This window comes from Schistocerca cancellata, chromosome 10 (genome assembly GCF_023864275.1).
Source record: "Schistocerca cancellata isolate TAMUIC-IGC-003103 chromosome 10, iqSchCanc2.1, whole genome shotgun sequence".
NCBI classification, from domain to species: domain Eukaryota; kingdom Metazoa; phylum Arthropoda; class Insecta; order Orthoptera; family Acrididae; genus Schistocerca; species Schistocerca cancellata.
This window is the reverse complement of record NC_064635.1, coordinates 59,402,416-59,546,594: the sequence shown is the minus strand read 5'-3', so window position 1 is coordinate 59,546,594 and position 144,179 is coordinate 59,402,416. Positions and strand designations below refer to the sequence as shown.

The following is a 144,179-nucleotide window of genomic DNA, read 5'->3' as shown; positions in this document are numbered from 1 at the left end:
CACAAATAAAAACACTAGTAGTCAACATAATCTGCTGAACGAAATAGACAATAAAGCGATGTACTCACAAAACTAATACTTCATGTGCCACGAATTCCAAGGTACAAGTGCGCGTAAAAGCACCTCACATCAGGGTAAAACCTTGGATGAATCGGCGTATGGGAATTCGATCCGAAGCATGCATGACCAGTAATACATCTCCAAAACACAGTCAAAACATGAGCCTGGAGAGCACATGATAGTCGGCGTATGACAGGATAAATACTATGCCCACAAAACATTGCAGAATGAACGTAATGTAAATTAAAACACCGCTCGCGGTGTCCGTAGAATATAAAAGGGAAGAAATCCACCATCGTCAATATCAGCGGGAAAAACAAACAATTAAAAGGCACAATCCTTGGGAGTCGTCAATATACAGGGTGACTGTTATTGAACTACATGAAATAAATGTAAATTAGTGACAAACTAGGGCGTGCACACACCCTACTCAACGTGTAAACATCACTAAAGATAATCGGAGTTAGGTTACGACGTGTCGCATATCCTGCCATCTCCAAAGATGATGTGGCGCAGACGAATAGCGGAATTTTGCATGACCCGCTATGACAAAAAGGAGTCCCATGTGTCCGCAGAATATGGCGGCCAATCGAGGCCAATGCCAGTGGCCTCTGGGTATCCTGCAACCAAAATGCAGTCCCCAAAGTGCTGCTCCAGGGCATTAAACACTCTCCCGCTTCGAAGGGGTCGAACTCCGTCTTGCACGAATCAGGGTCACTTTGGATAATGGGGATGAAATCATCTTCCAAAACCTTCACGTACCGTTCGATAGTCACCGTGCCATCAAGTAATATCGCACCGATTATTTCGTGACTGCACATTGCACACCACACAGTTACGCGGTGAGGGTGAAGAGACCGCGAAATGCGGATTCCGAGTCCCCCAAATGCGCCAGTATTGCTTACTGACGACGCCGTCCCAATGAAAGTGGGCTTGATCGCTAAACCAAACCATGCCTGCGCATACTAATTTCCATCATGCCACGCAGCCAAAGACCTACCGCAAACCATTCATTTTATATAGTTGAATAATTGTCGCCCTGTACTGAAATATATTGGCATGCGTCAAATAGAAAGGCACGTTACGGCGCTGTCCACACACTGAATACTATGAAGGGAAGCACGCGCCACCCCATCGCGAGTTTAAGAGCGCGACATCTATCCGTAGAAACCTAATTAAAATGACACATGAACTGAACACTGAGAATCACAGTAATAAAATGGACAACAATTCAGTACAGGAGACAGAAGATATTAACCGAGCCGGCCGTTGTGGCCTAGTAGTTCTAGGCGTTTCATTCCCGAACCGCGCAGCTGATGCGGTCGCAGGTTCGAATCCTGCCTCGGGCACGGATGTGTGTGATGTCGTTATGTTAGTTAGGTTTAAATAGGTCTAAGTCTAGGGAACTGATGACCTCAGATGTCAAGTCTCATAGTGCTCAGAGCCATTTGAAACATTTGAGAAGATATTAACAATTACACTTATAAGAAGTAAGATAGAATTACAATTACTTAAAGCTATGGAAACTGAACTATCTGATTCCATCCACAACCAGATAATAGAACCAGATTGCAGTCGTACTCCTTTATGTTCTTGATTGCAAAACATCCTAAATGAATAAAAATATTAAAAATATATAAAAAATAAAAGATTATTTGTAGAAATCATGCCTGTTTACATTCCTAATGTTATGTTTATGTTTATTTTCAAATTCCGACTGAATCTTCACTACAGACTTCATAAGAAAGTAAATTTATTGCGGAACTGTTGTTAGTATGCCTGATTTTTAAAGATTTGGCTACTTGATGTTAGAAGATAAACTCCGAATCTTGTCCTTGCAGCACATTCCTGCGCAATCAACACATTGTTCCTAGGTGTGGAATAACACCAGAAAATTATTCCGTGTGTTATTAATAATAATATTATGCTATTATTATTGTTGTTGTTAATAAGACAATTTTGTGATGTTCTCATCATCAATATGAACAATTAACGTAGAGCAAAAGTTGCTGATCTCCAGTACGTGATTTCGTATTCAGGCTCTGATCAGCATGCCGACCCAAAAACAAGTTTTGACATTTAGCTGTAGGTATTTACTTTCGCCTGTTCTCTGTCATTAGTGGCGTACATATATTGTCTGGTACGGAACTGAACGAATTGTCTCTTTTCTCCGAATTCAAACATCACTTGCTGTTTCCCGGGAACCACTCAATAATTTTTGTTAATTTTCGTCTGTTAATCCTGCTGTTGATATTGTACTATTCGGCTTCATTGTAATACTTGCACAATCAGCAGAGAACGCTACTCCTGTACTATGAGTGCACGATTGACAGCCATTTATATGTAGCGAGAACAGGAGCCGTCTGAGTACTGAACCCTTTGTAACAGCAGTAGTCATTTCTGCTGTGCAAGAAGATGAGTTACCAGGCCGGCCGAAGTGGCCTCGCGGTTCTGGCGCTGCAGTCTGGAACCGCGAGACCGCTACGGTCGCAGGTTCGAATCCTGCTTCGGGCATGGATGTGTGTGATGTCCCTAGGTTAGTTAGGTTTAACTAGTTCTAAGTTCTAGGGGACAAATGACCTCAGCAGTTGAGTCCCATAGTGCTCAGAGCCATTTGAACCATTTTTTTGAGTTACCAAATAAACTGCATTAGCTGCTCTATGACATTTTGTTTCATGAAGCGTGTTACCTACTTATTACATCTTGAAAGCCACGTGAAAGTATAAATTGTGAAACGGGTGCATAAGGGTCGCACTATACGAGAAATCCAACAAAGTTGTTTGAAACTCATTTTTGTGTGTAGTCAAAGGTTATAAGATCATTAATATCAACACTGGCAGAGGAACGTTGAGTTCCATCCTGCTAATCTATCTTTACAAATGACAGTAGGAGAAACTGTGTTCCGTGTATATGTTTAGGGCATTCCCCAGCCCTAGTTACGAAACGTTTCACAGTAAACAGTGATAAGCGCAGTATCGTTATGTATCATCTTTCAACGGTTATCGAATGACGTTGTTGGATCGGTACATGCTTGTTCTTGATCTGTCTTTTGTAAGTAACCTTGCGGTGTACAGCGGAGAGCACTTTATCTGATACATTAAATTATCCATACCCCTCTCCGTGTGCCAGTTGCGAATTGTGAGCTCGTATTTCTCTAATTTTTTTCCGTCAGCGTTATTACGCGTCGTCTACTTTAAGCCCAAACGTTCCTATAGTGCACAAGGCTTCTCTCCTAGGGTCTGCCTCTGGAATTAGATGAGCATACTAGTGATGCACTCGCAGTTGAATTCGTCACGAAAAGTGCCATTCTTCCACTGATTTTCTCCCTCTGCTGTATTAAACTTACCTGGTAAGGATCTGAGCACTGCTAACGAATCGGCCGAATGAGGATTTTAAAAGTCAATACTTCTGTGGATTAATTACATTTTTTTTACGATTCTTCTAATGTATCTCAGTCCATCAAATCGTTTTCCTTCGAATAATTCTATATGGTCGTAACACTTTCTCAGATGTTTTGCCGTTGTTCCTTTTTTTTATCATTAAGCACCAATAATGTAATCGAACAGTGAGGGAAATGTACATAGGAGAGCAATGACACAGGTGAGAAGTAGTGTGGGCATGACAAAGGAGTTTCCAGTAAAAGTAGGGTTACATCAAGGGTCTGCGCTTAGTCCCTAACTCTTTGACCTGATTATGGATGTGCTGGTGAAAGATGTGAAGCAGGAAGCACCGTGGAATATTATGTTTGCGGATGATGTGATTCTTTGCGTGACCGCTACGGTCGCAGGTTCGAATCCTGCCTCGGGCATCGATGTGTGTGATGTCCTTAGGTTAGTTAGGTTTAAGTGGTTCTAAGCTCTAGGGGACCGATGACCACAGATGTTAAGTCCCATAGCGCTCAGAGCCATTTGAACCATTTTGATTCTTTGCGAGCAGAGCATCGACAGACTTGAGGGAAAGCTGGAGGATTGGAGGAAGGCACTCGAGGAAAGAGGGATGAAAATTAGCAGGACAAAATCAGAATATTTAGCAGTGAAGGTCTTGCAAGATCCAGGATGATGAGCTGAAATCGGTCCGCAAATTTAAATACCTGGGGTCGTACATACAGAGGGAGAGGACTGGAAAGCGTGATACAACACCGAATAAATTGCGGTTGGAAGAACTGGACGAAAATAAGTGGAGTGTTGTGTGACAAGAAGGTGAGCATTGGGTTGAAATGGAAGTGAACAAGTCGGTGGTAAGGCCTGCTATGGTGTACGGGGCAGAGACATGGCCAGTCACAGTAGCCCAGGAAAGGAAGATGGAAGTGGCGGAAATGAGCATGCTGAGGTAGATGTGTGGGGTAACAAGGAAAGACAGGCTTAGAAATGAATTTGTTACAGGAGCGGTGAAAGTGGGACCAATGTGGACAAAGATACAAGAGAGCAGACTAAGGGGGTACGGACGCCTACAGAGAAAAGGGGAAGAGTATGTCGGAAACAGAGTTGAAGATATAAAGATTGAAGGAGCGAAAAGGAGAGCAAGACCGAAGATTAGGCGGAAGGATAAGGGGAAAAGGATGGAAGAAGGAAGAGGCAATGGATAGAGAACTATGGAGGAGAAGGATCCAGGAGAGCAACGCCGACCCTACGTGACGTGGGAAAAGGCGACGATAAAGAAAAAGAAGAAAGAAGAAGTGTAATCGAACATCAGAGTCGGTATTTCCGCTTCTGTTGCGCAGTAAGACACTTTTATTTCTGCTCTGGGGCAACAGGCTGTTCCTGCACGTACGTCAATCCGCTACACGTCTTCCTGCGATTCGCCAGTTTTCTGACTTTGCGACTTCACTATACGCAACACATACCGACAGCGTTGAGTAAACGGACAAACTGCAGGAGCGGATTCCTGAGTGGAAATGGAGGAAAAAAGTCCTATGAACGTGTGTCCAGAAATGGACGGCGTGAGTGCAACGACAACAAATCCTCCCGGGACAGAGGACAGGGCTGCATCGCACCCACGCAGGAACAGACGTTCAAAGTGGCCTCCATAGGATTGCAGGTAGCGGTTGACATGCAGGCTACACACAATCGAAATTTGACTTACACCGTGTTGGCGGGGTACTTGCATGGAGCTACTACAGGGTGTTTCAAAAATGACCGGTATATTTGAAACGGGAATAAAAACTAGACGAGCAGCGATAGAAATACACCGTTTGTTGCAATATGCTTGGGACAACAGTACATTTTCAGGCGGACAAACTTTCGAAATTACAGTAGTTACAATTTTCAACAACAGATGGCGCTGCGGTCTGGGAAACACTATAGTACGATATTTTCTACTTATCCACCATGCGTAGCAATGATATGGCGTAGTCTCTGAATGAAATTACCAGAAACCTTTGACAACGTGTCTGGCGGAATGGCTTCACATGCAGATGAGATGTACTGCTTCAGCTGTTCAATTGTTTCTGGATTCTGGCGGTACACCTGGTCTTTCAAGTGTCCTCACAGAAAGAAGTCACAGGGGTTCATGTCTAGCGAATAGGGAGGCCAATCCACGCCGCCTCCTGTATGTTTCGGATAGCCCAAAGCAATCACACGATCATCGAAATATTCATTCAGGATATTAAAGACGTCGGTCGTGCGATGTGGCCGGGCACCATCTTGTGTTCGCAGTGTCGTCTAAGGCAGTTTGTACCGCCACAAATTCACGAAGAATGTCCAGATAGCGTGATGCAGTAATCGTTTCGGATCTGAAAAATGGGCCAATGATTCATTTGGAAGAAATGGCGGCCCAGACCAGTACTTTTTGAGGATGCAGGGACGATGGGACTGCAACATGGGGCTTTTCGGTTCCCCATATGCGCCAGTTCTGTTTATTGACGAAGCCGTCCAGGTAAAAATAAGCTTCGTCAGTAAACCAAATGCTGCCCACATGCATATCGCCGTCATCAATCCAGTGCACTATATCGTTAGCGAATGTCTCTCGTGCAGCAATGGTAGCGGCGCTGAGGGGTTGCCGCGTTTGAATTTTGTACGGATAGAGGTGTAAACTCTGGCGCATGAGACGATGCGTGGACGTTGGCGTCATTTGGACCGCAGCTGCAACACGGCGAACGGAAACCCGGGGCCGCTGTCGGATCACCTGCTGCACTAGCTGCGCGTTGCCCCCTGCGGTTGCCGTACGCGGTCGCCCTACCTTTCCAGCACGTTCATCCGTCACGTTACCAGTCCGTTGAAATTTTTCAAACAGATCCTTTATTGTATCGCTTTTCGGTCCTTTGGTATCATTAAACCTCCGTTGAAAACTTCGTCTTGTTGCAACAACACTGTGTTCTAGGCGGTGGAATTCCAACACCAGAAAAATCCTCTGTTCTAAGGAATAAACCATGTTGTCTACAGCACACTTGCACATTGTGAACAGCACACACTTACAGCAGAAAGACGACGTACAGAATGGCGCACCCACAGACTGCGTTGTCTTCTATATCTTTCACATCACTTGCAGCGCCATCTGTTGTTGAAAATTGTAACTACTGTAATTTCGAAAGTTTGTCCGCCTGAAAATGTACTGTTATCCCAAGCATATTGCAACAAACGGTGTATTTCTATCGCTGCTCGTTTAGTTTTTATTGCCGTTTCAAATATACCGGTCATTTTTTAAACACCCTGTACTAGAGTTCATCTCCGTATCTTGTAGAACCTGGTCCTCCGAACGTGGTGTACGCGCAGTCCACCACCTCCCAGCACGTTCGTCTGTCCGGAAGAACCAATGAGCACCCAAAAAGGGCTCGACATGTGAGACGTGGTTGGTGTCTATGAGGGTACATGTTTCCGTATATCCGTGCTCTGTCTCGACGGTTTCCACGTGCTTGGCCGTACCCAAACACCATCTCGGGTTGTTCCCGACTTGAATAGAGGACCATCCTGCTGCTTACAGTACACAGCGTCAACCACACAGCCTGCAACACACAAGGAACACACGGCCCGTGCTGAGAGGAACTTTCATTCGTCAGCGCCATCTACTTGTGGCAACGGTGCATTTTCGGACGCATTTTGATACGACCATTTTTCCTCCGTTTCCGCCGGCCAGAGTGGCCGAGCGGTTCTAGGCGCTTCCGTCTGGAACCGCGCGACCGCTACGGCCGCAGGTTCGAATCCTGCCTCGGGCATGGATATGTGTAATGTCCTCAGGTTAGTTAGGTTTAAGTGGTTCTAAGTTCTAGGGGACTGATGACCTCAGATGTTAAGTCCCATAGTGCTCAGAGCCATTGGAAGCTCCGTTTCCAGTCAACAATCGGTCGGCATTATTAGTGTTCACCCTGTATATATCCTCCCTCCCCCTCCCCCTCCCCCTCCCCCTCCCCCCCCCTCTAGGGGCTCACGGTTCTTTCATGCGTTCGTGCGCGCGAGCTATTGTAGCCAGTTCTTCTTTCGCTGCCAATTCTTCCTTCACCCTGCCCTCCCACCCCATCCTCCCTCCCCTCTCTCTGTGTTCTGATTCAGGTCGACCTGGCTATCCACCTGGTTCCTTGTATTGCTCGAAGTTTTATCCTCCTGCCGTTCCCTGTCATCCACTTTGGCGTTTAGGTCTCCGCTTGAGGTTTGACCTACATTTCTAAATTTTCTGCTTTTAGTGTGAGCCATTTGCGGAAGAACTCCCTCCCTAGCGTTTACGGTGTAGGTTCCTCTCCCCCTTCCTTCCGTGCTGTAGGCCCCCTTCCCCCCCCCCTGCTAGGTCACCAGTACGTGTAGCCAGGCCGTGTGGTGGGGCTTCTAACAACCCTACCACAACAAAGGTCAAAAATTAATTATGATTGTAGTGTTGTTCACGCTGCTAAATATTGCATTTTCGGTCAACAACAAAGTTATATTATGTGGCAGGTGTCATTAGACCACAGTTAATAAAGTCATTTCTTGAAATAATGTATAAACTAGGCACTCATCTTTTCGTGTTTCCCAAGCTGGTCTCGTTGTGAACTCATGGCTCAATAGTCGAAAATCTAAGTAGTGATGATTCCAAGCTCGGATGCGAAGAGGCCTAGGTGTTATTCTGCGATATTGAAAAGTTTTATAGGTGTGTTTCATAAACCATTTTTGAAGATTAAACTTTTGCAAGTAAGGACAATGGTGATGTAAAAAAGTAATCAGCACTCCGAATTTAAGTTACACTTCTTTTTTATTACTTTTTTTGCAATATCACGTAACTCGTTCCAAAACATACTTCACAATATAAAACATACTTGAAAATATATTCCTCACTGTTAAAGTTCATATTTCATAAACTGACTACAATTTGCGTCTTTTTAACGTGACGACCGAAGCTCGACTCTCTAATAACCGCTTTCGCGCCCAAAAATCAGAGTTACAAGTACGTCAAAGATCATAGTGACAAAAGAAAGAATACACATAAGAATAATGTCATTGCAATATATACATATCGACGTATCGAAGTACCTCTACATTAATGAAATCAAGTCTGCATGTTGTCACAGAAATGTGTTAACTATTTTACAGAAACACAGTAGAATATTGCTGGTATCGAGAAGTTGAGGTGAGGTGCCGTAATGGTTACGTAATTCAAGTACCATTATAGGCTGTTGTGTACCCACCTGGCTGAGCCCCTGACAACACAGGGATCACACTACTGATACCTGAGCTCTTCCCTTCCCACATATGCCAACTTCTCCGTGAAGCGTTTGGTAACCGCATAATTTCGAGATGCCCTTGTGTCGAACGGCCGCCTCGCTCGCCAAATTTAACCATGCCGGACTTTTGCTTACTAGGTTATGTGAAGACGGCCGAGAAGCTTGCAACAGTTAAAAGAACGAAGTCTCGGTGAAATTTCTATAGTTCGTCCAGAACATGACTGATTGAAAGTTTGCATCTTTTTAAAATAATGGAGGAAATTTGATTTCACTCTGCGTTTTATATATGACTCTCTCTGTTTCAGATGTAATTGTCATAAATATACACCGAATTTTGTACCTGTTAAAGTGGTCTGTGATCACTAGACCCAGCCATACATATTACTACAGGGTGTCCAGAAAAGGACTCCCTGATTTCAAAATTAAATATCTCGGAAACAAAGATCGATAGAGGAATGCAGTAAACGGTATGTTTATTGTGAAAGCTGTAAGAAGTTTATACAGCAGTTTGAAATAATAGTTACAAAATCTGCTAACAGATGGCGCTGTAATCGCCATACGTAATGCCTAGTGTAAATAGTGATCCGAAGCCCAGAGCGATCAGTTCCACTATTGAAACGTGAAAGGAGGTTAGCGTACCGAACGAAGAGATTAAAACAATGTACTCCATTGAACAACGCATTTTTCTGGTGCTACAGTACCACAGGTTAGAAGAGAGTCCTACGGCAACAAGGCGAAGTTTTCAAGCACGATTTAATGTTCCAAAAGGACCCGATGCGAAAACCATTCGTACGCTCTTCGCAAAATTTGAACGAACAGGCAGCGTAACTGATGATCTAGTGGGGCATGTTGGCCGCAAGCAAACCGCAGTTACGCCTGAAAATATCGCCACAGTTTCTGGAATTATTCAGCGAAATCCAATGTCATCCGTCCGTAGAATTGCATCTGAGACTGGTTTTAAACGTTCCAGCACGCAGAAAATACTGATAAAGAGCCTGCACATGTTTCCATTCAAAATTCAAACGCACCAGGCCATACCCGTACGAGCTGTGCAACAAAGGGTTGCCTTTGCTAATCAGATGCTCAAAATGATTGATAGTGTAGGATTTGATGTTGGCTGCATCTGGTTTACAGATGAAGCACACTTCCACCTGAATGGATACGTGAATAAGCAGAACTGGCGATTTTGGGGTTCCGAAAAGCCTTATTGGTGTGAAGCGAAACCCCTGTATTCTCCTAAAGTTACTGTGTGGGCTGCAGTATGCAGCAGAGGCATTATTGGCCCTTTTTTCATTCGAGAAACGGTCACTGGTGCACGTTGCATTGCAATTTTGGAACAATTTGTCGCCACACAGCAAGCGTTAGAGGATCGACCAGTTACTGAATGGTTTATGCAAGATGGAGCCCGACCACATCGGACCGAACAAGTGTTTCGCTTTCTTGAGGAATACTTCGAGAATCGAGTCATTGCTTTGGAATATCCCAAATTTACTGGTGCAGACATGGATTGGAACTCCATATTCGCCGGATTTGACTCCCTGTGACTTTTTTTGTGGGGCACAGTGAAAGACATGGTCTACCCGAAGCATCCCGCCACTCTGGACGAGTTTGAATCGGCGATCTCTGTGGCATGTGAATCCATTTCGGTTGAGACACTACGAAATGTGATGGCGAATTTCATTCTTCGTTTGCGCCACCTCTGTAGTGCCAATGGTGAACATTTTGAAAACATTGTGATGTGATTGTTTTCATACGATTATTTCACTTATGTATGCTGATATGAACTGTACAGCGTACAGCGCCATCTGTTAGCAACTTTTGTAACTATTATTTGAAACTGCTGTATAAACTTCTTACAGCTTTCACAATAAACATACCGTTTACTGCATTCCTCTATCGATCTTTGTTTTCGAGATATTTAATTTTGAAATCAGGGAGCCCTTTTCTGGACACCCTGCTCGTAGATGCAACCTCCATATCTCTCCACATGCTACTTCATATGTTTTAGAATATTGATAAATTTTGTGAGTGACTTGTATGCACCTTTGAAGTTTACGGAGTCTTGATGACTATCAACATTATTTCATGACCGTTAATATTATAATCTGTGTAGATAGGTATGTCTTCAGATATTTATGTACGTGTAATTAAAAATAGTTGTTCTGCTGGATAGCCTTATCTGTATTGTTGCTACATCCTCACTTCAGGGTATATCATATCCACACCACTGAATTACACACAGTCTAGATTTTGTACCCAGTTAATGTTGATGGAGAGTAGCAGTTGGCACAGCCAAAACTCTCGTGAGCCAGCGATAATCTTTCTATTGCTAAATTATCAGCAGTGATGAGTGCTTCGTGTGCAATCAGGACTGAGTATTGCCTCAAATTTGTGAAACTGACTGGAAACAACCGTATGTGTTACAGTATGTTGTAACAGCTACAGTACAAGAAGGAAGAATGCCTCCTGCCTTGTTTGAATAAAATCTGTCTTACTGGAGACTTTCCCAACTCAAGAAGGGAAATAATCTTGGCTAGCCTTTACAACACAGAGAATGTCCATAAATTTAGGAGTAGTTATTATACTGGTTGTCTTACGAACTTTGTAAGGAAGACCCAAAAGTACATGATCATCAAACAGCACCTGACCACTGTCTTCGAATTCAGGAAGTTCTCAGTCACTTCCAGTGTCAGTTTCATGTGATATCCCTTTAAGCAGCAATACCAGAGAATGTCTCACACGGAAGATACGTTCAGAAACTGGGCCAAAAGGGCTGGAGTGTTGTGTAGCTGCAAATGGTCGTCATTTGTCCGATGTAGTGTTTCGTAAGTAAACGTGAATAAATTTTGTACCTTGAGTAAAATGTTCAGTTAGGTTCTGCGATTAGTTTGTGTGTTATTCAAAGCTGAAATTGTCAGAACATTGTGAAACGCCCTTTACTTAGCAAATCGCTAACCAGAAGTCCGCCCCTGTGGATGAATCACGGAGTCTTTCTGGAAGCTCGCGTGACGTCACACTGCCGCCTGCAGTGTCACACTGGTCCCCCTGGTGCCTCAGGCCTTTCGCCAGGCCGGCCGTCGGCTGAAGGGAAAGGGGAAGGGGGGGGGGGAGGTGGACGCCCGCCCGGAATAAACCCGCCCCTCCCTCGGGATCCCCTCCAACTGCCAGCCCTGTCCACCGGACACAGCGCAGACAGAACCAGCAGTCCGCTCCAGACAGTGCGAGGGCTTCGAACCCACGACTGGCGGCTGCTGTGACGGCGCACCACGACCGGTGGGTGGCCGCGCTGACGCTGACGTCGACGCCGCTGTGCTGCGCGTACCTCGCCTCTTCTCCTGACGTCACCGCAGCCCCTCCCAGACGACCAGACACTCCAGACAGCGACCGACACGCTGACGGCCTTGGACTACTGTGGTGAAAATCCTCAGCGGATGCGTACACGCCGCGTGCTAGATAAGCGAGTTTGTTTATGCCTTCGGCTGTGGTGTTGCCCTCTGAACGACCTTGAAGCGACATTAACATCGACCAGATTCGCGATTCGCTTAGGCAGCGATATTTCCATTGCCTCGTCAGTAGTAGCGAGCGCTAGATAACTTGCTAAGTCTAGATCAGAGTCAGTTTCTTGTGGAAAATGCGGAGTGCTGTGTTGTGTTGTGTTTATACTACACAAGTGAGGGTGGAATGGGAGAAGGATTTGGGATGTAATCGGTTGTTGACAAATAGCCTTCTCTGAGCTGAACGTCACCATATGATTGACGAATCATCATCGTCAGCGTCATCATCATCATCAACAACAACAGCAGTGTGAACCTAGCACGTTGGGTCTGACTTAAAATTACCGACGATAAAAAGCCTTTAAGTGTCGCAATTCGAACCCATTTGCGTCCGACCTGGGAGCTTCCGTAGTGTCATGAATAACCACGAAAATCTCTGTAATCGATCATTGGCGTTAACTATTCCCACTGATTCAGCTCGGTGCTTTGCCTTACCGTTGCACTGAACAGGCAGCCAGATGACGCTGAAGTAAGGTTTGGTGGGATCCAGGATAGGTGTAATGGGACAGTAGCGGTTTCGTCGTATACGCTGTGTCGGACCTGGGGCTCTAGTGGTGTAGTGCGTGCTCGGAAACAGAAGGGTCGCGGGATCGAATGCCGGCCTCACCGCGGGGTGCTTCAGTCCGCCTGCAGTGTAGCCTTCACCGCTCAACGATGTGAGCAGCCGTCAGCAGCTACACGTGGTTCGGATTCCACACCAAACTGCAGGTCTTCGATCCCCGGTTGGGTAACTGGGATTGGTTAAGTATACGCAAGTAACCAAGTGGCGTCCAATTGACGTCCTCTCGACCGGTTGAGCCACACCTACTTACTGTTCTCCTGTATATTAACAACTTGGCAGAGATTACTGTTTGGAGTCTCATATATGCCTGAAATGTGCTCTTAACTCTGAGAAAGTTGTGCACTTCACGAAACGAAAGAGTATTAATTAGTCATGTCATACAAATATATGGCAGTCGTTAGGTGCAGAGATATCAAGTGCAACGACCATTGTAACGCACCATTTTCAGTAAATCGTCAAACCACCATTGATGTATGTCAGCTTTCTGAATTTTAAACATGTTCATATTCATGTTAAATAGTTCTTGTGTCCGTCACTTAGTTGGTTTTATTAGTTGCCTTCGTTGTATAATTCTTGTCTCTGGATTTTCCTGTACGAACAAGTCTGAAACTTTCCAGGCTTGTAAAAGTTCAGTGGATCACTAAATACGAAATGATAAATGATCGCACCTTAACTTCTGCAGTCTTAAACAATTCAGACAACTGGTTGACGAAAATAACTTCCATCTGCTCCCATGCGCTACAACCTTCAACCAAATATAAAATGTTTCTTATTCTTACAGAAGACTGACTGTTACAACTCCTACCCCTGCAAGCGAGAGAGAACCGCAATTACATTTGTAGGCAAAGAATGCAATTGTTTACATTTCTGGTAAAGTCAGTATTTAAATTAACTTAGACGTATTTTTTTCTGTGTGTAGATTAACAAAATTTACTTGCAATGTTGTAAGTAACTTTATGAAGTTTACAGTTACGTTTCTGCTGACATCGAATGTAACCAGTAATCTAGAAACTGACATTTACCTTCAAACAGTGTCGGATGGGGCTGTTCTCTTACAGATGAAATGATCGACACCCACCGGTATCGGAGAGTTCATAATGTGTACAAACATCACCCCCATACAGGGTAGGGCGTGGGCAAAGCGAACGGCAGCCTACAGTATTAATTGGTAGCGTTCTCGCTTCCCACGCCCGGGTTCCCGGGTTCGATTCCCGGCGGGGTCGGGGATTTTCTCTGCCTCGTGATGGCTGGGTGTTGTGTCCTGTCCTTAGGTTAGTTAGGTTTAAGTAGTTCTAAGTTCTAGGGGACTGATGACCATAGATGTTAAGTCCCATAGTGCTCAGAACCATTTGAACCAGCCATTAATTGGTAGAATGGTCAGAGACTGCACTGTGTTTGCAAAAGAGACTGCTCGTACTTGATTATTGCTCAAGTGAAGGCAGAGCAGGTGGAAATGTCGGAAAACGTTAGCTGGCAGAGACGCGATGAAAGACGCCGAAAAGCTCGCTGGGACATGGTTACAAAACTACAGAAACCGGTTTTCACAACAAAAACTGCGAACTTCCTCCAGACGCTCTACTTATCTGTACCGTCGATATCATGCATACCGTAAGTGATTTATTTGTCCGGACCATCCACCATGGAACGAGAAATTTACACAGGCTGCATCACTTATCTTGAACGCCCAAAACAGCTTTTTGTCCGGAAGCAAAGTACTAAGTGTATCAGAAAAATGTTGTTTAGCAACGAGGCGGGGGGGGAGAAGTGCCTTTCTTGTCACTTGTCACGAAGATATGAATAAAAGTAGGTTTTTTTTTATTTCACCCTGTATTTTTTATTTGGTAAGGTACTTCCTCTCCTAAAGAGCTGACCAAAATCATGAACCATGAACCAGTGACGTAAACATGACGTTAAATATGTAGCAAAATCTTCTTGTGTGTGCAGTTCAGGTCCACACCGTAAATTTTTCGTAAAAGCTTGCAGTGATTGATGCCAAGCGTTTCGTAATAGTATATAATATGTTATCAACGTCTTCAATACTTTCGTTTCACAGCGTGGTATAATGGTCCCAAAATACACTCCTGGAAATGGAAAAAAGAACACATTGACACCGGTGTGTCAAACCCACCATACTTGCTCCGGACACTGCGAGAGGGCTGTACAAGCAATGATCACACGCACGGCACAGCGGACACACCAGGAACCACGGTGTTGGCCGTCGAATGGCGCTAGCTGCGCAGCATTTGTGCACCGCCGCCGTCAGTGTCAGCCAGTTTGCCGTGGCATACGAAGCTCCATCGCAGTCTTTAACACTGGTAGCATGCCGCGACAGCGTGGACGTGAACCGTATGTGCAGTTGACGGACTTTGAGCGAGGGCATATAGTGGGCATGCGGGAGGCCGGGTGGACGTACCGCCGAATTGCTCAACACGTGGGGCGTGAGGTCTCCACAGTACATCGATGTTGTCGCCAGTGGTCGGCGGAAGGTGCACGTGCCCGTCGACCTGGGACCGGACCGCAGCGACGCACGGATGCACGCCAAGACCGTAGGATCCTACGCAGTGCCGTAGGGGACCGCACCGCCACTTCCCAGCAAATTAGGGACACTGTTGCTCCTGGGGTATCGGCGAGGACCATTCGCAACCGTCTCCATGAAGCTGGACTACGATTCCGCACACCGTTAGGCCGTCTTTCGCTCACGCCCCAACATCGTGCAGCCCGCCTCCAGTGGTGTCGCGACAGGCGTGAATGGAGGGACGAATGGAGACGTGTCGTCTTCAGCGATGAGAGTCGCTTCTGCCTTGGTGCCAATGATAGCCGTATGCGTGTTTGGCGCCGTGCAGGTGAGCGCCACAATCAGGACTGCATACGACCGAGGTACACAGGGCCAACACCCGGCATCATGGTGTGGGGAGCGATCTCCTACACTGGCCATACACCACTGGTGATCGTCGAGGGGACACTGAATAGTGCACGGTACATCCAAACCGTCATCGAACCCATCGTTCTACCATTCTTAGACTGGCAAGGGAACTTGCTGTTCCAACAGGACAATGCACGTCCGCATGTATCCCGTGCCACCCAACGTGCTCTAGAAGGTGTAAGTCAACTACCCTGGCCACCAAGATCCCCGGATCTGTCCCCCATTGAGCATGTTTGGGACTGGATGAAGCGTCGTCTCACGCGGTCTGCACGTCCAGCACGAACGCTGGTCCAACTGAGGCGCCAGGTGGAAATGGCATGGCAAGCCATTCCACAGGACTACATCCAGCATCTCTACGATCGTCTCCATGAGAGAATAGCAGCCTGCATTGCTGCGAAAGGTGGATATACACTGTACTAGTGCCGACATTGTGCATGCTCTGTTGCCTGTGTCTATGTGCCTGTGGTTCTGTCAGTGTGATCATGTGATGTATCTGACCCCAGGAATGTGTCAATAAAGTTTCCCCTTCCTGGGACAATGAATTCACGGTGTTCTTATTTCAATTTCCAGGAGTGTAGATAAATAAGGAGTATGGACTGTCGACGCTCGCTGTACGCCCGATGTGCCAGCTACGTAATCGTTTTGCGCAGTTTTTCTCATACCCTTTTCGACGCTACTGTAGCTCTCGGCACTGAAGATTTTAGGTTTTTTTGTGTTCCTTTCGACTCGAGTTTTCCTAAGACTTGCATTTTCTGTATTTCCGAGCGTATTTACATGATAGACGGCATCTTTCATTATTATCAAATTTTCAATTTAATACCGATTTTCATTTATATTCCATCCAATACTTTTTATTGTCTCACTTTGGGACCTAGTACCGCTCCACAAACTCTGCACGAGAACACCCGGATCACGTTCCATCTAAACGTGTTTCCTCGTTGCACCAGTCTATAAGCTTCACACAAAGACTCCTAACAATCACGCGCATGCGCTTATACTGATACATCACAGTCAAAACAAATCCTACGCTACAAATACGGACGGACATAGTGTGGGCTAAATCATTTTTTACGCATTTCACGTAGTTATTAACGATTCAGCTCTGCGGTATTTTGTTACACGGGGAAGTTCGACTAACGAGCAAATAGTTTTCACATCAAAAACTTGAGTTTGACTCTCCTGTACTGGCAGACAGAGCCAGTGCCCTGGGTATCTCAGGTCATTCACTTGTTGGTATCGACGGTAAACAAATGGAAAACAGGTGAAATACACAACAGTCATTCAGTCGTTCAGCTCTGTATAGCTGCTTTTTCCTCGTGTTTCCATTTGTTTACTGGCAACTCCATCAATTGGACGAGTCACGTTATCTCGGGTAGCTGCAACTTCAGGATAGCACAAAACTCCCTGCAAACGTGACTTTATTTTGACTTCACACGCAATGTCGGCAATGGATGTAGAAGGCGCCATATTCATTTTGGCGTATTTACGTGTTTTGTGCAATAACTTACAGTATGCCGTTTCAAAGGAATGAGGCATTGGAAATCACAAACTCGTTACGACTATCATTAAATGTCAGTTAACCCTTTCGTGGGCAAAATTATTGAGCAGTTTTTTTAATGAATGGAGAGCAGATAGTACTTAACATATAGGTATACTTATCATACAGAATATCAAATTTGCTCCAACTGTGAAAGTGAGGTCACACAACAAGGTGGGAAGTATTCATCCCACTGCCCTTCCTTGGAGTTAAATGACAAAAACAACTTTTTCAATACATGTCATATTTATTTGATAAATTTACTTCTCTTGGTACAATGATTGTTCACAATTACTTGCCATGAAATTTTCTGAAACATGGGTCTATGCAAAGTGGTATTTGACAATATGTACAAACACGGCGAGTGCTCTTTTCCGCAGCTTTGGTACTACAATGACGGCACGTCTAGTAGGTTTCACCTAAAATGGGTTGATGCTCCCCTACAGCCACATGACGAAAATCTTCAGGCACTTGACCCCTTTTTGCCAGAAAGACAGGTTTTTGTCCACGCCTTTTTTGCGATGAGAAGCCAGCGATCAATTGTTTGGCTAGATGGATCTTGTATGTGAGCTGATCATGCTGTCCACTTTCTCTTATACCAATTTTCCACAGGATAAAACTGTTCACTGCAGCAACGTCCACCAGGAAATAAAATATTCTGTGCCACCGATTTACAGAACGTCTGCCATAGCATACCTTTCTCGTAATTGATCAAACTTATCGACACCACCCGTTATTTTGTTGTATTCTGCCACAACTTCAGGACAAGAAATCTCTGTACTAGTACCATCCTTGTTTTTCCTTTCCACTGTGGCTGTTTCTCATGGGTCATGAATTGAGGACAGGAAAGTGACTGGACGGTTATCCGTCCATTTTACTGCAGAAATGGCTCCTTTTGTTTCAAACTGGAACTCCCCTCGTTTCAGTTTTACGTTTTCCTTCATAAATTTGGTTAAATCAAAAGTATTTACCTTATACTATAGCTTTGAGGAAAAAATCACAAAATGTCACGCAAACAGCACTGAAAGAGCAACACTCAGCTACACAATGCCTCTGCGCGAAAGTACAGCAAAAAACGGCGGGAACTTCCGACTGGAAGTAGTACCCTATACTGATCACTAGGTGGTAGCACCGTACAGAGGTGCGAACTGTGAACCCCACGGGACTAGGAGCGAGTTCATTGTAGTGGCAAGCATGTTTCCCACGGCTCACGAAAGGGTTAATAGTGCATCAACGATATAAACCTTCAAGAGGCACTATAATAATCAAGATAGGAGACCAAAATAACATACCGATATTTTAGTGTATTGGATAATGTTCTGAATTACGGTAGCTTCGCGTCTCACTACATGTTGATTTTTTTTTCTTTTTATCTTAGCGTTGTTAAACCTTCGGGGACTTTCCTATGAATGTTACACAAATATCTTCTGCAGTTTTCGGTGTTATTTATGTTTCCGACTGATTAGAGGACGAAGGACGAAATAAATATTTGGCTATTTCAGAGTGTATGCTCAGGCAGGGAGCCGAGAGGAAAACTTAAATTACTGCGATTGAAATAGCAGCAATAAAAGTCATATTCTTCCTCGTCACAAATATTTGGCTCTTTATTTCCGAATATGTAGTCATTTTCGTGTCTGTCGTTAGGCGGGAACCTAAAGTGACAGCTTAAATTGCTGCGAACGAAACCAGGAGCAGTAACACCCATATCCTTCCTTGTCGAAATTCCTATAGTTTCGTGTGAAGTCAAAATGACGTCCCGTTTGCGGAAAGTCTTCTGAGATGAGTGTTACCCGCAACGTAAGCTAGAACAAGAGTGTCAATCTCAATATTGTGTTATCTTTTTAATAAAGTCATGTTTACGTCAATGGTATGCTGTGATATGTTCTTGAACAGGCCCTGAAGAGAGAAGTAGATTATCGAATAAAAGCTATAACATGCTATTCAAAAAAAAAAAAAAAATAGTACTGCTGCTCATATCTTCGTAACAAACAAACCGACGAGAGAGCCAATATTGCTGATTACTTATTTTTATTCTCCTGGACAGCAAATTATTTGCGGTGATCAAAATAAATGGAACAGGTTGTATAACATGTCCGACTGTAACTGTGAGCCACTTTTAACCCTGTACACAAAGGATTCCGTACTTTATTGGTTTCGTCAAGTGCACGGCTTTCCATTTCTCTGTGGAAAGATTTGCCAGGTTGATGAGTGTAGATCTAACTGGATACTACCAGGAATTTACGGGATGGTTCAAATGGCTCTGAGCCCTATGGGACTCAACTTCTGAGGTCATCAGTGCCCTAGAGCTTAGAACTAATTAAACCTAACTAACCTAAGGACATCACACACATCCAAGCCAGAGGCAGGATTCGAACCTGCGACCGTAGCAGTCGCGCGGTTCCAGACTGTAGCGCCTAGAACCGCTCGGCCACTCCGGCCGGCTTTATGTGATGAAATTTCCTCGTAGATAATTGCACTATTCATTAAAAACATGAGGTAACGACCAAGTGATCAATGAACGTCAACATTCCTTTCCCACTCCCCTGGGACGTGCGAAATGTCACCAGTATTTTTAAACAACTCTCCACTTGGGATAACACACTATGTTCTCTCTGTTCAGATAGTTTCGTTCCAGTCGCAAACCTGGTTAGGTTTCTCGTAGGAGGGTATTTCCTGGAATAAGTGGGAATCAGATACCGAGTCAGAAGCGTTTTAAAAGTCTATAAGCATAGAATCAAGGAGATAATTACTTTATTCCTGATATTTCATAATGTTTCAACTGACAATGTATTCTAGAATTCTGGCAAGGGTAAATATGAGTGATGCAGATGGTCGGTTTGCGGATCAGTTTAATTTCCTTTATTCTGGATGATTGCGATGTCCTTCTCGCACTTGTTGAGAGACCAGCGGTAAACTCTAGTCAGGAGTGGAGAAAATTGAGTACAGCACTTAACAGAGATTCATTCCAGCCCTGAATGGCGTTAGCTAAGTTTGTGGAGAACAACACTGCTATTGATCACTATGCAAGTCGTGTCATCAGTGGCATGGCTGTCAAAGGATGGCTTACTGATAAGGTGGTGAGCACTTGAAACCTAATGCGATCAACATTTAATTGTGCTTTGACAATATGGCCGTTTTACGCCACGTACTCAATGCCGACAGCCGGTATACAGAAACTGACTCCTATTTTCACCTTGAGCCGATTTTTGTAACGTTTTCCGTTAACACACTTTTTATCTGCGGCGTACATGCGGCCAGTGTAGTCAAGATCCCAAATTCGCCAAAGGGTTTTTTTAAAGCTGGTGTCCTTAGTGACTTGTATAATCAATGTTTCGCTTCGCGACTCTTTCTTGGGGATATAGATTACCAGTAGCTTATAACCGAGGTTTAGCTGCTGGCTTACTGCTACCCTCGCACGCTCAGATTGACGCTGGGACACAGGAATTACTTCGCCATCGCACTACAAAAAACTTTCTGCAGACGCCTCACGATGACACAAATGCTGCCCCTCAGGAATTGCTCCCCGATAAGTCGAGTGCCGCCCTATTCACAGTTGGTGTTATTCTGAGAGCGTACATCAGTGATACTGCCGCTGCCATTTAGGTAGAGTCTCGTAACGCAACTCTTGTTTGAAGATGAAATATCACACACTTCGACGACAACAGACGAGTGAAGATTCGTACCCAACTGTGGCAGGATCAACAGGTCTCTCTCTCTCTCTCTCTCTCTCTCTCTCTCTCTCGCTCGCTAAGACTGGCATGATTTATTGCTAATAATCCGATTATACTGCAGAATATTGATAAGGATTATACTGAAAAATACTAACGCGAATTCTTTACAGACGAATGGAAAAACTGATAGAAGCCGACCTCGGGGAAGATCAGTTTGGATTCCGTAGAAATATTGGAACACGCGAGGCAATACTGACCCTACGATTTATCTTAGGAGCTAGATTAAGGAAAGGCAAACCTACGTTTCTAGCATTTGTAGACTTAGAGAAAGCTTTTGACAATGTTGACTGGAATACTCTCAAATTCTGAAGGTGGCAGGGGTAAAATACAAGGAGCGAAAAGCTATTTACAATTTATACAGAAACCAGATGGCAGTTATAAGACTCGAGGGACACGAAAGGGAAGCAGTGGTTGGGAAGGGAGTGAGACAAGGTTGTAGCCTCTCCCCGATGTTATTCAATCTGTATATTGAGCAAGCAGTGAAGGAAACAAAAGAAAAATTCGGAGTAGGTATTAAAATCCATGGAGAAGAAATAAAAACTTTGAGGTTCGCCGATGACATTGTAATTCTGTCAGAGACAGCAAAGGACTTGGAAGAGCAGTTGAACGGAATGGGTGGTGTCTTGAAAGGAGGGTATAAGATGAACATCAACAAAAGCTAAACGAGGATAATGGAATGTAGTCGAACTAAGTCTGATGATGCTGAGGGAATTAGATTAGGAAATGAGACACTTAAAGTAGTAAAGGAGTTTTGCTATTTGGGAAGCAAAATAACTGATGATGGTCGAAGTAGAGAGGCAATGGCAAGGAAAGCGTTTCTGGAGAAGAGAAATTTGTTAACATCGAGTATTGATTTAAGTGTCAGGAAGTAGTTTCTGAAAGTATTTGTATGGAGTGTAGCCACGTATGGAAGTGAAACATGGACGATAAATAGTTTAGACAAGAAGAGAATAGAAGCTTTTGAAATGTGGTGCTACAGAAGAATTCTGAAGATTAGATGGATAGATCACATAACTAATGAGGAGGTACTGAATAGGATTGGGGAGAAGAGAAATTAGTGGCACAACTTGACTAGAAGAAGGGATCGGTTGGTAGGACATGTTGTGAGGCACCAAGGGATCACCAATTTGGTATTGGAGGGCAGCATGGAAGGTAAAAATTGTAGAGGGAGACCAAGAGGTGAATACACTAAGCAGATTCAGAAGGATGTAGGTTGCAGTAGGTACTGGGAAATGAAGAAGCTTGCACACGATAGAGTAGGATGGAGAGCTGCATCAAACCAGTCTCTGGACTGAAGACCACAACAACAACAACAACAATCCGATTAAGCTTTTAAACATGCGAAGGGACTGTCGTTTTTTGGCAGAATAATGTCCCTCATTATTCGTCCTGCTCGCATTTTGCGTAGGGAATTAAAACTGATTGAGAAAAAGAAAAGAAAAGGGAAGCGAGGTATGCCGCTATAGTCACCTAAGATGCGAAACACACAAACTAAAACAGCGTCATGGATTGCTTGAAATCACTAAAGTTGACTTCCTGTGTCTCCGACGGCCGGTAACGGTTAATTACTGCCGGCAGTAAGTGCTCACGCAGCGTGTTTTACCTAGGCTGTTGTGATTTCACGAAACTGATAGACAACGAATGTAGATTAACAGTACACCACAGATTGTCTAAAGAATTGAACACCCATGTATAAAACAGCTTGAAACTTCTGGTTATTTTATAAATGAGTTACTGTGTTAATTATTTGACGTTAATCACATAAGACAGAAAAAGTGTAGAAGAGGTTTCAAATTATATTTAAAGTGTGCTGGAAGTCGGTAAGTTCTGTCACTATCAAACACTGACATGGCTAATCTGCCGTACGCTTTTAAACAAGAGCTAGTTTTTCACGCAGCTGAATGTTTATGACGTCGTATCTGCTTAGTTCCGTGTTGTACGATGACAATTTTGCAGGTGTGTTCAGTGGTACATGCGGGTACTGCCTGCTCAGTGTGTTGCGAGTAGAACACGTAGCAGACAAATAGTAAATTGAAACACCGTGCCTGATGTTAAAGGTGTACTGCATACACATACAACAAACGATAAACTTTATTCTTTTCACTATTCGGTGACGGGGGGTCAGCGAGAAAATGTTTGATAAGGACTTCAAAGTACTCGTTAAGTTTCTTGGCAGTCGCTAAGCGCTCTCGTTCTCAAACACTGGATAAATATAAACCGTGTATTAAGTTGCTCCGATTCAAAATGTCTAAACAGCTTCTAACTTCCGCACTTGTCTTACTGCGATGAATCTTTCTCGTGAGATTAAACCTTTAATGAGCAGATTATGATAGCATTTTAAATTTTAAATTCGGTATTGATTATATGAAATATTAGTAATCAAACTTTTGTTGCTACTGGAAGCCGACAGATAGGCAACCTGCAACTCAGGCCTGCCTCATATTGTGTAGGGTCCCCTCGAGCTCGCAGAAGTACCGCAACACGACGTGGCATGGACTCGACTAATGTCTGAAGTAGTGTTGGAGGGCATTGACACCATGAATCGTGCAGGGCTGTACATAAATCCGTAAGAGTACGAGGAGGTGGAGATATCTTCTGAACAGCACGTTGCAAGGAAGGCATCCTATGTATGCTCAGTAATGTTCATGTCTGGGGAGTTTGGTGGCCAGCGGAAGTGTTTAAACTCAGAAGAGTGTCCCTGGAGCCACTCTGTAGCAATTCTGGACGTGTGGGGTGTCGCAGGGTCCTGCTGAAACTGTACAAGTCCGTCGGAATGCACAATGCACATGAATGGACGCACGTGATCAGACAGGATGCTTACGCATGTGTCTCCTGTCAGAGTCGTATCTCCTCTCTAGGCCGGTGTAGGTCACTTGTACTCGAGAACAGACCCAAGCGACGAGTTTTCATTTAAATTAGCAGCGGCGAACACTAGCGGATCGAGTCTCCGAGTGTGCAGACGTGGCGAGTTTGGGGATGATGGCATAGGACCCTCTAGTGAGTATGCAGAGCTCCTTGTGAGCTCTAAGAGACACGGACCATCTTTTGGCCTCGAGTTGTCAGCTGCAGACGTTTACGAGGCCCCGCCCCGGCGTTTCCACCTCGACGGCCGCGGCACCGTCAGGAATAGCCGCTATGCTTTACGGCGACGACGGGCGGTCCACCTGCCCCGCCGTCCAGCGCTGTGCAGTTTCCGCCGGCAGCGGGCAGCGCGCCAGCGCAAACCAAAATAAACACGTCCAGCGGGCCGAGTGCGTACTCAGCCCAGCGGCCACGGCGTGCCACCTGTGGGTTCCTCCTCCTAACAGCTGCAGCCGCTGGTGCGTGTCCATAACAGTGTAGCACAATCGTCTGTTCATAATTTCTGAGTTACCGAGTATTTGAGTTTTATTTCTCTTTCTGATAGCCCAGTGATGGTGCCAATAGCTGAAACGAAGGGGAAACTACAGCCGCTGTTGTTGTCTTTTCTTTCTTTTCTTTTTTTCGAGGGCGTATAGTGTGGTGTCACCGCCAGACACCACACTTGCTAGGTGGTAGCTTTAAATCGGCCGCGGTCCATTAGTACATGTCGGACCCGCGTGTCGCCACTGTCAGTAATTGCAGACCGAGCGCCACCACACGGCAGGTCTAGAGAGACGTACTAGCATTCGCCCCCAGTTGTACGACGACTTTGCTAGCGACTACACTGACGAAGCCTTTCTCTCATTTGCCGAGAGACAGTTAGAATAGCCTTCAGCTAAGTCCACGGCTACGACCTAGCAAGGCGCCATTAGCCTTACAGTGCTTGTATTGAAAGAGTCTCATTTGTATCGTCAAGAGCGATGTACCACAATGATGGATTAAAGTTAAGTATTCCTGGAGCTACGTACTTTTCTTTATAGCATTCATAACGTATCCTGTTTCAGACCTCACGCCAGCCGGCGTGTGTGTACGCGTGCCTTTCAGTTACCCGTCACTGTGGACTGGCTGTCTTGTCAGTCCACAACATATAGCTCTACTGTATGGCTTAACGATGACGACATACTCTCGGGTAAAATATTATGGAGGTAAAATACCCAATCGGATCTCCGAGCTGGGATTACTCAGGAGGATGTCAACAGGAGAGGATTTGGAACAACAGTCGAACGGTCTGGAGAGTGCTCTGAAAACAGATTATAAGGTGAACATCAACAGAACTAAAACAAGGGTGTGTGTCCTCAAAGTCTTCCACGACGGCATACATGAATAAAACGTTCTCGGTTTTCCAGCCGCGTCAATTCGAATAAAACCCTCGAGCTTTCGATGGTCCTCTCCGCCATCGTCGTCAGGAGTTCACTGACTGCCGAGGCTGCTTATTTTTTTCTTTATTGTTATTTTGCACCTCATGCAAGGTGGGCTGGCAGCGGAAAAGTTTACTCCGCTCTTCAGCCACAAGCAGTACAATAAAAGAGAAAATGAAGACAGAAAAGAAACAGACTGGTGGTTAAAAAAACAGTAGATACAATAATTAAAAACATGAAAAACAAGAAAAACTGTCGGCACTGTGCACAAACACTGATGATTTAGACGGTACACGTGAACGAAGGAGCGTGGCGGCGAAAAACACTAAATCACAAACACGACGGCCCAGACACGAAAGCTAATGGCGACGATCTCCGGCGCGCAATGTCCACTTAACGTGTGCGAGTCTGGGGACCTGCCAGGAGGGGAAGAAGGTGGTGGGGGAGGGCGAGGGGAGAGCAGAAATGCCAGTGGCAGAGGAGATAGTGGGAGGAATAGAGGTATGGGGGTAGGGGAAGCCGAGGGGAGGAGGGGGTAGGAAGGGAGGAGGGAGGGAAGAGAGACAGAAGGGAGAGAAGAGAGACAGAAGGGAGAGAGGGTGCCCTGAGGAACAAACACAGGAAGTGGGAGCAGAGTATCAAAGTTGGTAGGAGGGGTAGATGGAGGGGAGGAGGGCATCATCAGGGAGGGGGAGCTGGCGGTAGCCACCTTGGGAGAGAGTGTGGAGGGTGGAGAGATGGAGAGCAGGTGGGACGTGGAAATACAGGCGCGGCAGGGGACGGGGGCGGGAGAGGATGTGAGAGACGAGCGGGCGAGGGGGATGTAGTTTACGGGAGGGATAGAGGATCCGTATCCGTTCGAGGAAAGGGAGGAGATGGGGGAACGGGATAAGGTCGTACAGGATCCGCGGGGGGGAGGGGAGACCGAACGATAGGCGAGGCGAAGAGCATGGCGTTCGAGGATTTGAAGGGATTTGTAAAAGGTAGGAGGGGCGGAGACCCGGGCAGGATGGGCTGCCGGGGCTGCTACGGTTTCTCGCTTATATAGGCATGACGACATCATCAGCAGCCAATCAGATAGACCCAATGGCGGAGCTGTTGCCCGTGGCAGCACCGGTGACGTCAGGTGGCGCCAGGGGCAGGCGCCACGTTTGAAACTGCCGCTCCCGTGTCGCGCATCTGTCTTTGCTTTCTTTCGATGTCCAACGCCCGCCCCCATGCCCTGCTTAGTGTGTATCCCTGGTCTCTGTTGAAATTGTTGTTCTTTAACCGAATCTCGGCCGCTTCCTTTGTAATGGAGTCTCAATATGTAGATGCATGATCCAACACTTTTGTATTTTCGAACTGTACTTTCTAGGCAATGCTCCGCTGTGACCGACTTGTCAAGCTCCCTTTGTTTTATATGACGCTTGTGCTCAGTTTAATTCTCCGCAACCGTGCGAATTGTTTGTCCAATATAGATGCTACCACATTCACAGGGTACACCATACACACCGGACACTGTAAGAGCAATGTCGTGTTTAACAGGGCGCAACGTATCTCGTATCTTGGGGGCGGGCCGGAACACTGGTCTTAGCCCATGTTTCTGCAGCAGACGTCCTAACTTAGTGCTAGCTGCTGCACAGTATGGCAGGAATACAGTCCGTTTGGCCTCTTCTACTGATTCACCAGGTGTCTTTCATCGGCAGCCCTTGAAAGCGTTTGCTATGTCTCTTTTGCTGTATCCATATTCCCCGAAAACACGTTTTAAGTTCTGAAATTCAGACCGTAGGTGGTCGTCGTTCAAATGGTTCAAATGGCTCTGCTCAGTATGGGACTTAACGTTTGAGGTCATCAGTCTCCTAGAACTTAGAACTACTTAAACCTAACTAACCTAAGGACGTCACACACATCCATCCCCGAGGCAGGATTCGAACCTAGCGAACGTAGCGGTCGCGCCGTTCCAGACTGTAGCGCCTAGAACCGCTCGGCCACCCCGCTAGGCAGATGGTCGTCGTCAGAGATAATCTTGGCTCTATGAACCAACGTGTTCAGGACAGCTTTCTTGTGTACACGGTGGTGGAAACTATTGGCGTTCAAGTACCGATCAGTGTGTGTTGGTTTTCGGTACACTGAATGACCAAGCTGGCCTCCTGCCTTCCGCTCAACCAAAACATCCAAGAATGATAGCTTGCCGTGCTTCTCCATCTCGACAGTAAATTTAATGTTGGGATGGACAACATTCATAAAACAAGGGTAATGCAATTAAATCTGGCAATGAGAGAATTAGGTTAGAAAATGGTACACTGAAAGTAGGAGATGAGTTTGGTCAGTAAAATAACTGATGATGGCTGAAGTGGAGAGGATATAAATTAGAGACAGACACTTGAAAAAAACTGCATTTCTGAAAAAGAGGAATTTGTTAACATGAAATTTCAGACTGTTAAGAAGCCGTTCTGAAAGTATTTGTCTGGACTGTAGTCTTGTATGGAATCAAAAGGTGGATGATAAAAAAAGGCAGTTCAGACAGAAAGATGCTATAAGATTTTGAAATGTGGCACTGTAGAAGAATCATGATAAAAAAAGACCGTTTCAGCTTTATGATAAATGTTTACCTTATGATCCAACTGGTTTCAAGGAGTCAAAACCACATCTTCAGGGATATATATTTATTTAATGATTTAGTTCACGTGATACTAGTAGGTGACCCAGCATTCTGTCAGTTGTGTGGTTATTACTTGAAGTAAGTCATGAAATAAATAAGTATCCCTGAAGACGTGGCTCTAACGCACTAATTCTATCATAAATAAATATTTACTATACAGCTGAAGTGATCTTTTTCATCATGATGCCCACAAAATTAAATTTGCTGTAGAAGAATGCCGAACATTGGATGGGTATATCGAATAACAAATGAGGAGTTGCTGAATCGAATTGGGGAGAAGAGAAAAATTTAGACACAATTTGATTAAAAGAAGGGATCGGTTGATGGGGCAAATCCTGAGGAGACAAGGACTTGCCGGTTTGGTAATGGAAGGATATGTGTGCGTGTACGTGTGCGCGCGCGTGCGTGTGTGTGTTGCGAGATGGGAAGTCATAATTGCAGGAGGAGAGCAAGGTTTGACTACAGCAAGCAGATTCAAATGTATGTAGGCTGCAGTACTTCACTAGAGATGAAGAGGCACGCACAAGATTAGACTAGCAATGCACAGCTGCGTCGATCTCGGTCTGAATATCATAACAACAGCATCGATAACTCGAAGTCAGTACTCAAGTTGTTGAACCAAGCCGGCCGCAGTGGCCGAGCAGTTCTAGGCGCTACAGTCTGGAACTGCGCGACCGCCACGGTTGCAGATTCGAATCCTGCCTCGGGCATGGATGTTCGTGATGTCCTTAGGTTAGTTAGGTTTAAGTAGTTCTAAGTTCTAGGGGACTGATGACCACAGATGTTAAGTCCCATAGTGCTCAGAGCCATTTGAACCATTTTGTTGAACCAAACGCTCTACAGAAGAATGACTTGTTGCTACTAACGAGTATATTTTGGCCAGGAGAATGACAAACTGACTGACATTTCCTGTACTGATTATCATCTGTTTATGATCTATTATCTACATCCATCCTTTACAGCTTCCGCCCTCTCTTGTTATTCCTCTCGCTGCCTCATCCTACTAATATTCTACTTTTCCCTCCCCCCTCCCTCCCTCCCCCTCCCTCCCTGCCCCCTCCCCCCGTTCCCGACCGCTCCCACTCCTCCCCCTCCCCTCTTCCTCCTCCTCCCCTCCCCCTCCTCCCATTCCCCCTCCTCCCCCCTCCCAGCTTCCCCCCTCACCCCTCCCTCACCCTTGACACCCACAACCCCCCCAAACACACACACGCACACAATATTTTGTAAAGAAATTTAATTTTATCTCTATTAATTAACAACAAATGTTTCTTCTAGGTTAGCGCCGCCAATATTTGCCAAGTTGGAAAGTTGAAGATATACCTTAGCTCTATTTCCGGCAACCCTTATACAAAGCCACAGACCTTTCGTTGGCAGTTTCCAAATTGGAGGTCTTTCACAAGAACGCTATTACTGTGCTGATTGTTTTACCAGCGAGAGACAGCGACGAATTAGGAATGCAGTTAGTTACCAGCAGTTACACGACGGCGAACTTAAAAGATGTGCGTCATGTGAGTGACGTAGGGCTGTTAATGGTCCACTGTAGTGCATTACGCTTACAGAAACAGTGTCTATTCAAAAAGCATTGTAGTAGCGCTTTGTAAGGATAGTGCACAGGAAACTGTGGAGTGACACTGCTGTATATTTCGATCTACCAGTCTATCAGTCAACATCAAGTTCGGTAATCTGCAGTGCGTCTTTGTGGACCTAGACTCGCGTACGGTTGATCGAAGGGACCGCTGTAGGAGGGTGGAGCCGGTGGCATGGTGAGCTCCCCGGTGCGCCGGTCGCCAGCAGCCAGCGCCGGTCGATGAGCAAGCTGCTGTGCTCGTGCGCGGGCCGCCGCCGCCGCAGACGCGGCTCCTCCTCGTCGTCGAGGACGCCGACACCGACGCCGCGCGCCCAGCGGCGCCGCAACTTCCCCCGCGACGACGTCCTCAGAGTCCCCCCGGCGGGCGGCCTCTGGGCGCCGGAGCCCAAGCGGGACCCGCAGCTGGCGCCCCGGGTCGTCCACCCGTTCCCTGACGTCGTCGCTGGCCAGGTGGGACCTTCCGACACGAGCCAGCCTCCGCAACTGACTCGGCCCCAAAGTCCTCGCCCCCCTCTGAGTACCCCTCCGGAAGCTCGGGAATGCAGCCCACTGCCACCTGCAGAAACGGAACCCAGCGCGCCCACGGAGATGGAGCTGAACTCCCTGCGCTCCTCCACTTCGGACGAGGGCTCGTTACCCATGGCCTCTAGAGAGACGCTGCCTGTCGACACCGACGCGGCACAGTTGGCCAGTTCCAGTCCGACGCGGGCCAGCTGCGATTCTCTGAGAAAGACTCTGTGTGGAAGCGCGGCTGCGGCAGACGATCCCTGCTGTAAAGACAGCGGCGAGGTGTGGGTCAAGATGGACCCGTCCTCGGCAGTGCTCCCGCGACGGAAAATTTCGGGAAGATCCCCGGCTACGTCTGTCGATCAAGTGTGGTCGAAGGCCGGAGCGAGGAGGCGCCTGCACGACAGTGGCACTGCCTGGTCGACAGAAGATTTCACGGGTCGAGGAGATGACGACATATGGGTCAGAGCCAAGACTTCGTCGGCGGACATGAAGCCTGCTGACAGACAAGAACAAGAAATTAAGCCGGTTGTGAATGAGAGACTATCAGTTGATCGCTTGCATTCTGTTGCAGATGGGCCTGGACCCAGCTCTCAAGGGACCAAAGGAAAGAGTTTAACTATAGATCGCAGCAGTGCAGTGAAACTCAAGCCAGGAGCAAAGGAAGACAGAAGCTCTTTCCTCAACTGGCTGTGGACACTGTTCAGGAGCAAACGGAAGGATGCGAAGGATGAAACTGACCCAAGCAGCAGCAAAACTCAAAAAGAAGCTAATGCTACAAATGAAACCAGTGTTTTGCAGAGTGAGAAAAAGACTGACCAGAAAGAGAAAAAGATACTTGGTGAAGCTGCTCGGGCTGTTCTCACTGGAAGTGACTTCAGACTGATTGACGATGATGGTGGTCGTGGTGATGTGTATGAGGATGCTTGCGACGGTGCGGTGCTTCCAGATGCTGCTAATAAAGAAGATCTAGATGACACTGTCATCAATCCAGTAATTGCCAAGAGACTAGACGACATTGATGAGGTCTTACAGGCCGTGTATGAGCGTAATATCGCATACGGAAGGTCTATCAGTATGCAGCGCCTGGAGGTTAATGCAGGCCACAAATACCAAAGAGATTCCAGAGAAAGTAGCAGGGAAGCTGATGGGGATGACAAGTCCTCAAGCCACCTGTCTTTGTGCAGAGCAGGAGAAACAACAGAGGGCAACAGTTCACACAAGTACCATGAAAAAAAAATCAGTGTGGGATCGTCATCGCCGTCCAGCTTTTACAGCCATTCTCGTTCTGAATCAGAACTGACAAACGATGACGAATTTTTGGCTCTGGGTACTCCTCCACACCCGCCCAAAGTGAAGCCGTCACAGGCTGGTTACATGAGGCTGAGTGAACCGAATTTCAGCAATGCAGAATGTGCAAGGTTTAAAGTAGGACGTTTCCTCCAGCAGAGCAACGATGAGCAGTGGTTTGGGCATTCTGATCAGTCGTTAGAAGGCAAAGTGGCTGGACAGCCTGAAGCCATTAGTGGTACAGATGATGTCAGCAGCACAGCCGCACCAGATCAAGGATCTGCGGCTGTGGAGGATAAACTTATGAAGATGACTACTGGCTTTGAAGCCGGTGTTCGTGCAATTAGACAGGATATCGAGCTCTGTTTAGCCTCAGCTGAGCAAGCTTCTGTAGGTGAAGCAAGTGCTGCATTTATCTCGATGGAGAGCAATTGTCCCAAAATCTTACAACAACCTACAGTGCCTGCCCTAGTTGTGTCTGAAGAAGCAGAAGACAACGATCGCGACATATGCGGTTTCACAGACGATGGTCTGGATGACATTCTGAAAACTTCAACCACCACTGAGATGGAAGCAGATGAATGGGCAGGCTTTGATCCAGCTGCATGGTCACGCGAACATGGATTTTCAGTCCCAGCAGATCCTGCTTGCTACACGAGCATCTTACCATCTGGGAAGAAGCTGGTGGACGTGAGGCAAGGCGAAGTGGAGGTTGCTGCTAGAAATGAATCCTGGGCAGACATCCAGAGGGCGCTGCAAGAGCTGGTAGATAGCCAGGACTCTGCACTGATCCAAGAGCTCAAGAAGACACCTGAAGATGAAACACTCCTGGGACCTCTCTTAGAGGAAACAGATCTTACTATAAGAGAAGACGTATCGCCTCTGGAAACTGGAGTAATGTCTGCAGTCACCACCTCCCCAACTCCTCATCAGGTATTAAGCGTGCAACAGGTGCAATCAAAGGATAATGACACCCCACAAACTGATGTTACTAAAATCAGCGATTTAGTGTCAACTGAAGCTAAAAAATCAACAGCTACAGTCAATGTCTTCCCTATGATTCACCCAGTCGAAAGTAGTGAACAGGTTCAGTCGAAGGATGATCAGAGCCTACGCAGAGAAGGTGTAACAGCTCCAAAAGACCCTTTCTGTGATTCGAATTTGGTCAAGAGAAAGGAAGAGCCAAAGGCTGGAACTCAACTAGCGTTGCAGCCACAGTTTCAGGAAGTGCCCCCTGTCACAGGATCTTCTGTTGTATCTCCAGTAATGAAAGATCCAGTAGGCTCAGAGAATGTTAAAGCCTTTTTTGATGAAGCATTGGACAGATCAGAGCTACCAGTGCAGCCATCAGAAGAATTTGTCGTAGATGTAAGGTGCATCAGACAAGGAGAAGCTAAACCGTCTCCAGACAATCTGCGGTCAGTTTCCTCAGTAAACGTTTTCACTCTTTCTGATGAAACCTTAAATAATTTACGATCTGCAGCTCAGAACGTGAAGAAAAGTACCGCCCTAGAACTCATAGCACCAAGTGAGGAGTTGTTTGAAGATAAGATGAAGGTGTCAGAGACTCCCTCATTAGATTTACTGGAAGACTTGCCTGTTGCTCAAGGAAGAACTGTCACTCAGACAGACACAATAAAAGATATAACCATTAATATGGCTCCTCGTAAGACATTGGATGCCCGAAATACAGCGTCTAGTTCGCAGCAGAAATTCATTCCTGGAGTGTCTAACGTTGACTTCACAGCTGAGCCTCACAAGGAGACTGAGGTTTGTTCCGACATCCTCACACTTACAGAAACAGTTCCTACATTTGTTCGAGATTCCGACTGCTCAGGACTAACAAGTGTGATACCTCAAGACTCGAATTTGCAGAAGTCGTTAATTTCTTCAGAGTCAAAAGAAAATGATGACAGAGACAAAGCTGATAGCACGTCGCTAGAGAGATGTCAACAGATAGGAAGAGAGCACTTCTCATTGATAGATAAAGAGGAGCAGGATTGGTTTGGTTCTCATATAACAAAGGATTCAGAAGTGTTGCAATGGAAGAAGCCCCTGCTGGAGTCTGCTGGTGCCTTAGATGAAACTTACACTTCCAAAGCCATTGGTACTTTTCTTAGCGGAGATCTTGTAAAGGAGGAGGAAATCAATATTCCAGTTACAGCAGAGAAAACAGCTTTTGCAGAGAATTTAATGCCTGACCAATCAGATAATTTGATTAGCAAACTGGCAGATACTTCATCAGACACAGTTTGCAACATTGCTGGAGAATATGGACTTTTGAGTGCATCAGTACCCAGCATGCTGTATGAGCAGAGTCGACAAGATGTGGACAGTAAAATGCCACAAAGTAACAGAGACAGATTTATGACACATGGGCACCAATCAGCCTCAGACTGTCAGCCTCAACGCAAAGTAGCTGATGTAGGTACTCCAGATAGAAGTATGGTTAGCCAACTGTTTGATGCCACTTGGCAAGCAGCACAAAGTGAAGAGGAAGCTGCAAATATCATGGACACACCATCTGCAGTTTCACCGTCATTAATATACCAATCGAATGAAGCAGAATTTTTGTTGGATCCCGTTGCTTTATCTCGCCAGCACTGTGAGAAAGCAGAGTCTTCTACAAAATCTGGGTCACCATACGATGTGCTGGAAGAATTTGTCCAAGTATCAGCATCTAACCAGATCTATAATCTGAGAGAACAATCTCATGATCTTAGAGATATTGCAGATCAGCTACAGTCTCTAAAAGAACAATCTCATTCTTCCGAAGATACCAAAAGCCATCTAAATAGTGTGAAAGAACATTCTGACGATTTTAATGACGTAGCAGGTCATCTACAGAACTCTAAAGATAAATCTAACGATTTTGGGGGTATCGTAGGACAGGATTCAGAAGAATGGCCTGTTAATGAAAAGGATCAGCCCAATGCGCTCAGAATCAAAATGGGTAAGCCTGTAGACACAAATAAGAAAACAACCTCTCGAGATATTTCCACAGAATCAGTATGGTTATCTTTGGACAGAAGTCTGGAAGACCTCAAAACACCGGCTGTGTCATTCCCTCCTGGTCTGTCATCAACATCTGCTCTATTACCAAGTGTTGATCCATTACCAGATATGCAGCTGCTGGATTGCTTAGATAGTGATGACTCCAAGCGTTCTGACACAAAGAAGAACAAGATAGAAGATCCTTTCATGCCATCATATAGCATGCCCCAGAAAGATGAGACCACTATAGAAAAATCTAACGATATGTTCTATGGGTCAGGTGGAAGGGACGTCCTGAATACTTTAGACTCGGCTTGGTTCCCATCAGAAGATGCGTTTTTTACAGAACAATCATCTACAGATATGAGATGTAACAGTGACACGCCCAAAGACACAATGCTGCCTCCTGATAAAGTCAGTGGCTCACAACAGGCAACAGATTGGTGGTCTGAGAAAGGATTTGATTCACTGAGTCCATTCAGAGAGCAAGATTTCTCTTTCACTGGAGAAATTAAGTCAGAAGCACAACAGCAATGGGACTCATATATCTGGACTGGTGAATTCCAGCCATCGAATTCTTCCTCTTCCACTCCAACTGACATTTCTAAGACTTTTTCTGCAGACAACGCAAAAGAAGACTATGGTAAAGTTCCAGATCCATTCGCAATTGCCTCTAAGGGATGTGCCTCAGTCAACACAGTAGAAAACAAGGAACTTCAGCAGAAACAACATGATGAGCAGTTAGATGAAAAGAACACAAAATCATCTACCCAAGCAGGTTATTCCGAATTTGGTGTGCCGAAGACAGCATTACCTTCAACAGCTACCTCACAGTCTCCAAAAGAATCACTGTATGTGGAACAGCAGAAATCGCAGTCTATTTCTGTGACTGAGCAGTCACTGTCTGATGAGTCTGCTGGATCAGTAAATAATATAGGACACAAAGCACCAGTTGTAAAAAGCGATACTACAACATGTACCAAAAACGAAGCTACAAATGGAGATCCAGTGGACAATTACAGACCCTCATTCACAAAGAAACAAGAAATGCACGTGGCTCCAGTTCCTCTGGAAATGAATCCTCCAAAACACCTCCATGTGACAGGTGACACTACTGCAGTCTCACCATCTTACAAGAGTGTTCATGAAGTGGAACAGAGAGAAGCTTATGATTTTCAGACTCTTGGATCAGTGGCAGAGGTCAAGGTGTCAGCAGAGGAGATTTCTGTTAGTTCTCATTCGGACTCTCCTCCTCCTCTGGTAGACGTTTCGCCACTGGACACTGCAGACAACTCAAGCCTGCCTGAAGTTCCTGGTGCGGTAGTCGAGAAACAGCAACACTCTGATCACCCTGCACCACAAGTCTCTACAGCACCAGTCTCTGCTGAACAGATAGCTACATCACACATCAAATCAGCAGAACCCCCTGTTTCCTGTGAGCTCAATCCAGCTGAAGTAGGTGCAGATACCAGCTGTCCTAGTAATAGTGAACAGGGTATAAACAGTAAACTTGTGCATCCCGCAAAAGAAGCTTCCACAAGTACAAAGAATTCAAGTGCTTCATCAACCGAGAACGATGGGACCAATATCAGAACTTCAGAAAAATCGTTGCAATCAGGAGACTCTCCATTAGAGACTGATAGTTACTCTGAAGATAGCGTCTTTTTGGATGATGAGGAAGGTGGAGACGTTCTGGGAAGAGCAGGCTTCATATTGCACCCCATAACAAGGCAATTGATAAGGCGTTCATCATCGGTGACATCGGAACCTCCTCTGAGTCCAACTATAGCAGTTGGTCCATTGGCTGTCACGCCAGAAAACACAGAAGAGAAGCTTGTGGCAACTACAAGTGGTGGGCAGGTGTTCAGAGAGGATGAGATGAGGGAGAAGCCTCAAAGTGCAGGCAAAGCAGGTGCAGTAGTGAAACCTCCATCAGCCGAACGTAGAGAGTCAGTCGTTCTGGAGAAGATAACGGCACTTAAACACCACATATCGGAAGGTATTCAGCACGGCAAGGACAGTGTTTATAGCACTGAGAGGAAGCTACTGGAAAAGGTTCAGTCGTGGATAGCTCCCGCCGAGAAGCCACCGGGAAAAGGAACAGAAAAAGTTATTGTTGAAGATGAAGATGTCGTTGAAAATAAGCAAACTGGACCAACGGCATCAGATACGTTAGAAACAGAGGGAGTAAAAAGCACTACTACTACTGTTCATGAACTGGAAAACAAGATCATTAAGCAACAAGACGAGAAAGTGGAATTATTCCATCCACCATCACCAGGTACTTCTGGATCAGAAACCAAAAACAAAGTTGCTGGGAATCAAGATGAGAAAGTAAATCTTCCTCAGCCATCGTCTCCAGGCGTTGAGAATGAAATTGTGAGGACTGTGTATGCAGGACCAGCTCTCAAAATAGATGACACACTGCAACCAACTTCCCCTCCAGAAGAAATAAATGTAGTTGTAGATAATAATCGCAAAGAAGTCTCTGTTGGTAATATGTTAGCATGGAACAGAGCTGCCAAAATAGAAGACAAACTGCAAGCAACTTCCGCTCCAGAAGAAATAGGTGTAGCTCTAGATAATAATCTCAAAGAATGTTCTGTTGGTAATATGTTAAAGGAGAACAGAGCTACCATGGAAACATTTCCTCTAACACCTGAGGGAGATACTATCATTGAAATGGAAGACTTTGAGTATGAAACAATTGTAGTAGACAGAGATCCGTTGTTAGGCCAAGAGTTCACAATTCTGGTGAAATCAAGCAGTGACTCGGAACATTCCAGTTGTCACTCGAAAACTGGAGTCAGATCGCCAAAGAGATTGCAAGCATCTGATTCCAACGTAGGGACGTCAGTCTCTCCCAAAAATGAGTCACCATCCTGCCTAACAGGTCACCCCAAAAACACAGAAGCAGATAGTCACTGGACTACAGATTCTTCTAGCAGTCCAGTGGGTTCTGACCACGATATCTTCTTTGAAGATATCCCTCAGCAGTCTCTGGAGTATGGAAGCCAGACACCAAATCCATTTATGTACGAAGAAGACGGAAGTGACTTTGCGGATGTCGAGTGCGGAGACAGTTCCCGCCCTGCTACGTCATCCTCAGACGACTGGTACTTCAGCACCAGTCGGTCTGTAGATGGGGGTCTGGCTATCAGCTACGGTCCCCCATCTAATGCCAGTTCCAGAACAGACCTCAGGACGCTGGATACCATCGGTACTACTGAACAAGGGAACTGTGCTAAAGAGAATGATACGAAGGGGGAAGACGACATTCACCATGCGACATATCTACAAGTACCTGTAAATAATCACAAACAAGGTTTTCTGGAAGTACAACATGTGGACCTTAAACCATTTAGCGGCGAAGTGTCCCCAGGTGGCAGATCTTGTGCATCCTATGACGGTCCAGATTACTATGACATCGAGAAGCGGATCGATAGTGTCCTGAAAAGAATCGATGCTCTTCAGGAATCTGACCCAGCATTTCGTGAAACCGATAGTGGTGCGAGTGGGACCAACCCATTCGACATGAGTGAGGACGAGTGGCTGTGCATGCAGTCTGGAGTGCCACAGGAAGGATTTGCGGAATTGCCAGAGGAGCCGACTGTAGAGGGGTGCGGGAGCACTGTCGAAGAGGATCGACGCTTCCTCGAAGAAACGTACCTGAATACCGGAAAGAAGTCGGGCCGACTCCAGCGAGTCTGCACGAGGCAAAATTTGGATGGAAAAGAAGATCTTGACGCCAATCCATTTTCCGATGCAGCTGACCGCTATATACCCTCATCTGGGTCTGTGCTATCATCAACAGGCAGTATACCAGAAGCAAGTTCAGATTCTGGCGACCAGGAAAAGAACAGCAGCAGTAATCCATTCCTCCAGACAATCTACGAGAAGGGATTACTGTCACAGTCAGCATTATCTATTGATTTGCCCAACCCATTCCTATACACAGAGGCAGAAATTAGGGAACAGCTGAGGAGGGCTGGTTTCTCCAGCGAGGAGGAGATTTTCCCGCTGTCTCCGCCTGGAGGCACCGTTTCCGAGGCCAGCTCTGGAGTCGCTGGTGACAGATCCTGCTCTCCAGACAGCAGCTCCAGTGACAGCAGTGACGGGACGTTGGTTCAAGACCCTCTTCCTGTGCTCCCAGTACCGACACAGGAGATGCTGTTGCCAGACAGGAGCCCTGATAGTAGGACGCTAACTCTCGAGGACGTTTCAGCCCACAAAGAAACTGAATCAATAGAGAGAGATGTGGACAGTGGGAGGACTTCCAAAGAAGCAGGAGGAGTAATGAAAGGTGGAACTGAGGAATCTGCAAGAGGATCGGGGATTCAGGACGTGAGGAGTATGAACCTCCCAGATGTAGTATCCAAAGAGGTCGATATAAATCCAACCACGGATTACAGAGGTTTCCAGAAAGAACCTTCATCAGATCTAGAGAAACGTCAGATTGCGAGTGGTTTGCCCTGTCAGGTTCGTACGCCAGTCGACGTCGATCCTAGCAAGTTAGCCGTTAGAGTGAGCGGCTTAAGTGTTCGAACTGAAACAGGATTGCAGGCTCCTTCCAGGTTCTCTGTGTCCTTGGCTGTGCAAGACCCGAGTCCTCAACAATTGGGAAGTACTTTAGAAAGTGACAGTTGTGTTTTTCCAGCTGATTACAAACCGTGTACTAGCGTTGACAATAGTGCGAAAGAGAATTTCCAGTGTCGACTGCCGAAGGACCCAACAGAAAGTGTGGTTAGCGAGTTGCCGGACTTAGTAGGTACCGTGTGTAGTGCTGTGGCCGAGGGCGGCAGTCAAGATGGTGGTGGTGGTGGTGGTGGTGGTGGTGGTAAACCGTTTCTACCACTGGACCCGGACGGGACGTCGACCCAGCAACAAGTACTGCGAGAGGGAACAACGAACGAAACGTCGAACGATGGAAGCCAGCAGGACGATGGAGGTTTGTGCTTGAACTGTGTACGGTGTGTTGTGTGTCCCACAAGGCATGGAGTGCCAAAAGAAATAAAAATATTTCCTACTAACATGTACCCTACGTAGTTAGAAGGCCGTGTGCCTCTTTCTGTTACTGCATGTTGCCTCGCTGCTGTCACTGAAATTGAAATCCGTTAAACATCTGCTGCATTTGCATCAACACACTGCAGATCTGCACCAAAGTGTTCTGCAGTGGGGATTTTTTACGGTACCGTGTTTTAAGGTTTCCTTTCGTTCCTGTTGTGGACTCAGAGGGAAAAGATTCTTTGTTTGTATGCCTGTTTGTGAGTTGTGATTAGTCTACTTTTATTTTCACAGTCTCTGCGGGGTGGATGGACAGAGAACTGAAAAATATACGTAAACACTCACTGGAAGATAGTCTGCGCCAACTTTTCGTGACGGATTTCGTCCACTTTTGCGGTACATGCAGGGCTTGGCCAGAAATGAGTGTCTGAAGTGGGAGGTCCAGATGGCCAAACGTTTCTTATCATTTTGATAAAAGACTTGAAAACCAAAGGAAAAGTTGGGATTGCAAATAAATTTTCGGGAAGGCATTATAGCTAAGGCATACGCGAGAACTTCCTACATAAAAGTAGATACTGTTATTATTTTGTAACTGATGATTTACACGTGCTGATGTAATATTCATTATAAGAACAGGAGAAACCGTAATCTTCTTGACATTTGCACACGCTATAAGCGCCACAATTTTACCTGTCCAGTTACTTACAATCCTTCTTAAAACTTATTTGTAGTGTCCTCCTGGACAAGTGAGCACAACCCTTTCTTGGAAATTTATCTGAAAGTCTTAATTTTTCTTTGCGTTTCCTTCCCAAACCTTTTTATGAAAATTAATGACCATAAATAATTAAAATACATTAAGTATTATTTCGGTTTATTTGCAATGTAGGTAAGGTAAAAATAGAAAACAACAATAGCTTCCGCAGAGGGATTCGACCCTACGACCTTCCGAGTACCTTTCTGTACTTTTTCCGCTTCACCGACCGCTTCCTGGAACTTAGCCCAACATCAGTGGTTAATGTCTCGCAATAACGCGCGCCAAAAATACAGAGTGTATCAAAAAGGATCTCCGATTTTTAAAAAATCTTAACTATTACGTTACTTGAGACAAGGCCTGTGGTCCATTTCTCTTTGCCGAGAACACTGTTAAAGGAAGCACGTATCTCGATATGCTTGAGAACTTTCTTTTTCCCATAGCTGGAGACTGATCCGAACAACTTCACACTGGCTCCTAGAAGTGCGGCAATTTTTAAGTCACAGGACTGCTGAACGATGGAACTGTCGAACTGGACCAAATGATTGAGCCTTACATTATTGGCCTCCGAGGTCACCGGGCCTGACTGTCCGTGATTATTTCTTGTGGGGTTTTATAAAAGACTCTGTGTATGTGCCTCTGTTACCAACAACAATGGATAACATGAGACGTAGCATAACAGCAGCTCTGGAAGCTGTAACTCAAGACATGCTCGCTTCAATGTGGGAACAATTTGGATGCCGCATTGTCATATGCCGTACATCTCAAAGGGGACATATTGAACACCTATGAAAAGATATGAAAAACAACTTTTTGAGTTTCCCGTTCATGAAAAAACAAAGTTCATTGTATATGTTTATTAGTTTCAGAAATATAGACGCCGCCAAATGAGATGATTATTTTTGATACAACATGAGCTATTTTTTTTTCCAAACTCTTGGTCATTTGGAGTTGAATCTACCACAAATTTGGACGAAATCGGTGATGACGAGTAGGCGCAGTCCCACTGTAAGAAACTGTGTGTTTTGAAAAACACATTCTGCATAAAAGAACGTTTTATTGGTGATTTTAGTCGTATTGGCATTAGACCCTGACCTAAGACATGTGTTTGATGCGTCATGCCCCTGTGCTCCAGACATTTTCAGAAAATATAAAGACTTCGTGAGTTACTTTAGGAACGCAAACAAGCTCTGCCAGCCAAACTGTTTGTAAGTACATGTGCAATGTTGCCATGCTCTTTTTTACCCACAACCTGTTTCGACACCTATAAGTCACTCACCACCTATGGATCATATGTTCAATTCTGTAAAATACCATAGCAAATTTTGAGTTGATTTCTATTGTAAGTCCGCCGCTCGTGGTCTCGCGGTAGCGTTCTCGCTTCCCACGCCCGGGTTCCCGGGTTCGATTCCCGGCGGGGTCAGGGATTTTCTCTGCCTCGTGATGGCTGGGTATTGTGTGCTGTCCTTAGGTTAGTTAGGTTTAAGTAGTTCTAAGTTCTAGGGGACTGATGACCATAGATGTTAAGTCCCATAGTGCTCAGAGCCATTTGAACCATTTCTATTGTAAGCCCAAAGCTTTAACATGTGCGTCTGTTTTGTTGGGATTGCTCACTTGAATGTGCTTGGGTTTTACTGGAGAGTTACACTGTTAAGCATTTTTTGACCTGACATGCATTCAGTGTAATCCGAAAAGTATATTTCTTTGTTCAAGAGTAAATGTTTTTGTATCATGTTTGCTGTAGTAACATTACTGGAGGCTTTGTCGTAGTCTGCGTCCTTGGTGTACTTTGTTGCATGAAATTCTGCATCCTGTTTGCTGGCACCGTTTACCTCTCCACTGTTACGCTGTATCTCGCTTTTTGAATAACAATATAAGTTTAGGAAGACTTATGACGCCAAGCGTACTGTATTGTGCTGTGGTACGGTATTCACACAAAAGCAATTGCTTCCTGAGGAAAGACATTACTTTGCAGATGAACACGTTGTCAAGTGCGAAGGGGCTTAACAGTAGACCAGTCTGCAAGGGACAAGATTTAAGTGTTGTACCGTCATGTGAACAGTGTCAACAGAATAGATGCACGTGTTGTAGTTTTAGGCCTACAGTAAAAATACGATGAAAGTTTTGAATCCCATTTTTAGAGAAAAAAAAGCTAGACTCCAGAAGATTACTCACATTTGTTGAGATATGTGTAGGTGAACAAAGACAAAAAAGGAAAAGGATTTGCGGAAGACATTGTTTCTCTAAAAATCGCACATTTAGATGATACTCTTATTATTAGGAGTCTCCTGATATTTTATCTTTAGCACATTACGTATGTTTTTGGATAAGGTCCGCCTTTAGCTAAACACAATTTTGTTTTTTAACCCAAACATGTTTCACTGCAGTTGCAGCATCTTCAGCGGGCTTTTATTTTTCATCTGTTAAAGATAAAGAATGTTCTTTACTGTTTGCATCCATGCAACTATTAGTTTTCAAATCGTAATTGCACATATTTGAAAAAACACATAAATAGTGAATTTATACCTGCTTACCACATGGTGTGGTTTTTCTGATGTGTTGTGTTTCTACGGTGACTGTTTTGTTCCACAGTTTGTCATCTGCAACTCAATTACACCTTAAAGTAGATAAATTGTGTAAGCCAAAATTACGATTTGAAAATTGTTATTTCTATGCCTGAAATTAATTAATTCTCTCTCTCTCTCTCTCTCTCTCTCTCTCTCTGTATGTGTGTGTGTATGTGTGTGTGTGTATTTACGTAATGTTTCACTTATATTTTCTTTTTCTTCATCTTCATCACTGTCAAACACTATATACAGAGTTGTCACTGTCACTGTTTCACCGTTTACCAGCTGTAAAAACAAACATGGCGGGCAGTGGAACAGTTGAATGTGTAAAAACGAGATGGCTGACAGTGTCTGTGATTTGTGTGTGTGTGTGTGTGTGTGTGTGTGTGTGTGTGTGGTGTAAAAAGGGAGAGAGGGAGAGAGACAGAGAGAGAGAGAGAGAGAGAGAGAGAGAGAGAGAGAGAGAGAGAGAGAGTAGGTTTTACGATTTGTGTGTGTGTGTGTGTGTGTGTGTGTGTGTGTGTGTGAAAAGCAAACACAGAGAAAAAAAGAGCTTCAACCCCAAGATGATTACTTTAGTACATTATTACAAAATTACAATTTACTCCATGAAAGTATACTGTTAATGTGTAACAAACCGTTATCGTTCTTTCTAAAGGGCACGCAGTGTAAGTTGCATTGATCAGGCCTGAGACCTATTGCGACTGGCATGTCGCCATCCCTGCAGCTGCTACCGACAGTAAGTGAATGCCGCTACTTTTTTATTGAGACAGCGCCTCATTTAACGTAAGACAAATCGGAGGAGGTACTGGTAACCGAACCCGGGTCGCTCTGTAGGGAAGGCTACCACGCCGACCAATGTGCTACGTAGATGCTCTGGTGTTCATTGTAATTTCTTGACAATGTACTAATGCTCATACGTAACCGTGAATTGCACGGTACTGGAAGAATAGCTACAAAGCCGAAAGTGCAGTAATGTATTCAGGATGAAATAAAATAATAATCTAATAGCGAAAACATTATCGATTAGACGATTTCGTATTTGTTTAGAAAAGACGGATGAAATGGCAACAAGAGTTTCGTCTCAACATGTGCGGTGCCTTTGTTCACACGTCATGTCAGCTGCAGCATTTCAGCGTTTCTGTTACGGTAATCAGACGCACTGCGCTTTTCTCTTCACATCTGTCACGTCCAACGTAAGTTTTTCTACAAGTGGATCCCCCGCCCGTGAGTAGTTTTCCTGCATATACTGTATGGGTGCAAGCAGTACCTGTGATAAACTTCAGTTTCGCAGTACCGTGCCACAGGATTTCAGTTTACCACTTGCTTTCTACATCTACACACGTTCTCCGCAAGCCACCGTACGGTGCGTGGCGGAGGGTACCCTGTACCACTACTGGACATTTACTTTCCTGTTTCACTCGCAAATAAAGAGAGGGAAAAACGGCTGTCTATACGCCTCCGCACAACCACTAATTTCTTCTATCTTCGCGGTCCTTACGCCAAATCTAAAGGTGGCAGGGGTACAATACAGGGAGCGAAAGGCTGTTTACAATTTGTACAGAAACCAGATGGTAGTTATAAGAGTCGAGGGGCATGAAAGGGAAGCAGTGGTTGGGAAGGGAGTGATACAGGTTTGTAGCCTCTCCCCGATGTTATTCAATCTGTATAGTGAGCAAGCAGTAAAGGAAACAAAAGAAAAATTCGGAGTAGGTATTAAAATCCATGGAGATTAAATAAAAACTTTGAGGTTCGCCGATGACATTGTAATTCTGTCAGGGACAGCAAAGGACTTGGAAGAACAGTTGAACGGAATGGACAGTGTCTTGAAAGGAGGGTATAAGATGAACATCAACAAAAGCAAAACGAGGATAATGGATTGTAGTCGAATTGGTAGATGCTGAGGGAATTAGATTAGAAAATGAGACACTTAAAGTAGTAAAGGAGTTTTGCTATTTGGAGAGCAAAATAACTAATGATGGTCAAAGTAGAGAGGATATAAAATGTAGACTGGCAATGGCAAGGAAAGCGTTCCTAAAGAAGAGGAATTTGTTAACATCGAGTACAGATTTCAGTGTCAGGAAGTCGTTTCTGAGAGTATTTGTATGGAGTGTAGCCATGTATGGAAGTGAAATGTGGACGATAAATAGTTTAGAGAAGAAGAGAATAGAAGATTTCGAAACGTGGTGCTACAGAAGACTGTTGAAGATTAGATGGGTAGATCACATAACTAATGAGGAGGTATTGAATAGAATTGGGAAGAAGAGAAAATTGTGGAACAACTTGACTAGGAGAAGCGATCGCTTCTTAGGACATAGTCTGAGGCATCAAGGAATCACCAATTTAGTGCTGGAGGGCAGCGTGGAAGGTAAAAATTGTAGAGGGAGACCAAGAGGTGAATACACTAAGCAGATTCAGAAGGATGTAGGTTGCAGTAGGTACTGGGAGATGAAGAGGCTTGCACAGGATAGAATAGCATGGAGAGCTGCATAAAACCAGTCTCGGGACTGAAGACCAGAACAACAACAACGCCAAATCTATGTTGACGGTAGTACAATTGATCGGCAGTTAGCCTCAAATGCCGGTTCTCCAGATTTTCTCAATAGTATTAGTCTAAAAGAACGGCGCCCTCCCTTCAGGGATTCCATTTGAGTTTCCGAAGCATTTCCGTAATAGCTGCGTGACGTTCAGCCCATCGGCAAAATATCCAGCAGCCCGCCTCCGAACTCCTTCGATGTCTTCCTTCAATGCGACCTGGTACGGATTCCAAAATCTCGAGCAAAACACAAGAATGAGTCGCACCAGTGTCCTATATGCGCTCTCCATTACACAAGAACCACAGTTTCCTACCGAAGTCGACCATTCGCTTTCTCTACCACAGTCCTTAAATGCTCGTTCCATCTCATATCGCTTTGCAACGTTAGGCTCAGATATTTAAACGACGTGACTGTGTTCAAATGGTTCAAATTGCTCTGAGCACTATGGGACTTAACATCTGAGGTCATCAGTCCCCTAGAACTACTTAAACCTAACTAACCTAAGGACATCACACACATCGATGCCCGAGGTAGGATTCGAAACTGCGACCGTAGCGGTCGCGCGGTTCCAGACTGAAGGGCCTAGAACCGCTCGGCCACACCGGCCGGCCATGACTGTGCAGCCAGCATACAACTAATGCTGTATTCCAACAGTACGAGTTTGTTTTTCCTACTAATCCACGTTAACATTTTTTTTTTTTTTTTTTTTGAGTTAGCTGCCATTCATCACACCAACTGTAAATCTTGTCTAAGTCGTCTCGTATCCTCCTACAGTGACTCAACTTCCGAGGACAACGTACTGGGCTCCAACACTTAAGAAGTCTTCGAGCCACTTAGATATCTGTTTACTTATTCCATATGCTCGTACCTTCATTAACAGCCTACAGTGGGGCATCTTGTCAAATGCTTTTCGGAATCGAGGGCGATGGAATCTGCGTGTTGCCCTTCATCCATTGTTCGCATGATCTGAGAGAAGGTCAGTCTGAATTTCGCAATAGTGATGCTTTCTAAAACCGTCCTAATTCGTGGATAGAAGCTTTTCCGCCTGAAGGGAATTTATCATATTCGAACGTGGATTATGTTCTAGAATTCTGCACTAAACCAATGTCAAGGATATTGGTCTGTAATTTTTCATTCACCCTTCTTTATACACAGAGGTCATTCCGCTTTTTTCCTGCCTCTTGGGACTTTGCTTTGGGAGATTCGCAATAAATGCTAGATAACTTCTAAAACCGAATTTTGACTGTACCTCGACCTGGAGACTTATTCGTTTCCACCTGTTTCAGTTGTTCGTCTACACCAGGGATGCCTATTAATATGTTCTGCATAGAGGAGTCAGTGCAATTCTCAAACGACGGTATGTTTGTCCGATTGCCCTGCGTGAAGCGTTTCTTAAACGCGAAAATTAAAACTTCAGCGTCCCTTTTGCTATCTTGTACTGCCATACTAATGAGTGACAGGATAGAAGTCCTAGACCCGCTTAGCGATTTTACATACGACCACAATTTTTTCGGCTTAGCGGCCAGAGCTTTTGCCAAGGTATGACGTTACTGCTTCGCGCGTTGATCTTTTTACAGGCGCACTAGTCTCTGGTGACTTTAGACTGTCGCCATTTGCTCCTTCTCTTTTGAATCAAGGGTGCAACAGCCTTTGGTTCCTCAGCAATTTGGGAATTTCGATGTTAAACCACGGCGGGTCATTTGTGTCCTTAATCCACGAACTCGGTACATACTTCTCCAGAGCACAATTTACAGTCCGTTTAATCTTTGCCCAAAGTTTCTCTATGCCCATCATACTGGAACTAAATTATGTCAGTTCATTATCCAAGTGGGATGGTAACAACTGCACATCTGCTCTTTCTAGCAGAAATACTCTCCTAGAGATCGAACTACACTCCTGGAAATGGAAAAAAGAACACATTGACACCGGTGTGTCAGACCCACCATACTTGCTCCGGACACTGCGAGAGGGCTGTACAAGCAATGATCACACGCACGGCACAGCGGACACACCAGGAACCGCGGTGTTGGCCGTCGAATGGCGCTAGCTGCGCAGCATTTGTGCACCGCCGCCGTCAGTGTCAGCCAGTTTGCCGTGGCATACGGAGCTCCATCGCAGTCTTTAACACTGGTAGCATGCCGCGACAGCGTGGACGTGAACCGTATGTGCAGTTGACGGACTTTGGGCGAGGGTTTATAGTGGGCATGCGGGAGGCCGGGTGGACGTACCGCCGAATTGCTCAACACGTGGGGCGTGAGGTCTCCACAGTACATCGATGTTGTCGCCAGTGGTCGGCGGAAGGTGCATGTGCCCGCAGCGACGCACGGATGCACGCCAAAACCGTAGGATCCTACGCAGTGCCGTAGGGGACCGCACCGCCACTTCCCAGCAAATTAGGGACACTGTTGCTCCTGGGGTATCGGCGAGGACCATTCGCAACCGTCTCCATGAAGCTGGGCTACGGTCCCGCACACCGTTAGGCCGTCTTCCGCTCACGCCCCAACATCGTGCAGCACGCCTCCAGTGGTGTCGCGACAGGCGTGAATGGAGGGACGAATGGAGACGTGTCGTCTTCAGCGATGAGAGTCGCTTCTGCCTTGGTGCCAATGATGGTCGTATGCGTGTTTGGCGCCGTGCAGGTGAGCGCCACAATCAGGACTGCATACGACCGAGGCACACAGGGCCAACACCCGGCATCATGGTGTGGGGAGCGATCTCCTACACTGGCCGTACACCACTGGTGATCGTCGAGGGGACACTGAATAGTGCACGGTACATCCAAACCGTCATCGAACCCATCGTTCTACCATTCCTAGACCGGCAAGGGAACTTGCTGTTCCAACAGGACAATGCACGTCCGCATGTATCCCGTGCCACCCAACGTGCTCTAGAAGGTGTAAGTCAACTACCCTGGCCAGCAAGATCTCCGGATCTGTCCCCCATTGAGCATGTTTGGGACTGGATGAAGCGTCGTCTCACGCGGTCTGCACATCCAGCACGAACGCTGGTCCAACTGAGGCGCCAGGTGGAAATGGCATGGCAAGCCGTTCCACAGGACTACATCCAGCATCTCTACGATCGTCTCCATGGGAGAATAGCAGCCTGCATTTCTGCGAAAGGTGGATATACACTGTACTAGTGCCGACATTGTGCATGCTCTGTTGCCTGTGTCTATGTGCCTGTGGTTCTGTCAGTGTGATCATGTGATGTATCTGACCCCAGGAATGTGTCAATAAAGTTTCCCCTTCCTGGGACAATGAATTCACGGTGTTCTTATTTCAATTTCCAGGAGTGTAGTTGCTCAAGACAGTTTTCGGAAAATGTGCTCAGGACCACACCCTAAGACTGTCTGTCCGAAAACCCCACACTGAATCCATAGACGCCTCTGTATCTGGGACCATACGACAGCTGTGGTTTCACATCCCAGCTCATTGTCACGCCTACTTACTGTGTAGCGTGACTCATTAGGTTCATGACTCATCAGTCGAGTAATCAAACGATATTTACGTAATTTTCGTTTTGTCAACGTTCAGGACTAGTCACCTGTTGCGCCTGGATGATGTAAAACGTAAAGCAAAACAAAGCTACCTCCAGTCTGAAGGTCGGTGTGAACGTTTCAGTGCTACAATCCAAGATGCTACTCCAGGCGGGTGTAAAATGAATGTGCGCAACGGAAAATAATAAACGCTAAAAGGAAGATTTGGCCCTGTCTGACTACCCCCTGAAGCAGATCATAGGATCTCTTAATTCTATAAATTGACCGAGCGAGGTGGCGCAGTGGTTAGCACGCTGAACTCGCATTCGGGAGGACGACGGTTCAATCCCGCGTCCGGCCATCCTGATTCAGGTTTTCCGTGATTTCCTTCCTTTAACAGGGCACAGCCGACTTCCTTCCCCGTCCTTCCCTAATCCAATGAGACCGATGACCTCGCTGTTTGGTCTCTTCTCCCCAAACAAACAAAAAGAAAAAAATTCTATAAATTACAAATATAAATGAATAATGAAGGCAACTAATATTACTAAATGATAAGCGTTGTTCCTGCTTATTTATTTATTGTAGATTAAAAAAAAGCCTTTGGATTACAAAGTTTACATTTTATAAGTAAAATTTCTGATCAATTGCCCAAATCTGCCCCTTATTATGACTATGCGGTCTAATATCAAAAATGGTTCAAATGGCTCTGAGCACTATGGGACTTGACTGCTGTGGTCATCAGTCCCCTAGAACTTAGAACTACTTAAACCTAACTAACCTAAGGACATCACACACATCCATGCCCGAGGCAGGATTCGAATCTGCGACCGTAGCGGTCGCGCGGTTCCAGACTGTAGCGCCCAGAACCGCTCCGCCACTTCGGCTGGCACGGTCTAATATCAATAACGCGAAATGACTGCATCATCTACGTACACAACACTAGAAGACACTACTTTCAAAGATGATCTACGGTGGTGTGGAACCTGAGTAGAAATAAGCTAACGTGATCACAGCTGTTTAGCTTTTATAGCCCCAATAAGCCGAAGTAATTTGCGATATAACCGTATGTACTGCGTCCGGAACGTCTGCGACGATGGAAGAACTCCAGCCACAAATAAACTCTTTCAAACACTAGGACGGTAGAAGGCGGTCCACTGACTAATATACTCTGTCTTCTGTGTGTTCTACAGACGAGAAACGCGAACTCCCAGCCACAAGGACGGAGTTCAGATAACGTCTCTACGTAAGTATAGGCAGAGGAAGTGGTTCTATTACTGACCGCTGCGTACTCAACGACGACTTCCACCCCGGAGGTGAAGTCTAGGATCGTATAGGTTCGCAACAGTACAGTGCCTAACTGTTCTAACTATAAACTCTCCGAGCCGGCCGGAGTGGCCGTGCGGTTAAAGGCGCTACAGTCTGGAACCGCACGACCGCTACGGTCGCAGGTTCGAATCCTGCCTCGGGCATGGATGTGTGTGATGTCCTTAGGTTAGTTAGGTTTAAGTAGTTCTAAGTACTAGGGGACTTATGACCACAGCAGTTGAGTCTCATAGTGCTCAGAGCCATTTGAACCATTTATAAACTGTAAGCGTAGGCTTCCGCGGCCGTTGTCATCTTCAATAAAATTCTTCAGGGTATCAGACCGCATCGTCATAATTTAAAAGCAATGGCACGCCGCAGACGGCTTCTGGACAGCATGTAAACAGTGTGACGTTACAGCCATCACGTGTTCACTATTCGTCCGTCTCCTCCAATGGGGTGGATTAATATAAAGACCAATAGAAAACAGCTATTTCAGCCAATGACAGATAATAAAGGAAACACCAATAAAGCATACCTTTTACCCCTCCTCCTCCTCCTCCTTTTACAGCCAATCAAGTAACGACACGGTTTTCTCGTGCAGCTATTTAAGGAACCAAGTGAGTTTCATTTAGCAGTTTAACGTAAGGCCCTGATGAAGGCTAGCTGCAACGCTGGCCGAAACGTTGGCGCATTTTAAATTATGACGATGCGGTCTGATACCCTGAAGAATTTTATCGAAGAACATTTATAAACTCTCCTGAGAGCAAAGACACCAAGTCCGTCTGTCCCAACAAAGCTGATACCGACCGACAGTCCCACACGGGCGCTCACAACGGAAGAACTCGTCTCTCCAACGCTGCCCTCCCAGCAAGGCTCGGCTCCGCATCATCGTAATTTCGAAAAACGAATCACCTTCCCGAAACCACAGAATACTCTCCCTCTCTACAGATTCTTCCGAACGCCGACCAACCATATTTTAGTCTTTTGTCGTCCAGCGCGGAAAGTTTGCGAGGAAAAACCTATACTCGTACAATGGTACGCTTCTGAGTAAGAATCGTTGGAAACAGCCCAGCCTGCGTGGTTTCCGAGGTGCCGCTTCTTCGTTCCTCGCACCTGCGTCCAAAATTTGCAGAGTTCGGAAGTATTATCAGGCTATCCTTCCGGCCCTACTGCAATAGCGGCCGGTCGCCCCTGTATTGTGTCTTCGCGCTCAGGTGTCCCGACATCTGTCCAGCTACTTCCTGTGTTTAAGCAGGACCGACACACCTGTGTGGGCCTTCCACCCACGGCTTGAGTTCCGCCTGCCGTTTCATCTCCGACCTCTACCAGTACAGGCAATCATTCACTGCGCCGTTCTGATAGTAAAAACTGTGGTATCACCGCCAGACACCACACTTGCTAGGTGGTAGCTTTTAAATTGGCCGCGGTCCGCTAGTATACGACGGACCCGCGTGTCGCCACTGTCAGTGATGGCAGACCGAGCGCCGCCACACGGCAGGGCTAGTGAGACGTACTAGCACTCGCCGCAGTTGTACAGCCGACTTTGCAAGGAACGGACAACTACGCTCTCATTTGCCGAGACGATAGTTAGCATAGCCTTCAGCTACATTTGCTACGACCTAGCAAGGCGCCATTACCAGTATAGATATTGAGATTCTATTAATGTATCAGCAAGAGCGATGTTCTACAAATGTGGATTAAAGTTAAGTATTCCAGAAGCTACGTACTTTCCTTTATAGCATTCATTCCGTATCCTGTTTCAGACCTCACGCCAGCCTGCGTGAGTTTAAGAGCGTGCCTTTCGGCTCCCTCTCATTGTGTCTAGGCTGTCTTGTCTAGACACAACAAAAACACTCCGTCACCTTTCATGCAATAAGCGTTAACAATAATTTACAAGGCGTACGTGAAAATGTCAGTGTCCTTTATGTATTCATTTGTACGATATACAACCTATCAAATGATACCTAATTGTGTTTGTAGATTACGGCAAAGTATGCGGATGGGTGCTTGTAAGGTGCGAAATTATAGCCACCTTATAACAACTTAAGTTGGTCTATGCATCTTACCACTGTTCACATTAGCAAACCATTGCTGTCCGCAGCTCGTGGTCGTGCGGTAGCGTTCCCGCTTCCCGCGCACGGGTTCCCGGGTTCGATTCCCGGCGGGGTCAGGGATTTTCTCTGCCTCGTGATGACTGGGTGTTGTGTGATGTCCTTAGGTTAGTTAGGTTTAAGTAGTTCTAAGTTCTAGGGGACTGATGGCCATAGATGTTAAGTCCCATAGTGCTCAGTGCCATTTGAACCAAAAAAAAAAAAATGGTTCAAATTGCTCTGAGCACTATGGGACTTAACAGCTCTGGTCATCAGTCCCCTAGAACTTAGAACTACTTAAACCTAACTAACCTAAGGACATCACAAACATCCATGCCCGAGGCAGGATTCGAACCTGCGGCCGGCATTTGAACCAAACCATTGCCAGGTGAAACAAATAACAAGTGACAAAAGAATCCTAGGAATGACATAATTTGACCCCTGGACTTCAGTGTTTGCAGGCTGGCAACTAGCCACTTAGCCACCGTACAATGCGGAAACTGTAGAACAGTTTTGTTATTTAGCTACGTGTTCCACAGATCATGTAAACGATTCCTTTGCCGAAATAAGACGAAAAGAGTCAGTTTTCAGGATATGTATACGCGAGTAGTGTTCCTTTGGACATGAATGCACTGCGGTGACTGCAGCCGTTACGAAATACATTAAATGAACTTTGCATCATAATCGGAATGACACAGGTGCTGCAGTATCGTATTTCTGTGCCAGTACCGGGCAAGCGGCTTTCAAGTACAACGTCTGACCTGTACTGGAATATACATAACGGATGTTCGAGTACAGATTGTAGACGCATTGTTGACGACATATGGAAGGTTGGGTCTGACCTTAAGCCGTGCACGGATAGTCAGATGGTAGGGCGACCGCTCGCGGTAAGCGGGAAATCCGGGTTAAAGTCCCGGTCCGGCACAAGTTTACATTGTCGTCATTCCATTCGACAGCTGACGGTTGTCCTTATTCGCAATTGGGAATTCATTTAATGTTTTATTTTTGTTGTGGACTGACAAGACAGCCAGTCCACAGTGACGGGTAACCGAAAGGCACGCGTTTAATTCACGCAGGCTTGCTTAAGTCTGAAACAGGATACGTAATGAATGCTATAAAGAAAAGTACGTAGCTGCTGGAATACTTGACTTTAATCCATCATTTGTATACAGCATTCTTGATGATACAAGTGAGACTCTCTCTAGATATGGTTCATGGCGCCTTGCTAGGTCGTAGCCATGGACTTAGCTGAAGGCTATTCTAACTATCTCTCGGCAAATGAGAGGAAGGCTTCGTCAATGTAGTCGCTAGCAAAGTCGTCGTACAACTGGGGCGAGTCCTAGTACGTCTCTCTAGACCTGCCGTGTGGTGGCGCTCGGTCTGCAATTACTGACAGTGGCGACACGCGGGTCCGACATGTACTAATGGACCGCGGCCGATTTAAAGCTACCACCTAGCAAGTGTGGTGTCTGGCGGTGACGCCACAATTTTTAGTCCTACTCATGCAGCTTCATTTAAAATTAGATTTTTTTTACACGTTCATTTTGTTAAATTAAAATACTCTACGGCTTAGAAGGATTTGGCCAGAGAAATCATTTTGGGTTAGAATTAAAACTTGCTGTGCTCTGCGCAAGACATTTTGTGTTACTGAGCAAATGATAAAAAAAATTGTTGATGCACACTGAATTCCTTTCTGACCCATTGACAGCTATAATAATAGGCAATGAGGCTGTATTATTTTTCTAGTTTTGTAGCTATGACGTCAGAATTCTTCTCAAAAATTTCACGAGCCAATATACAGAGTGGTCCATTGATTGTGACCGGGCCAAATATCTCACGAAATAAGCGTCAAACGAAAAAATTACAAAAAACGACCGGCCGGTGTGGTCGAGCGGTTCTAGGCGCTTCAATCTGGAACCGCGAGACCGCTACAGTCGCAGATTCGAATCCTGCCTCGGGCATGGGTGTGTGTGATGTCCTTAGGTTAGTTAGGTTTAAGTAGTTCTGAGTTCTAGGGGACTGATGACCTCGCCCCACAGTGCTCAGAGCCATTACAAAGAACGAAACTTGTCTAGCTTGAAGGGGGAAACCAGTTGGCGCTATGGTTGGCCCGCAAGATGGCGCTGCCATGGGTCAAACGGATATCAACTGCGATTTTTAAATAGGGACCCCCATTTTTATTACAAGTTCGTGTAGTACGTAAAGAAATATGAATGTTTTAGTTGGAGTACTTTTTTCGCTTTGTGATAGATGGCGCTGTAATAGTCACAAACACATGGCTCATAATTTTAGACGAACAGTTGGTAACAGTTAGGTTTTCTAAATTAAAATACACAACGTAGGTACGTTTGAACATTTTATTTCGGTTGTTCCAATGTGATACATGTACCTTTGCGAACTTATCATTTCTGAGAACGCATGCTGTTACACCGTGACTACCGGTAAATACCACATTAATGCAATAAATGCTCAAAATGATGTCCGTCAATCTCAATCCATTTGGAAATACGTGAAACGACATTCCTCTCAACAGCGAGTAGTTCACCTTCCGTAATGTTCGCACATGCATTGACAATGCGCTGACGTATGTTGTTAGGCGTTGTCGGTTGATCACGATAGCAAATATCCTTCAACTTTCCCCACAGAAAGAAATCCGGGGACTTCAGATCCTGTGAACGTGCGGGCCATGGTATGGTGCTCCGACGACCAATCCACTTGTCATGAAATATGCTATTCAATACCGCTTCAACGGCACGCGAGCTATGTGCCGGACATGCATCATGTTGGAAGTACATCGCCATTCTGTCATGCAGTGAAACAGCTTGTAGTAACATCGGTAGCACATTACGTAGGAAACCAGCATACATTGCACCATTTAGATTGCCATCAATAAAATGGGGGCCAATTATACTTCCTCCAATAATGCCGCACCATACATTAACCCGCCGAGGTCGCTGATATTCCACTTGTCGCAGCCATCATGGGTTTTCCGTTGCCCAATAGTGCATGTTATGCCGGCTGTTGGTGAATGACGCTTCGTCGCTAAATAGAACGCGTGCAAAAACACCTACTTCGGCATCATCATTTGTTGCAGGTCGTGGTTGACTTTTTTACATGTGGCTGAACACTTCCTGTTTCCTTAAATAACGTAACTATCCGGCGAGCAGTCCGGACACTTGGATGATGTCGTCCAGGATACCGAGCAGTATACGTAGCACACGCCCGTTGGGCATTTTGATCACAATAGCCATACATCAACACGATATCAAGCTTTCCGCAGTTAGTAAACGGTCCATTTTAACGCGGGTAATGTATCACGAAGCAAATACCGTCCGCACTGGTGGAATGTTACGTGATACCACGTACTTATATGTTTGTGACTATTACAGTGCCATCTAGCACAAAGCGAAAAAAGTAGTCCAACTAAAACATTCATATTTCTTTACGTACTACACGAATATGTGATAAAAGTGAGGGTTCCTATTTAAAAAAAAAACGCAGCTTATATCCGTTTGACCTATGGCAGCGCCATCTAGCGGGCCAACCATAGCGCCATCTGGTTTCCCCCATCAAGCTAGACGAGTTACGTTCTTTGTAGTTTTTTCGTTTGACGCTTATTTCGTGAGATATTTGGCCCGGTCACTATCAATGGACCACCCTGTATAAGGGGTGATCAAAAAGTTTCCTTTTGTGGTCTTTGATGTAGCGTATATGCATCACAGCGCGACTCTGATGCAGGTATATAAGCACCGACATGTGGGCAAAGAATCTGTGCGGAATTTGTGCCGTAAATGTGGAAACGTGAACAATGGTGGTGTTATTACCATATGCTTCCAAACAGGAGCAACGTGATGTTATCCTTTCCTTAGCCGCCGAAGGACAAACACCGGCAGAGATCTGACGGAGAATGAGGAATGCAGCATGCCTTTCGAAAACCCGGAAAACAGCGACAAGGGATGCTACTGTTTCATGATAACGCAGAAGTTACGCCAACTCTACTCCGAGACACATCGAGCACCCGCACATTAGTCCTGACCTCTCGACATGCGATTATGACGACTGGGGTACCTTAAGGAAGGCTCTGAACGGTAGACGAGGATGTGCAGCAGGCAGTTGCAGACTTCTTCACGCAGCAGGACGCCGTGTCCTAACCAAACGGAGATCTTCAACTTGGTGCGTGAGTACGGTTATTGCCTCAGTGCCCAGAGGTGATTTTGGCTGTTTGGCATACCTATTCTGGACTGTACCGCCCGCGAACGGAAACTTTTTGACCGCCACTTACATGAAGTAATACTACGAAGATGCACTTCGGATCCCTAAGGCCTTGAAGGCGAACTGAATACTGAAGTTGAAAACCACATAACTATTATCCTTAGTACTTGCTTTTGTGCGACGAGTACTGTCTTTCTAAGTGATTGTTTACGCTAAAAATTAATTCCGTAAGACATTATTACAAGGTGGAATGAACTGTTTGAGCAGCTCTATGACGTGCTCCTTCCAGTACAAATTCTCGTCAGTATGTACAGATATAAATTTGGAGTATTCTACTGTGTTTACTGACTCACGTTCATGTGCCGTATCAATTGTTCATGTGTCTCTGTTGTACAAGAATGAATATATTATGTTTTCTGAAAATGTTGGGAGAGTCTGCTTTCGGAGAAACACTAAAAAATTCTTTGGAAAACATCATTAACAATTTCTTCTGTCGCTTTCCTCCGAATAGTATGCATTGTAAGACGAATATCGTCTGCAGGAATTACCAGCTGTACTTAATGAATGTTAAGGGCTTATTCAGATATATAAGGAATAGAAATGGACCCAAAGTTGAACCCGTCGTATGTAATGTTGAGTAACTCTCAGGCTGAAGTTTTTACTTCGTGTATACAGAATGGCAGCATCCCAACCTGCTGGAACAAAGCTAACATAATCTTACTACATAAAACGGGAAGTATTCACGATCCGAAGAACTACCGCCCCATTAGCTTACTCTCTGTTATATATAAAGTGTTCACTCAAGTCCTGGTAAGTCGCAAAAAATAGTGGTGCGAACTGCACAGCCCATAGAACAAGCTGGATTCCGCAGTGGTTTCAGTACAATTGACCATACAAAAACACTGCGTGAGGTAATCAGTCGAGCCAGTGAGTATAAAATGCCACTATGCATAGCCTTCATTGACTTCGAAAAAGCCTTTGATTCTGTCAGCCACACTGCAGTCATACAAGTACTGACCGAGCAAGGAGTGGAAACAAAATATATAAACATGTTGTGCAACATTTATGACACGTTTGCAGCATCTATCAACATAGGAAGAAACAAGTGGGAATTTCCCATTGGAAAAGGAATAAAGCAGGGCGATCCTATATCTCCCAAGTTATTTATAGCAGTTCTTGAGATGGCTATGTGCAAAATTATTTGGAACAACAGAGGAATAAGGGTAAATGGTAAAAGGCTCACCAACCTGAGATTTGCTGACGATATAGTGGTCCTAGCTAATAGTTAGAGCCGGCCAGGGTGGCCGAGCGGTTCTAGGTGCTACAGTCTGGAACCGCGCGACCGCTACGGTCGCAGGTTCGAATCCTGCCTCGGGCATGGGTGTGTGTGATGTCCTTAGGATAGATAGGTTTAAGTAGTTCTAAGTTCTAGGGGACTGATGACCTCAGCAATTTAGTCCCATAGTGCTCAGAGCCATTTAATAGTTAGATGGAAATGCAATCCTCTATAAAAGACTTAAAAGATCGCTGTCAGGAAGTTGGATTTAAAATAAGTCACACTAAAACCAAGGTTTTGCATAGTAAGTGAGTAGCTGCAGGACAAGTAACACTGAATGGCCATATCCTTAACAATGTTACAGAATACGTTTATCTGGGGCAATAGATTGACACAAAAGGGGATTTGAAATCTGAAATTTTTCGTCGGATTTAAGTGGGTTGGAGGGCTTACGGAAGGAATGCAACAGTTTTCAAATCTAGCATGCGGATCTATTTAAAGAAGACAGTTTTTGAACAGTGTGTCCTACCGGTTTTAACGTACGGGTGTGAAACTTGGACTTCAAATGAAACTTAGAACTGCTAAGAGAGCTATGGAAAGGTCAATGTTAGCTCTCACTAAGAAAGATCGACAGAAAAGTGAAGACATTCGAGCAATAACAGGAGTAAAAGATACACTCCTGGAAATTGAAATAAGAACACCGTGAATTCATTGTCCCAGGAAGGGGAAACTTTATTGACACATTCCTGGGGTCAGATACATCACATGATCACACTGACAGAACCACAGGCACATAGACACAGGCAACAGAGCATGCACAATGTCGGCACTAGTACAGTGTATATCCACCTTTCGCAGCAATGCAGGCTGCTATTCTCCCATGGAGACGATCGTAGAGATGCTGGATGTAGTCCTGTGGAACGGCTTGCCATGCCATTTCCACCTGGCGCCTCAGTTGGACCAGCGTTCGTGCTGGACGTGCAGACCGCGTGAGACGACGCTTCATCCAGTCCCAAACATGCTCAATGGGGGACAGATCCGGAGATCTAGCTGGCCAGGGTAGTTGACTTACACCTTCTAGAGCACGTTGGGTGGCACGGGATACATGCGGACGTGCATTGTCCTGTTGGAACAGCAAGTTCCCTTGCCGGTATAGGAATGGTAGAACGATGGGTTCGATGACGGTTTGGATGTACCGTGCACTATTCAGTGTCCCCTCGACGATCACCAGTGGTGTACGGCCAGTGTAGGAGATCGCTCCCCACACCATGATGCCGGCTGTTGGCCCTGTGTGCCTCGGTCGTATGCAGTCCTGATTGTGGCGCTCACCTGCACGGCGCCAAACACGCATACGACCATCATTGGCACCAAGGCAGAAGCGACTCTCATCGCTGAAGACGACACGTCTCCATTCGTCCCTCCATTCACACCTGTCGCGACACCACCGGAGGCGGGCTGCACGATGCTGGGGCGTGAGCGGAAGACGGCCTAACGGTGTGCGGGACCGTAGCCCAGCTTCATGGAGACGGTTGCGAATGGTCCTCGCCGATACCCCAGGAGCAACAGTGTCCCTAATTTGCTGGGAAGTGGCAGTGCGGCCCCCTACGGCACTGCGTAGGATCCTACGGTCTTGGCGTGCATCCGTGCGTCGCTGCGGTCCGGTCCCAGGTCGACGGGCACGTGCACCTTCCGCCGACCACTGGCGACAACATCGATGTACTATGGAGACCTCACGCCCCACGTGTTGAGCAATTCGGCGGTACGTCCACGCGGCCTCCCGCATGCCCACTATACGCCCTCGCTCAAAGTCCGTCAACTGCACATACGGTTCACGTCCACGCTGTCGCGGCATGCTACCAGTGTTAAAGACTGCGATGGAGCTCCGTATGCCACGGCAAACTGGCTGACACTGACGGCGGCGGTGCACAAATGCTGCGCAGCTAGCGCCATTCGACGGCCAACACCGCGGTTCCTGGTGTGTCCGCTGTGCCGTGCGTGTGATCATTGCTTGTACAGCCCTCTCGCAGTGTCCGGAGCAAGTATGGTGGGTCTGACACACCGGTGTCAATGTGTTCTTTTTTCCATTTCGAGGAGTGTATTATAGAAAAGGTTAAGACTCTAAAATGGCAATGGGCAGGACATATTGCACGAACGAAGGATTGGAATGGACAAAATCAGTTTTGGAGTGGCGTCCCAGAGAAAAACGAAGACCACCAGGGAGACCACCTGATCGCTGGGATAAGGAACTGAGGAAAGTTGCGGGCTTCAACTGGCAGAAGACAGCAGCGGACAGAGATGCATGGAAAAACCTCTTAAAATGTCTTTAATAACTTAAAGAGGCTACGTCTTGTATAGATTGAATTAGCTGAACAATAAATAAATAAATAAATAAATAAATAATGAAAACTCTCAGGAAAGAGCCCCGGTAAAATTGTCAAACCCCGCCGAAATTTTTGATAGGCCATTATAGAAGAGCCGTTGATTAAAAGACAGCAGGTTAAGTAATGTTCAGTCCATACCGTACATCTGAATTTAACAAGCTGCGATCCCTGTGGTCAATACTTTACGCAAGAAACAACATACGTAAGTAATTCGAGGGTCATTCTAAAAGTAAAGAACGTTTCGATCTGAAGAGCCGCATTATTATAATGCAATATGCGAGCGAATCTTTTCTGCAGAAAAATAATCAGTGTTGGTGGCACTTGGCGTCGTCATTACTAACCTACCATAAAACGGAAAGATGCAGAACGGGTCTCTGATGGTTCGCTGGGACTGAAGAAGGTGCAAATGTGATGCGTGAGTTGAACAACATCCAAAAGAAGGGCTTTTCTGACAGTTCCACGTGGTTGTGTGAACGTTCTGTCCGTTCTATGCCAAGTGAACAGAAACTATGTAGAACACCTGAAGCATTTAAAACCACCACCTTAATTTCCTCTGCTTTTTTAACACGTTTTTATTAGGTCGCTTTCTTGTTGTTCATCTGTTCGGCACAAATTTTGCAAATGACTCGATGAGCTAGAAACTTCAATCTTTGAGATAGTTCAGAATGCAAAACGAACTCACTTTCTTGTCCGTTGTGTGGTGGAGGGTACCTCGTGTGCCACCACTATTTCTCCCCTTTCCTGTTCCATTCGCGAACGCTGGCAAGCGTCTATCTGAGCTCGACTCTTAATTTTTTACATTCGCCGTCTTTTCGCCAGATGTGCTTAGGGGGAAGCAATATATTGGTTCACTCATCTAAAGTGAAACTGAAATAAACTTGAAATTTACCACTTACCTCTGTTGTAATCTCACCAGAATGTTTGAAATCGATTGAAAAAATTCACACACACCAAAGTAAAATAACAAAAAATAATTATTTAAATAAAAACTTTCTAAAAAACACTTCTCGAAACGGACTGAAAAATATGAAATGATTTTACACAGCTCCTTGCGGGTTCCTAAACTCATACAGATAGTCCTGATAATTTGTGTTTGCGAATTTGTAACAGCTATGATAATACTTGTAAAATTTAAGACGTAAAACGTGGGGCGCATGCAGCCGATAATAGTAAGCAGTGTAGAGAGCAACCGCCGGTGAGAGGAATCGCACAATAGTTCGTATCACTTGCAGTGCAATAAAATTGTTAGTACCTTAGATGTACTATTCGTGCACCAGTTATCTACTACACGCGCCCCCACGCTTTTCGTTTTGTATTTTACAAGTATTGTTATAGCTATTAAACAATCACAAGCTGAAATTTTCAGGGTTGGTTGTGTGGGGCTAGGAGAAAATCATTATTTCGTGCTTTTTAGTCTGTTTCGAAAACTTTTTTGTATTAATGCAGTCTCGAAAACTTTCGAGCAGAAGGGCTACGAAAGCTTGTGGCGCTCTACGACGGGTATTTACCTTTAAAAAGCGACTTCATAGAAATCAGAATTTTTGTAAAAACTCTTTTCTTTCGTTATCTTTCCCCACAGTCGTTTAATGAACAAAGTAAGAGCATATGGACTATCAGACCAATTGTGTGTTTGGATTGAAGAGTTCCTAGATAACAGAACGCAGCATGTCATTCTCAATGGAAAGACGTCTTCCGAAGCAAGAGTGATTTCAGGTGTGCCGCAGGGGACTGTCGTAGGACCGTTGCTATTCACAATACATATAAATGACCTTGTGGATGACATCGGAAGTTCACTGAGGCTTTTTGCGGATTATGCTGTGGTATATCGAGAGGTTGTAACATTGGAAAATTGTACTGAAATGCAGGAGGATCTGCAGCGAATTGACACATGGTAGAGAGAATGGTAATTGAATCTCAATGTAGACAACTATAATATGCTGCGAATACATAGAAAGAAAGATCCCTTATCATTTAGCTACAATATAGCAGGTCAGCAACTGGAAGCAGTTAATTCCATAAATTATCTGGGGAGTACGCATTAGGAGTGATTTAAAATGGAATGATCATATAAAGTTGATCGTCGGTAAAGCAGATGCCAGACTGAGATTAATTGGAAGAATCCTAAGGAAATGCAATCCGAAAACAAAGGAAGTAGGTTACAGTATGATTGTTCGCCCACTGCTTGAATACTGCTTAGCAGTGTAGGATCCTTACCAGATAGGGTTGATAGAAGAGATAGAGAAGATCCAACGGAGAGCAGCGCGCTTCGTTACATGATCATTTAGTAATCGCGAAAGCGTTACGGAGATGATAGATAAACTCAAGTGGAAGACTCTACAGTAGAGACGCTCGGTAGCTCGGTACGGGCTTTTGTTGAAGTTTCGAGAACATACCTTCTCCGAGGAGTCAAGCAGTATATTGCTCCTTCCTACGTGTATCTCGCGAAGAGACGATCAGGATAAAATCAGAGAGATTAGAGCCCACACAGAGGCATACCAATAATCCTTCTTTCCACGAACAATACGAGACTGGAATAGAAGGGAGAACCGATAGAGGTACCAAGGTACCCTCCGCCACAGCCCACACAGAGGCATACCAATAATCCTTCTTTCCACGAACAATACGAGACTGGAATAGAAGGGAGAACCGATAGAGGTACCAAGGTACCCTCCGCCACATACCGTCAGGTGGCTTGCGGAGTATGGATGTACACTCCTGGAAATTGAAATAAGAACACCGTGAAATCATTGTCCCAGGAAGGGGAAACTTTATTGACACATTCCTGGGGTCAGATACATCACATGATCACACTGACAGAACCACAGGCACATAGACACAAGCAACAGAGCATGCACAATGTCGGCACTAGTACAGTGTATATCCACCTTTCGCAGCAATGCAGGCTGCTATTCTCCCATGGAGACGATCGTAGAGATGCTGGATGTAGTCCTGTGGAACGGCTTGCCATGCCATTTCCACCTGGCGCCTCAGTTGGACCAGCGTTCGTGCTGGACGTGCAGACCGCGTGAGACGACGCTTCATCCAGTCCCAAACATGCTCAATGGGGGACAGATCCGGAGATCTTGCTGGCCAGGGTAGTTGACTTACACCTTCTAGAGCACGTTGGGTGGCACGGGATACATGCGGACGTGCATTGTCCTGTTGGAACAGCAAGTTCCCTTGCCGGTCTAGGAATGGTAGAACGATGGGTTCGATGACGGTTTGGATGTACCGTGCACTATTCAGTGTCCCCTCGACGATCACCAGTGGTGTACGGCCAGTGTAGGAGATCGCTCCCCACACCATGATGCCGGGTGTTGGCCCTGTGTGCCTCGGTCGTATGCAGTCCTGATTGTGGCGCTCACCTGCACGGCGCCAAACACGCATACGACCATCATTGGCACCAAGGCAGAAGCGACTCTCATCGCTGAAGACGACACGTCTCCATTCGTCCCTCCATTCACGCCTGTCGCGACACCACTGGAGGCGGGCTGCACGATGTTGGGGCGTGAGCGGAAGACGGCCTAACGGTGTGCGGGACCGTAGCCCAGCTTCATGGAGACGGTTGCGAATGGTCCTCGCCGATACCCCAGGAGCAACAGTGTCCCTAATTTGCTGGGAAGTGGCGGTGCGGTCCCCTACGGCACTGCGTAGGATCCTACGGTCTTGGCGTGCATCCGTGCGTCGCTGCGGTCCAGTCCCAGGTCGACGGGCACGTGCACCTTCCGCCGACTACTGGCGACAACATCGATGTACTGTGGAGACCTCGCCCCACGTGTTGAGCAATTCGGCGGTACGTCCACCCGGCCTCCCGCATGCCCACTATACGCCCTCGCTCAAAGTCCGTCAACTGCACATACGGTTCACGTCACGCTGTCGCGGCATGCTACCAGTGTTAAAGACTGCGATGGAGCTCCGTATGCCACGGCAAACTGGCTGACACTGACGGCGGCGGTGCGCAAATGCTGCGCAGCTAGCGCCATTCGACGGCCAACACCGCGGTTCCTGGTGTGTCCGCTGTGCCGTGCGTGTGATCATTGCTTGTACAACCCTCTCGCAGTGTCCGGAGCAAGTATGGTGGGTCTGACACACCGGTGTCAATGTGTTCTTTTTTCCATTTCCAGGAGTGTAGATGTAGATGTAGAAACGCTTGGAGGAACACTCGTTCTTTACTTTTTAAATGATCGACGTGTTTCAGTCATTGTTTTAGGAAGTCAAAGAATTCCTACCGTACTAGATGGAAGGGGAGCGTTGGCCTTTACGCCATATTTATCGGGTAGGTTCGTTGCACGCACTGCCCTAACTATTGACAGCCAAGTCACGTGCAGAGAAATGTTTCCGTTTGCAGGAACGGAAGCATGGTAGAGTATCGAATGGTAGGAAAGGATTGGAATTTTCTGCAGTAAGCTACGTGCTTTAGGGGGGAAAGATACTCCGTGCATGACGTGGTTAAAGTGTGGACAATTTCGAACTGAATACGTCGCTAAAACATACGCCCTTTTCTAAGGGTTAGAGCTGTTCGGGGCGACTAAGAGTTGGAACAGCGTAGACTCTTGCAGAAGCCCGTTACATAAGACTGGGAGATTGCGCAATTTCTCAAATTTGCGCGAATCTTCTGAGAGTGCAAAATAGTGTTGGCAGTGAAGTGTGGCCCGGCGCGGAATGTTTGGGAAATCAGTTGAGGCCACTCGCGCTGGCTGACAGTCAAGATATATTTAAGCTGATGATGGAAGCGCTTGGCAGGGACACAGTTCTATAGCGGCAGCCGGCAGCAAAGCGTTTGCCGATACACAGATTGTACGCGTCAGGGTGTGCACTGGCAAAAGACGACGAGGTTAGACAACTCTCTCAGAGAACAGTGCCGCTTAGTCTACACTGCACGACAAAAAAAATGAAAGGGTGTGTGGGGGGGGGGGGGGGGGGAAGGAGACGGAATTAAATTTTACGTGTTGGCGACGGTATGTGATGTTATTTCAGAGAGCACAGAATCGAGTCCAGTTTGCAAAGAGCTTGTCACTATATAGAGATGGGGCCCCTCCACGCCCGCACCAACGTGGTGACCAAACCAAAAGTTCTACTGTCACCTCTGTCAACATGTTAGTTATCTAGTAAGTGGATCACAGGATGCTGGGCTGTGATGTTATCCGTGCGTCTGGGTAAGACTACGCATTAACACGGTCCATCAGGTGATAGTGGACGGAATGCGAGTGAGGGTAGCAATTTGAAGAGCAGAGGGAAAAAAGTGCCATGGCTCGTGCCGTGGGAAAAAAAAACCTCTGCGACAGTGGGATGGGTAGTAAGAGCAGTAGTGGCTTACTAGCTGCGATAGTTCACGCAAGGTTGGATTTGTTAGTATGGGTATTGCATCATTACCGTGGCAAGCGATGGCGATGTATCCCAGTTGCTGCAGCCGCTACATTCCTGGAACAATCGAGATCGTTATACAGTAGTGGGAGATCGGCCATAGATCATCTCACTGTGTGGGGGATGTGTGGAGCTGTGATCTCACTCACCAGCACGGCATTGCACCGCCTCTGGCCTGGATGATACGTGCTCTCATTCTGTTTTGCAGAGAGTCGTGAAGCCTTTGTCTCCTGTCCTGAGCCAAGCTGGTCGACCGGATGCTGCCGCCCGAACGGGGAGTAGACGTGCGAACTGGTCCCAGGTGTGTTCCGTCGGGGACATATATGGCGATCGGAATCACTCAGCCAGTTCACAGAGACACGTGCCGTGTGTGTAGGAGCACTGTCGTGTTGAAAAATGCTACCATGGGGCTGTCGCGTGAGAGGTGACACAAGAGGACACGGGATGTCAGGAGTTCCGTCAGACACTGCTAGCCGTAACCCAAGCCATGGCATCAGGAACAACACTGAAACAATGGGACATCCCACGATGCTCACGATGTGTACATATCCGAAATACATCTCCCTCCGACCACCATCTTTTTTTTTTTCAAGCAGTGTATGCTCACCATCATTAGTGGGTCGGCTTTGTTTTGTGTCGAATAACAGGGAAGAATTCGACAACAAATATGATGGTGGTAGGACTGAGACGCCCGTTAAACCCGCTGGGAAGAATAGGTAATAGGATTGTGGAAAAGGCCAAAGGTTGAGGTCAGTTTCTCCTTTTAATTGTCATTTATTGTAATTTAATAACCTTTACAACCAAAGCGGCACATAGCCGGCCCTTTACCGAATGCGACTCTTTTCACGGCTGAAGGCCTCCAAACAATAAATCTTAACAAATCGACGAGATAAAAATCCAATAAAGATAGCAATGAAATAATTTAAAAATAAAACCAGCAAAAATATGCAAAGTGCAATACAAATGGCTGAGGGCCACAATTAAATTTCAAAATTTTACAATATTTTACCGTAGACTTTTAAAGGCAGAAGGCCAGAATGTTTAACAACAATAAATCCTAAAAATCAACAAGATTAAAAGTAAATTAAAGAGACAAATAAAATAAATTAAAAAAGGTAAGACGGCTACGTGGAAAGCTTTAAGGCTAAGCAAATAGAACAAACATATGCAAGATGCAATACCAAAGGCTGAAGGCCACAGTTAAGTTAGAAAATTTTAAAATACGTTACCATAATCTTCTAAAGGCAGAAGGCCGCAATGTTTAAGCTTGAAAGATAAATTTAAAAAATTAATTTTGAAAAATTTAAAAAACATAAAAAATAACCATAAGACATGAATTTAAAGTAGCTGACAACAGATAATTAAACACCGGTGGCACTCGGAAGCCTCCAGGGAGGTCGGTCTGCCCTCGTTCACTTAGGCGAGACAGGTGGTGAGCCCAACTATACTTGATCCGCCGGGACCCAACCAGGGAACAGCCACGGACCGACCGGCACAACGACTTGCTTCCCGTCAATCAGCACAAGAGAACTCAAACCGGAAATGTTACAAACGCGATAATCCACAATGGAGTATGTATTAGCTGTCAGAATTACACACCATGTTAGACAGCGACAACATGTGAGGGAAGGACGCTGCCTGAAATTACGGTAGTGGCCAGGGCAGAAAATTCCGCTGGTAGACTTGAATTTGAAACACGGCAATATAGTTAACTTCACTGAAAAGAACACTGCCTGAATTTACGTCACTGCCCAGGGCAGATAACCAGAACATTAACAGCCACAAGACAGGAAATTCCACTGGTGCACTCAAATTGTAGTCGACCAAATAGTTAATTGCACCGCATAGCGGCTAAGTTTCAGCAGTAGAAATACTCGGTGTTGCTCACAGGGAAACCTCCCCAACAATAAACCACCAAAACGAACCACCATAACGTGAGTGGCCGTGGCCTGGGTAGATGAGACCTCTACTCGTCTTTGACGTCCTGGGTCGGTGAACCATGAAGCTCGTAGCGATGGGACAGCTCCACACGCGCTCCGACACTGCGCAGGGGCTGCCAGCGGCCCCAGCCGACTGCACCGCGCGGAGGTGACTTCCCTCGTCCGCAACAACCGACCTACCGCCTCCAGACCCCCTAGCCGGAAACTACATGCAACAAACCAAAGATGGCACACGGCGCAAATATCGATACGCATCACTGCTGCCACACGTAGAACGAAGAAGAACCACGACGTAACCGCAACAAGGGCGGGAAACCAAACACAGGCAGGCAGCGAAGTTCACGAAAACGCATAGTTGGGAGTGAGCACGGCTCAAGGACTACACCGAAACACGTATGGGCGAAAACAGAAAAATAAATGTGGTTGCTCAAGGCAGAACCGTTTTTCGGAACATCTGTTCGAAACCAAACAAAGAGAAAAGAGTCAGCTTCAAAATGAGTACCTGATAACGAGGCCCAAAAAGTTCGATGTACACTCTAAGACGGGCGGGCAAACGTTGCACGCGGCTCATGAGCGCACAGCGCTGCACGTGTGCTGCTCGCGTGCAGTCGTCGACTGGGGCAGTGGCGACAGCCGGCAGGTTGCGGCAGTGTAGTGCCAGGCTAAGCTGCGGACGTTGAAGCGAAGCGACCACTACGTAGTGAACGTTGTATTTCAAGAACTGGAAAATGCAGAGTGAATCAAGGAAACGGAGAACTGGAGATTTGTTATCTTTTAAAAAGGAATGAGAGAATCATTTTTTCTTTGTGCAAAAACGTGAAAATTGGAAATGTTTAATATGAGGCAGTATCCTCGCTGGTCAACGGAAGTTTAGTATTGAACGCAATTATAATAAATTTCAATATGTTCCCGTACTTAGTGCAATAAAAGAGGAATTTCTCAAGCGATTTGGATATATCACACTTATCCCAAGGTTTTGAATAGTTCTCGAGACAATTTGTTGTTTCTGTAGATGATATTCATCCCAGTTTGCAAATGGAATTAATAGATCTGCACTGTAGATTCTACAGCATAATTCTCGTCTGAGAGACAAGTTCATTTTGGCAAGACGTGTAATAGATTTTTATCACGACTTTCCAGAGCAAGAGTTTCCTCGTCTCCATCGTGGAGCCGCGAAGATAATGTCACTGTTTGGCTCGATATACGTTTGTGAGAGACTTTTTCTGTTATGAAAATCAACAAGTCTCGGTTAAGAGCAAACATCAGTAATGAAAATTTACGTAACTGTTTGCGTTTGTCTGTATGTAGAAATTTTGTTCCAGACATTAAATGTATTGTAGACTACACCTGTGATAATTAAATAAAACGTATCGCATGTAATAGGTACTCTTTCAAACCACGACTTCTTTCAAGCACTCCTACTAACCGTATTCCTTCATTCAGTAAAGCAAGCTAGGAAACAAACCGCATTACAGAGGAAGGAGTGCATAGACGGTATGGTGGGGAGTGGTGAGAAGCGGGTGGCCAGCTTGCCCCTGTGTGCACGCAGAACACTTGTTAACTGCACACGTGCAAGTGCATCGCACACGTGCGGGATTCCTGCCCGCCCCTGCTCTAAGAAAAAAAAAATGCATAACGAAGGAATTATTCGAAGGGGGCGGAAATCGGTAGATGCAATGTTCAGACGAACTCATTAGTACAATTTGAAGAAAATTGCGTGATCTATTTAGAATAACGAGCTACAGAAATTGAACAAGTGAATAGTCCATTGGGCCAACTAGCGCCCTTTTTGAAACCGTTACGCCGCTCGACATTGATTGACGGCGTTCCTGGATGTCCTCCTGAGGGACACCATGCCAGTATCTGTCCAACTGGGGCGTCAGATCGTCAGATGCTGGGCTGGTTGCAGGGTCCTCCCCATAATGCTGCAAACGTTCTCAGTTGGGGAGAGATCCCGAGACCTCGCTGGCCAAGGTAAGCCGTGTGCTGGCGGCCATTATCTTGCTGAAATTTAAGCCCAGGATGGCTTGCCGTGAAGGGCAACAGAAAGGGGGCAGAATATCGTCAATGTAGGTGCTGCATACGACAACCAAAGGGGTCCTGCTGCGGAAACAAATACCATCATTCTTGAATGAGATTTTCAGTCTGCAGCGGAGCGTGCGCTGATATGAAACTTCCTGGCAGATTAAAACAGGGTGCAGGACAGAGACTCGAACTCGTGACCTTTGCCTTTCGCGGGCAAGTGCTCTACCGACTGAGCTACCCAAGCACGACTCACGACCCGTTTTCACAGCTTCAATTCTGCCAGTACCTCGTCTCCTACCTTCCTAGTTCGAGACTCAGTCAGGCACACAGTTTTAACGTGCCAGGAAGTTTCATCCAGCGCACACTCCGCTGCAGAGTGAAAAATCTCATTCTGGAAACATCCCCCAGGCTGTGGCTAAGCCAAGTCTCCGCAGTATCCTTTCTTTCAGGAGTGCTAGTTCTGCAAGGTTCGCAGGAGAGCTTCTGTAAAGTTTGGAAGGTAGGAGGCGAGGTACTGGCAGAAGTAAAGCTGTGAGGACGGAGCATGAGTCGTGCTTGGGTAGCTCAGTTGGTAGAACGCTTGCCCGCGAAAGGCAAAGGTCCCGAGTTCGAGTCTCGGTCCGGCACACAGTTTTAATCTGCCAGGAAGTATCACCGTCATTCTTGCTTGTCGGGCAGCATGGTGGGCGAGAGTCAGGTTGGTGTCCCAAACCAATCCGGTGCGTATCCAGACACGTCTTTGCCGATAATCGGAGCTCAGTTCCTTGGGATTCATCACTGAAGAGATTCCAGGTCGAAGGTGTAAATTGTTTAATGAATAAACATAAATCTTCATTCGACATAAAAGTTTTCTGGGTTTGGTACCGCGTCATAATGTAAAAAACTACTGCTGCTATAGAAAAGCCAACGTTTCGGCCACGATTGCAGCGGCCTTCTTCTGGGTCTAATGGTGCGTTCTAGCTATGCAGTGTCCTTTATATTTTGTTGTTAGTGTTCACTGCGCATGCCATTACGTCATAATTTTAAAAAGGTAGTTAGTTTCATCGGTCACTTAAGGAAGAAGGAGAGGGAACTTTATTTTAATAGGTTATTGCGGTGGAGGGAGAACGTGACCTCTGTTGTCTATTGGCTCTTGTGTTATGTACCATGACTGGTGGCCACCGTCGAATGAGAAGTTGGCTGCTGTTTACCAACTGCTGGACGGCGGCAGTTACTCGCCGGTAGTGCTCGTGCCTCGTGTTGACAGTGCGGTCTGTTGGGCTCTGATTGCTGGCAGTGCAGATGGGGCAAGCCTGAGTCCATCCTCCCTGTTCATGTGTAAGCGTACACATACTGACAGGGACCTGCACGCCCAATCCTACCACCACCCTGCGCAGAAGAACTCTGTCATCCGCTCTTTGGCAATCCGTGCGCAGCGCCTATGTGAAGCTCAAAGCATCACACCTGAGCTTAAAAGGTTACGCACAACGTTTCTAGCCAATGCCTACAGCCATAAGTCGATAAACACAGCCTTGTCGACGAACACAAGCAAGAAAGACAAGCAGGAAATAGACAAACTGCAGCCAACAGTACGCTTACCCTATGTGAAAAACCTTACTGACCGGATAGGCAAACACCTTCGCCGTGTTGGGGTGCAGCCTGTCTTCTACAGTGGTCGCAGGATCCAGGACGTGCTAGGCTCCACCAGGGACAAGGTGGATGCATTACACACCGCAGGCGTTTACAAGGTGGAATGCGAATGTGGAGAGGCATACATCGGCGAGACTGGAAGGCCAATAGCAATGCGCATTCGGGAGCACGAGCGTTATAATCGTATAGGGCAACACAACAAATCCGCAGTGGCAGAACATCACCATCACTGGGGAAAAGAAATAAAATTCAGTGAAGCCTGTGTGTTGGCCAAGCAGCAAATTATGACGAAACGCAAAATCAGAGAGGCCATCGAAATACTGAAACACCCTAACAACATGAACAGCGAGGATGGACTCAGGCTTGCCCCATCTTGGCTGCCAGCAATCAGAGCCCAACAGACCGCACTGTCAACACGAGGCACGAGCACTACCGGCGAGTACCTGCCGCCGCGCGGCCGACGTCCAGCAGTTGGTAAACACACAGCAAACTTCTCATTCGACGGTGGCCACCAATCATGGTACATAACACAAGAGCCAACGGACAACAGAGGTCACGTTCTCCCTCCACCGCAATAACCTATTAAAATAAAGTTCCCTCTCCTTCTTCCTTAAGTGACCAATAAACCAACTACCTTTTTAAAATTATGACGTAATGGCATGCGCAGTGAACAGTAACAACAAAATATAAAGGACACTGCATAGCTAGAACGCACCATTAGACGCAGAAGAAGGCCGCTGCAATCGTGGCTGAAACGTTTGTTTTTCTCCAGAAGCAGTCGTTTTTTACATTATGACGCGGTACCAAACCCAGAAAACTTTTATGTCGACTGACTCTAGCCGCGGAAGCCTACGCTATTATATAAATCTTCATTGCTGACCAGTGATTCGTTACTTCAAAGTACGTACTCTTCCATTCGTAAAATTTTGACAATTTATGAGAGACCCCGTGCAGTGTAACTCCTAAGCTAAATTTCCTCCTCCCGGTATCTTGTGCGACGCTTCGAGGTTCTCCGTTACGATTCAGAAACATCCTGTGTACGAGCGCCTTACGGGACAGGACGATGCCACGAGGTAAAGAATGAGCTAGGAGGATTTGCAGCCTGCAAGACAGGTCCGTACTGGGCGGCTGGCTGTGTTCGCAGGCCGTGCGCCGGCGTCGGCGTTTCGGCAGCCGCCCGTGTAGCCATCGTCAGGGGCGGCGGCGGCGGCAACAGTAGCAGCGGCGGGGAGAGGAGGGGGAGTGGGCGCCGGACCGCCGCCTGCTGCCCGGCAGTCCGCCGAGGTCGCCGCTGCTCCCCTGCGAGGTCAGCCGTGTGTCTTCTGTGTTGTGTCTGCACCCACACTAACACCCGCTGTCGTAACACACTAGCGTAACTGTGCAAGGGGCTGGGGGCGCTCTTGTTAGAAGCTAGTGAGCTCACGTCAGGCAGGCAGAACGTGTACGACACACATTAACCAAGCACTAACGTCGTACGGCACTCCGATTTACATCAATCGTCAACCGTCGTTTGAGGTTCGAAAAAGGAATGTTCTGCCAAGTATTATTGTCAGCATGCAGTCGCCACGGTGGACCACTCGTTTTCAACTCTCTCCCTTTCTCTCTCTCTCTCTCTCTCTCTCTCTCTCTCTCTCTCTCTCTCACACACACACACACACACACACCCTCAGTACCGTGAGTGCACATATGTGGACTTCGAGGCTTTGTAACCTCCCCCTCACTTATCGACCTTAATGACAGTGTAAAATTAAACCGCATGTACCTAATGGAAATTTGGGAAAAGCAATCGTCACCGAAGTTAATCTGTCGGTAATGAAGGGGGAAAGGGTTAGATCTAAATGAAAGGAGAAATGCAAATGAAATTGGTGAAAATTAATTTTGAGAAAAGGGTAAAATTAATGAATGTGCGGTCGTTACGTTAACAATTACTGGCGTTAATTAGATGTTTGAGATTTGGGGAAAATTACGGTCGCCAGTACTATGGACAAATAATATAATAACTGAAAAAGAAAGGTTAATGCACATATAATTAGCACTAAAAGCGTGGTAACTGAAGGTTGACACGTGTTGTGTGAAAACTGAATGTTTGTCAGAAGTAATAAATTTCGCTACACTCTGACATAATTTAGCAAAAGAATTAATAAAACCGGAAAATTGAAAGTTAATTTAGTGACTGAAATTAATAGTGAACTTTGCTTCTGAAGCACAACGAAATTAAATAAAATAAGGTTACTCTTGGGCTACCTCGACAATCATCTCAAAAGCTACTTGAATCTACGCAGTTTAGGAATAAGAGATTTAACTTTGAACTTGAATTAAATGATTTTCAACAATTAACAATAGCAAAATTTAGTACGTACCAAGCTGACCTGTAGTCACAGGTAAGCTAAAATATGGAAACAAAACTCGCACTCTCAATTTGTGCTTGTGTAATCTAAATATTGTAGCAAGCTATGAATAATTTAACTGAACTTTGAAATTAAAGCAGTGAAATGGAATGATATTACTATAATGCTGGCGTTTGAATTTCAACGACACTCGGGCTCATTTTGGAAAAGTAGGGGACCCTGATTAGTAATGCAATTGGGACAATGAGCAACAAAGCTTCATGCTAAGTTGCTGTAATTTTGTGAGGCAAATGGGACAATTTTAAAAGCTGAGGTCTGTCATACAGTTCTAAAACTTTACGTGCTTCCAGTCTTCCTTGTTGGTTGATTGAGGGTTTGAAGTCGTCGATCGATGAGGTGGCGACAGTCACTCATTGTCGGCCGTCGCTGTTGCAGAAGCTGGAAGTTGGCGCGCCTTCTTCTCGACCCGGTCACCAGTCGAAACGAGCTCTTGATGGGCGCCAGCTAATTGCTTCCCGTCCGCGACACCGTGTCAGAAACTATCACAGCAAGTCGAGCGCAACTATATGCTGCCAGACCCCGAAAGCGCGGCAACTCGCGGGAGCGCCACACAACACACCTGCTCCACCGCCATACTCCAGTCAGACTCTGTTCTGCCCGCGCTCCACGCGGCAGAGTTAACTCTACCAAAGACCCTAAACACTTTGGTTCTCCACACGACCTATCGCAGTAATCGTTCGATACCGGAGTTTTCCCTAGGCAAGACCCAGCGTAAAAATACAAATAATATTTACAAAAAAAACTAATTATACATCGACATAAATGTATATATATACACAAATATTAAAACAATTACAATATATAAAGACACAGAAATGTCATATCTTCAGGTAACAAAATAAGGAAAAAATTTATAGTACAATAGATGGAAATAGGAGGATATGCATTTCCGGCGTTACAGCTTCACTGCGTAAAATTAATAAACCAGTTCAAGCCTTTTAGTGCACCTTCGTGTACGTTGCGTAGACCCACGAACTGAAGAGGATATATACAGGGTGAGTCACCTACCATTACCGCTGGATGTATTTCGTAAACCACATCAAATACTGACGAATCGATTCCACAGACCGAACGTGAGGAGAAGGGCTAGTGTAATTGGTGGAATAGAGTGTGTCCCACTGGAAACGCGTCGACGTATGTGGTATCAGCATGATGGTGCACCTGCACATTCCGCAATTAACACTAGGCTGACCCTTGTCAGGATGTTCGACGGGCGTTTCATAGGACGTGGAGGACGCATAAATTTGCCAGCCCGTTCTCCTGATCTTACACCTCTGGACTTCTTTCTGTGGGGTACGTTAAAGGAGAATGTGTACCGTGAGGATATGAAACAACGTATTGTGGCAGCCTGCGGCGACATTACACCAGATGTACTGCGGCGTGTACGACATTCATTACGCCAGAGATTGCAATTGTGTGCAGCAAATGATGGCCACCACATTGAACATCTATTGGCCTGACATGTCGGCACACTCTATTCCACTCCGTAATTGAAAACGGAAACCACGTGTGTACGTGTACCTCACCCCTCATGGTAATGTACATGTGCGTCAGTGAAAAAGACCAATAAAAAGGTGTTAGCATGTGGACGTAATGTGCTGTTCCAGTCTCTTCTGTACCTAAGGTCCATCACCGTTCACTTTGGATAAGTACGTAATTCGGTGCTCTGCGATACACACGATCGAACAGCGGAGGAGTGGTACTCAATCGTCAACTTTAGGTTACAATATCTCCGGATGTAATTAACATTTTACAATGCAACAAACGGCACTGATTACGTATTTGTTTATATGTTCAGATGTGCTAACAAAACTAAGGGGGTTCCATTTAAAAAAAACGTAGGTTTGTGTTAAAAAACACACTTCCGTGCATTTTTTTATGGTTTGTATTAACCAATTACACTAGCCCCTCTCCTCACGTTCGGTCTGTGGAATCGATTCGTCAGTATTCGATGTGGTTTACGAAATATATCCAGCGGTAACGTTAGGTGACTCACCCTGTATATATGTGATCAAAAGTATCTCGACATCTGGCTGAAAATCACTTACAAGTTCTTGGCAACCTCAATCGGTAATGCTGGAATTCAGTATGGTGTTGGCCGAACCTTAGCCTTGATGACAGCTTCCACTCTCCCAGGCATACGTTCAATCAGGTGCTGGAAGGTTTCTTGGGGAATGGCAGCTCATTCTTCACGGAGCGCTGCACTGAGGAGAGGTACGGATGTCGGTGGGTGAGGCCTGGCACGAAGTCGGCTTTCCAAAACATCCCAAAGGTGTTCTGTAGGATTCAGCCCAGGACTTTGTGTAGGCCAGTCCATTACAGGAATATTATTGTCGTGTAACCACTCCGCCAGAGGCAGAGCATTATGAACAGGTGCCTGATCGTTTTGAAAGAAGCAATTCGCATCCCTGAATTGCTCTTCAACAGTGGGAAGCAAGAAGGTGCTTAAAACATCAATGTAGGCCTGTGCTGTAGTAGTGCCACGCAAAACAACAAAGGGTGCAAGCCCCCTCCATGAAAAACACAACCACACCATAACACCACCGCCTCCGAATTTTACTGGTGGCACTACACACGCTGGCAGATGACGTTCACCGGGCATTCGCCATACCCATACCCTGCCATCGGATCGCCACATTGTGTACCGCGATTCGTCACTCCACACAACGTCTTTCCACTGTTCAATCGTCTAATGGTTACGCTCCTTACACCAAGCGAGGCGTCTTTCGTCATTTACCGGCGTGATGTGTGGCTTATGAGCAGCCGCTCGACCATGAAATCCAAGTTTTCTCAAATCCCGCCTAACTGGCATAGTACTTGCAGTACATCCTGATGCAGTTTGAAATTCCTGTGTGATGGTCTGGATAGGTGTCTGGCTCTTACAAATTGCGACCCTCTTCAACTGTAGGCGGTCTCTGTCAGTCAACAGGCGAGGTCGGCCTGTACGCTTTTGTGCTGTACGTGTCCCTTCACGTTTCGACGGCACTATCAGATCGGAAACAGTGGACTTACGGATGTTTAGGAGTGTGGAAATCTCGCGTACAGACGTATGACAGTCCGCAGCTCGTGGTCGTGCGGTATCGCTCTCGCTTCCCGCGCCCGGGTTCCCGGGTTCGATTCCCGGCGGGGTCAGAGATTTTCTCTGCCTCGTGATGACTGGGTGTTGTGTGATGTCCTTAGGTTAGTTAGGTTTAAGTAGTTCTAAGTTCTACGGGAGTGATGACCATAGATGTTAAGTCCCATAGTGCTCAGAGCCATTTGAACCATTTTTGAACATATGACACGTGACATCCAATCACTTGACCACGTTCGAAATCCGTGAGTTCCGCGGAGCGCCCCATTCTGCTCTTTCACGATGTCTAACAACTACTGAGATCGCTGATATAGAGTACCTGGCAGTAGGTGGCATCAGAATGGACCTAATATGAGAAACATATGTTTTTGGGGGTGTCCAGATACTTTTAACCACATAGTGTGTATTAGTTCACTTGGAAAGACGACGCCCATTTTGATCCAATCTTGGCTTATGCACTTAGGTGATGGCAGATGTACTGGTAATGGTTAGAACGTCGTCCGCCATCAGTGTGTGCACTTTCATTGTTACAAGAGGGCCATTTGTGTCTACCCTTTGATAGGGAATACTCACAGCCAGAAGCTCACTGTGGTAGAAACGTGTGAAGCAAGGAGGCAACAGTGCCACAGAGGTGCACCAGTGCTTCCTACAGACAACTGAAAGAGTTTGAAAGGGGTCAAATTGTGGCCTTCCGAGTGGCGGGATGGTCCTTTTGCAAAATTGCCATACAAATTGAACGTGTTGCGTTAATTGCGCAATGATGCTGGTATCAGTGACCACGTGAACATTCCCACACCTTTAGATGAGTTACAGTACATCCATGCAGCACACACGCCCGTCACGCTCTACGTATCGTATAAGGGCAGCAGTGGCAGACAGATGGGGGGGGGGCTTGAGAGCCCAGACGTGTCAGCACGAACTGTTGCGGAGCAGTTATTAGCAGTGGGAATACGGGCACGCACAACTCTAGCCCGTATTCCTCTCGCGCCACAACATCGACGTGCACAGCTCCACTAGAGCCGTTAGAGGATCACTTGGAAGATGGAATGGCGTGCTGTGGTCTTCAGCAGTGAAAACAGATTCTGCCCGCACACAGGTGATGGACGTTTGCACATACGGCATGGGCCTGGTGGTTGCTGTCTCATGGAGTGTATTATGATGTGGTGTGTGATGAGTTACAAATCTCGTTCGATTTTGCTGATTCTGGAGGGGACGGTAAGCAGCACTCAGTGCGTGTTGAGTGTTCTTTTGTCGTTCTTGCACCAGGGAGGTGACGTGTTGTTCCATTGTTCCAACAGGATAATGCTCACCCACGTACTGCCCGTGAGACTCAACGTGCTCTCAAAGGCGTGCAGCGTCTCCCATGGCCAGCTCGATCTCCCGACTTGTCTGTGATTGAGCACGTGTGGGATATGATGGGACGAGAAGTGACCTGTGCATCTCGTCAGCCGACAACCTTTACAGAACTACGCGAACGGGTCCAACCGGCGAGGCATAACGTATCCGGTAGCACTATTCGGCATCTGCAGGATCGACTGGATGCCAGATGGTTCAAATGTCTCTAAGCACTATGGGACTTAACATCTGAGGTCGTGAGTCCCCTACACATAGAACTAGTTAAACCTAACTAAAGGACATCACACACAGCCATGGCTCAGGCAGGATTCGAAAATGTGACCGTAGCAGCAGAGCGGTTCCGAACAGAAGCGCCTAGAACCGCTCGGTCACAGCGGCCGGCTGGGTGCCAGAGTCAGCACCTGCATTGCCACCCATGAAGGCTACACCTCCTACTAATATGGGTGTTTCAGTATGATTCAATACCTGGAACCTCAAAGCCTCTTGTGCTCTTCATCTGTAAATGTAATAATTTTGTGTAGTCCTTATACACTGTTGCAGTAACAAATCCTGAGTGAATTGGAAACCTCTGTACAAATTTTTTATATCAATAAAGTGTAACGATCAAAGATCCAGTCTTTCAGTGTGCATGGACACCAGTCCCGATTACTTGTACGAACCCAGAATGGCGAGTGAGGGGTTAATGGGTAGGTACGCTAAGCGGATACTGTGTAGAATGGCTGGTGTGATGGGAAGCGTGCTTGGATGGCTGAACGGTCGAGGCGGCCGTTCGCGTTAAGCAGGTGATCTGGGTTCGTGACCCAGCCCGGCACGAGTCCACCTAATACCATTGATTCGTTTCAGTGCTCAGTTGCTGCTAACGTCTTTAAAAACCTTTGAAATCTATCTCTATAGTCTCCCTACACTTGCCAGAAATTTCTTTAATTAATTATTGGAGGATTTACCTTAAGTTTAGGAAATGGATGAAATTTTCCTGAGGACAGCTTCAAACTTTCACAGCAATCTCGACAAATAATAAAGCGAAATACTGTTTTCCTGCTGGTTAGCAAAATACATCGCACGACAAAGAATCGTTGAAGAGTTGCACATCACATTGCGTTTAGTATGTATAAACTTCGTAAAATAGCGCTTTTTGATTTTGTGTCAATATTTAAACCAACTACTACTAAGTTTAATGTCTGCATCTCATAACAAAATTCACGTAAAGAACCATAAGTTCTCCTATGTGTAATGACCGAATCATGAGGTACTGCTAGGAAAAAAATCATATATTGTAAGTATGAATATTAGCTGTAAGCCTAGTAATTTCGGTGGAGGCATACAATGCAAGCCTCTTCCGTCTGTCCATTAAGAGGTCTCACGTATCGGGAAACCGTAGATATCACGATCAGTGATTGGGAATTGTAGGTAAAAAGCGGCACAGTCACGTGTCATCTACACTCCTGGAAATGGAAAAAAGAACACATTGACACCGGTGTGTCAGACCCACCATACTTGCTCCGGACACTGCGAGAGGGCTGTACAAGCAATGATCACACGCACGGCACAGCGGACACACCAGGAACCGCGGTGTTGGCCGTAGAATGGCGCTAGCTGCGCAGCATTTGTGCACCGCCGCCGTCAGTGTCAGCCAGTTTGCCGTGGCATACGGAGCTCCATCGCAGTCTTTAACACTGGTAGCATGCCGCGACAGCGTGGACGTGAACCGTATGTGCAGTTGACGGACTTTGAGCGAGGGCGTATAGTGGGCATGCGGGAGGCCGGGTGGACGTACCGCCGAATTGCTCAACACGTGGGACGTGTGGTCTCCACAGTACATCGATGTTGTCGCCAGTGGTCGGCGGAAGGTGCACGTGCCCGTCGACCTGGGACCGGACCGCAGCGACGCACGGATGCACGCCAAGACCGTAGGATCCTACGCAGTGCCGTAGGGGACCGCACCGCCACTTCCCAGCAAATTAGGGACACTGTTGCTCCTGGGGTATCGGCGAGGACCATTCGCAACCGTCTCCATGAAACTGGGCTACGGTCCCGCACACCGTTAGGCCGTCTTCCGCTCACGCCCCAACATCGTGCAGCCCGCCTCCAGTGGTGTCGCGACAGGCGTGAATGGAGGGACGAATGGAGACGTGTCGTCTTCAGCGATGAGAGTCGCTTCTGCCTCGGTGCCAATGATGGTCGTATGCGTGTTTGGCGCCGTGCAGGTGAGCGCCACAATCAGGACTGCATACGACCGAGGCACACAGGGCCAACACCCGGCATCATGGTGTGGGGAGCGATCTCCTACACTGGCCGTACACCACTGGTGATCGTCGAGGGGACACTGAATAGTGCACGGTACATCCAAACCGTCATCGAACCCATCGTTCTACCATTCCTAGACCGGCAAGGGAACTTGCTGTTCCAACAGGACAACGCACGTCCGCATGTATCCCGTGCCACCCAACGTGCTCTAGAAGGTGTAAGTCAACTACCCTGGCCAGCAAGATCTCCGGATCTGTCCCCCATTGAGCATGTTTGGGACTGGATGAAGCGTCGTCTCACGCGGTCTGCACGTCCAGCACGAACGCTGGTCCAACTGAGGCGCCAGGTGGAAATGGCATGGCAAGCCGTTCCACAGGACTACATCCAGCATCTCTACGATCGTCTCCATGGGAGAATAGCAGCCTGCATTGCTGCGAAAGGTGGATATACGCTGTACTAGTGCCGACATTGTGCATGCTCTGTTGCCTGTGTCTATGTGCCTGTGGTTCTGTCAGTGTGATTATGTGATGTATCTGACCCCAGGAATGTGTCAATAAAGTTTCCCCTTCCTGGGACAATGAATTCACGGTGTTCTTATTTCAATTTCCAGGAGTGTATAAGCAGCCAGCACCAAACGCCTTATATAGAGGCCCTCAAACGCCGAGGAAATGCTGAATTCGAAAGTTCCAGCGAAAGATAGCATCCTTCGATGAACGAGTGAGCAGTCAGACTCATTCAATTTTGCCCACTAAGAACGACTTGCAAAAGTTCACCTGCTCATACCTGTGGGTTAGGGTTGCTGGTTTCCATTTGTCTACATGTCACTATGTCTGTACATCACTTTAGTTGTGACGAGTATTTGAGCCTAAGTGTTTGATTATAATAATATAATCTGGCATTTCCACGGTTCTTGGTCAGTAATACCATACGTTATTGCGTCTTAAAATTGCAGGCTGCGGTGGTCTTTTGTTCTAGCAACTCTCATGTATGTTTTTGTAAACCAGTGTCTGTGCCCTTCTGCACTTTCATTGCTAATATTTAAAGAAGCAATAAAAAGCAAACTAGTAAGCCAACCCGGCGTCTCATTTGACTATCAGCATAATACGAGGGTAAGTCAACTATTGTCCGCAAAGTAGTTATAAAATTTTATTGTAATCAAATAGGAAACTTAAAAGAACATCATTTTTCGACATATTCTCCTTGCGTTTCAACGCTACTTGGTCCATCGTTGTACAATCTTCCTGAAGCCCTCATAAAATAAGGTTCTCGGTTGAGGTGCGAGCCAGGAATGCACCGCTTCTTTCACTGCTTCGTCCGAGGCAAATCGACGGCCCCTTAATGCCTGTTTGAGTGGACCAAACAAGTGATAGTCGGAAGCGGCAAAATAGTTCAAAAGGCTCTGAGCACTATGGGACTCAACTTCTGAGATCATCAGTCCCCTAGAACTTAGAACTACTTAAACCTAACTAACCTAAGGACATCACACACATCCATGGCCGAGGCAGGATTCGAACCTGTGACCGTAGCGGTCGCACGGTTCCACATTGTAGCGCCTAGAACCGCTCGGTCACCCCGGCCGGCTCAGAAGGGGCAAGATCGGGACTATATGGTAGATGATCCAGTACTTCAAATTTGAGTTTCTGGAGCGTTTCATCAGTGAGGGCAGCAGTATGCGGACGGGCATCGTAGTGCAACAACACGACACCTTTTGACAGCAATCCTCGACGTGTGCTTCGAATTGCAGGCTTTAGCCTGGCAGTAAGCATCTCACTGAAACGTACTCTGTTTATAGTTGTGCCCCTTTCCCCATAATGTTCCAGTACTCCACATTGTGCGTAACAAAAAACCGTAAGCATCAGTTTTCCTGAGGACAGTTGGGTCTTGAACTTTTTCTTGCACTGCGAATTTGGATGTTTCCAATCCATATTCTGCCGTTTACTCTCCGGCTCGTAATGATGGATCCATGTTTCGTCACCAGTAATGATCCTGTCCAAGAAGTTGTCCCCTTCGTTACCGTAGCGATCCAAATGTTTTTTGCAGATGTCCGAGTGCGTTTGTTTATTCAACTGTGTGAGTTGTTTTGGGACCCATCTTGCACAAACTTTATGAAACCCAAGTCTGTTGTGGATGATTTCGTAGGCAGAACTGTAACTAATTTGCAGACGATGTGCCACTTCGTCAATAGTCAGTCGTCTAAGAGAATCATTTCACGTGAACGCCAGATGGTTTCTTCATTTGTGTCGGTAAACGGTCGTCCGGCTCCTTCATCGTGTGTAACACTTGTGCGACCATTTCGGAATTTTTCAGTCCATTCGTAGTCACTCCGTTGCGACAAAACACTGTTCCCGTACTATACCGAAAGTCCTCAGTTAATTTCGGTCCCTGATACGCCTTACGACCACAGAAAACGGATCACTGAACGTTGCTCTTCTTTGGTGCAAATAGACAGCGGAGCAGCCATGATTAACAGCACGACAGCGATAACGAAACTAACCTAGGAGCTTGAAAATTGCAAAGTTATAGTAACAAATAAATAAAGCATGCGTCATCTATGTAAAACGACAGTAATACCAAAATAAACAAAAATATAACTAAATTTCTGATAATAATTGACTTACCCTCGTATTTACCTCCTTTAGCTTGAAATCCAATTGTACTGCGTCGAACCACGGAGACCTGAAAAACGTCAGCCTGGCCCCGTCGCTGTTTCACTGCTGTACACTGTCACGCACGTAACAAGAAAGGGATGAGCAGAAATCCCGCGTCTCCACTGATCTGAGACTGAGCTTCTAAAAAGTGTGTCGCGACTCACGTCGGGATACTATATATGATACAGTCTCTATAATGTCTCCAAGCACGTAAAACGCAAGGTCTTAATTTTAAATAGGGTCGGAGTTACGTTCGCAAATGTGCGCTTGCTTTGACAACTGGTAGGCACAATGCTTTGCGGCTGCCACTGGTCGTTAGCGTCCGCCAAAGCGGGGGTGGGGAAATGGTGGGGAAGAGAGAAGCAGCCACTTGCTACCCCCACCCCCTAAACCGCCTTCCTCTAATCTGGAGTACAGAGTCTGTATTGATATAATAAGTGGTGGATGAACTTCAGTTCTCTGGGATAAAGTAAGTTTTTAGTGTCATCTATAAAGATTAGTTCTCATGACATGACATGTCTCGAAAATAACTAACTCATTTATACAAAAAAAATGGCAACTTTAAAGTCAGGCCACCTCCACCCACATCTCCCTACTGGTGTATTGCTGACACTGTCAGTAGTTTTAGAGGTTTTACAAGATTCATACAGTGAAACACACAACTAAAGCACCTTTTAGTACAAAAGTTGATTTTTGAAATTTCGCGTTATTATTGACCGAATTTAAAATTTTAAAATGCTGTCGTAAAACACTCATAAGGCAGCATAACCTTATATTAAAAGTGTAACACAATAAGACAAGTGCCGGCCGTTGTTGCCGAGCGGTTCTAGGCGCTACAGTCTGGAACCGCGCGATCAAAAATTGTTCAAATGACTCTGAGCACTATGGGACTTAATATCTGAGGTCATCAGTCCCCTAGAACTTAGAACTACTTAAACCTAACTAACCTAAGGACATCACACACAGCCATGCCCGAGGCAGGATTCGAACCTGCGACCGTAGCGGTCGGGCGGCTCCAGACTGAAGCGCCTAGAACCGCTCGGCCACACCGGCCGGCACCTCGCGATCGCTACGGTCGCAGGTTAGAATCCTGCCTCTGGCATGGATGTGTGTAATGTCCTTAGGTTAGTTAGGTTTAAGTAATTCTAAGTTCCAGGGGACTGATGATCTCCGATGTTAAGTCCCATAGTGCTCAGAGCAATTTTTTTTCCTTTTTTTTTTCAGAGTGTTCGGAAATTGTGAGCCGACTTCGGCACACGCACAATCCTGACAACACATTCTTTAAGTTCATCAGTCACATCCGAATGTCTTCCCTGACCCCTTTCATCTCGCACATCTGTGCGAGGAGCCTCGGTTTTTCTGCGCCACTCCCTCACAGTACAATCACTCATTAGCCCGTCCACCTCATTCGATGCAATGGACTCCGTCTGCTTCTACGCAGCGAATGACAGAACATACCTTGTAACTAGTGGGTCACGCAATAACAAGCGGGACGAAGCTACAATCATTTCTTTATTTTTAATAGTCAATCCGTGTTTAGTTCAGGAATAGCGCTAAAAACATTGAGCATAGAGCACATGTTTTTTCAGCTTTGTTTTTCAGTATTGCCAATACAATTATGTTTTGGGCAATAAAACAGCTCGAATGCGGAGACGATTTACTCCCTCCTGATCGGGTTAGGGTCCTTTTCACAAGTCGTCGGACACGACAACAACGCCTGCAAGCTACGTCAGAGAACAAATGCAGGTGGGTGCAGGCGGAGCTTGCGTCACGTTGACGCTGTATGACGTCACAGTGACTGCGCCTCTATTTCCGCGACCCGCTGGTGCGGACGCAGCCCCACTGCGTGCACACACACACACACACACACACACACACACACGCACGTACTCGCACGCCATCCGCACGCTACTATTCCTGTTCTTGGCACTGAGTTCAACAGTCTGCCAGTGAGAGTAAACGCTGCGTCCACCAGTTCCCACAAAACGAGAGGCTTACTCGTAGTCTGTTTTCACAGACAACAGGCAAGTCGTATTTACGGATTATCGGCTTGTGATTACAACAGTATTAAGTAATATGAATCGTCTAAAACTGTGTAGTCCTACCCGTCAGCAGATTAAAAACATGCGAAATACTGCCTATTGCCAATGAACCCACTATCCTCACATCTCCAGCAGCACAAGAGGTCTCTCAGATCTCGTGCACCAATGATCTCAACCGATGTATCCACTCATTTCAAGTGACTTCAATTCCCTGTCAAGGACTCGTTGTTGTTGTTGTTGTTGTTGTTGTTGTTGTTGTCTTCAGTCCTGAGACTGGTTTGATGCTGCTCTCCATGCTACTCTATCCTGTGCAAGCTTCTTAATCTCCCAGTACTTACTGCAACCTACATCCTTCTGAATCTGCTTAATGTATTCATCTCTTAGTCTCCCTATACGATTTTTACCCTCCACGCTGCCCTTCAATGCGAAATTTGTGATCCCTTGATGCCTCAGAACATGTCCTACCATCCGGTCCCTTCTTCTTGTCCAGTTGTGCCACAAACTCCTCTTCTCCCCAATTCTATTCAATACCTCCTCATTAGTTATGGGATCTACCCATCTAATCTTAGCAGTTTTCTCTAGCACCACATTTCGAAAGCTTCTATTCTCTTCCTGTCCAATCTATTTATCGTCCATGTTTCACTTCCATACATGGTTACTCCATACAAATATTTTCAGAAACGACTTCCTGACACTTAAATCTACACTCGATGTTAACAAATTCCTCTTCTTCAGAAACGCTTTCCTTGCCATTGTGAGTCTACATTTTATATCCTCTCTACTTCGACCATCGTCAGTTATTTTGCTCCCCAAATAGCAAAACGTTAGCAACAACAATAAACAACGCTCAGGATCAGACGGAGGATGGAAGAGGAGATGGACAGAAAGGGGGGAGGAAATGGATACAGAGAGGATGAACGAGAACATGGGCACAGAGGAGATAGACAGAGGGGAGGAGGTAATGCGCAGAGAGAGGGGGAAGGAAGAGGAGATGTACAAAGAGAGGGAGGGAAAGGAGATAGAGAGGGAGGAGAAGGAGATTACGACATACTGAGTGTCAGCAACCTGATGACGGGAAATCTGCCACTCCACACACGTCATTGACGTGTGTCAGGTACTGCTCATATGGTAGAATGCAAATACACTCCTGGAAATTGAAATAAGAACACCGTGAATTCATTGTCCCAGGAAGGGGAAACTTTATTGACACATTCCTGGGGTCAGATACATCACATGATCACACTGACAGAACCACAGGCACATAGACACAGGCAACAGAGCATGCACAATGTCGGCACTAGTACAGTGTATATCCACCTTTCGCAGCAATGCAGGCTGCTATTCTCCCATGGAGACGATCGTAGAGATGCTGGATGTAGTCCTGTGGAACGGCTTGCCATGCCATTTCCACCTGGCGCCTCAGTTGGATCAGCGTTCGTGCTGGACGTGCAGACCGCGTGAGACGACGCTTCATCCAGTCCCAAACATGCTCAATGGGGGACAGATCCGGAGATCTTGCTGGCCAGGGTAGTTGACTTACACCTTCTAGAACACGTTGGGTGGCACGGGATACATGCGGACGTGCATTGTCCTGTTGGAACAGCAAGTTCCTTTGCCGGTCTAGGAATGGTAGAACGATGGGTTCGATGACAGTTTGGATGTACCGTGCACTATTCAGTGTCCCCTCGACGATCACCAGTGGTGTACGGCCAGTGTAGGAGATCGCTCCCCACACCACGATGCCGGGTGTTGGCCCTGAGTGCCTCGGTCGTATGCAGTCCTGATTGTGGCGCTCACCTGCACGGCGCCAAACACGCATACGACCATCATTGGCACCAAGGCAGAAGCGACTCTCATCGCTGAAGACGACACGTCTCCATTCGTCCCTCCATTCACGCCTGTCGCGACACCACTGGAGGCGGGCTGCACGATGTTGGGGCGTGAGCGGAAGACGGCCTAACGGTGTGCGGGACCGTAGCCCAGCTTCATGGAGACGGTTGCGAATGGTCCTCGCCGATACCCCAGGAGCAACAGTGTCCCTAATTTGCTGGGAAGTGGCGGTGCGGTCCCCTACGGCACTGCGTAGGATCCTACGGTCTTGGCGTGCATCCGTGCGTCGCTGCGGTCCGGTCGCAGGTCGACGGGCACGTGCACCTTCCGCCGACCACTGGCGACAACATCGATGTACTGTGGAGACCTCACGCCCCACGTGTTGAGCAATTCGGCGGTACGTCCACCCGGCCTCCCGCATGCCCACTATACGCCCTCGCTCAAAGTCCGTCAACTGCACATACGGTTCACGTCCACGCTGTCGCGGCATGCTACCAGTGTTAAAGACTGCGATGGAGCTCCGTATGCGACGGCAAACTGGCTGACACTGACGGCGGCGGTGCACAAATGCTGCGCAGCTAGCGCCATTCGACGGCCAACACCGCGGTTCCTGGTGTGTCCGCTGTGCCGTGCGTGTGATCATTGCTTGTACAGCCCTCTCGCAGTGTCCGGAGCAAGTATGGTGGGTCTGACACACCGGTGTCAATGTGTTCTTTTTTCCATTTCCAGGAGTGTAGTTCAAAAGGCTCTGAGCACTATGGGACTTAACTTCTGAGGTCATCAGTCCCCTAGAACTTAGAACTACTTAAACCTAACTAACCTAAGGACATCACACACAGCCATGCCCGAGGCAGACTGAAGCGCCTAGAACCGCTCGGCCACACCGGCCGGCACCTCGCGATCGCTACGGTCGCAGGTTCGAATCCTGCCTCTGGCATGGATGTGTGTGATCTCCTTAGGTTAGTTAGGTTTAAGTAATTCTAAGTTCTAGGGGACTGATGATCTCCGATGTTAAGTCCCATAGTGCTCAGAGCAATTATTTTTCCTTTTTTTTTTCAGAGTGTTCGGAAATTGTGAGCCGACTTCTCACACGCACAATCCTAACAACACATTCTTTAAGTTCATCAGTCACATCCGAATGTCTTCCCTGACCCCTTTCATCTCGCACATCTGTGCGAGGAGCCTCGATTTTTCTGCGCCACTCCCTCACAGTACAATCGCTCATAAGCCCGTCCACCTCATTCGATGCAATGGACTCCGTCTGCTTCTACGCAGCGAATAACAGAACATGCCTTGTAACTAGTGGGACACGCAATAACAAGCGGGACGAAGCTACAATCATTTCTTTATTTTTAATAGTCAATCCGTGTTTAATTCAGGAATAGCGCTAAAAACATTGAGCATAGAGCACATGTTTTTTCAGCTTTGTTTTTCAGTATTGCCAATACAATTATGTTTTGGGCAATAAAACAGCTCGAATGCGGAGACGATCTACTCCCTCCTGATCAGGTTAGGGTCCTTTTCACAAGTCGTCGGACACGACAACGACGCCTGCAAGCTACGTCAGAGAAACAAATGCAGGTGGGTGCAGGCGGAGCTTGCGTCACGTTGACGCTGTATGACGTCACAGTGACTGCGCCTCTATTTCCGCGACCCGCTGGTGCGGACGCAGCCCCACTGCGTGCACACACACACACACACACACACACACACACACACACACACACACGTACTCGCACGCCATCCGCACGCTACTATTCCTGTTCTTGGCTCTGAGTTCAACAGTCTGCCAGTGAGAGTAAACGCTGCGTCCACTAATTCCCACAAAACGAGAGGCTTACTCGTAGTCTGTTTTCACAGACAATAGGCAAGTCGTATTTACGGATTATCGGCTTGTGATTACAACAGTATTAAGTAATATGAATCGTCTAAAACTGTGTAGTCCTACCCGTCAGCAGATTAAAAACGTGCGAAATACTGCCAATTGCCAATGAGCCCACTATCCTCACATGTCCAGCAGCACAAGAGGTCTCTCAGATCTCGTTCACCAATGATTTCAACCGATTTATCCACTCATTTCAAGTGACTTCAATTCCCTGTCAAGGACTCGTTGTTGTTGTTGTGGTGGTGGTGGTCTTCAGTCCTGAGACTGGTTTGATGCTGCTCTCCATGCTACTCTATCCTGTGCAAGCTTCTTCATTTCCCAGTACTTACTGCAACCTACATCCTTCTGAATCTGCTTAATGTATTCATCTCTTGTTGTCCCTATACGATTTTTATCCTCCACGCTGCCCTTCAATGCTAAATTTGTGATCCCTTAATGCCTCAAAACATGCCCTACCATCCGGTCCCTTCTTCTTGTCCAGTTGTGCCACAAACTCCTCTTCTCCCCAATTCGATTCAATACCTCCTCATTAGTTAATCTAATCTTCAGCAATTTTCTGTAGCATCACATTTCGAAAGCTTCTATTCTCTTCCTGTCCAATCTATTTATCGTCCATGTTTCACCTCCATACATGGCTACACACCATACAAATACTTTCAGAAACGACTTCCTGACACTTAAATCTATACTCGATGTTAACAAATTCCTCTTCTTCAGAAACGCTTTCCTTGCCATTGTGAGTCTACATTTTATATCCTCTCTACTTCGACCATCGTCAGTTTTTTGCTCCCCAAATAGCAAAACGTTAGCAACAACAATAAACAACGCTCAAGATCAGACAGAGGATGGAAGAGGAGATGGACAGAAAGGGGGGAGGAAATGGATACAGAGAGGATGAACGAGAACATGGGCACAGAGGAGATAGACAGAGGGGAGGAGGTGATGCGCAGAGAGAGGGGGAAGGAAGAGGAGATGTACAAAGAGAGGGAGGGAAAGGAGATAGAGAGGGAGGAGAAGGAGATTACGACCTACTGAGTGTCAGCAACCTGATGACGGGAAATCTGCCACTCCACACACGTCATTGAAGTGTGTCAGGTACTGCTCATATGGTAGAATGCAAATACTTATCAGTCTACTGATAATTGTTGAAATCGCTTCGTAACATCCGTAAAATTGAACTTTCATTGCTTGCTGCTATAAACAAATGTCTGTCAGTCACTTTGTTATTCTGACCCAGGTATAGCTAAGGTTGGCTACACCGAGAAAGCTACCCTCGCCAGCCGAAGCCGTTCGCCTTCTGTCGGTATATTTGCGCCCGTCAGAAACCTGCTTGGAGTCTGCTTGAACACACAGCAGAATGGAACGACGCCTCTCACAGCTGCCTGGCTTAGCATCGAGGCCCAATTGCACAGACGAAAGGACAAACTTTTCCTTCGAGAAGAGAAAACAATGGCTGAGAATGATTTTTTTTTCACTTTATAGCAGCAATGTAAGCACATAACGAGTAGCCGCTGAACAGTGAGACGCGGCAGCTGGTGGAGTGGGTGACGGGGTGTACAGATCCCCCCCCCCCCCAAGGGCTTAAAACTACCAGCTCGTTTGAAGCAGACGTCTCAACGAATCTTAATCAACAATTCTCGTCAGCAGGAATTCCTACCTACTGCTCCATTACACAGGGTGAAAAGTATTTAAACCGACAAACTCTGGGAGATTGTAGGGGACATCAAAACAAATATTATTCCCTTATGTCATTTTTTCTTATGGGGATTATTTAAACCAGTGGAGGCCGTATTACGCTCTTCAGTTGTAGGCAACTGCTGTCCATCAGTGTAGTAGTGCATTATCTCTGTTTACTAATGTAGCTATACACCTGGAGTGAGTACACTGACATGGTTGGTGCGTACTACGTACCACACCACAACGGACGAGCTGCACAGCGGGTTTATCAACAACAATATCTTAATCATCTTATCGCGCATCATACGACCTTTGCTGCTGTGTACCAACGTCTGCGTGAACCGGGTCATTTAGCAGATTACCTGGACAGGGGCGCCGTCGGACTGTAAGAACGCTGCAATTTGAGGATGCTGTCTTGCAGCATGTGGAGCGGGATCCTTCAATCAGCACTCGTGCAATTGCACGTAACATGGGGACGAATCAGACGAATGTAAGAACAGTCCTTCGAGAGCAATTGTTACGTCCATTTCATTTACAGCGTGTCCACAACCTGGAACCAGTTAATTATCCACCCAGAGCACAGTTTTCGCAGTGGTACCTGGAACAGTGTGAAATGGATCCTACATTTCCATCCTCTGTGTTGTTTACAGATGAATCAACGTTCGGGCGTGATGGAGTCTTCAACATGCACAATTCGTATGTTTGGAGTGAGGATAACCCACATGCCACAGTTACTAGCGCTCATCAAGTGCGGTTCTTCGTTACTGTGTGGTCGGTGTTGTTGGGGACTGTTTAATTGCGCCGTATCTGCTACCGAGGCCATTAAATGGTAGGCAGGATCACAATTTTCTCGCCAGAGCATTGCCAGAATTGCTGGAAGACGTCCCGCTCCCTACAAGACAACACATGTGGTTCCAACATGTCGGGGCGCCGGCACATTTCAGTTGTCGTGTGCGATTCCTGGACCAACGGTTCCCAGAAACGTGGATTGGCAGAGGTGGTCCTATACCGTGTCCTGCTCGATCCCCAGATATGTCCCCTCTGGAGAGAGGGGAGAGATGCGCAACCTTGTTTACGCAACTCCTGTTGCATCAGAAGAGGATATGGTTGCCCGGATAGTAGCAGCAGCAGGAACAATTCAGGATACTCCTGTGGTTTTTGCCTGCGTGGGACAGAACATGATCCGACGGTGTAACCTTTGTTTACGCGTCAGTGGAGTCATTTTTGAAAATCTGCTGTAATTGAAATTGGGTTGTGTTAATGTATTATCTCTTGGTCATAAAAAAATGGAAAAGCATTTGTTGGTTTAATTAATTTGCCGAGAGAGAAATCTTTCTCTACCGGTTTAAATACTCCTCATAGGAAAAAATGACATGAGGGAAAAATATTTGTTTTGATGTCCAATACAACCTCCCAGAGTTTGTCGGTTTAAATACTTTTCATCCTGTAGAATTGGCCAGTGGACCATTCTCCAATATTCACTTCTACGTCCTGCTGTTCCCTTGATGCAATTCTTGTACATTATGGAGAAGAGGCTGTTGGGACAGTGTGTAATTGTCTCTCCTTCCATCCCAAGTACAATAATTTCAGCATTGTATTAGATGGCTCTCGATCTTCCACCATAACTATCAGCATGAGGTAGCAACTACGAGGTAGCCAAGGAGGTGGAAACGTGGGTTCTGCTGTGCCAAGACTACTTTGTAGCTACATCTACATCTACATACATACTCCGCAATCCACCATACGGTGCGTGGCGCAGGGTACCTCACACCACAACTAGCATCTTCTCTCCCCGTTCCACTCCCAAACAGTACGAGGGAAAAATGACTGCCTATGTGTCTCTGTACGAGCTGTAATCTCTCTTATCTTATCTTTGTGGTCTTTCCGCAAAATGTAAGTTGGCGGCAGTAAAATTGTACTGCAGTCAGCCTCAAATGCTCGTTCTCTAAATTTCCTCAGTAGCGATTCACGAAAAGAACGCCTCCTTTCCTCTAGATACTCCCACCCGAGTTCCTGAAGCATTTCCGTAACACTCGCGTGATGATCAAACCTACCAGTAACAAATCCAGCAGCCCGCCTCTGAATTGCTTCTATGTCCTCCGTCAATCCGACTTCAAAGGGAGACCAAACGCTGTAGCAGTACTCAAGAATAGGTCGTATTAGTGTTTTATAAGCGGTCTCCTTTACAGATGAACCACATCTTCCCAAAATTCTACCAATGAACCGAAGACGATTATCCGCCTTCCCCACAACTGCCATTAAATGCGGGTCCCACTTCATATCGCTCTGCAATGTTACGCTCAAATATTTAATCGACGTGACTGTGTCAAGCGCTACACTGCTAATGGAGTATTCAAACATTACGGGATTCTTTTTCCTATTCATCTGTATTAATTTACATTTATCTATATTTAGAGTTAGCTGCCATTCTTTACACCAATCACAAATCCTGTCCAAGTCATCTTGTATCCTCCTACAGTCACTCAACGACGACACCTTCCCGTACACCACAGCATCATCAGCAAACAGCCGCACATTGCTATCCACCCTATCCAAAAGATCATTCATGTAGATAGAAAACAACAGCGGACCTACCACACTTCCCTGGGGCACTCCAGGAAAACAAGAGGAAAACACAATTAATTAGCAGGAGTACAAAATAAGAAAGTATTTATTACTTAACTTTCTTGTAGTCCATGATCTGTTGGTTGACAATTATAGAAGACGCGTCTAGACTAAGCGTCTGTAGAATGACATAATGTCCAAGTCACAAATCTCTCAGTGACGAATTACTCTCTCGTAATCTTGAATGTCGAATGCGGTGAATCTGAAGACTAACTTGGCCGTCGACATGACAGAAAGTAGAGTTTCCAGAATGAGATTTTCACTCTGCAGCGGAGTGTGCGCTGATATGAAACTTCCTGGCAGATTAAAACTGTGTGCCCGACCGAGACTCGAACTCGGGACCTTTGCCTTTCGCGGGCAAGCGCTCTACCATCTGAGCTACCGAAGGACGACTCACGCCCGGTACTCACAGCTTTACTTCAGCCAGTACCTCGTCTCCTACCTTCCAAACTTTACAGAAGCTCTCCAGCGAACCTTGCAGAACTAGCACTCCTGAAAGAAAGGATATTGCGGAGACATGGCTTAGCCACAGCCTGGAGGATGTTTCCAGAATGAGGTTTCCACTCTGCAGCGGAGTGTGCGCTGATATGAAACTTCCTGACAGATTAAAACTGTGTGCCCGACCGAGACTCGAACTCGGGACCTTTGCCTTTCGCGGGCAAGCGCTCTACCATCTGAGCTACCGAAGCACGACTCACGCCCGGTACTCACAGCTTTACTTCTGCCAGTACCTCGTCTCCTACCTTCCAAACTTTACAGAAGCTCTCCTGCGAACCTTGCAGAACTAGCACTCCTGAAAGAAAGGATATTGCGGAGACATGGCTTAGCCACAGCCTGGGGGATGTTTCCAGAATGAGGTTTCCACTCTGCAGCGGAGTGTGCGCTGATATGAAACTTCCTGGCAGATTAAAACTGTGTGCCCGACCGAGACTCGAACTCGGGACCTTTGCCTTTCGCGGGCAAGTGCTCTACCAACTGAGCTACCGAAGCACGACTCACGCCCGGTACACACAGCTTTACTTCTGCCAGTACCTCGTCTCCTACCTTCCAAACTTTACAGAAGCTCTCCTGCGAACCTTGCAGAACTAGCACTCCTGAAAGAAAGGATATTGCGGAGACATGGCTTAGCCACAGCCTGGGGGATGTTTCCAGAATGAGGTTTTCACTCTGCAGCGGAGTGTGCGCTGATATGAAACTTCCTGTCAGATTTAAACTGTGTGCCCGACCGAGACTCGAACTCGGGACCATTGCCTTTCGCAGGCAAGCGCTCTACCATCTGAGGTACCGAAGCACGACTCACGCCCGGTACTCACAGCTTTACTTCTGCCAGTACCTCGTCTCCTACCTTCCAAAGCTTGCTCGCGAAAGGCAAAGGTCCCGAGTTCGAGTCTCGGTCGGGCACACAGTTTTAATCTGCCAGGAAGTTTCAGAAAGTAGAGTTGTTTGTAACTGCCAACTTAGTACTGCTGACTTTACTGTAGTACTTTTACAACTGGGCTACAAAGACGAGATGGCAGCAATGACTGAGCTGCGGACGGAGACTAACATCGGCGCTGGCTGACCACTGAGCTCGGCTACGAACTGTACACTGGCTCGACTGCACTACTGTACTGCTGTACTGCTACACACGAAGTGGCCTAGCGGCGAGCACAAGTACTGCCACTGGCTGTGTACTCTTTGGCTAACACAGCCGTTTTTCTGTTCCGTTTATCGAGAGAATCGCATCCGGCGGATTGATCTCTCTGGCGGCGGTGTGGTCGTATGACTGACGACATCACAGTTTTAGCTTATTATCATCCTCCTGTGAACGGTTTAGCAAATACCTTTTGCATTACTTACATTCCAGCTTTAACTTCTCCCCTTTCCCTACAAATTTCACTACACCTTTCTTCTGTCCTGTACAGAGCTGCCAAAAAAGGCCCAGTGTACATTTCGACAGCTACACTATTGGCCATTAAAATTGTTACACCACGAAGATGACGGGCTACGGACGCGAAATTTAACCGACAGGAAGAAGATGCTGTGATATGCAAATTATTAGCTCTTCAGAACATTCACACAATGTTGGCGCCGGTGGCGACACCTACAATGTGCTGACATGAGGAAAGTTTCCAAGCGGTTTCTCATACACAAACAGCAGTTGTCCGGCGTTGCCTGGTGAAACGTTGTTGTGATGCCTCGTGTAAGGAGGAGAAATGCGTACCATCACGTTTCCGACTATGATAAAAGACGGGTTGTAGCCTATCGCGATTGCGGTTTATCGTATCGCGACATTGCTGCTCGCGTCGGTCGAGATCCGATGACTGTTAGCAGAATATGGAATCGGTGGGTTTAGGAGGGTAATACGGAACGCCGTGCTGGATCCCAACGGCCTCGTTTCACTGGTAGTCGAGATGACAGGCATCTTAACCGCGTGGCTGTAACGGATCGTGCAGCCACGTCTCGGTCCCTGAGTCAACAGATGGAAACGTTTGCAAGACGACAACCATCTGCACGAACAATTCGACGACGTTTGCAGCAGCATGGACTATCAGCTCGGAGACCGTGGCTGCGGTTACCCTTGACGCTGCATCACAGACAGGAGCGCCTGCGATGGTGTACTCAACGACGAACCTGGGTGCACGAATGGCAAAACGTCATTTTTTCGGATGAATCCAGGTTCTGTTTACAGCATCGTGATGGTCGCATCCGTGTTTGGCGACATTGCGGTGAACGCATATTGGAAGCGTGTATTCGTCATCGCCATACTGGCGTATCACCCGTCGTGATGGTATTGGGTACCATTAGGTTACACGTCTCGGTCACCTCTTGTTCGCATTGACAGCACTTTGAACTGTGGACGTTACATTTCAGATGTGTTACGACCCGTGGCTCTACGCTTCATTCGATCCCTGCGAAACCCTACATTTCAGCAGGATAATGCACGACCGCATGTTGCAGGTACCGTACAGGCCTTTCTGGATACAGAAAATGTTCGACTGCTGGCCTGGCCAGCACATTCTCGAGATCTCTCACCAACTGAAAACGTCTGGTGAATGGTGGCCAAGCAACTGGCTCGTCACAATACGCCAGTCACTACTCTTGATGACCTGTGGTATCGTGTTGAAGCTGCATGGGCAGCTGTACCTGTACACGCCATCCAAGCTGTGTTTGACTCAATGCCCAGGCGTATCAAGGCCGTTGTTACGGCCAGAGGTGGTTGTTCTGGGTACTGATTTCTCAGGATCTATGCACCCAAATTGCGTGAAAATGTAATCACATGTTAGTTCTAGTATAATATATTTGTCCAATGAATACCCGTTTATCATCTGCATTTCTTCTGGGTGTAGCAATTTTAATGGCCAGTAGTGTAGTACACTCCTGGAAATTGAAATAAGAACACCGTGAATTCATTGTCCCAGGAAGGGGAAATTTTATTGACACATTCCTGGGGTCAGATACATCACATGATCACACTGACAGAACCACAGGCACATAGACACAGGCAACAGAGCATGCACAATGTCGGCACTAGTACAGTGTATATCCACCTTTCGCAGCAATGCAGGCTGCTATTCTCCCATGGAGACGATCGTAGAGATGCTGGATGTAGTCCTGTGGAACGGCTTGCCATGCCATTTCCACCTGGCGCTTCAGTTGGACCAGCGTTCGTGCTGGACGTGCAGACCGCGTAAGACGACGCTTCATCCAGTCCCAAACATGCTCAATGGGGGACAGATCCGGAGATCTTGCTGGCCAGGGTAGTTGACTTACACCTTCTAGAGCACGTTGGGTGGCAAGGGGTACATGCGGACGTGCATTGTCCTGTTGGAACAGCAAGTTCCCTTGCCGGTCTAGGAATGGTAGAACGATGGTTTCGATGACGGTTTGGATGTACCGTGCACTATTCAGTGTCCCCTCGACGATCACCAGTGGTGTACGGCCAGTGTAGGAGATCGCTCCCCACACCATGATGCCGGGTGTTGGCCCTGTGTGCCTCGGTCGTATGCAGTCCTGATTGTGGCGCTCACCTGCACTGCGCCAAACACGCATACGACCATCATTGGCACCAAGGCAGAAGCGACTCTCATCGCTGAAGACGACACGTCTCCATTCGTCCCTCCATTCACGCCTGTCGCGACACCACTGGAGGCGGGCTGCACGATGTTGGGGCGTGAGCGGAAGACGGCCTAACGGTGTGCGGGACCGTAGCCCAGCTTCATGGAGACGGTTGCGAATGGTCCTCGCCGATACCCCAGGAGCAACAGTGTCCCTAATTTGCTGGGAAGTGGCGGTGCGGTCCCCTACGGCACTGCGTAGGATCCTACGGTCTTGGCGTGCATCCGTGCGTCGCTGCGGTCCGGTCCCAGGTCGACGGGCACGTGCACCTTCCGCCGACCACTGGCGACAACATCGATGTACTGTGCAGACCTCACGCCCCACGTGTTGAGTAATTCGGCGGTACGTCCACCCGGCGTCCCGCATGCTCACTATACGCCCTCGCTCAAAGTCCGTCAACTGCACATACGGTTCACGTCCACGCTGTCGCGGCATGCTACCAGTGTTAAAGACTGCGATGGAGCTCCGTATGCCACAGCAAACTGGCTGACACTGACGGCGGCGGTGCACAAATGCTGCGCAGCTAGCGCCATTCGACGGCCAACTCCGCGGTTCCTGGTGTGTCCGCTGTGCCGTGCGTGTGATCATTGCTTGTACAGCCCTCTCGCAGTGTCCGGAGCAAGTATGGTGGGTCTGACACACCGGTGTCAATGTGTTCTTTTTTCCATTTCCAGGAGTGTACTTATTAGTCTACTGATAATTATTGAAATCGCTTCGTAACATCCGTAAAATTGAACTTTCATTGCTTGCTGCTGTAAACAAATGTCTGTCAGTCACTTCGTTATTCTGACCCAGGTATAGCTAAGGTTGGCTACTCCGAGAAAGCTACCCTCGCCAGCCGAAGCCGTTCGCCTTATGTCGGTATATTTGCGCCCGTCAGAAACCTGCTTGGAGTGAACACGTAGCAGAATGGAATGACGCCTCTCACAGCTGCCTGGCTTAGCATCGAGGCCCAATTGCACAGACGAAAGGACAAACTTTTCCTTCGAGAAAAGAAAACAATGGCTGAGAATGATTTTTTTTCACTTTATAGCAGCAATGTAAGCACATAACGAGTAGCCGCTGAACAGTGAGACGCGGCAGCTGGTGGAGTGGGTGACGGGGTGTACAGATACCCCCCCCCCCCCTAAGGGCTTAAAACTACCAGCTCGTTTGAAGCAGACGTCTCAACGAATCTTAATCAACAATTCTCGTCAGCAGGAATTCCTACCTACTGCTCCATTACACAGGGTGAAACGTATTTAAACCGACAAACTCTGGGAGGTTGTAGGGGACATCAAAACAAATATTTTTCCCTTACGTCATTTTTTCTTATGGGGATTATTTAAACCAGTGGAGGCCGTATTACGCTCTTCAGTTGTTAGAGGCCGTATTACGATCTTCAGTTGTTAGAGGGCGTATTAGGCTCTTCAGTTGTAGGCAACTGCTGTCCACCAGTGTAGTAGTGCAGTGTCTCTGTTTACTAATGGAGCGATCCACCTGGAGTGAGTACACTGATATGGTTGGTGTGTACTGCGTAGCGCACCACAACGGACGAGCTGCACAGCGGGTTTATCAACAACAATAGCCTAATCGCCGTATCCCGCATCATACGACCTTTGCTGCTGTGTACCAACGTCTGCGTGAACCGGGTCATTTAGCAGATTACCTGGACTGGGACGCCGTCGCACTTTAAGAACGCTGCAATTTGAGGAAGCTGTCTTGCAGCATGTGGAGTAGGATCCTTCAATCAGCACTCGTGCAATTGCACGTAACATGGGGACGAATCAGACGAATGTAAGAACAGTCCTTCGAGAGCAATTGTAACGTCCATTTCACTTACAGCGTGTCCACAACCTGGAACCAGTTGATTATCCACCCAGAGCACAGTTTTCGCAGTGGTACCTGGAACAGTGTGAATTGGATCCTACATTTCCATCCTCTGTGTTGTTTACAGATGAATCAACGTTCGGGCGTGATGGAGTCTTCAACATGCACAATTCGCATGTTTGGAGTGAGGATAACCCACATGCCACAGTTACTAGCGTTCATCAAGTGCGGTTCTTCGTTAATGTGTGTGTCGGTGTTGTTGGGGACTGTTTAATTGCGCCGTATCTGCTGCCGAGGCCATTAAATGGTAGGCAGGATCACAATTTTCTCGCCAGAGCATTGCCAGAATTGCTGGAAGACGTCCCGCTCCCTACAAGACAACACATGTGGTTCCAACATGTCGGGGCGCAGGCACATTTCAGTTGTCGTGTGCGATTCCTGGACCAACGGTTCCCAGAAACGTGGATTGGCAGAGGTTCTCCTGTACCATGGCCTGCTCGATCCCCAGATATGTCCCCTCTGGAGAGAGGGGAGAGATGCGCAACCTTGTTTACACAACTCCTGTTGCATCAGAAGAGGATATGGTTGCCCGGATAGTAGCAGCAGCAGGAACAATTCAGGATATTCCTGTGGTTTTTGCCGGTATGGGACAGAACATCATCCGACGGTGTAACCTTTGTTTACGCGTCAGTGGAGTCATTTTTGAAAATCTGCTGTAATTGAAATTGGGTTGTGTTAATGTATTATCTCTTGGTCATAAAAAAATGGAAAAGCATTTGTTGGTTTAATTAATTTGCCGAGAGAGAAATCTTCCTCTACCGGTTTAAATACTCCTCATAGGAAAAAATGACATGAGGGAAAAATATTTGTTTTGATGTCCCCTACAACCTCCCAGAGTTTGTCGGTTTAAATACTTTTCATCCTGTAGAATTGGCCAGTGGACCATTCTCCAATATTCACTTCTACGTCCTGCTGTTCCCTTGATGCATTTCTTGTACATTATGGAGAAGAGGCTGTTGGGACAGTGTGTAATTGTCTCTCCTTCCATCCCAAGTACAATAATTTCAGCATTGTATTTAATGGCTCTCGATCTTCCACCATAACTATCAGCATGAGGGAGCAACTACGAGGTAGCCAAGGAGGTGGAAACGTGGGTTCTGCTATGCCAAGACTACTTTGTAGCTACATCTACATCTACATACATACTCCGCAATCCACCATACGGTGCGTGGCGGAGGGTACCTCACATCACAACTAGCATCTTCTCTCCCCGTTCCACTCCCAAACAGTACGAGGGAAAAATGACTGCCTATGTGTCTCTGTACGAGCCCTAATCTCTCTTATCTTATCTTTGTGGTCTTTCCGCAAAATGTAAGTTGGCGGCAGTAAAATTGTACTGCAGTCAGCCTCAAATGCTCGTTCTCTAAATTTCCTCAGTAGCGATTCACGAAAAGAACGCCTCCTTTCCTCTTGATACTCCCACCCGAGTTCCTGAAGCATTTCCGTAACACTCGCGTGATGATCAAACCTACCAGTAACAAATCTAGCAGCCCGCCTCTGAATTGCTTCTATGTCCTCCGTCAATCCGACTTGAAAGGGAGACCAAACGATGTAGCAGTACTCAAGAATAGGTCGTATTAGTGTTTTATAAGCGGTCTCCTTTACAGATGAACCACATCTTCCCAAAATTCTACCAATGAACCGAAGACGACTATCCGCCTTCCCCAGAACTGCCATTACATGCTTGTCCCACTTCGTATCGCTCTGCAATGTTACGCCCAAATATTTAATCGACGTGACTATGTCAAGCGATACACTACTAGTGGAGTATTCAAATATTACGGGATTCTTTTTCCTATTCATCTGCATTAATTTACATGTATCTATATTTAGAGTTAGCTGCCATTCTTTACACTGATCACAAATCCTGTCCAAGTCATCTTGTATCCTCCAACAGTCACTCAACGACGACACCTTCCCGTACACCACAGCATCATCAGCAAACAGCCGGACATTGCTATCCACCCTATCCAAAAGATCGTTTATGTAGATAGAAAACAACAGCGGACCTACCACACTTCCCTGGGGCACTCCAGGAAAACAACAGGAAAACACAATTAATTAGCAGGAGTACAAAATAAGAAAGTATTTATTACTTAACTTTCTTGTAGTCCATGATCTGTTGGTTGACAATTATAGAAGACGCGTCTAGACTAAGCGTCTGTAGAATGACATAATGTCCAAGAAGCAAATCTCTCAGTGACGAATTACTCTCTTGTAATCTTGAATGTCGAATGCGGTGAATCTGAAGACTAACTTGGCCGTCGACATGACAGAAAGTAGAGTTTCCAGAATGAGATTTTCACTCTGCAGCGGAGTGTGCGCTGATATGAAACTTCCTGGCAGATTAAAACTGTGTGCCCGACCGAGACTCGAACTCGGGACCTTTGCCTTTCGCGGGCAAGCGCTCTACCATCTGAGCTACCGAAGCACGACTCACGCCCGGTACTCACAGCTTTACTTCTGCCAGTACCTCGTCTCCTACCTTCCAAACTTTACAGAAGCTCTCCTGCGAACCTTGCAGAACTAGCACTCCTGAAAGAAAGGATATTGCGGAGACATGGCTTAGCCACAGCCTGGGGGATGTTTCCAGAATGAGGTTTTCACTCTGCAGCGGAGTGTGCGCTGATATGAAACTTCCTGGCAGATTAAAACTGTGTGCCCGACCGAGACTCGAACTCGGGACCTTTGCCTTTCGCGGGCAAGCGCTCTACCATCTGAGCTACCGAAGCACGACTCACGCCCGGTACTCACAGCTTTACTTCTGCCAGTACCTCGTCTCCTACCTTCCAAACTTTACAGAAGCTCTCCGGCGAACCTTGCAGAACTAGCACTCCTGAAAGAAAGGATATTGCGGAGACATGGCTTAGCCACAGCCTGGGAGATGTTTCCAGAATGAGGTTTCCACTCTGCAGCGGAGTGTGCGCTGATATGAAACTTCCTGGCAGATTAAAACTGTGTGCCCGACCGAGACTCGAACTCGGGACCTTTGCCTTTCGCGGGCAAGCGCTCTACCATCTGAGCTACCGAAGCACGACTCACGCCCGGTACTCACAGCTTTACTTCTGCCAGTACCTCGTCTCCTACCTTCCAAACTTTACAGAAGCTCTCCTGCGAACCTTGCAGAACTAGCACTCCTGAAAGAAAGGATATTGCGGAGACATGGCTTAGCCACAGCTTGGGGAATGTTTCCAGAATGAGGTTTTCACTCTGCAGCGGAGTGTGCGCTGATATGAAACTTCCTGTCAGATTTAAACTGTGTGCCCGACCGAGACTCGAACTCGGGACCATTGCCTTTCGCAGGCAAGCGCTCTACCATCTGAGGTACCGAAGCACGACTCACGCCCGGTACTCACAGCTTTACTTCTGCCAGTACCTCGTCTCCTACCTTCCAAAGCTTGCCCGCGAAAGGCAAAGGTCCCGAGTTCGAGTCTCGGTCGGGCACACAGTTTTAATCTGCCAGGAAGTTTCAGAAAGTAGAGTTGTTTGTAACTGCCAACTTAGTACTGCTGACTTTACTGTAGTACTTTTACAACTGGGCTACAAAGACGAGATGGCAGCAATGACTGAGCTGCGGACGGAGACTAACATCGGCGCTGGCTGACCACTGAGCTCGGCTACGAACTGTACACTGGCTCGACTGCACTACTGTACTGCTGTACTGCTACACACGAAGTGGCCTAGCGGCGAGCACAAGTACTGCCACTGGCTGTGTACTCTTTGGCTAACACAGCCGTTCTTCTGTTCCGTTTATCGAGAGAATCGCATCCGGCGGATGGATCTCTCTGGCGGCGGTGTGGTCGTATGACTGACGACATCACAGTTTTAGCTTATTATCATCCTCCTGTGATCGGTTTAGCAAATACCTTTTGCATTACCTACATTCCAGCTTTAACTTCTCCCCTTTCCCTACAAATTTCACTACACCTTTCTTAGTCATCTGTCCTGTATAGAGCTGCCAAAAAAGGCCCAGTGTACATTTCGACAGCTACACTATTGGCCATTAAAATTGTTACACCACGAAGATGACGGGCTACAGACGCGAAATTTAACCGACAAGAAGAAGATGCTATGATATGCAAATTATTAGCTTTTCAGAACATTCACACAATGTTGGCGCCGATGGCGACACCTACAATGTGCTGACATGAGGAAAGTTTCCAAGCGGTTCCTCATACACAAACAGGAGTCGTCCGGCGTTGCCTGGTGAAACGTTGTTGTGATGCCTCGTGTAAGGAGGAGAAATGCGTACCATCACGTTTCCGACTATGATAAAAGACGGGTTGTAGCCTATCGCGATTGCGGTTTATCGTATCGCGACATTGCTGCTCGCGTCGGTCGAGATCCGATGACTGTCAGCAGAATATCGATTCGGTGGGTTCAGGAGGGTAATACGGAACGCCGTGCTGGATCCCAACGGCCTCGTTTCACTGGTAGTCGAGATGACAGACTCTTATCCGCATGGCTGTAACGGATCGTGCAGCCACGTCTCCATCCCTGAGTCAACAGACGAGGACGTTTGCAAGACAACAACCATCTGCACGAACAGTTCGACGACGTTTGCAGCAGCATGGACTATCAGCTCGGAGACCGTGGCTGCGGTTACCCTTGACGCTGCATCAGACAGGAGCGCCTGCGATGGTGTACTCAACGACGAACCTGGGTGCACGAATGGCAAAACGTAATTTTTTCGGATGAATCCAGGTTCTGTTTACAGCATCATGATGGTCGCATCCGTGTTTGGCGACATCGCGGTGTACGCACATTGGAAGCGTGTATTCGTCATCGCCATACTGGCGTATCACCCGGCGTGATAGTATGGGGTGCCATTAGGTTACACGTCTCGGTCACATCTTGTTCACATTGACGGCACTTTGAACAGTGGACGTTACATTTCAGATGTGTTACGACCCGTGGCTCTACGCTTCATTCGATCCCTGCGAAACCCTACATTTCAGCAGGATAACGCATGACCGCATGTTGCAGGTCCTGTACGGGCCTTTCTGGATACAGAAAATGTTCGACTGCTGCCCTGGCCAGCACATTCTCCAGATCTCTCACCAACTGAAAACGTCTGGTGAATGGTGGCCGAGCAACTGGCTCGTCACAATACGCCAGTCACTACTCTTGATGACCTGTGGTATCGTGTTGAAGCTGCATGGCCAGCTGTACCTGTACACGCCATCCAAGCTGTGTTTGACTCAATGCCCAGGCATAGCTAGGCCGTTATTACGGCCAGAGGTGGTTGTTGTGGGTACTGATTTCTCAGGATCTGTGCACCCAAATTGCGTGAAAATGTAATCACATGTCAGTTCTAGTATAATATATTTGTCCAATGAATACCCGTTTATCATCTGCATTTCTTCTTGGTGTAGCAATTTTAATGGCCAGTAGTGTAGTATTTGATGTTGCCGAGGTTCGTATCCATAGCTGCGCACTATTGATTTGGAATGTTAAGCTAGGGAAGCGTGACAGAGCTTACACACCGTATGGCCGTGGGTCTGCTGCGTTAGCACAACCGTTTTCCTCTCTCGTTTCCGTTCCTGTATTTCTCTGACCTCGGATATCGCTTTGTGATTATGGCAGAGTCCTCAGACGCCGTTGCGCGAAGACTAGAATAAGAGCCTCGGCGCCAGGTAGCGTTTCAAGAATAATAGGTGGCACCGCTCCAAACTGCAGCGCATTCAGGTTGTGATGGCGCCACGGTGTACGCCCTTCGTAGAAGCCGCCACGTAACTGTCTATGTATTCGAGTCTTCGAGCAGTTGCGTTATAACGTCACGACATATAAATAACGGTCGAACACCGAACAGACTATTTTAAAAATATACAGCTCACTGATCTCTCTCTCTCTCTCTCTCTCTCTCTCTCTCTCTCTCTCTCCACACACGCACACACACACAAGCACACACACACACACACACACACACACACACAGGCAGAATACGCCGCTGGGATCGGCAACGCCTATATAAGACAACAAGTGTGTGCCGCAGTTGTTAGATCGTTTACTGCTCCTAAAATGGCAAATTATCAAGATTTAAGTGAATTTAACTGTTATTGTCGGCGCACAAACGGTGGGACACAGCATCTCCTAGCTAGTGATGTAGTGGGGATTTTCCCATACGCCCATTTCACGACTGTATCGTGAATATCGGGAATACGGGATAAGATTCTGCAAGGACGGGACCGACGACGCCTAATGAGAATCTTGGAACTCTTTCGCAAATTGGTGTAGATTTCAATACTGGGCCATCTAAAAGTGTCAGCGTGCGAACCATTCAACGAAACATTATCGATATGGGCTTTCGTAGCTGAAGGCCCACTCGTGTATCCTTGATGACTGCACGACACAAAGCCTTAAGACATTGGACTGTTGATATCTGGAAACATTTTGCCTGGTCGGACGAGTCTCGTTTCAAATTGTATTGAGGGGATGAACGTGTAAGGGTACGGAGGCAACCTCATGAATCCATCGACCCTGCATGTCAGCAGGGGACTGTTCAAGCTGCTGGGGGCTCTGTGATGGTGTGGGGCGTGTGCAGTTGGAGCGATATGGGACCCCTGATACGTCTAGATACGAGTCTGACAGGTGACACGTACGTAAGCATCCTGTCTGATCACCTGCATCTATTCATATCAATTCTGCATTCCGACGAATTTGGGCAATTCCAGCAGGAGAATGCGACACCTCACACGTCCACAATTGCTACAGAGTGGCTCCAGGAACACTCTTCTGCGTTTAAACATTTCCGCCGTCCACCAAAGTCCGCAGACATGAACATTACTGAGCATACCTGGGATGCCTCGCAACGTGCTGTTGAGAGGTGGTCTCCTCCCCCTCGTAGTCTTACGGATTTATGGACAACCGTGGCAGTATTCATCGAGTCATCTCCCTCCAGCTGTACTTCAGGCATTAGCCGACTCCAGGCCACGTTGTGTTGCGGCACTTCTGCGTGCTCGCTGGCTCCCTACACGAATTTGGGCAGGTGCACCAGTTCCTTGGCTCTTGAGTGTTACAATCATCAAAAGTATCCTCACATCAAGTAGTGGGCATTAATATGGGTTGTTTCTGTAGTGGACTGACAAGACAGCCAGTCCACAGTGACGGGTAACCGAAAGGCACGCGTTTACACACGCCGGCTGGCGTTAGGTCTGAAACAGGATACGTAATGAATGCTATAAAGAAAAGTACGTAGCTGCTGGAATACTTAACTTTAATCCATCACTTGTATACAGCATTCTTGATGATACAAGTGAGACTCTCTATAGCAATGGTTAATGACGCCTTGCTAGGTCGTAGCCATGGACTTAGCTGAAGGCTATTCTAACTATCTCTCGGCAAATGAGAGACAGGCTTCGTCAGTGTAGTCGCTAGCAAAGTCGTCGTACAACTGGGACGAGTCCTAGTACGTCTCTCTAGACCTGCCGTGTGGTGGCGCTCGGTCTGCAATTACTGACAGTGGCGACACGCGGGTCCGACATGTACTAATGGACCGCGGCCGATTTAAAGCTACCACCTAGCAAGTGTGGTGTCTGGCGGTGACACCACAGTTTCCAAACTTCACATTATGACAGCTTGTGTCACTTCCAGTCAGGTGTTTGAATGTCTTTGGGGGAAAGCAGCCCATCGTTCCTCAAGAGCAAAGGTTGCGGTCTGGAGCAAAGTTGTGTTCTAATACATGACACAGATGTTCCGTTGAACTCAGGTCGAGCCGGCCGTTGTGGCCGAGCGGTTCTAGGCGCTTCAGTCCGGAACCGCGCTGCTGCTACGGTCGCAGGTTCGAATCCTGCCTCGGGCATAGATGTGTGTGATGTCCTTAGGTTAGTTAGGTTTAAGTAGTTCTAAGTTCTAGGGGACTGATGACATCAAATGTTAAGTCCCATAGTGCTCAGAGCCATCCATCCTTTCGCGCAAGAGGCGGTTCGGCGTCACATACTCAGCTATTACATCATTACAGATAGGCCTACAATAGACCAGCTTCATACGATGTTGTATAATGCCGAACTTCTTTTATCGTTCTATAGAGGAATGACTATAAGACGATAACGTGTAGTGGATCCGTAGCCGTAGCGCGATGGTTACGTTAACTCTCCTGACTTACTCAAGTTCGTGGGTACGAATCTCGCCAGATATTATTTTTTTAAATCTTTATCAAAATGACTAATTAATATTTTCACTTAATTGGTTTAAGGGGAATTGGAACGCCCTATCCCGACAATGTTAAATTCAGTGAATTGCTCCCTGTATTTCAGGAACCGACGTAGCCATTCACATGAAACTTTTACAGGACATTACACGGTATGTTCTGAGTCTACTGAACTACAATAATTGCATTTCAGCCACTTCTTTCCGAAATACAATTTTTTTATCACATCTTTAAAATTTTGTGTACTTTTTGTACTTTATCCTAAATAATTTTAATTATACATAACACTATGCTCTTCTTTTAGTTCAGTAGACACAGGATATGTATGTTATCACTACCTGAAAATTTGAATACTCTTCTCGAAGTGGTTTCTGAGATTTATGGAAAAATGCAACAGAAAATGTTAATTTTCAGGAACGGTTTCCAAAGTTTCAAAAGAGTGTAACTCACTTAATACATGCTAACCTTATTATTTTTAGTCAGTCAGAAGCACCCAGCACCATACTGTGTATCATCCTCCTGATCTCTTTTCCAAGTTTTTTCTTCTTCTCTTCTTTCTGGACTCTTTAGTGGCGAACCTTGCCCATCCGTTCAAGTTCTTTGATGCAGTTTGCTCCAGGATTACTTCCCATATGCTCTAGCACTTTCAGCCTACCAATGTTGCCATCATTAAAAGCAATAACAGCATCACTGACCTCCCCCCCCCCCCCCCCCCCCCCGCGTTAGTGTCTTCATTCCAACGAAAACATTTTTTGATAAGCAAGTTCATATAAGATTATTGAACGACCCATTGGGACTTTGAGTCTGACCATGCAGAGACTTCTTGAGTAATTGAGTCGCGCTGAGAAGTCGCATGGTTTGAGGCGTGATGCCACGGACTGCAAGGCGCCTCCCGCCGGAGGTTCGAGTCCTCCCTCGGACATGGGTGTGTGTGTTTTGTCATTAGTGTTAAATTAGTTAAAGAAATGTGTAAGTATAGGGGCCGATGACGTAAGGAGTTTGGTCCCTTAGGAATTCACACACATTTGAATATTTCAGTAATTTAGGATTTGCCAGTTATCTGTAAATAGGTTTTATGAGATCCATGACTGCTGCCGGGATGGGAGATGGAATTTTTATGGCTGTATGAACTTTTGGAGTACTCGTCATTGTGGTAATTGCACCATGAATCAGGTCCAGGAGGGAAGAGATGGTGTACTGGTTTTTCATCAGTTGACTGTCTGTGGAAGAAGGTACCCCATACTGCCTGCTTCATTTTCAACAAATCCTCAGCATTATTTCTAACGGCCATCCCATAATACTGGTGTACTTCATCAATCATTTTGTCTGTCAGCCTGCCTCTTATGGTTTTACCATTCGAAAGTTTCTTGTCTCTATAACTTTGTTTCAGCTTCCTTAGCCCGGTGCCCGTCCTCTTCTGGACATGGCCAACACTGCTAACCTTCATAACACAGCAATCCGTATAAGAAAATTACCGATTTTATTAGAACTTGAAGTAATGCATGTAAAAATTTTAAAATTTTCACCCGGTGTACATTATATTTAAAAAATAAAAATAAATAATTCCCATGTGAGTTTATAACTGATATAATTTTATTCGGAAAATTGCAATTCGGAAAATTGCAAATTTTGTAATGAAATATAAGATCCGAAAATGTGAAAAAAAATCCCGTTCTAACGCCCCTTAAACATAACTTTTATTTTTAATCTTTTGTCGCATAATTTTCATCGTCGTATTGATTTTTTTTTAATTTCTCTTATTTTTTTTCTTGCTATCATTCTTTATTCGTTTGGAATCTGCCACTGTCGCCCATAACCTGCAGTCCAGTGGCAAATAGGACGGCTCATCGGTCGGTATCGCGTCAGCTCGTGTGAGGATAGTTTCAGGTAACCGACGATAGCTACAATTTGAAGTTCGTTTTTAGTGCTGAAATTGAAAATTTTTGTGTCTCGAGTTTACTCGTAGAGGTCCAGCTTTAATCGCCGTGAACGTAGCGAGTGTGATTAATACTAGTGCTGCAGGTTGCCGACCGCCGCTTTCTCGGATACACTGCACATCACGAGCTTGTGGCTAGGCTGGGACACGAGTGTACATTCAGGGCTACAAAACGCGTCGTCTTCTGCTGGTTGGTCAGTTACAACCAGCTGTCGACAGAACATCTCGCTCCCGACGGCAGCCGCTTCTAGCATTGTTCCGTGCGGCAGCCGATGGGGCAACAATGAAGTGGCAAGTGGCGGACTCCAACTGTCAAGTAATTTTAATCGGACTATAGAGACAACCTCTGTTTGATGTCCGGGTACGAAAGCGACTAATGGGGCTAGGGCTCTGTCCGCTGGAGAGTCACGCGCAGGGCAGTGTGAGACAAACGCGGTGTGACGCTGCGTCTGTGCCACCGGACGCCAAGCACACACACACACACACACGCACACACACACACACGGGGTCCGCAGTCCAGCGCCAGATAATTGCCCGCCTGGCCCTGGTGACACTAATTTTAACCGCGGCTTCCTGCGCCGCCCCCACTCGCGTGGCGGCCTGCCAAGTTGCCGCCGCCGGGGACGTGCTCCAGTGCTGCTGAACCGTGGCCAGGCACCAGACACCCCCCCCCCCCTCCTCCTCCCCCACCACCCCCTTATACTCACGGTCGGAGCACAGTCTGTGCCCTCCAGCAGTCATTTCATTGGCCAATACGGACGTCTTCCAAAGTGGAGAATTTTCTGATGACTCGGTAGAAGACTCGTTATGGAAGAGACAGGAGATCCAGTATTAGATATACAATTTAAAAGATCTTCGGAAGACCTGATATCAAATAAGGCGGAAGGGATGGATACCATGTCATCGGAAATTCTAAAACCACTGCGGGAATTGGCAACCAAACAACAATACATGTTGGTGTGTAGACTGTATGACCCTGACGATGTACCATCACACTTTCGGAAAAATATCATCCATACAATTCCGAAGATAGACAGAGCCGACAAGTGCTAGAGTAATCGCACAAACAGCCTAACGGCCCTGCATCCAACCTGCTGACAAAGATAATATACGGAAGAATGAGAAAGAAAATTGAGGATTTATTAGATGACGATAAGTTTCGCTATAGAAAAGGTAAAGACGTCAGGGAAGTAGTTCCGACATGGCGCTTGATAATGGAAGCAAGAATTCTGAGAAATCAAAACTTCTTCGTAGGATGTGTCGAACTGAAACAGTGTTAGTCAACATATGATGCTGAAAAAAAAAGCTGCAAAATGTAAAATACTGCAAAATGTTCGTAATTCTCAGAAAAGAGGTTAAAAATAGGGGAATACGGGTAACATACAATATGTATAGAAATCAAGAAGGGAGAATAAGAATGGAAAACGAAAAAAAGAAGTGATGGAATTAGAAAGAATTTAAGAAAGGGATTCAGTCTTTCGCCTCTATTGTTCAATCTATACATCGAACAAGCAATGGCAGAAATAAAAGAAACGTTCAGGAGTGTTAGTATTTTGCAGCCGTGGATTATTGAACTGATAGTTTGGTATTTTCACATCTGTCATCACTTGCTTTCTTTGAGACTGGAATTATTATATTCTTCTTGAAGTCTGAAGGTATTTCGCCTGTCTCATACATCTTGCTCATCACATGATAGAGTTTTGTCAGGGCTGCCTCTCCCAGGGCTATCAATCGGGTGTACATCCCCGTAAATTTATTCGTTCCACATTACTTCGGTAAAAAAAAAGGGTTGTCCGAATGATGTGTGGAACATGTCAGTAAGCAAGCAGGTCCCTGTGTGCTGTCGACACAACACGTGGCGGATGGTTGGCCAGCTGGCTGGCTCCGCTGCCTGCCTGTGTCGGCACCCGCGTGGTTGTGCCGCAGTGTGCCGGACCAGCACGCTTTGCCACGGCTGCCGCTCGCCGACACGTGTCGCTGAGTGCGCTGTTCACGTCTGCACGTGTTCGCCGGTCCCACGGGGAGACCTACAGGGCCCTCTGCCCCCCCCCCCCCCCAAACACAGTGCGTCACCACCAAATGGCAAACTGCGATGCCGCTTGTTCCTGTCACCGCAACATCCGAGAGGGTGATCACCACTTCACAGCGAACCGTAATCCGAGTTACGAGAAAGCAAATCTGTGCCGTCCTCGAGACTTGGTTTTATGGCTGCACTACTTTACTAGGCGCGGTCCTTGGCGTATTGTTTACTTACTTTTTTAATTTTTTATTTAATTTGCGAATGACCTACCATTTAGTTACTAAGAAAGGTCGACTATTCCGAATATTTAGTTGTACGTGTTGTATAGCTAGAGAAGGCCGAAATGCACGCGTTAAACTCAAGCAGTCTGGCGTGAGGTCTGAAACAGGATACGTAATGAATGCTATAAAGAAAAGTACGTAGCTTCTGGAATACTTAACTTTAATCCACATTTGTAGAACATTGCTCTTGACGATACAGAAGTATTATAGCAATTGAATACGGTGCCTTGCTAGGTCGTAGGAACTGTAGCTGAAGGCTATGTTAACTATCGTCTCGGCAAATGAGAGTGTAATTCTCAGTGAACCATGGCTAGCAACGTCGGCTGTACAACTGGGGCGAGTGCTAGTACGTCTCTCTAGACCTGCCGTGTGGTGGCGCTCGGTCTGCAATTACTGACAGTGGCGACACGCGGGTCCGTCGTATACTAGCGGACCGCGGCCGATTTAAGAGCTACCACCTAGCAAGTGTGGTGTCTAGCGGTGACACCACAGTACGTATTCATAACATATTGCTCATCTGATTTACTGTTATATTAACAAAGTCCAACAATGCTACAGTTTTAAATATTTGTAAGCTAATTACGAAATGGAGAGCGGGCCGCGGTGGCAGAGCGGTTCTAGGCGCTTCAGTCCGGAACCGCGCTGCTGCTACGGTGGCAGCTTCGAATCCTGTCTCGGGCATGGATGTGTGTGATGTCCTTAGGTTTGTTATGTTTGGGTAGTTCTAAGTTCTAGGGGACTGATGACCTCACCAGTTAAGTCCCATAGTGCTCAGAGCCATTTGAACCATTTTTTTCTTTACGCAGTTATCTAACTCCCTTTGCCACTAATTAACTCTACAGGTTCCGAGGTCTCCCGAGGTCTGTTTTTCTTCCCCTAAGAGGTCCCTCGTTGAGTCTGGTCTCTCTGTTTTCAGCCAATATGTTGCCGTGAGAGATTTGATAGTGATGTCCATCAGGTATCTCCCGATTACCACGCATAACGCCTCCACTGGCCTGGTGTCGAAAGTCTCGTCTGTCCGCGTCTTACCTCTGTGAAATTAGCCACGGTGCATGCTATATGTTCCCAGCTGTCGGCAGCAAAACATACTGTTGACTCTAAGAGAAGTACAGTGGTATGTTCGACTATAGTTATGAGTTCCAGGGTGTTTCAAAAATGACCGCTATATTTGAAACGGCAATAAAAACTAAACGAGCAGCGATAGAAATACACCGTTTGTTGCAATATGCTTGGGACAACAGTACATTTTTAGGCAGACAAACTTTCGAAATTACAGTAGTTACAATTTTCAACAACAGATGGCGCTGCGGTCTGGGAAACTCTATAGTACGATATTTTCCACATATCCACCATGCGTAGCAATAATATGGCGTAGTCTCTGAATGAAATTACCCGAAACCTTTGACAACGTGTCTGGCGGAATGGCTTCACATGCAGATGAGATGTACTGCTTCAGCTGTTCAATTGTTTCTGGATTCTGGCGGTACACCTGGTCTTTCAAGTGTCCCCACAGAAAGAAGTCACAGGGGTTCGCGTCTGGCGAATAGGGAGGCCAATCCACGCCGCCTCCTGTATGTTTCGCATAGCCCAAAGCAATCACACGATCATCGAAATATACATTCAGGAAATTAAAGACGTCGGCCGTGCGACGTGGCCGGGCACCATCTTGCATAAACCACGAGGTGTTCGCAGTGTCGTATAAGGCAGTTTGTACCGCCACAAATTCACGAAGAATGTCCAGATAGCGTGATGCAGTAATCGTTTCGGATCTGAAAAATGGGCCAATGATTCCTTTGGAAGAAATGGCGGCCCAGACCAGTACTTTTTGAGGATGCAGGGAGGATGGGACTGCAACATGGGGCTTTTCGGTTCCCCATATGCGCCAGTTGTGTTTATTGACGAAGCCGTCCAGGTAAAAATAAGCTTCGTCAGTAAACCAAATGCTGCCCACATGCATATCGCCGTCATCAATCCTGTGCACTATATCGTTAGCGAATGTCTCTCGTGCAGCAATGGTAGCGGCGCTGAGGGGTTGCCGCGTTTGAATTTTGTACGGATAGAGGTGTAAACTCTGGCGCACGAGACGATACGTGGACGTTGGCGTCATTTGGACCGCAGCTGCAACACGGCGAACGGAAGCCCGAGGCCGCTGTCGGATCACCTGCTGCACTAGCTGCGCGTTGCCCTCTGTGGTTGCCGTACGCGGTCGCCCTACCTTTCCGGCACGTTCATCCGTCACGTTCCCAGTCCGTTGAAATTTTTCAAACAAATCCTTTATTGTATCGCTTTTCGGTCCTTTGGTTACATTAAACCTCCGTTGAAAACTTCGTCTTGTTGCAACAACACTGTGTTCTAGGCGGTGGAATTCCAACACCAGAAAAATCCTCTGTTCTAAGGAATAAACCATGTTGTCTACAGTACACTTGCACGTTGTGAACAGCACACGCTTACAGCAGAAAGACGACGTACAGAACGGCGCACCCACAGACTGCGTTGTCTTCTATATCGTTCACATCACTTGCAGCGCCATCTGTTGTTGAAAATTGTAACTACTGTAATTTCGAAAGTTTGTCCGCCTGAAAATGTACTGTTGTCCCAAGCATATTGCAACAAACGGTGTATTTCTATCGCTGCTCCTGCCGTTTCAAATATAACGGCCATTTTTGAAACACCCTGTAACTGTAGTTCACTGTGCCGATCCAGGCAACTGTATGCACTAACTTGTACACCCTTTCTGTTTTCCACCTCCTTGGCATGGGAAGAACTCAGTTTATGAGCACTCGCATTGGTGGAGGTGCAGAGACTGGTGGAACAAACAGGGGGTTCTCATGGTCCGCGACGTTGGAGATCAGGATAGGAATACCCAGCCAGAAGCAAAGTCCACAGCGTACCTAAAGTCATTATAAGGGCTGGGATATACGTGCAAGTTTTTTGGTCTGAGTCAGTTTGGCGCCTTCACGTAGTACTCACAAAAATGTTTGCACTAGATGCGAATTTTGACTGATACCTACCGTCTGATAGTTACTTTCGAGAACTTTCTATAAGTGTCAGAGAGAGTGTGAGTGAGTCATCAGTGACATTCACATCGCAGTGCGTGTATCCACGTCAACTGTTCTGACAATGCAAGTACATCTTTAGAGAGCAACTTATTGCACCGTCAGTATGGCGCAGTGGATCATGCGTTAGTGTTTCGTTTATATTTTCGCATTAACGAGAGATCGAGTGTATTAGTTGACCATTATTTTTTGTCTTTTGTTAATTATGTATAATATGTATATCATCAACAAAAGCAAAACGAGGATAATGGAATGTAGTCAAATTAAGTCGGGTGATGCTGAGGGAATTGGATTAGGAAATGAGACACTTAAAGTAGTAAAGGAGTTTTGCTATTTAGGGAGTAAAATAACCGATGATGGTCGAAGTAGAGAGGATATAAAATGTAGACTGGCAATGGCAAGGAAAGCGTTTCTCAAGAAGAGGAATTTGTTAACATCGAGTATAGATTTAAGTGTCAGGAAGTCGTTTCTGAAAGTATTTGTATGGAGTGTAGCCATGTATGGAAGTGAAACATGGACGATAAATAGTTTGGACAAGAAGAGAATAGAAGCTTTCGAAATGTGGTGCTACAGAAGAATGCTGAAGATTAGATGGGTAGATCACGTAACTAATGAGGAGGTATTGAATAGGATTGGGGAGAAGAGAAGTTTGTGGCACAACTTGACTAGAAGAAGGGATCGGTTGGTAGGACATGTTTTGAGGCATCGAGGGATCACAAATTTAGCATTGGAGGGCAGTGTGGAGGGTAAAAATCGTAGAGGGAGACCAAGAGATGAATACACTAAGGAGATTCAGAAGGATGTAGGTTGCAGTAGATACTGGGAGATGAAGAAGCTTGCACAGGATAGAGTAGCATGGAGAGCTGCATCAAACCAGTCTCAGGACTGAAGACCACAACAACAACAACATGTGTATGTGTGTGGTGTGTGTGTGTGTGTGTGTGTGTGTGTGTGTGTGTGTGTGTGTCTGTGTCTTTTTATGTGTTCTCTACTGCGTTGCATTGTTTAAGTCTAGAACTTTCGAAACAGGCTTATCCCTCGTGCTGTTCGTATAGGAGGTAAAAACGGTGACTTCTGCGGTAAGAAACGTGGCATGGCCACCAATTATAACTCAGAACAAGCGGCTTCGTAACTGCTTCTGATTAGCGTGTGCATGAGTGCGGAAAAGTATATTACCAGGATGTTGTACCGTACGAACTCTGAAAGTACGACACGAGTCTGGGTCGCGGTACGGTCGAGTTCTCTCCAGCCGTCGCAGTTTTTCTCGTCTGAGAACTACGGCGAGATGCGAGGCTGCCATCTACTGGAGATGTCTGGACTCGCATAGCGCGACTGTCTGACATCTCGCCACACTCTCTGACAGTGCTGTTTACACGACGCATATACTCGCACAATCACTCCGAAAGTGAAAAGCTCTCACGTGTATACCTAGCTCGAGCGTTCACAAATAGTCCAGGGAGCGACCAGTAAAAAGAAAATTGATTAGAACATTTCACTCGGATGGCTAGTACAACAATCCGGAAACAGTCCCAAACAACGGACCCACTCGATGAAGACCTCTTGGACGTCCAACGAAGAGATGGAAGGAAAAGTATGTTTTCAGACCGTAACAGTCTTCCTAGTACTAAGACACATAGGGTGATGAGAATGGCTGAGATGTGGGGTCTGAGTGACTCAATCTCAAATGAGGGGTGCCCGAGGGATCAGTGTTGGGGCCACTTTTATTCCTTATTGATATAAATGACACGCCCTCTAGTATTACAGGTAATTCTAAAATATTTCTGTTTGCTGATGACACTAGCTTGGTAGTAAAGGATGTTGTGCTCAACGTTGGCACTGTTTCAAAGAGTGCAGTTCAGGACATATGTTCATGGCTTGTAGAAAATAAACTAATGCTAAATCACAGTAAGACTCAGTTTTTACAGTTTCCGACACACAATTCAACAAAACCGGACGTTTTAATTTCACAGGATGGTCATATGATTAGAGAAGCTGAACAGTTCAAATTTCTTAGTGTTCAAATAGATAGTAAATTGTCGTGAAAAGCCCACATTCAGGATCTTGTTCAGAGACTTAATACTGCCATTTTTGCTATTCGGACGATATCTGAAGTAAGGGATAGTTTGACACGAAAAGTAGTCTACTTTGCTTATTTTCATTCACTTATGTCGTATGGTATTAAATTTTGGTGTAACTCTCCCCATTCTCAAAGGATATTTTTGGCTCAGAAACCGGGTATATATATATATATATATATATATATATATATATATATATATACTCTACTGTATATATATATATATACTCTACTGTTGTTTCTTCTTAACAGTATCAGTTTATTCCCAAGAATTAACACCTTTCACTCACTTGGTACTTGGGAGAAATTCAATCTGCACTTAGATCTCACTTACTTGACTCTTGTACAGAAAGGCGAGCAGTTTACTGCTGGATCCCACAAGAATTCAAAAATATTAGCAGTAATCCACGCGCTTTCAAATCTAAACTGAAGAGTTTCCTCGTGGGTCACTTCTTCTTTTCTGTCGAGGATTTTCTATAAAATTTAAGTTGATTCCTATGTTACGAGGGTTGCAACTTTAATAGTGGCAACTATTTACTTATTTACAGCTCGTACAAAATAGATACGTGTTTCAAAGTGTTACTGACCTTCAAAGTAGTCACCAGCATTGTGTATAACCCGTTGGCAGCGATGTGCAAGTCGTAGCATTCTCTTAGCCCTGTGACGGCCGTGGTAGCCGAGCGGTTCAAGGCGCTTCAGTCCGGAAACGCGCGAATGCTACGGTCGCAAGTTCGAATCCTGCCTCGGGCATGGATGTGTGTGATGTCCTTAGGTTAGTTATGTTTAAGTAGTTCTAAGTTCTAGGGGACTGATGACCTCAGATGTTGAGTCCCATAATGCTCAGAGCCATTTTTTTCTTAGCGGTGCCAGTTGTGTTGACAGTTCGAGCAGCGCGTTCTATTGCCCGACGAATCTGTAGCAGTTCTGAAGCGAATGCCGTGAAGTGTTCAGTTTAGAAATCGAGTTGAACTCACGAGAGCTTCTTTTTAATGGCTCTGAGCACTATAGGACTCAACTGCTGTGGTCATAAGTCCCCTAGAACTTAGAACTACTTAAACCTAACTAACCTAAGGACAGCACACAACACCCAGCCATCACGAGGCAGAGAAAATCCCTGACCCCGCCGGGAATCGAACCCGGGAACCCGGGCGTGGGAAGCGAGAACGCTACCGCACGACCACGAGATGCGGGCATACACGAGAGCTTCTGTCAGGGGAGTGCAGTAGGTGGTGTAGCACGAAAAAGCCCCATCAGTCAAACAAATCAGTAGCAGCTTGCACTGTACGTGCTTGAGCATTGTCCTGCAAAATGATGGTCAGGTCCTGCAGAATGTGTCGTTACTTCTGTCTCTATGCTGTTCATTTTTGGAACACAACCTACGACCGGCTTAGAAGTGATGACACTTTCTGCAGGACCTGACCATCATTTTGCAGGACAATGCTCAAGCACGTACAGTGCAAGCTGCTACTGATTTGTTTGACTGATGGGGCTGTTGCGTGCTGCACCACCTACTGCACTCCCCTGACTGAAGCCCTCCTAACTCGATTTCTAAACTGAAGGAAACACTTCACGGCATTCGCTTCAGAACTGCTACAGATTCATCGGGCAGTAGACCGCGCCGCTCGAACTATCAACACAACTGGCACTGCTAAGAGTATCCTACGACCTGCACGTCGTTGGCGACGGGTTGTACACAATGCTGGTGACTACTCTGAAGGCCAGTAAAACTCTGAAACACGTATCTATGTTGTACGAGCTGTAAATAAATAGTTGCCACTATTAAAGTTCCAACCCTCGTATATCGTTGATTGCATTTACTTAAAATAATTGCTTGACTTTTCTTTGGGTTCATGAACATTTTATATAATCTGTCAGCGGGACGCGGAAAACAATATACACTACTGGCCATTAAAATTGCTGCACCATGAAGAAATGCAGATGATAAACGGGTATTCATTGGACAAATATATTATAGTAGAACTGACATGTGATTATATTATCACTCAATTTGGGTGCATAGATCCTGAGAAATCAGTACCCAGAACAACCACCTCTGGCCGTAATAACGGCCTTGATACTCCTGGGCACTGAGTCAAACAGACCTTGGATAGCGTGTACAGGTACAGCTGCCCATGCAACTTCAACACGATACTACAGTCCATCAAGAGTAGTGACTGGCGTATTGTGACGAGCCAGTTGCTCGGCCACCGTACACCAGACGTTTTCAATTGGTGCGAGATCTGGAGAATGTGCTGGAGAGGGCAGCAGTCGAATATTTTCTGTATCCAGAAAGGCTCGTACAGTACCTGCAACGTGCGGTCGTGTATTATCCTGCTCGAATGTAGGGTTTCGCAGGGTTCGAATGAAGGGTAGAGCCACGGGTCGTAACACCTCTGAAATGTAACATCCACTGTTTAAAGTGCCGTCAATGCGATCAAGAGGTGACCGAGACGTGTAACCTAATGGCACCCCATGCCATCACGACGGGTGATACGCCAGTATGGCGATGACGAATACACGCTTCCAATGTGCGTACACCGCGATGTCGCCAAACACGGATGCGACCCTCAGATTGCTGTAAACAGAACCTGGATTCATCCGAAAAAATTACGTTTTGCCATTCGTGCACCCAGGTTCGTTGTTGAGTACACCATCGCAGGGGCTCCTGTCTGTGATGCAGCGTCAAGGGTAACCGCAGCCACGATCTCCGAGCTGATACTCCGTGCTGCTGCAAACGTCGTCGAACTGTTCGTGCAGATGCTTGTTGTCTTGTAAACGTCCCCATCTGTTGACTCAGGGATCGAGACGTGGCTGCACGATCCGTGACAGCCATGCGGATAAGATGCCTGTCATCTCGACTGCTAGTGATACGAGGCCGTTGGCATCCAGCAAGGCGTTCCGTATTACCCTCCTGAACCCACCGATTCCATATTCTGCTAACAGTCATTGGATCTCGTCCAAGGCGAGCAGCAATGTCGCGATACGATAAACCGCAATCGCGATAGACTACAATCCGACCTTTATCAAAGTCGGAAACGTGATGGCACGGATTTCTCCTCCTTACACGAGGAATCACAACGTTTCACCAGGCAACGCCGGTCAACTGCTGTTTGTGTATGCGAAATCGGCTGGAAACTTTCCTCGTGTCAGCACGTTGTAGGTGTCGCTACCTGCGCCAACCCTCTGTGAATGCTCTGAAAAGGTAATCATTTGCATATCACAGATCTTCTTCCTGACTGTAGCACGTCATCTTCGTGGTGCAGCAATTATAATGGCCAGTAGTGTATAATCTGTTATTACTTCTATGTTGTTATTTCATGTGCATGAACTTGGATATTTGCTCCTGTATTTAGTCCCACGGAATTACACGTGTAAAATAAAAAATAGTGGTGATGACTAATAACATGGCCCAAGAATTCCCAAGGTGTTACAACCATATACCGACAGCAGGACAGGTCTGGGATATCCCACGACGAGACAGAAGCAAAGCATTTTTTTAGACCGCTACAGTTTTCCTAGGTCAGGGAGATCGAGACGCTGCTGACGGCGGTGACACATCGTGTGACGTGTACTGCATTTTTCGTTTTCCTGTGTAAGCCTGTACACACGCAGGTCGCCGCATGGCTCGTGTTGAGTTGGAGTTACCAACGATGGCGGTCGAGTTTATTCTCGCTCTGCGCACCTACGTCACGCATTCTCCGACAGCCAATGAGCGTTCAGTAGTGTTCTGAGCGCTCTGCTGCGAATGTCGTCGCTAATGTGACCGTAGCGAGTTGTTTAGCGAATGTCTACTCCATTTGGTGCGAGTTGCCATGGCTGATTGTGGAGGTAAATGATAAATTCTGCATAAGCAAGCAAGCGAGAGACAGAATGAGACTTTCCCTCTGAAGCGGAGTGTGCGCTGATATGAAACTTCCTGGCAGATTAAAACTGTGTGCCGGACCGAGACTCGAACTCGGGACCTTTGCCTTTCGCGGGCAAGTGCTCTACCGACTGAGCCCAAGTACGACCCACGCCCCTTCCTCACAGCTTTACTTCAGCCAGTACCTCGTCTCCTACCTTCCAAACTTTACAGAAGCTCTCCTGCGAACCTTGCAGATCTAGCTAGCACTCCAAACTTTACAGACGCTCTCCTACGAACCTTGTAGAACTAGCCATGTGTCCGCAATATCCTTTCTTTCAAGAGTGCTAAATCTGCAAGGTTCGCAGGAGAGCTTCTGTAATGTTTGGAAGGTAGGAGACGAGGTACTGGCAGAAGTGAAGCTGTGAGGACGGGACGTGAGTCGTGCTTGGGTAGCTGAGTTGGTAGAGCACTTGCCCGCGAAAGGCAAAGGTCCCGAGTTCGAGTCTCGGTCGTGTACACAGTTTTAATCTGCCAGGAAGTTTCAAGCGTGAGACAGTTGGAAGGATACACGCCTTGTTCGAGCGGAAAGCACGTGCATGCGCGTACCACAACTGTCGCACTGACTCGTTCGTGCGCCTACCGCTGGCTACAGTGCACTGACGGTGCCCCCGTACCTTGTGTGTTGCAGCGCTGGACCTGGCGCAGAACAGCAATGTCCAGGACGCGTTCGTCATCGCGGTGGAGCAGCAGGCGCGAGAGCGCCTCGAGCGTCTGTCCGCGCTCAAGAGGATCAAGCCCATCGACATGACCAAGCTGTCGCAGCAGGTGAGCCACCAGTAGCAGCTCCGTGGTGGTGGGCTCCCCCTCTGTACAGCCCGTGGTGGGCGCTTCTAGCCGTACACACTAGTATTACTACCGCCTGTGGCGTCCAATTCGTATCGTAAAGAAACTATGTAAGAGTTCTGACATTCAGTTTTTTTGACATTGTTTTGTAATTAGAGTGTTTGTTAATCTGGACATCACATATTTGTAATAAAGATCTTTGAAAGAAGGTACTAGCTGCGTGGTGTGTCTATTGTGGACGGTACATCGAGGAAGCACATGTGTGTGTCTCTGTTCTGACGCCAGCCACATCTGCCATTGGTAGCTTCACAGTCTGCCACGGCATCGACGGTGTTCCCTAGACTGTCCCACACATATTGCGTCGCACCTGCTTCTTTGAAAATGCCAGAGGTTGTGATCTCATTTCAGGTATTCCGCGTAGAGAACACCCGTGACTCACTTGCAGTTCACAATAATTCGGGTGGAAGGAATCATGCACTGGAATAACAGACTACCCAATCCTTTCTAAAGCAGAAAATGAACTCTCTATACACAGGGTATAGCAGATATTTATACTGGCAAGTGCTGACGTTGTACTGAGAAACATTACATAAGTGTTTAAGTCATTTGCGGACAAATAATTACAGCTATTACAAGCAGTAAAGGAAACAAAAGAAAAGTTCGGAGTAGGTATTAAAATCCATGGAGAAGAAATAAAAACTTTGAGGTTCGCCGATGACATTGTAATTCTGTCAGAGGCAGCAAAGGACTTGGAAGAGCAGTTGAACGGAATGGACAGTGCCTTGAAAGGAGGGTATAAGATGAACATCAACCAAAGCAAAACAAGGATAATGGAATGTAGTCGAATTAAGTCGGGTGATGCTGAGGGAATTAGATTAGGAAATGAGACACTTAAAGTAGTAAAGGAGTTTTGCTATTAGGGGAGCAAAATAACTGATGATGGTCGAATTAGAGAGGATATAAAATGTAGACTGGCAGTGGTAAGGAAAGCGTTTCTGAAGAAGAGAACTTTGTTAACATCGAGTATTGATTTAAGTGTCAGGAAGTCGTTTCTGAAAGTATTTGTATGGAGTTTAGTCATGATGGATGTGAAACACAGACAATAAATAGTTTAGACAAGAAGAGAATAGAAGCTTTCGAAATGTAGTGCTACAGAAGAATGCTGAAGATGGGTAGATCACATAACCAATGAGGAGGCATTGAATAGAATTGGGGAGAAGAGGAGTTTGTGGCACAACTTGACTAGAAGGAGGGATCGGTTGGTAGGACATGTTCTGAGGCATCAAGGGATCACCAATTTAGTATTGGAGGGCAGTGTGGAGGGTAAAAATCGTAGAGGGAGAGCAAGAGATGAATACACTAAACAGATTCAGAAGGATGTAGGCTGCAGTAGGTACTGGGAGATGAAGAAGCTTGCACAGGATAGAGTAGCACGGAGAGCTGCATCGAACCAGTCTCAGGACTGAAGACCGCAACAACAACAGTACCAGCACACACATGTGGCAAGACCAAGCCATTAATGCTTATTTGCCCCTGGCAAGTGGATCAAGTGTTGAAGAGTGGACGAGTAGAAGCAAGATAATTAGTCTGTATTGAGAGTGATTTTCCACTTAGTGCTGTAGTTAAGACCGTGCAGAAAACATCACGTACTAAATTATGTGTCGTGTTTGCTGGAAAACGCTTCGTCGCAGAGACAAAACAGCCAGCGCACTCATGTCTGTACGTATTAAGATCCAACATATAAAAATATTTGCACTCGTACCCGTCACATCACCAATTACATAACCGACATGCAAATCGCCGAAATGGCGTCAAAAAAAGAGTTCCACTAGGCGCTCGCACTACCCCAGATGGTGCCTCCCAGCCAACGATGTCATAAAATCATACCATTCATTTCACGTATTAGAAAAATGTATCTATGTATGTATGTGTGTATGGATGTATGTCATCTTTTCCTAAATCATTCGATCGATTTCGCATATAACCTGCCATCTGGACAGAAGCGCTGCGGGGCTAAGAACCGTCTACATTATTGATTGGCGACTCCATGTTGTCTTGTGCACTACGACCAGATAACAGGTATACTTGAAAAAAGAGACAGCATTGGTCGTATATTTTTTACTATCGCAAAATCGATTTTCTGTCACTGAGTGACCATCTTCAGTGCTAGAAGTTAATTTTTTCACGTTACGATCAGAGAGTACAACATAGAAAATCACAATTACATCTGCATATGAACATAACACTTGTTAGAAACAAACCTATATTGTATAACTTAAATTAGGATGCACTGTTGTCACTAAGCTTACGGCAATCACATAGACTGAGGTCGCTGTTTACCTGCACTTGTTCAGCAGACCTCGGTGTGACGGGGCTTGACACGCCCTCTATGTGACATGTGTCACGTGAAGACATAGTATTACTGTTTTTGCGAATTATTAACACTAAATAACTCTTGTACTTTTGTGAATGGTGTATTAATACAAATTTAAAATGTACGTACAACACACACGCAGGGAAATATAAGGTGCACGGCATTTTAATTATTAAGTAACGGCAGTTTCGTACTGTTATTATTTTTTATATTTGACTCCTTGGTATTAACGTTATTATTTTTTATATATTTGACTCCTTGGTATTAACGTTTGTTACATAAATTACGAACGTTTTACTTCTGACTTCCCACGCCAGATGGTGGGTATTATGTTTTTTTTTAAAAAAAACCTGTGCTACGCCTCTTTTTGTTATTCATTTATTATTCTTTTGCATTATCTTTTGCTTTTCATATGTACTGCACTCTAACAACTTATCATCGATCTATTTTATGTTTTATAGTTTATAAAAAACAATACGCCAATGTATTTTAGATATTCCCTGCGTCTGCTATGTGTTGTACGTACATTTTAAATTTGTATTAATACACCATTCACAAAAGTACAAGAGTTATTTAGTGTTAATAATTCGCAAAAACAGTAATACTATGTCTTCACGTGACACATGTCACATAGAGGGCGTGTCAAGCCCCGTCACACCGAGGTCTGCTGAACAAGTGCAGGTAAACAGCGACCTCAGTCTATGTGATTGCCGTAAGCTTAGTGACAACAGTGCATCCTAATTTAAGTTATACAATATAGGTTTGTTTCTAACAAGTGTTATGTTCATATGCAGATGTAATTGTGATTTTCTATGTTGTACTCTCTGATCGTAATGTGAAAAAATTTTTAACTTCTAGCACTGAAGATGGTCACTTAGTGACAGAAAATCGATTTTGCGATAGTAAAAAATATACGACCAATGCTGTCTCTTTTTTCAAGTATACCGTCTACATTCCTAGGGGTGGGAATGAAAAGGATGTAACATTGAGGCATACCTCAGGAACACTTGGAGAAATTTCAGCCGAATCTGTTAAGTACATGACTCACTAATACAAGTGTGGCAGTAAGAGTCCCCACTACTATTAGGGTAGCGGATGTGAATGTGAAGGGATGACGTAAAACTGTTAGAAAACGTTCTGTTGGTATTTAGTTCTTGTATTCAGCTCACTTGGAGTACCTGACTTTTAAAAGTATGATGGGTAATGTCTCTCCTATTTGCTGATACTCTTTTCATATTTTTGGGCCACAGTCATAATGTTACAATGAGATGTCCACCATTTTACTCTACAACTTTTTTATTTTGTACTTTTATCATGATTTCGGTCTTAAGGCATTATCAAGTACACCAATGAAAAAAGGTTTTGTACAAACGCTTAAAAAGTGAGAAGGACCAGAATTTAACATCAGAATGCCATTCCAGTGTCAGATAAAAAGTAATCGAAATAATACTACTTAATTAGACTTTAGGTGAAGTCACAATCTCATGCACTGGTTGCCTGAATCATACGTCTTTGGAAGAACTATGCTACATGTGAATATGTCTGTAAATACATCTTTGGAAGAACAGTGTTATGTGTGAGTATAAGATGTAAATAATATGCTTATAGCACCAATACGTTGAAGAAAAGATATAATGCATAAAATGTAAGGTATTAAATGCACAATTCATATAATGATCGAATGGTTATAAATCTGGAGATAGGGTGGTGGTGGTTGGGGAGGGGGTTGTGGTGATGAAAGGGTGGGGGCAAAAGTGCCCAAGCCTAAAGGTAGGTAGAAATTAAAGTAGATGAAACTATTGGCTAAGCAAAACACTCTACTCAGCATGCAAAATTAACACTGGGCATTGGTAGTATAGGGGAGGAAAGTGGGGGAGGCGGCAGAAAGGTGTAGGAGGTAACGTAAGACTATATCAGGTGTGCTTCCGTATAAACAAATATATACCAAATGGCATGTGACAGAGGCATAGAGCATATACCAATCTCTTTGATTATATTGTACAATTACTGAAGTCATAAAATAAGTAAAGGAATTACACTTAGTTTGATTAAACTAATTACAAAAGTTACATAGTTCATGAAGTGATTAAACTTGCCTTATACAAACCAAGAAAAGTTACAAACCGCTTATTCCATATGACATACTAAGCCATAACTGGCTTGTATACAAAAATTCATTAAAGCCATGTATAGGCATAGAAAGATGGAAGGCGATTGAACTGGTAGCGGTAGGGAGAACATCAAAGAATATGGAATGTATAGCCAGGCACAAATAAACCATAATAAATAACAGTAAAGCTAGGAAGAGACATGGTGAAAATAAAAATACAAAAAAGCGTAAAATTACATAACTCATGTAACATCATAAGTCATACATGCTAGAATATGGAAGCTTATCCCAAGTATGGAAATATTAAATCTGATATGGTAAGTATGTCACATTTATTGTATACTGATGATCTGCTGTATGTGAACATTAAAGTTACGTAACGTAAAGTATAGAAAATACAATATATGAAACACGTATAGGCTTAAAGTCTAATGTAAATAGTATTATTTCGATAATTTTTAATCTGACATTGCAATGGGGTACACACTTTAAGTTTTGGCCCTTCACACTTTCTATGCATTTGCACAAATTTATTTAATGTTGTCTTGATAATGGCTTAAGTCCTAAATCATCATGGTAACATGTACAGTGAAATATTGGAAACATCATTCAAACATGTATTTGCGCTGCTCAGTGTGTCAAGTAGGTGGCGAGAATGCCACTCCAGTGGGCCGATAATTTTATCAGCGTGTTTCGATGCCTAAGATGAAACCACACTGCTGAATACCACAGATAAATGGAACATCCTCTTTCGAATCGTTTGGTGTAAAATAACAGAGAATCAGTTATATAAATGTACAATATATGTCACATAAGCGGATTCTACATCTCGCCGAAGCTCCTGCATCGATTTCGAGCGAACTTGGTACACATATTATTTGCCGTCTGGAGAGAAGTACTATGGGGCTAAAAACCTCCAATCTCCCATTGGGGTGGGGTTGTGGGTGATAACGAGGTGTTGGACAGAGAAGAGAGAGGGGGGAGCAGGAGGTAGACAGAGAGAGAGAGATAAGGAGATGGAAAGACAGAGGGCAGGAGGAGTGGAGATGGACAGAGAGAGGAAGGAGAGGAGGAGATGGACGGAGTCATGGGTTCGATAGAGATAAGGGGAGGAGGAAGGACTGAGGGAGAGCAAGAGTAGATTGACAGAGAGGGGGGACGAAGAGGAGATGAGCAAAAACATGAGGGATGAGGAGACCGACAGAGAAATGGTGGAAGGGGAGATGTACAGATATGCGGAAGGGATAGGAAGAGACGGACTAATAGAAGAGGGAATAAATAGATGGCAGGACAATGCTGACTTTCTCAGCTAGTGCAAAAATAAGGACTAAGGGGTGAATTGTGGCGTTATCCAAACTTGAGATCAATTAGAAATGTAATTCTGAGTCCCCATGCAACTGATGCCACAAACCCAATGTATGGATTTCATTAATAACAGATGAAGAATTAAGCTGGCTGCTGCTCATTCCAGGAGCTTGGGCCCAGAGTTCACTTCTGCTATGTAGATATTAATACGTCAGAAAGGACCATTAGTTAGTCCACGATGTTTATTTTGTAAACACAGTTCAAAATGGAAGGTCATAGTAACAACAGCCCAACGACCACGTTTTCGCATTGTTACCAACGAACTTTTGGAAGGTATTCACAAAAAATAGCTGTCCGTCTCAAGTACCTAACTCGGCGCCACCTCACCCTGAACTACTTTTTGGTGTCTCTCAAAAATCTATTTTTAGACATTCCTCTATCCACCAATTTAGGAGATGTGAGGTCACAAAACAGAAGTATACAAATGACCTTCATAGTCCAATAATGCTGTTGACGTCCAGTGCTGTTTTAATTTATATTAGTTTCAACTCGACAGAGTTTTTCCATCGTATGCTGGGTGGTCCACTGATCGTGACCGGTCCAAATATCTCACGAAATAAGCGTCAAACGAGAAAACTACAAAGAATGAAACTTATCTAGCTTGAAGGGGGAAACCAGATGGTGCTATGGTTGGCCCGCTAGATGGCGCTGCCATAGGTCAAACGAATATCAACTGCTTTTTTTTTAAATAGAAACCCCCATTTTTATTACATATTCGTGTAGTATGTAAAGAAATATGAATATTGTAGTTGGACCACTGTTTTCGCTTTGTGATAGATGGCGCTATAACAGTCACAAACATATGGCTCACAATTTTAGACGAACAGTTGGTAGCAGGTAGGTTTTTTAAGTTAAAATACAGAACGTAGATAGTTTGAACATTTTATTTCGGTTATTCCAATGTGATACACGTACCTTTGTGAACTTATCATTTCTGAGAACGCGTGCTGTTACAGCGTGATTACCTGTAAATAACACATTAATGCAATAAATGCTCAAAATGATGTCCGTCAACCTCAATGCATTTGGCAATACGTGTAATGACATTCCTCTCAACAGCGAGTAGTTCGCCTTCCGTAATGTTCGCACATGCATTGACAATGCGCTGATGCATGTTGTCAGGCGTTGTCGGTTGATCACGATAGCAAATACCTTTCAACTTTCCCTACAGAGAGAAATCCGGGGACGTCAGATCCGGTGATCGTGCAGGCCATGGTATGGTGCTTCGACGACCAATCCACCTGTCATGAAATACGCTATTCAATAGCGCTTCAACCGCACGCGAGCTATGTGCCGGACATCCATCATGTTGGAAGTACATCGCCATTCTGTCACGCAGTGAAACATATTGTAGTGACATCGGTAGAACATTACGTAGGAAACCAGCATACATTGCACCATTTAAATTTCCATCTATAAAATGGGGGCCAATTATCCTTCCTCCCATAATGCCGCACCATACACTAACCCGCCAAGGTCACTGATGTTCCACTTTTCGCAGCCATCGGGGATTTTCCGTTGCCCCATAGTGCATATTATACCGGTTTACGTTACCGCTGTTGGTGAATGACGCTTCGTTGCTAAATAGAACGCGTGCAAAAAAATCTGTCATCGTCCCGTAATTTTTCTTGTGCCCAGTGACAGAACTGTACACGACGTTCAAAGTCGTCGCCATGCAATTCCTGGTGCATGTAAATATGGTGCGGGTGCAATCGATGTTGATGTAGCATTCTCAACACCGACGTTTTTGAAATTCCCGATTCTCGCGTAATTTGTGTGCTACTGATGTGCGGATTAGCCGCGACAGCAGCTAAAACACCTACTTGGGCATCATCATTTGTTCCAGGTCGTGGTTGACGTTTCACATGTGGCTGAACACTTCCTGTTTCCTTAAATAACGTAACTATCCGGCGAACGGTCCGGACATTTGGATGTTATCGTCCAGGATACCGAGCAGCATACATAGCACACGCCCGTTGGGCATTTTGATCATAATAGCCGTACATCAACACGATATCGACCTTTTCCGCAATTGGTCCATTTTAACACGGGTAATGTATCACGAAGCAAATACCGTCAGCAATGGCGGAATGTTACGTGATACCACATACTTATACGTTTGTGACTATTACAGCGCCATCTATCACAAAGCGAAAAAAGTGGCCGAACTAAAACATTCATATTTCTTTACGTACTACACGAATATGTAATAAAATGGGCGTTCCTATTTTAAAAAACGCAGTTGATATCCGTTTGACCTATGGCAGCGCCATCTAGCGGGCCAACCATAGCGCCATCTGGTTTCCCCCTTCAAGCTAGACGAGTTTCGTTCTTTGTAGCTTTTTCGTTTGACGCTTACTTCGTGAGATATTTGGCCCGGTCACGATCAGTGGACCACCCTGTATACTCAGAATCTTTATTAAGATGATAGAAACTATTCTTGACCCTTCTGCCATCTTAGCATAATAAAATAAATGTAATTATTAAGAATACAGGGCAGTATTGTGTAAAATGTATCATCTGAAGGGAATTCTTGTGCTTATGCTAAAAGTAGTCCCAGGTTAATGGATTCCATAACATTCCTAAAATTATGGACAATTTAATATTGTGATTAAAATTTCATGAATTTTAATTCACCTACAGTTTTAAATCGTAAACCTGATCCTTTGTCCTCTAGCATTAGTGCAATGAATGTTACTTCTCTAACGATGATTTAAGTGAGTTTCGATATTGCATTACAACTTCCGATGTTAACACGTGATACAGTTATGGAATTAGCCGTATAAGTAGGTCCCACAGGAAATCTATTTATTACCTTAATATCAGGTTTAGTTGTTACATTGTTACAGATCTTCAGTTCATGCTAGTAACACATGAGTTGTTGAATTTAACTGGTACCAACATTCGAAAAAGGAATTCTTACAGTAAACCTACAACACAATTTGAGGAGGATTGTATGTTATCTTTGGAACCAGGAAGCAGTCATCAATGTTGTGCTGTTGCTATAAACATGTCTTAAGCATAAAAAATATAAGTTACGTAATATCGATTTAGATTAGGGGTCACAAAATGTGTTGCTGGGTGTCGCAATTGACTTTGCTTCAATTATACCTCAAGTTGGCAATCCACATGAAGACCAGGTCGTCGAGTTCAGTTCACTACACATATTAACAGGTAATCGTGCACACTTTAGTCTCTCAGTATTCTCCTCTGGAGCAGACTGCCCATGAAACCAATTAGAAACGTATCTAATCTTCCAGTTCCGACCAAGGTGTCCAAGAATCTTATTTTGATTTTAGGGCAAATTCGGGAACTAGTAACCCACCTCCAATAATGCTGATTGTGAATCTTCGTGCCCTACTTCAAACTCACTGAGAATTTCCCGGAAAGAACTGAGGACTATAATGGGCACACCTTTCGCAACAGCCAGCGGTATGAAAAGTTAGAAGAAGAAGAAGAAGAAGAAGAAGAAGAAGAAGGTCCCTCACCTAAAGTTCACCAGCTGTGGAACCACTAGTGCTTGAGAGGGCTCCGCGATATCACTCACTTCTACACTCCTGGAAATGGAAAAAAGAACACATTGACACCGGTGTGTCAGACCCACCATACTTGCTCCGGGCACTGCGAGAGGGCTGTACAAGCAATGATCACACGCACGGCACAGCGGACACACCAGGAACCGCGGTGTTGGCCGTCGAATGGCGCTAGCTGCGCAGCATTTGTGCACCGCCGCCGTTAGTGTCAGCCAGTTTGCCGTGGCATACGGAGCTCCATCGCAGTCTTTAACACTGGTAGCATGCCGCGACAGCGTGGACGTGAACCGTATGTGCAGTTGACGGACTTTGAGCGAGGGCGTATAGTGGGCATGCGGGAGGCCGGGTGGACGTACCGCCGAATTGCTCAACACGTGGGGCGTGAGGTCTCCACAGTACATCGATGTTGTCGCCAGTGGTCGGCGGAAGGTGCACGTGCCCGTCGACCTGGGACCGGACCGCAGCAACGCACGGATGCACGCCAAGACCGTAGGATCCTACGCAGTGCCGTAGGGGACCGCACCGCCACTTCCCAGCAAATTAGGAACACTGTTGCTCCTGGGGTATCGGCGAGGACCATTCGCAACCGTCTCCATGAAGCTGGGCTACGGTCCCGCACACCGTTAGGCCGTCTTCCGCTCACGCCCCAACATCGTGCAGCCCGCCTCCAGTGGTGTCGCGACAGGCGTGAATGGAGGGACGAATGGAGACGTGTCGTCTTCAGCGATGAGAGTCGCTTCTGCCTTGGTGCCAATGATGGTCGTATGCGTGTTTGGCACCGTGCAGGAGAGCGCCACAATCAGGACTGCATACGACCGAGGCACACAGGGCCAACACCCGGCATCATGGTGTGGGGAGCGATCTCCTACACTGGCCGTACACCACTGGTGATCGTCGAGGGGACACTGAATAGTGCACGGTACATCCAAACCGTCATCGAACCCATCGTTCTACCATTCCTAGACCGGCAAGGGAACTTGCTGTTCCAACAGGACAATGCACGTCCGCATGTATCCCGTGCCACCCAACGTGCTCTAGAAGGTGTAAGTCAACTACCCTGGCCAGCAAGATCTCCGGATCTGTCCCCCATTGAGCATGTTTGGGACTGGATGAAGCGTCGTCTCACGCGGTCTGCACGTCCAGCACGCCAACTGAGGCGCCAGGTGGAAATGGCATGGCAAGCCGTTCCACAGGACTACATCCAGCATCTCTACGATCGTCTCCATGGGGGAATAGCAGCCTGCATTGCTGCGAAAGGTGGATATACACTGTACTAGTGCCGACATTGTGCATGCTCTGTTGCCTGTGTCTATGTGCCTGTGGTTCTGTCAGTGTGATCATGTGATGTATCTGACCCCAGGAATGTGTCAATAAAGTTTCCCCTTCCTGGGACAATGAATTCACGGTGTTCTTATTTCAATTTCCAGGAGTGTAGATCGCCTAGCTGCCGTCTAGATTCCAGGCCCTACTTTGATACTACAATCAATTATTGTTGACGATTTCAAATCGTCTTCATATGTTGAACAAAGCTATAGAAATACAATAAAGGCATTGCAACCCATTTCTGACAAAGGCATTTTGGCACCATTTCCACAACCACTAGCAGTAATTATCAATAACCGACGTATAGTTTTACTTCCCATTTCGTGCAATTGGTTCTTCGTTTAAAAAACCATTATTTTAGCTGTGTTCCCTTCATTTGTTGTTAAGCCGCCTTTATGGATTCGTCATGGTCATAGCAGTACGTTGTTATTTTAGGTAGTAACATACCCCTTCTATTATTGAACTAACAGCTGTAATTATCTCTCCTTTTCCCCCTCGCATTCTGTCTTGCGCACCACCCAGACTGAAATACTTATTGTGGGTTTCACTAGGACTGGTGGTTGACTCTCTCCTTGCGGCACCAAGATTCACAGCCTCATACTACTTCAAAACCCCGCAGAACAAGTACTGTTAACGTTCAAGACTTTCTTAGACCCACTCACTGAGTCGTTCTAGAAGATCCGCAATACGTACTCAGGACAATACAGGGAAATCAACAGCTGGACAAATGTGAACACGTACAGACACTGCCCGACAAAGAAACTGAATCACCGAAAAGGAGAGAACACAGAAAGAAGTTCAGAAGAAGTAGTTCAGAAGAAACGTGATGTTATACGAGTGATTACAGAATTAAACTAAAATTGGAAATTAAAACAATAATGATGCAAGGTAAGTTGCTAACTTAATACTACTGTTAAGAACGATATTAACTATAGAAACACATCCATAAGATTATCCACACTAGCGCTTTGAAGTCGTTATTAGACACATTACATCTATAAAAAACTACTGTAATTATTACAAAGAACCTTTTAACTCTAACTGCCTAGAGCTGTGATATAATTCAAGCATATAGCTCTAAAGTTAGCTTTTTCGATTTGCTTTCGGTGAGTGAAAGCGAATCTGAAAGTGACTCTGGAATGTAGGTAGCGTAACCGTAACTGTTGGTGACAAAAATTCAACTGCTAGAATATGTAGAGAAATCTAGCTGCGAGAATGTTAAGAAAAACACTTATTGTAGTAAACAAAATGACTATGAAATCTGATTAAGGAAAACTGATTACTTTGAAAGTAAAGTTGGTCCCTGTGAAAGTTAGCTAAAGGAAGAGTCTGTTCTCTACATAGATTATCATACCTAGGTGCAAGCTGCTCTCGTGTCTACAGCGCGGCTCGGTAACTTAGCTGCAAAATCTAAATACAGAGATAGGCAGAGGTGCAACGCGTATTCTTAAATCATTGCTATCATTCTTGGTTCATAATTTTCTGGTAATGGTTCGTAAATAAATTGAAAATTAATTGACTATTAGGGTGTGGACAATAATTGTGGTTTAAATAAACTCAGTTCCAATTTCGTTTCCTAAGATTTAACAACATTGAGTAAAATTTCAAAATTAATAAAGCTTTCTATGAAATCAGTACCAATAATCCAAGAATTACAATAACTGAACATCATATGTACAGGTTCAAATGGTTCAAATGGCTCTGAGCACTATGGGACTTAACATCTGAGGTCATCAGTCCCCTAGAACTTAGAACTACTTAAACCTAACTAACCTAAGGACATCTCACACATCCATGCCCGAGGCAGGATTCGAACCTGCGACCGTAGCAGTCGCGCAGTTCCGGACTGCAGCGCCTAAACCGCATGGCCACCGCGGTCGGCCATATGTACAGGGTTATTACAAATGATTGAAGCGATTTCACAGCTCTACAATAACTTCATTATTTGAGATATTTTCACAATGCTTTGCACACACATACAAAAACTCAAAAAGTTTTTTTAGGCATTCACAAATGTTCGATATGTGCCCCTTTATTGATTCGGCAGACATCAAGCCGATAATCAAGTTCCTCCCACACTCGGCGCAGCATGTCCCCATCAATGAGTTCGAAAGCGTCGTTGATGCGAGCTCGCAGTTCTGGCACGTTTCTTGGTAGAGGAGGTTTAAACACTAAATCTTTCACATAACCCCACAGAAAGAAATCGCATGGGGTTAAGTCGGGAGAGCGTGGAGGCCATGACATGAATTGCTGGTCATGATCTCCACCACGACCGATCCATCGGTTTTCCAATCTCCTGTTTAAGAAATGCCGAACATCATGATGGAAGTGCGGTGGAGCACCTTCCAAACCGTCGGCTGTGGTACGTTTAGCTCTCTGCTTGCTTTATTCGTCGACTTCCGCGGGCTACGCGTGAAACTTGCCCGCACGCGTTCAACCGTTTCTTCGCTCACTGCAGGCCGACCCGTTGATTTCCCCTTACAGAGGCATCCAGAAGCTTGAAACTGCGCATACCATCGCCGAATGGAGTTAGCAGTCGGTGGATCTTTGTTGGGCTTCGTCCTGAAGTGTCGTTGCACTGTTATGACTGATGTGAGTGCATTTCAAGCACGACATACGCTTTCTCGGCTGCTGTCGCCATTTTGTCTCACTGCGCTCTCGAGCGCTCTGGCGGCAGAAACCTGAAGTGCGGCTTCAGCCGAACAAAACTTTATGAGTTTTTCTACGTATCTGTAGTGTGTCGTGACCATATGTCAATGAATGGAGCTACAGTGAATTTATGAAATCGCTTCAATCATTTGTAATAGCCTGTATAATCTCTCCTTAAACAAAATTCCAAAACCTAATTCTTAAATCCATTTCTCTCTCAATGATGAATAAATACTAACAAAAAATCAAAAAAGCAAGGAGACTCCTGATCTGGATGTTTGACGAACCAAGAATGTTGCGTTATCAAACTGCTACCACAAGGAAAACAAATGCAATCATTACCTGTAATCCGTTCCTCACATATATAATCGTGCCAACGTAAAAATCAATTAATTTTCTCTACGGAATAAGTCTTGTACTAATTCATAATGTAATTCCAGAAATCTCCATTGTTTGTCCTTTGCTATTACGAAACCAGAACTCTCCTCGCTATCAACAGATAACATCTGGCATGCGTCTTCGCAGATCAAAGATCACCTCTGATTCACCTCTCTGCGGTGCAGCATCTCTGTCGATGCTGCGCGCGCCATGTCTACACAAATCAAACCTTACGCAGTTGCAGGCATACAAGACAAGGAAGGTTGCTACAAAAATGAACACACACACAGCTTTCGAGCTGTACGTGTTCAACTTTAATTATCAACCGTTTTCTCTTACTACAAGCACTGGAGGAAAAGCTATGCACTGAAAAATCATAACTACGCTAATACCAAAAAGGGCGTAACCAGACACTCTATATAAACGTCATGAAGAAATGTATAGAATAATAAAACTGACTTGTTTTTAGTGATGAATGGGCTATAACCTGAGACGTTAACATCTAGTATGGTACGTGGTTAATAAAACCAGTCACGCAACTTTGCACATATTGAACTTCATTATTACGTAGTTTTTGTTCCTACAATTGTGTAGTTTTCAGAAAGTCAAAGCAGCACCTGCAAATTCTTGAATTTTCGTAGCAGTAGTCGGTGAGCACATATGAAACAGTTGGGTTATAATAGGCGACGGTCTGATATATTCAGAAGCGTAGAATTAATGAAGTAATGTCTTCATGGAGAAATAATAGACAGTCAATCTTTTGCAAAATCGAAAGTTTATTTCTACCCGTTGACCCTGGTTTCAACGTTCATACAGAGGATTCTCTCAACACATGCGGATATGTAACTTATTACCAGAATCTTGAGAACTGTATGAATGGTGATGTTTCACGCCGTGTAAAGTCGAAGTTAATTGCGTTTCAGTGGTTTTGTCTTCTTCTGCAGAAAATTATTTTGGCAATAATTTAAGAAGAGATTGACTTCTCTTTCGTATGATATTATTTGATACGTGTCTTTCCTACTGTAAATGTTCACTCACGGCCTTCACGCCGTCATGTTTAACAGCCAATGAGAGAATGCCAATTCTGCACTTACAGACAGTCATTAGCATCAACTTTTTGTAACCACTCCTTATAATTTTCGGCCTGCAACTATTTTTCACGGAAGGAATCTAGATATTGTCTCATCACTTCACTGTTATTACTCACTGTATTCTGAATTATGAACAATAATCTATTCACGCACGATCAGAGCGATCCAGAAACTGCCTGTAAACCCGTGGTCCCAACCCTCTAAAACAAAGTAAGCTAAATGTGTCAGAAAAAAGCTTTTTATTTTTGCTATAAATACTCGTATACTGTGTAAAGATATTTAAGGAGAGGAGGGACGTATACGAAAATTCAACGAGGTACATATTGTTAGGTGACTCCAACAGTATGACGAACAATTTGATCAAATTCTATACACAAGAAGTGTATAGACTTTATTTTAGTGCAACCTTTCTTCCCTTTTTATTTTGCAATCGAGTTCTTGAAAAATAATTTACTCTGGTTTATTCATCAGCTATGCGATTCAATTTCACACAACTTCCAGAAATTACTGTTCCAGATTATTTCGCATCAAATCTTAAATGTGTGTACGGTGTTCATTATAATGGCTTCGATAGCCAGAGAGAAAATAAGTAGATGTTAAAAAAGCTAAAGCTTCCGGAAAGCAAAAATTAATAAATATTTAGAGGCGTGCGTCTCACTAGAGGAATGATTTCTGGATGCACTTGTACTGCGAATGCAGGTATAACAATTTGAGATTGTATTTGTGTGATAAGCATATAAAATATCAGCCCAAATTAAAACGACGATACTATGACGAAAAAAAAAGATGTTTAAATAAACATCTCCACTTCAGCTTCTTTCGCATGAGTCCCTTTTTCCGAGAATAAAAATGTAGATAATGTTTCTGCTAGGTAGTTACAGGACAAACTTCACAATATCTGCACTATAAAAGCACACTATTTCTTACACATGACAGACTACTGCACTGAAAAGAAGTTTGCTGTTTCTCTCATCTGTTCAGCCTCTTCACAATATCTGCACTGTAATACCCTATTACATTATTTCATACACTTAACAGACTACTGCACTGAAAAGAAGTTTGTTGTTTTTCTCATCAGTTTAGCCTCAGGCACATTGTTTATTGCAACTGTGAAGCGGCTAACGTCTGATTTGCCCTGCATAATTCAAAGTGTGCTTTGTTTAGAACAGCTTCCCTCCCTATTGTGATGTTTCAATACTTTGCTGATGTCGGTTATCCTCCAGCAGTGTTTCCAGTAAGGCTCTCAACTGTCTAGATTTCGTAGTTGATTTTCGGATTGTGTGTTTATGCTGACGAGTCCGGAAAACAGCGGCAAGACAGTTTTAATTTGCTTTCTTGTACAGTTCAATCGAAAATACATTGTAATGGAATATTCAAGTGTGTTTTGAAATCTTAGTTCACTGCTTTCCTGCATTCAAACGAAAACAGCTAAGAAAGAAGCCAAATGATTGAAGAAAGTCGTACTTCTGGTCCCCAGCTAAATCACTCAGTTGCCAACCAGCTAAATGATATAAAAAAGAACTTAGAGTTAGTTCTAAAAAAGCTGATTTGTCAACACTGCATGAAACTGATGAGTAAGAACAAACAAACGAACGCAAGAAATAGACATTGCCAATCTACATGTTTCGGTGACTTACCATTGTTTATTTAATACTGCTGTAGCCGAATATTACAGACACAACAATGAAAAGCTGTCAGAATGAGAACAGAAGCAGAGCGTTTTGTCACAGTAAGAAATTAACATTCGAACAAAATTACTCAAAGTGATCAAAGAGTAATGTTACATTCAAGCCCGTACATTAAAGTCATTGGGCCGATTAGGGGAGAATTTACTCCGAACCCGGGCAGCCCGAGCCGCACCGGGAATCTGGTGATCCTATTTAGATCGGGAACACTTTGAATGCGGTCCTGATTCTATTCCATGAAAAGCAGTTTCAGTATCTCCCACATTTAGCAACAAAATCAACCAGTAGGATCCAAGATTTTGGGTTCGAATTTCATTTGAAAGTGAAAATATCTTCTTTTTCTGTGGAAAGAGCTGGGAGACGTCTCTTGCTTTGGCCTTCCTCTTCGCCCCAGGACTGTTTTCCTTTTTGTTAGAAGTCCATGAGTTAACATACGTTGGAAGTTGCGGCGGCGCGGTACTTTCCGTCCCTTTACGACGAACCTGCACCTACCTGTGGACATTGTCTCAGCATTTCATCAGTAGGGAAGCCGAGCGAAACCTACGTGAACCAGGCTGCAATTAAAGTTACTACTCTACGTTTCGGGAGAAAGTTCTCACAAGAAATAAAAGGTTAGAAATTTTGTCCTCAATTAATACACTCCTGGAAATGGAAAAAAGAACACATTGACACTGGTGTGTCAGACCCACCATACTTGCTCCGGACACTGCGAGAGGGCTGTACAAGCAATGATCACACGCACGGCACAGCGGACACACCAGGAACCGCGGTGTTGGCCGTCGAATGGCGCTAGCTGCGCAGCATTTGTGCACCGCCGCCGTCAGTGTCAGCCAGTTTGCCGTGGCATACGGAGCTCCATCGCAGTCTTTAACACTGGTAGCATGCCGCGACAGCGTGGACGTGAACCGTATGTGCAGTTGAAGGACTTTGAGCGAGGGCGTATAGTGGGCATGCGGGAGGTCGGGTGGACGTACCGCCGAATTGCTTAACACGTGGGGCGTGAGGTCTCCACAGTACATCGATGTTGTCGCCAGTGGTCGGCGGAAGGTGCACGTGCCCGTCGACCTGGGACCGGACCGCAGCGACGCACGGATGCACGCCAAGACCGTAGGATCCTACGCAGTGCCGTAGGGGACCGCACCGCTACTTCCCAGCAAATTAGGGACACTGTTGCTCCTGGGGTATCGGCGAGGACCATTCGCAACCGTCTCCATGAAGCTGGGCTACGGTCCCGCACACCGTTAGGCCGTCTTCCGCTCACGCCCCAACATCGTGCAGCCCGCCTCCAGTGGTGTCGCGACAGGCGTGAATGGAGGGACGAATGGAGACGTGTCGTCTTCAGCGATGAGAGTCGCTTCTGCCTTGGTGCCAATGATGGTCGTATGCGTGTTTGGCGCCGTGCAGGTGAGCGCCACAATCAGGACTGCATACGACCGAGGCACACAGGGCCAACACCCGGCATCATGGTGTGGGGAGCGATCTCCTACACTGGCCGTACACCACTGGTGATCGTCGAGGGGACACTGAATAGTGCACGGTACATCCAAGCCGTCATCGAACCCATCGTTCTACCATTCCTAGATCGGCAAGGGAACTTGCTGTTCCAACAGGACAATGCACGTCCGCATGTATCCCGTGCCACCCAACGTGCTCTAGAAGGTGTAAGTCAACTACCCTGGCCAGCAAGATCTCCGGATCTGTCCCCCATTGAGCATGTTTGGGACTGGATGAAGCGTCGTCTCACGCGGTCTGCACGTCCAGCACGAACGCTGGTCCAACTGAGGCGCCAGGTGGAAATGGTATGGCAAGCCGTTCCACAGGACTACATCCAGCATCTCTACGATCGTCTCCATGGGAGAATAGCAGCCTGCATTGCTGCGAAAGGTGGATATACACTGTACTAGTGCCGACATTGTGCATGCTCTGTTGCCTGTGTCTATGTGCCTGTGGTTCTGTCAGTGTGATCATGTGATGTATCTGACCCCAGGAATGTGTCAATAAAGTTTCCCCTTCCTGGGACAATGATTTCACGGTGTTCTTATTTCAATGTCCAGGAGTGTATATGCAGTCAACTGCAGTAATACAAAGTCAGAACTGCTGGCGTCAATAAACAAAAATTCAGGCCGTAAAGCGTGTTCAAGGTGGGATGGCAGTACGCTCAGGAAGTAACGTATCATTTTAAAAAGTATTTTCTGGTGTTTCACACATGAACAACATTTCGCTCTGTCTTCAAACATCGGGTGATATTCCTGCGACACAGCTGTGAACGCAACCCATTGACGCTCACCGCCATTGCACCACGTTCCAGCTTTCAGCATGCTGCCACGTGTTATGGTATTATGAGTCGACAACTCCAGGAAGAAATCAGTTTTGTCGTAACAACTGTGTTTTTTGCAAACACGTTAACTCGGAAACACGGTTAGACTCAAAAAAAAAAAGTTAAGGTAAGTTACGTGTATGATCTCCTGGTTAGCGAAACTGACCTCTCTCGATGGATCACAGCGAGCTATGGTGGACCTGCCGGCAGTCTCGGGTAATGCCAGAAGTTGAAGCTACGGACTGCTTGCAAATTGTGGAACGCAGATGTATAATACTGTTAAATAAAGGCATTTCAACTTTACGACGACGGTTTTTCTAGACTTCAAGCTCCTGCCCACTTCGTCGCTTCAATGGCCAGGCGTAGATTTCCGTAATTTCAGAACTGGGGTGTTAGCTGCGCTCAATTTCAGTCCAGGTGTACGAAACACGAAACTGTTTTCTTCAGAAGCTGCCGCTGTAAAAAATGGTGGACAACCAGTGACCTGATATTCATATATATGTTACAACAGAATTCTACCCCACAGTGTTTTTGTGTCGTTATTGGACTTCACTTTCCGTTCTGAGTCAGGCGAAGAAACGAAGACGACCAAGATATCCTTTTGAGATCAAAGCTAAATTTTTGTGTTTCTTCAAATATTTTTTGACAAGGGCGTGGGATATGGATGTTATAAATGAGCGTTGTAATGGTAGTTTTTTAATTACTACTACTCCAGCTAGAGATTTTCCTATGTCCACCTGGCTCGACTTCATACTTTACGCTTGGAAATAATTGAGAAATAATGGTATTAATTTACTGTAATATAATTTGTTGATCTATTTACTACTGCCGTAGCACAAGTTTATTTGCCAGCTAGCCCCGCAGATGATGAAGAGATTGACGAAATGTGTGATGAGATAAAAAAAATTATTCATATAGTTAAGGTAGATGAAAATTTAATAGTCGTGGGGGAGTGGAATTCCGTAGTAGGTAGGGAAAAAAAGAGAAGGAAAAGTAGCAGGTGAATATGGACTGGGAGTAAGGAATGAAAGAAGCCGTCGTCCTGTAGAATTATGCACGGAGTATAACTTAATCATAGCTACCACTTGGTTTAAGAATCATGAAAGAAGGCTGTATACATGGAAGAGATTGATTATTTAATGGTTAGACAGATTTCGCAACCAGGTTTTAAATTTTAAGACATTCCCAAGGGCAGATGTGGACTCTGACCACGTTCTATTGGCTAAGAACTGTAGATTAATACTGAAGAAACTGCAAAAAGGTAGGAATTTAAGGAGATGAAACGGGGATAAAATGAAAAAAAAAAACAGATATTGTAGAGTGTTTCAGATGAAACATATGGTGACGATTGACAAGAACAGGGGAAAGGAGTACAATAGAAGAAGGGTGGGTAGCTTTGAGGGATGAAGTAGTGAAGGCAGCAGACGATCAAGTAGGTAAAAAGACTAGGGCTAGTAGAAATAGCTTGGGTAGCAGAAGAGATACTGAATTTAATTGATGAAAGGAGAGAATATAAAAATGCAGTAAATGAACCAGGCGAAAAGGAATACAAATGTCTCAAAAATGAGATCGACCGGAAGTGCAAAATGGCTAAGCGGGAACGCCCAGGGCACAAATGTAAGGATGTAGAGGCACACAGGGTGATTCGCGGAGATATGCAAATATTTTAATATGTTATTCTACAAGTAAAACAAAAGAAAATAGTACATATAAACATGGGTCCGCAAATGTTTAGTTACGGAGTTATGGCTAATAAAAGATTTTACCTGAAATTCAGCAACTTCGTCAATATGAAGCCACCGAAAAACTGTACGAGGTTAACGTGAAGCACGATTTCCATTTATTTTGTTGTTATTGGTCTGGTCAATCTAATCAAACATGTCCCAGACGTGTATGTGCTGTAGTTTCCAGAACATCCAGAGAAGCAAAGACGTAATTTGGTAAAACTTTTAATTTATTAACTACTTGGCCCAATTTGCTTTTTAAATTCCAGGCAATTGCATAAAGTTTTCATCAGAAGTTGTAGAGCATATAATTTTGAAAAAAATGGTGCTAATAACGTTAACTGAAGCTGTATCAATGAATGTTTCAGATAATCTGCCTTTATTGAATTCACATTAAATAGGAAAAACTAAGCCTAGTGTTAACGAAGTTGTACAGTGTACATACAATTTCATAATACATTCACACTAAATGTACGCATTATGAATGCAGGAGACGAAATTAAGAACAACCCTGTGAAACTGAAACAGGCAACAAAATCTGTTCATACACGTGCAGCTAAATGCACTGAACTCGGTGGAGACATTTTTGCACATTTATTGTGAATGTATTGTGAAATTGTATGTACGTTGTACAACATCCTTAACACTGACTTCTGGTTTAACATGAATTCACGTGTGCTGTGATATTAATAAAAGCAGACTATCTGACACATTCATACAGTTTCGGTTAACGTTATTAGCATCATTTTTCCAAAATTAAAGTCTCTGCAACTTCTGTAGAAAACTTTATGCAATTGTCTGGAATTTTCAAAGCAAATTCGGCCAAGTAGTTAATAAAAATATCACCAAATTACGTTTTTGCTTCTCTGTATGTTCTGGAAAACTACTGTAGATACACGTCAGGGATATATTTCATTAGATTCAACAGACTAATAACAACAAAATAAATCGAAATCGTGCTTTACTTTTAACCTCGTACAGTTTTGCGATGGCTTCATATTAGCGAAGTTGCTATATTTCAGGCAAAATCTTTTTTTAGCCGTAACTCCGTAACTAAACATTTACGGACCTGTCTTTATTACGAACTTTCTTCTTTAGTTTTACTTGTAGAGTAGCATATTAAAATATCTGCATATCTCCGTGAATCACTCTGCGTATCACTAGGGGTAAGACAGATGCAGGAAAGCCGGCTGGAGTGGCCGTGCGGTTCTAGGAGCTACAATCTGGAACCGCGAGACCGCTACGGTCGCAGGTTCGAATCCTGCCTCAGGCATGCATGTGTGTGATGTCCTTAGGTTAGTTAGAGTTAAGTAGTTCTAAGTTCTAGGGGACTGATGTCCTCAGATGTTAAGTCCCATAATGCTCATAGCCACAGATGCCGGAAAGGCGGAAGGACTGTATAGAGGGTCTGTACAAGGGTGATGTACTTCACGGCATTATTATGGAAATAGAACAGGATGTAGATGAAGATGGGATGGGAGATATGATACTGCGTGAAGAATTTGACAGAAACAAGACCCCGGGAGTAGACATCATTCCGTTAGAACTACTTATAGCCTTGGGAGAGCCAGCCATGACAAAACTCTTTCATCTGGTGAGCAAGAGACAGACAAAATACCATCAGACTTCAAAAAGAATATAATCCCAATTCCGAAAAAAGCAGGTGCTGACAGGTGTGAAAATTACCGAACTATCAGTTTAATAAGTCACAGGTGCAAAATAGTAACATGAATTCTTTACAGACGAATGGAAACACGTCGCCGACATTGGGGAAGATCAGTTTGGATAAGAGGCAATACTGATCCTACGACTTCTCACAGAAGATAGGTTAAGGAAAGGCAAACCTATGTTTATAGCATTTGTGTAGAGCTTTTGACAATCTCGACTGGAATACTTTCCTTCAAATTCTGAAGGTTCCAGGGGTAAAACACAGGGAGCGAAAGGCTATTTACAATTTGCACAGAAACCAGATGGCAGTTAATGAGAGTCAAGGGGCACACAAGGGAAGAAGTGGTTGAGAAAGGAGTGAGATAGGCTTGTAGCCTATTCCCGACGTTATTCAATCTGTATATTGAGCAATCCGTAAAGGAAACAAAAGAAAAATTTGGAGTGGATATTAAAACCCAGCGAGAAGAAATAAAAACCTTGAGATTAGCCAATGACATTGTAATTCTGTCAGAGAGAGCAAAGGACTTCGAAGAAATGTTTAACTGTTTGGACAGGATCTTGAAAGCAGGATAAAAGATGATAATCCCCAAAAGCAAAACGAGGATAATGGAATATAGTTGCATTAATTCAGGTGATGCTGAGGGAATTAGGTTAGGAAATGAGACACTTAAAGTAATAGATGAGTTTTACTATTTGGGTAAGAAAATAACTGAGTATTGTCGAAGTAGAGATTGCATGAAATGTAGACTTCAAATGGCAAAAAATCGTTTCTGAAGAAGAGAAATGTGTTAACATCGAGTATAGATTTAAGTGTCAGGAAGTCGTTTCTGAAAACATTGGTGTGAAGTGTAGCCATGTATGGAAGGAAGTGAAACATGGACAATAAACAGTTTAGTCAAGAAGAGAATAGAAGCTTTTCAGATGTGGTGCTTCAGAAGAATGCTGAAAATTAGATGATTACATCACGTAACTAATGAGGTACGGAATAGAATCGGCGAGAAGAGGAATTTGTGGCACAATTTGATTAGGAGAAGGGGTCGTCGGTTGGTAGGACACATTCTGAGCATCAAGGGATCACCAATTTAGTATTGGAGGGAAGCGTGGAGGGTAAAGACCAACAGATGAATACAGTAAGCAGATTACGCAGGATGTAAGTTGCAGCAGTTACTC

The 144,179-nt window shown here is 45.7% G+C and overlaps 1 protein-coding gene across 2 annotated transcripts; it reads left to right on the top strand.

The window, feature by feature from the left end:
• The first annotated feature begins 30,069 nt into the window (after positions 1-30,069).
• LOC126106442 (uncharacterized) lies at positions 30,070-121,004 on the top strand. Of its 2 annotated transcripts, XR_007523348.1 has the most exons (3): positions 30,070-39,223; positions 71,976-72,137; positions 120,638-120,671. XR_007523348.1 is itself a non-coding variant. In XM_049912722.1 (2 exons), exons 1-2 carry the CDS (start codon positions 30,073-30,075, stop codon positions 120,787-120,789), a joined length of 9,303 nt encoding a protein of 3,100 aa, XP_049768679.1. In that variant the 5' UTR covers positions 30,070-30,072; the 3' UTR covers positions 120,790-121,004. The 2 variants fall into 2 exon arrangements, 1 of the variants encoding a protein (XP_049768679.1); XM_049912722.1 differs by lacking the exon at positions 71,976-72,137 and having other exon boundaries at positions 120,638-121,004.
• Positions 121,005-144,179: the final 23,175 nt, after the last annotated feature.

What these genes read in the sequence shown, in the direction of transcription:
- LOC126106442 (XM_049912722.1), top strand. Translation starts at nt 30,073, where the DNA reads ATGGAGCTGAACTCCCTGCGCTCCTCCACTTCGGACGAGGGCTCGTTA. An exon ending in AAGCCAGCAGGACGATGGAG is followed by an intron (nt 39,224 to 120,637) that starts GTTTGTGCTTGA and finishes TGTGTGTTGCAG; the next exon opens with CGCTGGACCTGGCGCAGAAC.